The following is a 139201-nucleotide window of genomic DNA, read 5'->3' on the forward strand; positions in this document are numbered from 1 at the left end:
TGTTTTGACTGTTTGTGTCTCTTAGGAGTTATGTGTGTCTCTTTGGGCTATGTGTGTCTCTTTGGGGTGTTTGATTCTTTTTGCTCTGTATGTGTCTCTTTGGGCTTTGTGTGTCTCTTCGGGCTGTGTGTTTCTCTTTAGCCCGTGTGTGTCTCTTTGGGCTTTGTGTGTTTCTTTGGGCTGTGTGTGTCTCTTTGGGATGTTTGAGTCAATTTGGTCTTTGTGTGTTTCTTTGGGCTGTTTGTGTCTCTTAGGAGCCATGTGTGTCTCTTTGAGCTTTTTTGGGGTGTCTGAGTCTTTTTTGTCTGTATGTGTCTCTTTGGGCTGTTTGAGTCTTTTAGGTCTGTGTTTGTCTCTTTGGGTTGTATTTCTTTTTGGGCTGTCTGTGTCTCTCTGAGCTGTTTGTATCTCTTGAGGCTGTGTGTGTCTCTTTGGGCTGTGTGTCTCTTTGGGCTGTTTGAGTCTTTTTGATATGTTTGTGTGTCTCTTTGGGCTGTTTGAGTCTTTTTGGTCTGTGTTTGTCTCTTTGGGATGTTTGTGTCTCTTTGGGCTGTGGGTGTGTTTCTTTGGGCTATGTGTGTCTCTTTGGGCTGTGTGTCAATACGTTTAAGCAATAAATATCTTTAAGCTTAACCCGTCTTTATTCTTTAGAATAGTTCTATTGTAAGCAAGTAACAAACTCTTTCTTGAAGTCACCTCTTGGATACACAATGCAGAAACTTCATTTAAGAAACTATGAAAAAATTGTAAGTAAGTAAGTAACAAATTCTTTCTTGAAGTCACCTCTTGGATACACAATACAGAAATTTCATTAAAGAAATTATTAAAAAATTGTAATTAAGTATAGTCTTTTTGTTCTGTGTTTGTCTCTTTGGGCTGTTTGTGTCTCTTTGGGCTGTGTGTGTTTCTTTTGGCTTTGTGCTTCTCTTTGGGCCGTGTGTCAATACGTTTAAGCAATACATATCTTTAAGCTTAACCCGTTTTTATTCTTTAGAATAGTTTTATTGTAAACAAGTAACAAACTCTTTCCGGAAGTAACCTTTTGGATACACAAAACAGAAATTTCATTTAAGAAACTATGAAAAATTGTAAGTAAGTAAGTAACAAATTCTTTCTTGAAGTCACCTCTTGGATACAAACTCTTAATTGTTTTCACGACTTAGATATATGATGTAGAAATTTAATTCAAGAAATTATGAAGAAATTCTCAGTAAGTAATAATTTCTTTCTTGAAGTCAACTCTTGGATACACAATACGGAAATTTCATTCAAGAAATTATGAAAATATTTGTAAGTCAGTAACAAACACTTTTTTTGATTTCACATCTTGGATATACAGTACAGATACTTCATTCAAGAAATTATTAAAAAATAACAAGCAAGCAACTTTTTTTTTCTCTTTATCACAAACAATTTTCACTTAGCTACACGATATAGAAATTTAATTCAAGAAATTATGAGAAAATTCTCAGTAAGTAACAATTTTTTTTCTTGAAGTCAACTCTTGGATACACAATATGGAAATTTCATTCAAGAATTTCATGACTTAGATACACGATGTAGAAATTTAATTCAAGAAATTATGAAACAATTCTCAGTAAGTAACAATTTCTTTCTTGAAGTCAACTCTTGGATACACAATACGGAAATTTCATTTAAGAAATTATGAAAAAATTCTAAGCAAGTAACAAACTCTTTCCGGAAGTCATCTCTTGGATACACAATGCAGAAACTTCATTTAAGAAACTATGAAAAAATTGTAAGTAAGTAACAAATTCTTTCTTGAAGTCACCTCTTGGATACAAAAAACAGAAATTTAATTAAAGAAATTATGAAGATTTTGTAAGTAAGTAGCAAATTCAGTCTTGAATTCACCTGCTGGATAAACGAAAAGACGTTTTTTTCAATAATTTATGAAAAAATTCCAAGTAAGCAACAATCTCTTAATTGTTTTCACGACTTAGTTATACGACGTAGAAATTCAATTCAAGAAATTATTAAGAAATTCTCATTAATTAAAAATTTCTTTATTGAAGTCAACTCTTGGATAGACAATACGGAAATTTCATTCAAGAAATTATGAAAATATTTGTAAGTAATTAACAAACTCTTTTTTTTTATTTAACCTCTTGGATATACAGTACAGATACTTCATTCAAGAAATTATGAAAAAATCGCAAGTAAGTAACTTTTTTTTCTCTTTATCATTTCGTTCAAGAAATTGTGATAAAATTCTAAGTAAGTAACAAACTCTTAATTGTTTTCACGACTTAGATATACGACGTAGAAATTTAATTCAAGAAATTATGAAGAAATTCTCAGTAAGTAATAATTTCTTTCTTGAAGTCAACTCTTGGATACACAATACGGAAATTTCATTCAAGAAATTATGAAAATAATTGTAAGAAAGTAACAAACTCTTTTTTTTTATTTCACCTCTTGGATATACAGTACAGATACTTCATTCAAGAAATTATGAAAAAATTGCAAGTAAGTAACTTTTTTTCTCTTTATTACAAACAATTTTCACTTAGCTACACGATGTAGAAATTTAATTCAAGAAATTATGAAAAAATTCTCAGTAAGTAACAATTTCTTTCTTGAAGTCAACTCTTGGATACACAATACGGAAATTTCATAACTTTTTTTTTCTTTTTCTCTTTATCACAAACAATTTTCACTTAGCTACACGATGTAGAAATTTAATTCAAGAAATTATGAAAAAATTCCCAGTAAGTAACAATTTCTTTTTTGAAGTCTACTCTTGGATACAAAATACGGAAATTTCATTCAAGAAATTATGAAAATATTTGTAAGTAAGTAACAAGCTCTTTATTGATTTCACCTCTTGAATATACAGTACAGATACTTCATTCAAGAAACACGATTAAACACGTTTTGAAACTACATGCTATTTGATTGCCTTTCCTTGGCACCTTTCCAAATGAGCGGGGATTCCCCACCAGTTCCTACACATTGCAAAAAAGTGAGCAGTACGAAAACTCCACGTTTTCAACCAGACTGGTTTTTTAGCTAAATCTTTGGAAACAGCCTCTATTTCTGACCGTTTAAGTTTTGATGTTAAAAAGATTGGATGGTAACTACGCCGCCTCTCACGCCTGTTTTTTCCGAAATCGTGCAGTCAAAATTGACTTACTTAGAGTAAGTAAGTTTGTTACTCTACTTAGAATTTTGTCATAATTTCTTGAAATAAGTGATGAAGGGAAAAAAAAAGTTACGTACTTGCGATTTTTGTTTAAGTTCTTAAATTATGTATCTGTACTGTATATCAAATATGTGAAATAAAAAAAAGAGTTTATTAATTGCTTCCAGATACATTAATAGTTTCTTTAATAGTATTTCCGTAGTGTCTATCCAAGAGTTAACTTCAAGAAAGAAATTGTTACTTACTGAGAATTTCTTCATAATTTCTTGAATTAAATTTCTACATCGTATATCTAAGTCGTGAAAACAATTAAGAGCTTGTTACTTACTTAGAATTTTGTCATAATTTCTTGAACGAAATGTCTTTTTGTTTATCCAGCAGGTGAATTCAAGAAAGAATTTGCCACTTACTTAGAATTTTTTCATAATTTCTTTAATGAAATTTCTGTATTGTGTATCCCAGAGGTGACTTCAAGAAAGAATTTGTTGCTTACTTACAATTTTTTCATAGTTTCTTAAATGAAGTTTCTGAATTGTTTATCCAAGAGGTGACTTCAGGAAAGAGTTTGTTACTTGCTTACAATTTTTTCCTAATTTCTTAAATGAAATTTCCGTATTGTGTATCCAAGAGTTGACTTCAAGAAAGAAATTGTTACTTACTGAGAATTTTCTCATAATTTCTTGAATTAAATTTCTATTTTGTGTAGCTAAGTGAAAATTGTTTGTGATAAAGAGAAAAAAAAAGTTACTTACTTGCGATTTTTTCATAATTTCTTGAATGAAGTATCTGTACTGTATACCCAAGAGGTGAAATCAAAAAGGAGTTTGTTACTTACTTAAAAATATTTTCATAATTTCTTGAATGAAATTTCCGTATTGTGTATCCAAGAGTTGACTTCAAGAAAGAAATTGTTACTTACTGAGAAATTCTTCATAATTTCTTGAATTAAATTTCTACATCGTATATCTAAGTCGTGAAAACAATTAAGAGTTTGTTACTTACTTAGAATTTTATCACAATTTCTTGAACGAAATGATAAAGAGAAAAAAAAGTTACTTACTTGCGATTTTTTCATAATTTCTTGAATGAAGTATCTGTACTGTATATCCAAGAGGTGAAATAAAAAAAAAGAGTTTGTTACTTATTTACAAATATTTTCATAATTTCTCGAATGAAATTTCCGTATTGTGTATCCAAGAGTTGACTTCAAGAAAGAAATTGTTACTTACTGAGAATTTCTTCATAATTTCTTGAATTAAATTTCTACGTCGTATATCTAAGTCGTGAAAACAATTAAGAGTTTGTTACTTACTTAGAATTTTGTCAGAATTTCTTGAACGAAATGTCTTTTCGTTTATCCAGCAGGTGAATTCAATACAGAATTTGCTACTTACTTACAATTTTTTCATAATTTCTTTAATGAAATTTCTGTATTGCGTATCCAAGAGGTGACTTCAAGAAAGAATTTGTCACTTACTTACAATTTTTTCATAGTTTCTTAAATGAAGTTACTGCATTGTGTATCCAAGAGGTGACTTCAGGAAAGAGTTTGTTACTTGCTTACAATTTTTCATAATTTCTTAAATGAAATTTTCGTATTGTGTATCCAAGAGTTGACTTCAAGAAAGAAATTGTTACTTACTGAGAATTTTTTCATAATTTCTTGAATTAAATTTCTAAATCGTGTATCTAAGTAATGAAATTCTTTAATGAAATTTCCATATTGTGTATCCAAGAGTTGAGTTCAAGAAAGAAATTGTTACTTACTGAAAATTTTCTCATAATTTCTTGAATTAAATTTCTATATTGTGTAGCTAAGTGAAAATTGTTTGTGATAAAGAGAAAAAAAAGTTATTTACTTGCGATTTTTCATAATTTCTTGAATGAAGTATCTGTACTGTATATCCAAGAGGTGAAATCAAAAAAGAGTTTGTTTCTTACTTACAAATATTTTCATAATTTCTTGAATGAAATTTCCGTATTCTTTATCCAAGAGTTGACTTGAAGAAAGAAATTGTTACTTACTGAGAATTTCTTCATAATTTCTTGAATTAAATTTCTACATCGTATATCTAAGTCGTGAAAACCATTAAGAGTTTGTATCCAAGAGGTGACTTCAAGAAAGAATTTGTTACTTACTTGCTTACAATTTTTTCATAGTTTCTTAAATGAAGTTTCTGCATTGTGTATCCAAGAGTTGACTTCAGGAAAGAGTTTGTTACTTGCTTACAATAGAAATATTCTAAAAAATAAAGACGGGTTAAGCATAAAGATATTTATTGCTTAAACGTATTGACACACAGCCCAAAGAGACACACAAAGCCCAAAGAAACACACACAGCCCAAAGAGACACAAACAGCCCAAAGAGACAAACAGTCCAAAAAGACTCTACTTACATACAATTTTTTCATAATTTCTTTAATGAAATTTCTGTATTGTGTATCCAAGAGGTGACTTCAAGAAAGAATTTGTTACTTACTTACTTACAATTTTTTCATAGTTTCTTAAATGAAGTTTCTGCATTGTGTATCCAACAGGTGACTTCAGGAAAGAGTTTTTTACTTGCTTACAATAGAACTATTCTAAAGAATAAAGACAGGTTAAGCTTAAAGATATTTATTGCTTAAACGTATTGACACACAGCCCAAAGAGACACACAAAGCCCAAAGAAACACACACACAGCCCAAAGAGACACAAATAGCCCAAAGAGACAAACACAGACCAAAAAGACTCAAACAGCCCAAAGAGACACACAAACAGACAAAAAAGAAACAAACATCAAATAGATACAAACAGAAAACAGAGAAGCAAAAAGAATCAAGAGACAAAAACAGAAAATATATACAAATACATAAAAAAGACAAAAACACCCCAAAGAGACAAACACAGACCTAAAAGACTCAAACAGCCCAAAGAGACACATACAGACCAAAAAGACTCATACACCCCAAAAAATCTTAAAGAAACACACATGTCTCATTAGAGACAAAAACAGAAGAAAGAAACACGCACAGAGAATAATGACTCAAACATCACAAAGAGACAGACATAGTCCAAAGAAACACAAACTGCCCCAAAGAGAAACACACGGGCATAACAGACATAGATAGCCCGAAGAGAAATACAACTCCCCAAGAGACACAAACAGACCAAAAAGATTCAAACACCCCAAAGAGACACACATAGCCCAAAGAGACACACATGACTCATAATAGACACAAACAGTCTAAAGAAACACACAAAGACCAAAATGACTCAAAAATCACAAAGAGACACACAAAGCCAAATGAGAAACAAACAGCCCAAATAGACATACAAAGCCCCAAGAGACAAACACAGCCCAAAAAAGTATCAAACAGCCCTAAGAGACACAAACAGATCAAAAACACTCAAACAGTCCAACGAGACACACAGCCCAAAGAGACGCACAAAGCCCAAAAAAACACACACAGCCCAAAGAGAAAGAAACAGCACAAATAGACAAACACAGACCAAAAAGACTCAAACAGCTCAAAGAGACACAAACAGACCAAAAAGACTCAAACAGCCCAAAGAGACACATATCCCATACAAACAGACCAAAGATACACAGACAGAAAACAGCTACACACAACACAAAGATACAAACACATAACTAAAAGACTCAAAAAGACCAAAAGAGACACATACAGACCAAAAAGACTCAAACACCACAAAAAGACCCACAGTCCAACGAGACACACACAGCCAAAAGAGACACACAAACAACACAAAGAGACACCCACAGCCCAAAGAGACACATACAGTTCAAAGAGACGTACACGGCCCAAAGAGACGCACACATCCAACAGTGAGACACAAAGCCCAAAACGACACAAACACCCAAAAGAGGAACACACACACCATAAAGATTCAAACTGCCCAAAGAGACACACAGCCTAAAGAGACACGCACAGCCCAAAGAGACACACACAGGCTAAAGAGACATACACACAATCCGAAGAGACACACAAAGCCCAAAGATAGACACACAAACCCCCCAACGTCAAAAAAAACGTACATACAAAAGCATAAATAGTAAAAAGATTCAAATATTTAAAAGGGACAGACATTGACCAAAGAGACAAACATGACCTCTAAGAGACACAGACAGCGAAAAGAAACACACATATACCAAAATGACTCAAACATCCCAAGAGACACATGCAGCTCAAAGAGATGCACGCGGCCCAAAGAGACGCACACAACCAACAGGGGCACACAAAGCCCAACCCGACACAAACAGCCAACAGAGGCACACACATACCATATAGGATCGAAGTGCCCAAAGAGACACACAGCCTAAAGAGACACATACAGCCCAAAGAGACACACACAGGCTAAAGAGACATACACACTGTCCTAAGATACACACAAAGCCCAAAGTGACACACACACACCGCCCAAAGAGACAAAACACGCCCTTACAGACACATACATACCAAAAAGATTAAAACATTCCAAAGAGAAACACATTGCCCAAACAGACACACATGGCCTCTAAGAGACACAAAGGGCCAAAAGAAACACGCGTAGACCAAATTGACTCAAAAATCTCAAGAGACACATAAAGCTCAAAGAGATGCAAGCGGCCCAAAGAGACTCACACATCCAACATATACACGCACAGCCAAAAACGACACAAAAAGCAAAAATAGACACACAAAGACCAAAAAGATTCAAACTGCCAAAAGAGACACACAGCCTAAAGAGACACACAAGGTCCAAAGAGACACACACACACAGGCTAAAGAGACACACACAGCCCTAAGAGACACACAAAGCGAAAAGACACACACACACAGCCCAAAGAGAAAAAACACGCCCATACAGACACATACAGACCAAAAGAGTCAAACGCCCCAAAGAGATACACATAGCCCAAAGTGACACACACGACCCCTAAGAGACACAAACAGCCAAAAGAAAGACACACAGACCAAAATGACTCAAACAGCCCAAAGAAACACACATAGCCCAAAGAAACACACATAGCCCAAAGAGACACAAACAGCCCAAAAAGACAAAAACAGCCCAAAGAGACTCAAACAGCCCAAAGAGACACACAAACAGACCAAAAAGACTCAAACAGCTCAAAGAGACACACAGCCCAAAGAGACACACACAGCCTCAAGAGACACAAACAGCTCAAAGAGGCACAGACAGGCCCCTCATGCAAACAATTCTGAGTGTAGTCTACTATTCCTTAATTAGCAGCATCGTACATTTTGTTTAAATACTTATTTTTTTATTTTCCAGATTCAAGATTTTTATTTAACACAAATGAATAGACAAGCTGAATTATTTAAAACGAGCCAACATAGAGCTACGATCGCAATGAATGGTACTTGTAATACCTCCAAAATTGACTCCCCCTCCCCCTCTCCTATCCTCCCCTGCCCCTCAGAAATGGGGGAACGAAGGAACCATTACATCCTATTTTAAATTGACAATACTTTTCAAACGTTACTTGTGTATTATACAGACCACATCAGCGAGGTAAAGCTAGGTCAAGTAACAATTTACCTGAGTTAACAACCACTTCGGGGTTACCTTAACTGTTCATCAGATTAATACTTTTTTTCTCCACCGTCATACAATCCAATCACTAATTAGAATCATTTACACTCCTATTATTTAAAACATTAATTAATATCGTTCATTGTCTACGTAAATTAAGTTATAGACAATACTGGTTTAGAAAAACTGGAATAAAATAATTGATTATATTGGCAGCTAAACAAGACGCGCCGGTCATTTATACCGTGAATTAGAAATCCAGTAAATTGTGTCAGAAAAACTTGAACCAAACCAGATTATACCCAACTAACCAGATTGTACCCACCAAACGAGATTATACCTACCAGAAACCTGTTTGGTACAGGGGCGTAAGCAAAATAGTACCTTGGTTACTACTAACATGTTTAAAAAAAACTGTCTTGAGAGAAAACAATTCCCTCTGTAGTTGATTCAGGAACATTCAACTATTATTTCAATGATTCTTAGCAGTAATTAAATAAACAAAAAACATACTTTTTTTAATTGAAAGCAAGGAGCGAGTAGAGAGGGGGGTCTGACTCCAACCCCTCACCCCTGCTGCCATCTACAACTTTTTTACATGTTTTTGCAACTTTTACAACTTTTTTGCATGTTTTTATGGTTTTTATGGTCTCTATAAGAATCATAAATATCCCAGGGCATAACTTACAATGCCTGACCCCGGGTCCCTTGGGGTTTGTGTGGACACCGGAGTTTTTGTTATATGATATTTGAACTATTTTTAACAAAATAGTTATCTCAGAATTTTTATCGGAGGCATTTTGGAAAAAAGTGCGTGGGGGGGGCTAATTACCCTCCAGTATCTTTTGACGCTTAATAAGTGAAGTAAAACTTAACATTTCCAATCAAATGAGCCCTGTCTGAAGTTTATACGATCATTCCTTCCATAAGAACCATATATACCCCATATAACTGATAACCCTCGCCCTGAAGACCTTGGGGGGGGGATTGTCATGCTCAAAAATATAATTTTCTGAAATTTCAACTACGCTGAACAAAATGACTATCTTAAAATTTTGATTGAATGTGTTTGGGGAAAAGGTGGGCGTAAGAGGGGGGCTTAGTTGCCCCCCAATCCCTGTCGACTATTAAAATGGGCACTGGCCCTTTGAATTTCCAGTCGAATGGGCCCTTATTCAAGTTCCTACGACAAAGATTTCAATAAAAACCTTATATGCCCCAGGGCATAACTTATAACGAAAGGGGATGAAAGATAGACTTATAACGAAAGGGGCTGGGGACGAAAGATAATTCAATATATGAAACGGGCTGTCCCCTCCTCAACGTCTCGCTCTTTACGCTAAAGTTTGACTCTGTATCTCAACTTAGTTTTTTAAGACAATAAAAAACTTTCGCGTAAAGAGCGAGGCGTTGAGGAGGGGACAGCCCCTTTCATATATTGAATAATTTTCTGTTTGTTTTAAGTTTTTATGTCGCTCCAGTAGAAAGGGGGGTTCTACTCCGATCCTTCACCCCTGCTGCCACCTACAACTTTTTTACATAATTTATGCATGTTTTTATGGTTTTTGTCACTTGAAAAAAACAGGAATTTTCTCACTTTTATGGATGTTTTTTTGGACGGTTATGAATGTTGGTCAATTTATTTGTTGTTTTTCATGGATGTCAACATCAATTTATGTCTGTTTTGTGGTTTTTGTCAGTGAGAATGAAAAAAAACAGGATTATTCTCACATTGATGGATGTTTCTTGGGCGATTATGAGTGTTGGTCAATTTATTTGATGTTTACCATTGATGTAAACATCAATTCATGTTTGTTTTATGTATTTTGTCAGTGATAATGGAAAAAAAACCGACGTGTACGGTAATTTATGGATGTTCTATGGTTTTTGTTAATGATAATGGAAAAATATAAATTTTCTCACATTTATTGATGTTTAATGGTCGATTTAATTGTTTTTGTTTGTCCAAGTGTAATGACAATGGGGTGATTTACATAATCGAGGGGAATTATTGATTCACGAAAGGGGAATTAAGAAACAAACATGGCTTCATTGATATTCGGCTAACCTAAACTGACAAATTGATTTACATAAACGGCGGGGGAATTAGTGATTCACCAAAGGCGAATTAAGAAACGAACATGGCTTATTTGTTGTTTGGCTAACCTAACCTGAGAAATAGATTTTCATAATCAGCGGAGGACTTATCGATTCACGAAAGGGGAATTAAGAAACAAACATGGCTTCTTTGATCTTTAGACCTGAGGAATTTATTTTTTGTTGTTGTTTTGGCCAAGTGCATGCGAGGGATTAATTTCACGGTGTCCAGTAATAGGAAACCGGAAATACATGCATCCTTCTCAGCCAATCAGCGACTCGGTTACATATCCGTTCTCAGCCAATCAGAGGCTTGCTTACATATGATTTCCGCCACCTTGAATTTATCCGTCGGCAGGGACGATCAGTTTCGTTTTAGCTGTGAGAGAGTTGACATTGGAAACCAAAAATGGTCTATACATGTCCACTGTGCATATACACTCTTGGCAGTTGGACTCAATGCGAGAATTGTACAATTATTGATGACTATAGTGAAAAGTGCAAATTATGTAATCCTTGTAAATTACATAGAGGCTATGCAGTACAAATTAAAAGATGTGATTCATGTCTTGAGGAGATTTGTGACTCTCAACCTAGAGGAAACCTGTGCTCCAATTGTAACTATGATAAATTTGATCAATGGGAGAATACTTACCCCGCTATGATTGGAAAGAATCCCAAACGTGATTTTAGTTTATTGCTACGAGATTGGTATCGTCGTGGATTTAAATTATTCTGGGAGGAGGAGCCGGGTCAGCAATTCAACTGTTGGAACAGCAAAAGAATATGGTTTCTACGTCATCGTTGTGACGACACTGACTATTATGACTATAAACCAAGTGATTTTTATTTGGCAGTTACCGAATGTGATTCACCATTTGAAAACACTGTATGCAATATTGCTTCAAATAGACAGATTGAAACTCGTGAATTTCATAATATGAATACAAATAGTATCATTAACTTTACAAAGAGATATGACAAGAGTGAGGTTAAACTATAATTTAGAAAATTTGGCACCTACTGTGCGGCAAATCAATATGGATATAAAGTAAGTCCATATAATTTGCCGGCATTGGTGGTTCACGGCAGTTGCATATACACCAAAGAAAAAATTGAAAATGAATATTTAAAAATATTGTTTTATATATATGCATTTTATTAATAAACAAATTCACAAACATTCTTAAAGCACTTTACTTTTAGGGCCCTTGTCTCCCTTTGATGTATTTTCATGGTTTCGATGAAATTGATTTACAGAATCGAGGAAAATCATTAATACACAAAAGGCGAGAGAATTTTTTAGAAATTGATTTAGATAATAGCTAGGGGAATTATTGGTTTACAAAAGGGGGAATAAAGAAACAAGTATTGCTTCTTTCATCTTAGGTCTGAGGAATAAACGCTCTTTAGGTTAGAGAGAAAAATTAATATTCTATTTTTAAATAAGGCTTCGTTGATCTTTAGTGTCAGGAATTAGAAATGACATCACTTGTTATCTTAGAATTATGCGGGAGTCTAAAGAGATAGAAATTCTATTTTTAAATACGGCTTCACTGATCTTTAAGTCGGAGAGATAACTTGATATTCTAACGAAACCTTAATAGTGTAGCTGGGAGCATTTATGAGATGAAAAGATTAACGCGGGAAAAGGGTTTCTTAGTAATTTGAAATGTGACAGCGCAGGGATGCCAAAAACAAAAGGAACACGCTGAAATTACGTTTAGGGGTTATTTGATCGAAACCGTTTTAGACATTTTAGGGAATTATTTCGGCGAAACAGGTAGAGACATTTTAAAAGATGATTTAGAAGATGTTTTAGAAGAGGTTTTGAGTGTGGAAGTTATAATACACAAGTTCCATTTGAACAGTGTCATGAGGTCCCATACCCCAAGCCCAAAGGGCTTAGATCCCGCTATCCCAACCCCAAAGGGCTCCGATCCCCCTACCCCAACCCGAAGGAAGCCACCGGGCACCAAAGGTCCCCCGACCCCCCCCCCCCCGCGACCCCTTGAGTCCCCAAAGAGCCCCCAGGCCCCCCCCCCAAACTTTTCGCCCCCCCCTCATTTTTTAATACTTTTTAATTTGCGCATTTTGAGACAAAAGGATCCCCATCTCCCAAACTTTTGGCTCCCCCCTCCCACCCTTAGTGTTTTGTCGTGGTTTACCATGTCACAGTTACATTCTCTTAATTTTTCAAAGTTCATTTTGGATTTCTTTCGTTGAAATGCAAGAGTTGGAATATTTCAGTAGTGGTTTGTTGTGCTTTATACTGTCAGAGTTACATTCTCTTGATTTTTCAAAGTTCATTTTGGTTTTCTTTCGTTGAAATGCAAGAGCTGGAATATTTCAGTAGTGTTTTGTTGTGGTTTACCTTGTCACACTTACATTCTCTTATTTTTTCAAAGTTCATTTGGAATTTCTTTCGTTGAAATGTAAGAGTTGAAATATTTCAGTAGTGTTATGTCATGGTTTACCGTGTCACAGTTACGTTCTTTTCATTTTTCAAAGTTCATTTTGAATTTCTTTCGTTGAAATGCAAGAGTTGGAATATTTCAGTAGTGTTTTGTCATGCTTTACCTTGTCAGAGTTACATTTTCGTGATTTTTCAAAGTTCATTTTGAATTTCTGTCGTTGAAATGCAAGAGTTGGAATATTTCGGTAGTGTTTTGTCGTGGTTTACCTTGTCAGAGTTACGTTCTCTTGATTTTTCAAAGTTCATTTCGAATTTATTTAATTGAAATGCAAGAGTTGGAATATTTCAGTAGTGTTTTGTCGTGGTTTACCTTGTCACAGTTACATTCTCTTGATTTTTCAAAGTTTATTTTGAATTTCTTTCATTGAAATGCAAGAGTTGGATTATTTCAGTAGTGTTCTGTTGTGCTTTACCTTGTCACAGTTACATTCTCGTAATTTTTAAAAGTTCATTTTTAATTTCTTTCGTTGAAATGCAAGAGTTGGAATATTTCAGTAGTGTTTTGTTGTGGTTTACCTTGTCACAGTTACATTCTCTTAATTTTCAAAAGTTCATTTCGAATTTCTTTCATTGAAATGCAAGAGTTGGACTATTTCAGTAGTATTTTGTCGTGGTTTACCATTTCAAAGTTACATTCTCTTGATTTTTCAAAGTTCATTTTGGATTTCTTTCGTTGAAATGCAAGAGATGGAATATTTCAGTAGTGTTCTGTCATTGTTTACCATGTCACAGTTATATTCTCTTGATTTTTCAAAGTTCATTTTGAATTTCTTTCATTGAAATGCAAGAGTTGGAATATTTCAGTAGTGTTTTGTCGTGGTTTACCATGTCACAGTTAAATTCTCTTGATTTTTTCAAAGATCCTTTTTGTTTTCTTTCGTTGAAATGCAAGAGTTGGAATATTTCAGTAGTGTTTTGTTGTGGTTTACCTTGTCACAGTTACATTCTCTTTACTTTTCAAAGTTCATTTTGGTTTTCTTTCGTTGAAATGCAAGAGTTGGATTATTTCAGTAGTGTTTTGTCGTGGTTTACCATGTCAAAGTTAAATTCTCTTGATTTTTCAAATTTCATTTTGTATTTCTTTCATTGAAATGCAAGAGTTGTAATATTTCAGTAGTGTTTTGTTGTGGTTTACCTTGTCACAGTTACATTCTCTTGATTTTTTCAAAGTTCATTTTGGATTTATTTCGTTGAAATGCAAGAGTTGGAATATTTCAGTAGTGTTTTGTAATGGTTTACCTTGTCAAAGTTACATTCTCTTGATTTTTCAAAGTTCATTTTGAATTTCTTTCATTGAAATGCGAGAGTTGAAATATTTCAGTAGTGTTTTATCGTGGTTTACCTTGTCACAGTTACATTGTCTTGATTTTTCAAAGTTCATTTTGAATTTCTTTCATTGGAATGCATGAGTTGGATTATTTCAGTAGTGTTTTGTCGGGGTTTACCGTGTCACAGATACACTCTCTTGATTTTTCAAAGCTCATTTTGGATTTCTTTCATTGAAATGCAGGAGTTGGAATATTTCAGTAGTGTTTTGTTGTGGTTTACATTGTCACAGTTACATTCTCTTGATTTTTGAAAGTTCATTTTGGATTTCTTTCACTGAAATGCAAGAGTTGGATTATTTCAATAGTGTTTTGTTGTGGTTTACATAGTCACAGTTACTTTCTCATAATTTTTCAAAGTTCATTTTGAATTTCTTTCGTTGAAATGCAAGAGTTGGATTATTTCAGTAGTGTTTTGTTGTGGTTTACCTTGTCACAGTTATATTCTCTTGATTTTTCAAAGTTCATTTTGGAATTTATTTCGTTGAAATGCAAGAGTTGGAATATTTCAGTAGTGTTTTGTCATAGTGTACCTTGTCACACTTACATTCTATTGATTTTTCAAAGTTCATTTTGGATTTCCTTCATTGAAATGCAAGAGTTGGAATATCTCAGTAGTGTTTTGTCGTGGTTTACCTTATCACAGTTACATTCTCTTGATTTTTCAAAGTTCATTTTTGAATTTCTTTCATTGAAATGCAAGAGTTGGAATATTTCAGTAGTGTTTTGTCGTGGTTTACCTTGTCACAGTTAGATTCTCTTAATTTTTCAAAGTTAATTTTGAATTTTTTCATTGAAATGAAAGAGTTGGAATATTTCAGTAGTGTTTTGTCATGGTTTACGATGTCACAGTTACATTCTCTTTGATTTTTCAATTTCATTATGGATTTCTTTCGTTGAAATGTGTTTTTTTATGCTTTACCTTGACACAGTTACATTTTCATGATTTTTCAAAGTTCATTGGGATTTCTTTCGTTGAAATGCAAGAGTTGGACTATTTCAGTAGTGTTTTGTCGTGGTTTACCTTGTCACAGTTAGATTCTCTTAATTTTTCAAAGTTCATTTTGGAATTTCTTTCATTGAAATGCAAGAGTTGTATTATTTCAGTAGTGTTTTGTCATGGTTTACCATGTCACAGTTACATTCTCTTTATTTTTCAATGTTCATGATGGATTTCTTTCTTTTAAATGTGTTTTGCTATGCTTTACCTTGACACAGTTACATTTTCTTGATTTTTCAATGTTCATTGGGATTTCCTTCATTGAAATGCAAGAGTTGGATTATTTCAGTAGTGTTTTGTTGTGGTTTACCTTGTCACAGTTACATTCTCTTGATTTTTCAAAGTTCATTTTGGATTTATTTCATGGAAATGCAAGAGTTGGAATATTTCAGTAGTGTTTTGTTGTGGTTTACCTTGTCAAAGTTAGATTCTCTTAATTTTTCAAAGTTCATTTTGAATTTCTTTCATTGAAATGCAAGAGTTGGATTATTTCAGTAGTGTTTTGTCGTGGTTTACCATGTGGTTTAACTATGTTCAAGCAGAAAAAAAGTGAACGGTTATTATTACACAACTAGCAATCAAACCTGTCGGACGATAGACATAATACATAAAATCGTAGCGCAGAATTGTTCGTAATGACCGGAGAAATAATATTTTGCCTCCTTTTCCCCAATTCCAAATTTGAAGTGCCTTATATACTATACGTTTCTTTCTTTTCTATGATTATAAGGCCCATGTAAATTTCGTACTATAGGCCATGTTTGTCTTAGAAGCCGTGTTTGTCTTCTAAACAACCAATTTTCTTAGAAGCTCGCCAGTGGAAGTATATTTCTCCAAAACTAACCATTTTTCCTTCTTATAATATGCATATGTAGAAAATATTAAAAGAAAATCCATCTCGAAAAATTATGGATACCTAAGAAAAACGAGCATGTAAAATTTCCAGTCTAATATAGAAAGTTAATAGAAATACAAACAATATTAGAAATACTAAAAATCACTCACGTGTTACAATCGTTGTTAGTCCGGGAGCCACTAAAGCACATCTCGTTTATTTCTGAGTTGTGGTGGTCAAAAGGACACAGTCAGTTTGACAATAGTTTCCGACTATATCGACCACGCTGAATCCGAATATGGGTGGTGGCAAAGCTGGAGATCACGGCTTGACCTTGTAAATGCAAAAAAACACTCTTTTTAGGCCTATAAAACGTGTACAGACTGTTTTTTTTCTAAGGTTGTACCCCTCCGATTTGGTGGCACGACATCTCATTGTGGTCCTAATATAGTCTTCTCATAGAATACGTTAAATTTTTTCTGATGTCTTTTATAGCCCAGGAGCTAAAGGCTAATATTCCTTAATTTTCCCCAAAAATCTCAAAATTCAAAGGTTTATTTTCAACTAAACCACGTATCTCAGACCTTTCTATAATTCTTCTGTTTTTCATATTTTTTGAGAATTTACCTTTCGTATTTAGCTTCACATTGCTTAAAGCTCAAAGGTTAAACTTTTCGGTGAAGCCGTGTAGAAATTTTTGAAAAGTATAGGCCAAAAAATATATGCAAAAATACATTTTTCCAAAATGATGATGTGACACATCTTTTATGCTAGAATTTAACGCCAAATCCGAATATGAACTTTACTTTTCAACCAAATATCAACATTTTTTTTTTTTTTTTTTTTTTTTTTTTTTTTTTTGTCTTAATTCAAAATGTATTTAAAATGGTGGCTGATTTTCAGTTTATCTGCTGATAATAATGGGACAGTGACAGTCTCCCTAAAAAGTCTAAGCCAAGAACCTGCCCTGGTCATCTTCAAAGATTGCCCTCTATTAAGCCAACCTTTCAATTTAGTTGTGAAAGATTAAGTGATTGTGAGTGTTTGAAAACATTGTTTATGTCACGTGTGCAGTAGGCAACAGCCCGTAAGCACTATCAACAACAACAACAATTTTGTAAACGTTTTTGCTGATTAAACTTGAGGCTGGTAGTGTGATTGAGATGCTGTAATGTTAGTGGTTAAAGCTAAGAATAGGGACTGAACGAGACTTAATTCATGCCTTATGGAACTGTGCTATTTCATGGACAAGTAGGCTAAATAACTCTCAGACTGCTGGAAATGATTGACTGACTTGCACGCCAAGACTAAAGGCAATGTTAGAATTTGGAATCATTTTTATCTCAAACTGTCTGATGAACATATTGCAGCATTTCTATACAGATTTAGTGTATACTGTAAATAGGCTAAGTTATATCAGGGATTTTTTAAGGGCATGTTAGTCTTGATGTTACTGAGACCACCTTAAGCCAATCTACTACAAATCTGTTATTTTGGATGCCCTATACCAAATGCTGGGTATATCTAACATTTGGCATAGCCTACCCTAGCCTAAAGTTAGGGATATTACTTGTCTTATGTACTACCATCAACATAATGTACTACTTCACCTCTGCAGTAGTACACCCTGGGATTTGTACCTCAGAATTTTAGTACTACATCACACCATCAGTACTAAATTAAGCATGGCATAGTTCCTACTATGCTATACATGGAGTAGTACACTTGGTTAGACATAGGTCTAACCTATGTCCTTAAACGTATTAAAACTTCGATCCAATACGAAGTCAAGTTTTCTCGAGTCCATTCGCACCTCTGCAAGTTTAGAAAGTTGGCCTAGCGAAGTTCCGATTAACACAGTCACGGGAACTAGTGTGGTGGTAGATTTCATGCAATTAATCCGGTCGCAAGTGCCAGACAAAACCAAACCGTTGAGGCATTTTCGAAACGAATCCTTGCATGGCTCTTAAATCGACTCCCAAAATCTACAACCGAGCTGCATATTGTAGCTGATCGGTATGACGGAGTGTTTGGCCTTGTAAACATTTCTGGGAATCCTATTGTTCTATACGACAGTAGTGGATGTCATGAGCGGAGAGGAAATACAGTGACGAAGAGTTTTATCGTTACGAAGAGCATGGTGGTAGAAAACTGGGATATTTTGCTTATGCAGTCAGAGAGTAAGGCAAGACTTATCGAATGTATTTATGAATTGTGGAGCCATGTCTGTCTTTCTGAATTAAGATTTACCATTTACCTCTCTGGTGGATTCAGTGATAGAATGAAGGTGCTAAAGCTGGTTCCATCCAAAATGACTTTAGATCCGAACCCGGACTAAGAAGCGAACTTGTGCAGCACACATGAAGAAGCAGACACGCGTGTCGTTCTCGATGTTGCCGAATGCTACAGAAATGGATGTTCCCAAGTAATTGTTGAAGCAAATGACACAGACATTGTTGTCATTTTATTACAGAACTATCGCAAAATATTCCTCTGCAGGATTGATCCAGGCTATGAACCTGAGCTTTATGTTCAGTTCCGTGACAAAGTCTTTCCGATCCATAAAATTTTGAATAGAACATCGTGGGCTGTTGTAGAGTCAATAGGGCTGCTACATTGCATTACTGGATGTGATACGGTCAGTTTTTTCTTCTCGAAGGGAAAAAAAACGTTTATTACATCTGCTGCTAAATCACAGCTCATCCAAGAAGTTGCTGATCTTACATGGAAATTGAGGAGCGATATCAAAAACATCATTATGTACGAGCCCGAAATCTTGCGTGTCTGTACGAAATTGACTGTATCGGTATATAGCAAAAAACGGTCCGAATTTGATTCTCTCAATGACCTCCGAATTCATTTATTCCCCAGAAAAAAGAACTTGAACAGTTTACTCCCAACAGATGGCTCTTTCGTATCTCACGTCAAGAGAGCTATACTTCAGTGGAGCATTATTCTTCAGGCTGTGATTTCTAAGCCCTGTATCTTCAACCCACTTGAGTTTGGCTGGACCCACCACAACATCTTAGGAGTCAGTTCAGTGACTTCAGCACTGACCCCCTGGCCTCCATCTTTTAACAAGGCTTCAACCTTTTGTTACTGTAAAACTGTGTGTGGTAAAAAGTGCCCTTGTTTGGGGATAAAGCCATGCAACATTCTTTGCGCATGTGGTGGTCAATGTGGTGCCGACAGCGACGATTCGGACGAGGATTAGCGGGATTTTTTTTTGTATGTTTTAGGAAAACCGTTGGGATGTGCGGGAATCGTATTGTGACAGGCTTTACCTGTAGCTTTACTTATAGTGCTTAAAATAATAAATACTCTTTAATCATGTTACAGGTTTAAGCTTTCAGCTTCTGTCGATCATGGTTCTTCCGTGTCCGTTTACTACCTTGCAAATCTTCGTAGGTTCGTTATAATCTGGATTTACAACTATATTTGCAAGAAAATCAGAGTTTATAGCAAATTAAATAGCATATAGCAACTAAAGTTGAAACACGATGACCAAGTTAACACTATCGTTGGACTCGGCGTCAAAATTTGGCTTTTTATGCCAATACCATTTATAAAAAAAATTTTTAGACCTACAAATAAGTAATTAGCCTATAACAAACGAAGTTAAGATTGGGCTGTGAAGTAAAGATTATATTCGGATTTGGCGTTAAATTCTACCATAAAAGATGTGTCACATTATCATCGCGGACAAATTTACTTCAGTATATAATTTTTGAACCATAATTTTTCAAAAAGTCATACATGGCTTACCCAAACATTTTGAAATTTGCACTTACGGCAGGCTAACACTAAATACTAAAGGTAAGTTCTAGACACGACCGAACAACAACAAAATATTATATAAGCCCGAGATACGTGGTTTAGTTGAAAATGAACCTTTGAATTTCTAGAATTTGGGGGAAAATTAATAAATATTAGCCTATAGCCGTTCTGGCTAAGTGGACGCGCGCTGGGCTGAGAATCCGTGAATTCGGGTTCGATCCCTGGTGTGGTCAGTTTCTTAATTTGGGACGCGGGTCAGTGGTGTGCCCTGTAAGCTTAGCCAGAGTCAACCCAGCTCTAAATGGGTACCTGGAGAAATCTGGGGCAGGTAAAACAGGAAGGGTTTGCGAAAGCATAGGTTGGCTAGCCCCTAGCCCCCCATTGCACTTCCTGGCTGAAGGGCCACGAAACGGAGATCAGCACCGCCGGTTTGGACCTTAAGGGTCTAGTGCCGCATCCTTTACCTTTACCTTTTTTATAGCTCCTGGGCTATACAAGATATCGGAAAAAATTTAACATATTCTATGAGAAGATCATATTAGGACCAAATAGAGATGTCGCACCACTAAATTGGAGTGGTACAACCTTAGAAAAAAATAAACAGTCTGTACACGTTTTATAGGCCTACAAAGAGCGTTTTTTGGCTTTTACAAGGTCAAGCCGTGATCTCCAGCTTTGCCACCACCCATATTTGGATTCAGCGTGATCGATATAGTCGTAAACTATTGTCAAACAGACTATGTCTTTCTGACCACCTAGTTGTCACATTATAGTGGTCTGGCTCCCGGACTATGTTGCGATATTATATCGTTGGCATGCATCTGAAATACCGTCAAAATTTCCTTCTGAGACGGATCAATCTCTTTTCAGAGGATGGGGTTAAGCCGTGGAAAATTTAAAGTAGTTATAGGAGATTAATTACAATTTTTTTTCAAACAGCTGCCACAAGCAAAAATTCCGGATTCCTGTATTAAGCCAAACTCTAAATCACTAAATAATGTTTTGTAACAATTCACAAAAAAACAGACTATAGAGACAAAAGATCATTATTCAAAGCCCAAAAAAACTAATTAAAGTAAAAAACTAAACAGGGTAAAATTAGACATAATATGAACGCGATACCATGAGATTTTGAGATAGAGCTATAATGGGTAAAACGAAGTGTAACATCGAATGAAATATTTGAAATATAAAAAGGGATAAAAAGAGGCATAGAACTGTAAATCAAGCGTTAACAATAGAAACAAAAACAGTATAAAATTCTGCTTATGCCCATCCGATTTGTAATGAATTGGAATGATAATAGAGACCTTTGGCATTTAATAGGTTTTCTCAAGCTTGAAATGCTATAGACACAAGAAAAAAAAGCAATTCCGTTGAATAAAAGGATAGTAGTTGGTGACAAAGATACTAAGAAATTACTACAAACTCGTTAGGCATAGACCTAGGTAGCGCTGATCCTGGGACATTTCAATAATTCAAAAGAGAAACAATTACTCTGCCTTTTCATATCAGAGTTTTTCTTTAGAATCTTTTTGGGAAAGACTTTGGTATTTTAACCTGATAAAATTCCTTCAACATTATTATTTTGCGCTATTATCCTAGGTCGTAACTATTGCCAACGCCTGGCTAAAGTCATTCTAATCTTTGATCCAGGAATTGCCTCAATTTTCCTGGTAAAAATTAAAGATATTGCACGAAAGTAATTTATTAGGTAACCTATTAGTTTAATCGAACATAACCTCTTGGATAGTTTACCTCCCCTCAGGGTAGTGTACAATGGTTTTGAGAACTAACCACATTGTCTAATTCCAGCTTTAGAAAGTTGCGGTCTTTTAACAGAGAATTCAATCATTTCATTGATCTTCTTTCTCACGTCTTCCAGTCCACCAATATCCTCCCACTTGACAGACGGTATTTTGGCAAAACGAAGAGCTTTAAATTGTCAGGTCTTCATCTTTTCTGAAAAAGAAAAGTCCTTTCTGAAATACTGAAGTTGAAGGTAATTTTGTCATTTAATCCTAGGTTCACACATGTGTCATTTGGTACTAACCACATTGTCTAATTCCAGCTTTAGAAAGTTGCGGTCTTTTAACAGAGAATTCAATCATTTCATTGATCTTCTTTCTCACGTCTTCCAGTCCACCAATATCCTCCCACTTGACAGACGGTATTTTGGCAAAACGAAGAGCTTTAAATTGTCAGGTCTTCATCTTTTCTGAAAAAGAAAAGTCCTTTCTGAAATACTGAAGTTGAAGGTAATTTTGTCATTTAATCCTAGGTTCACACATGTGTCATTTTTCGCATCAAGCCAAGCTTATTTGGCCAGAAATACGAGAATTGCAGCTGTGTATACAATTTTCTGATAAAACGTACCCGATTTTCTTAATTATCATCAAAGTCATAATCAGAAATTCTTTAATAAATTTGACAAGTAAATTGCATCTGAATTACTGACATAGGCTAAACAAAAAGGATTTTGAAAAATTGATCTTGATAAGAAACATACAAATTGCATAAAAGGTACGTACATCTGTCTTAACTTTGGTAAATATCAACTTTACCATTAATTTTGGTTGAAGTCTACTTTTCTTAAACTGTAGGCTTTCAAAACAAAATTAAAATTATTTGGCAGGATTTTGAGCCATATTAAGATGGTGTCTGGTGTTTACCCCCCGCGGAAAATATCCCCCCTTACTGAAAACACACCCCACAGAAAATATTCTCTTGAAAAAATACCTTCCTGGAAAATATCCCCCCCTCCAGTTGCTGGTTGGTCTCCAATCAATTTCGACTTACAAAAAAAGGACTTGAAGTCTCAATTTCTGATCTAAGTAGCACCCTCCGAAGTTTCTGCGACCATGAGGTGGAGGTGTGGATGAGGAAGGTAAAGTCCCCCTCCTATACGGAATAAATTCTACTCGTTTTGGGGTTTAATGATACCCTTTACTTTCACAATAACAGCGTACACAAGAAATATTCCAAGAAATCAAAAGGGAGAATTCTGTATTTTTGATGCATTTTTTAAAGTTTCTTTTGTACTTTTCGTGGGGGAGTTTTCGGCGGGGGGGGATTTTCAGTGGAGAGTAAATTTGGGGGAATTTTCAGTGGAGAGTAAATTTTTGGGAATAATTTCCTCTCAACAAGGATGTATTTTCGGGGGGATATATTTTTCTTCGGGGGAGGGGGGGGGTATTTTCCGGGAGGTATTTTCCACGGGGATTATTTTCCATGGGGGGGGGGGGTATTTTCCACAGGGGGCATTTTTTGGGTAGAACCATTAAGATATTGTTTTCTTTTAATTCAAAACACACTTTTACAAATTCTTCAAAACCTTATATGTCCAGATTCTGTTTTTTTTTTTCAAAAATAAAGTTTTCTGTTGGAAGTAATGAGCGAAGCAGAGACTGAAAACCAACGAAAATGATGGCTTTGCAGTTTATGCAGCATAAACCAACAAAACTAGGTCAAACTCACTGACTCGAGTTATTTCCCTGTATCTGCAGAATTCTAAAAAAAATGAACGGCCAAAGTATTTCAAAAAGTGCTGATAACAGACACTCTTCCTGATATTTGCACTAAAGAAAAAGACATCCCTCTTCACTGTGTCATGCAGACTACAACATGCAGACTACTTCACTATTTCATGCAGACTTAATTTTCTTCAAATCAAATAGTTCGTGGTAAGGAGCGACTGTAAGTAAGGAGCGACCCGGCTCAATGGTAATCGAAACTCTAAAAAACGGAATTTTGATACCAATAGATACATCAAAAGAATCAGATTTTAGTTATGATTTCAAATATATAAGTTTCATCAAGTTTAATCTTACCTATCAAAAGTTACGCGCCTGAGAAAACTTGCCTGATTTTCGAAAAAAGGAGGAAAGGCCCCCTAAAAGCTATAGAAACTTAATAAAATTCGAATCATCATATTCAGCGTATCAGAGAACCCTACTGTGGATGTTTCAAGCTCCTATCTACAAAAATGTGGAATTTTTTATTTTTTGCCAGAAGAAAGATCACGGATGCGTGTTCATTTGTTTGTTTTTTTTTCTTTTCTTTTCCCCAGGGGTGATCGTATCGACCCAGTGGTCCTAGAATATCGTGGGAGGGCTCATTCGAACGGAAATTAAAAGTTCTAGTGTCCTTTTTAAGTGGCCAAAAAATTGGAGGGCAACTAGGCCCTCTCCACCGCTCATTTTTTCCCAAAGTCACCCGATCAAAATTTTAAGATAGCCATTTTGTTCAGCATGGTCGAAAATATTATAACTATGCCTTGTAGGATGACTTACTCCGTCGAAGCCCCCAGGGGGAGGGCTGAAAGTTATGAACTTTACCCAATGTTAACATATAGTATTGGTTATTGGGAAGTATACAGACGTTTTCAGGGGGAATTTTTTCTGGTAGTGGGGGGTGGGGGGTGGTCGGGGGTTATATGGGAGGATCTTTTCATGAAGGAAGTTTTCATGGGGGAAGGGACATTGCTATGAAGGGGGCGCCGGATTTTCCATCATTATTTTTTTTTTAAATTAGAAATTAAATATAAAAAAACAAGTTTTTCAACTGAAAGTAAGGAGCAACATTAAAACTTAAAACGAACAAAAAAATATTAGCTATATTATTGGGTTCACCTTCTAGTCAATGCCTCGCTCTTTAAGCCAAAGATTGTTTAGTACTTTCATAAGAGCTATTTATTCTAATTAACGGCCTTTCTGATTAAGGGGTCATTTTTAAAGAATTGGAACATAATTCGAACTTTAGCTTAAAGAGCAAAGTATTGACTAGGGGGCAAACCCCCTAATATACGTATTAAAAATATATGAATATAGAAGTTCGTTACGTAAGTTAATTCGTAAGTTACATATATTTATTACTAATAAAAACGTTCCTAAATAAAATTAAACAAGTTTCGAGAAAGCCATTTAACCAATTAAAAGTAAAATTAATATCCAATTTTCGTTTTAATTATTCATGCACGGTGAGCCAAAATCAAAACCTGCATTAATTAAAAAACGTTCACAATTTAAATAAAAAAAAAACAAGTTATTTTAAATGAAAGTAAGTAACGACTTTAAAACTTAAAACGAACAGAAATAATTCCGTATGTGAAAGAGACTGTCCCCTCCTCAATACCTCAGTCTTTACGATAAAATTTAACTTTCTAAAGACTCAATTTTTTTTAAACAATAAAATTTTGGTTTCATTGTAAATTTTTTTGATTTATTGTTACGAATATCCAACCATAAGACGCAGCTTATCGACGAACACAATTAAAGAAGCTTCAAACTCCTATCTGCAAAAATGTGGAATTTTGCATTTTTAATTAACTTTAGCGAAAATTACACCATCACATTCAGCTTATCAGAGAACTCTATATAAAGAAGTTTCACGCTCCTATCTGCAAAAAGGTTGAAATTTGCATTTTTTGCTCGAAGAAAGATCACGATGCGTGCCCTCCAAAAAATGGAGGGCAACTAGGCCCCCTCCCACGCCCATTTTTTTCTCAAAGTCAGCCAATCAAAATTTAGAGATAGACATTTTGTTCAGCATAGTCAAAAATCTAATAAATATGCCTTTTAAGATGACTTAATCCCCCACCGTTCCCAGGGGAAGGGCTGCAAGATATGAACTTTGCCCACTTCTTACATATTTCATTGGTTTTTGGGACTTATACATACATTTTCTGGATGGATTACTTTCTGGGGGGGGGGGGGATGATGGAGGGGGTTTCTCGGGAGAATCTATCCGTGGAGGATGTTTCTTTGGGATAAGGCATATTCCTATGAAGGGGCCGCCGGATTTCCAAGCATTATTTAAAAACGATCGGAAATTAAATTTTAGAAAAACAAATTTTTCTAACTGAAAGTAAGAAGCAACATTAGAACTTAAAACAAAAAGAAATTATTACGTATCTGAGGGGGTTCTTTCCCAAGTCAATACCTCCCTCTTTAGGCTACAGTTTTTTTTAGTGCTTTCAAAAGAGCTGTCTATTCTAATTAAACGGCCTTTGTGATCCAGGGGTTTGTGAATTAAAATTTTTTTCAACTTTTAACGTAAAGAGCGTGATATTGACTAAGCGGAGAACCCCTCATATACGTAATAACATATACGCAACAAAAAAAAAAAAAAAAAAAAAACAGGCGATACGGCTCAATAGTAATAGAAACTATTAAAAACGGAACGTTGATGTCAATAAATGTATCAAAAGAATGGGCTTATAAAGCTGTTCTAAATACATAAATTTTATTAAGTTTAGTATTATTCATCGAAGGCTACGAGCCTGAGAAAATTTACCTGATTTTTTAAAGAGGGAGGAAACATCCCCTACAAGTGAAAGAATTTTAATGAAAATCCCACCGTCAGATTCAGCGTATCAGAAAATCCGATTACATAGGTTTCAAGCTCATATCTGCAAAAATCTGCAACTATATCTGCAACGTATTTTTTGGAACTTAAAACAAACAGAAATTATTACGTATCTGAGGGGGTTCTCCCCCAAGTCAATACCTCCCTCTTTACGCTACAGTTTTTTTTAGTGCTTTCAAAAGAGCTGTCTATTCTAATTAAACGGCCTTTGTGATTCAGGGGTTTGTGAATTAAAAAATTTTTTTTCAACTTTTAACGTAAAGAGCGTGGTATTGACTAAGGGTAGAACCCCCTCATATACGTAATAACATATACGTAAAAAAAAAAAAAAAAAAAAAAAAAAAAAAAAAAAAACAAGCGATACGGCTCAATAGCAATCGAAACTTTTAAAAACGGAACTTTTATGTCAATAAATTTATCAAAAGAATGGGTTTATAATGCTGATTCTAAATACGCAAATTTTATTAAGTTTAGTATTACTCATCAAAGGCTACGAGCCCGAGAAAATTAGCCCAATTTTTTAAACAGGGGGGAAACATCCCCTACAAGTGAAAAAAATTTAATGAAAATCACACCGTCAGATTCAGCGTATCAGAAAACCCTATTACATAGGTTTCAAGCTCATATCTACAAAAATCTGCAACTTTGTATTTTTTGCCAGAAGAAAAATATACAAATATAGAAGTTCGTTAGGTAAGTTAATTTGTAAATTACGTCAGAACCAAATTTTGAGACAACCATTTAGCAAAAGAAGAGTAAAATTTTTATACAAATTTTGTTTACTTATTCAATGACGGTGAGCCAAAATAAAAGCTGCATTAACTAAAAAAAGATCAGAAATTAAATAAAAAAACCAAGTTTTTTAACCGAAAGTAGGAGCGACATTAAAACTTAAAACGAACAGAAATTATTCCGTATATGAAAGGGGCTGTCCCCTCCTCAACGCCTCGGTCTTTACGCTAAAGTTTGACTCTGTCTCACAACTTTATTTTTTAAAACAACAAAAAACTTTAGCGTAAAGAGCGAAGCGTTGAGGAGCGGACAGCCCCTTTCATATACGGAATAATTTCTGTTCGTTTTAAGTTTTAATGTCACTCCTTACTTTCATTTTAAAAAACTTGTTTTTTTTTATTTAATAACCATCTAAATCAAGTTAAAAACTGCCATCGTAATCCCACGGAACATCAATAGCTTATCCTTTGCCTTCGGTATAGAACAATTCAATAAATTTCAAAATGTTTAGGAATGACCTTGTGCTTGGAACATATTGAAACATTTTTCTAAAGGACACTAACACAAAGATTTTGAAATTCCTGTTTTGCCTGAATGGCTTAAGTTCATCATAAGAACAAAAAAAATGGACTTTGGCGTAATGTTTTTTAATGAATTTAGACTTGCGCCCTTTTGGCAAAATTTTTAACTCGGTCAGAGTTAAAGATAAGCCCAAATGTTGAATAGACAAATCGATAGATCTTTTTATGTTCTTTCGGACCATATGCTTAACTGATTCTCGGAAAAAAAGTGGACTTACACCCTTTTTGCAAAATACTACGGATTTTTCCTTTTAATTATTGTGTAGCGATATGGCAGGTTCAAGAATATAATCATTACCCCTCCTGTGTATTTTATAGGATTCAAAACATCATGTCCATTGATGAGTAATTGGTATACAAGGGAAAAATGGAAAGAAGCCTCTTAGAATGAAATACCAAATTACATAAAACTGCATGAAGCAACTACATGAAACAAGTTACTCAAACAGTTCGTGGTAACGAGCTGTAAGTAAGGAGCGACCCGGCTCAATAGTAACCGAAACCCTAAAAAACAGAATTTTGATAATAATAGATATGCCAAAAGAATCAAATTTTTATGCTTATTTCAACCATTTAAGTTTCATTAAGTTTCGTTTTGCCTATAAATAATTACGAGCCTGAAATTTTTTTCCTGATTTTTCTACAAAAAAGGGGTAGGCTAAATGCCCTCTAAAAGTCATGGAATCATAATGAAAATCACACCATCAGATTTAGCGTATCAGAGAACCCTACTGTAGGGGTTTCAAGCTCCTATCTGCAAACATGTGGAATTTTGTATTTTTTGCCAGAAGAAAGATCACGGATGCGTGGGCCTAGAACATTGAAAGAGCACTCATTCTATCAGAAATCAAAAGTTATAGTGCCCTTATTAAGTTACCAAAAAAATTAGAGGGCAACTAGACACCCTCCCACGCCACTTTTTTTTCGAAAAATCGTCCGATTAAAATTTTTAGACAGCTATTTTTTTCAGCATAGGTGAAAGACAAAATAACTATTTCTTTGGAGATAAAATGACCCCCCAGAGCCCCTGGAGAAAGGTCTTGCCCCTTGCTTACATATAGTATTTGTTATTGGGAAGTATCCATAGATTTTTCGGTGGGGAGGAGAGGACGAATTTTTGCTGGGGGGATTTTGCACGGCAAGAATTTTCCAAGGAGATGGAAGTTTCCAGGGGTGAATTTTTCAGGGGAAATTTTACACTAGGGGAATTCGCCTGAATTCCTATACGAAATTTCTTTACATGTCCTGTTTCTCTTTACTGATTCAATTTTACGCGTCGAGATGTTAAGGATAATTGTCAGGGGTAAATTTTCACCTGGACTAAATTGTTTAAAGGATATTTCCGTGGGGAGGGGGATTTTTAAAAAGCTGGGGCTATTTAAAAAACGATCAGAAATTAAATAAAAAAACAAGTTTTTTCAACTCAAAGTAAGGAGTAACATTAAAACTTAAAACGAACACAAATTATTATGCATATGAGGGGGGTTTCCCCCTTCTCAACACTTCGCTAAAGTTAAAAGTTTGTCCTAATTCCTTAAAAACGACTCCTGAAAGACAAGGGTCGTCTAATTAACAGCTGGGGTTATTTAAAAACGATAAGAAATTAAATAAAAAAAAAGTTTTTTCAACTCAAAGTAAGGAGCAACATTAAAACTTAAAACGAACACAAATTATTATGTATATGAGGGGGTTTCCCTTCTCAACACTTTACGTTAAAGTTTAAATTTTGTCCTATTTCCTTAAAAACGACTCCTGAAAGACAAGGATCGTTTAATTAGAATAATAAGTAACTTTTGTAAAAGTGCCAAAAATTTTTAGCGTAAAGAGCGAGGTGTTAAGGAGGGGGAAACTTCTCTCGTACACATAATAATTTCTGTTCGTTTTAAGTTTAAAGTTTAATGTTCGTTTTAAGTTTTACTTTGAGTTGAAAAAACTTTTTTTTTTTATTTAATTTGTATTTCAGAACGATCAGATCTCGTTTGACAAAAAATTGGCGCTGGATATAAAAAAAATATACTACTTGATTTTTGTTTTTGTTTTAGAACAGCATTATATATCACCAAAAGTTCTTGTAGGCAAGTGTAACGTCTTTTGAATAAATTACTAATTTTGCTGAAAGTTTGCAGAATTAAATCAAGTGAATTAAAATCAAGTAGTTGCGGGTATGTATCAGGCCATGGCTAACTATAGGCCCCGCAATAGCGCTGCCTAAGTAAAGAAAGATGTTGGCACAATGTATTTTTTTGGGTTGGTTGGTTGGTTTTAGACCAGGGCACTTCATATCGAAGGAGCTGTCGTAGAAACTTCGAAAAGGGCCAATTTGATCAGAAACCGGAAGGGTTAGTGCCCTTTTTAATAGCCAAAAGTGATTGGAAGACAACTAGCAACCCTTCCACACCCACCATTTCCCCAAACACATCCAATCAAAATTTTGAGATAGCCATTTTTTTCTGCATAGTTGAAATAGCTGGAATATATGTCTTTGAGGAGGACACTCCCCCCACAGCCATCAGGGCAAGGATTGTAAGTTATACCCTGGGGGCATAAAAGGTTTTTATGGAAAGTGTTGTGGTGGAAACTTCAAAAACGGCTCATATGATTCGAAATTCAAAGGGCTAGTGCCCTTTTTATTAATCAAAAGTGACTGGAGGGCAACTAACCCTCCTCTCACGCCCACCAGTTCCCCAAACACACCCAATCAAAATTTTGAGATAGACATTTTCTTCAAAGCAATTGAAGGTTTTGGAAATTAGGTCTTTGAGGATGACAACCCCTCCACAGTCCTCAGGTCAAGGGCTGTAAGTTATACCCTTGGGGTATATAAGGTTTTTATAAAAGTGTTGTCATAGAAACTTCAAAAACAGCTCATTTCATTGGAAATTGAAAGGGCTAGTGCCCTTTTTAATCGTCGAATGTGATTAGAGGGAAACTAACCCCCCTCGCACGCCCACCATTTCCCCAAATACACCCAATCAAATTTTTGAGATAGTCATTTTGTTCAACGTAGTTGAAAGTTCTGGAAATTATGTCTTTGAGCATAAAAAACCCCCAAACCCTTCAGGGCAAGGGTTGTAAGTGATGCCCTGGGGCATATAAGGTTTTTATAGATAGCGATGTCGTAGAAACTTCAAAATGGAGTAATTCAATTGGAAACTAAAAGGGCTAGTGCCCTTTTTAAAAATCAAAAGTGATGGGAGGGCAGCTAACCCCCCTCTCACACCCACCATTTCCCCAAACATATCCAATTAAAATTTTTTAGATATTCATTTTGTTCAATGTAGTTGAAAGTTCTGGAAATTAGGTCTTTGAGGATGACAACCCCCCTCTCCCACAGCCCTCAGGGTAACGGTTGTAAGTTATGATCTGTTGGCATATAAGGTTTTTATAGAAAGGGTTGCCGTAGAAACTTTAAAAAGGGCTCATTCGATTGCAAATTGAAAGATCTAGTGCCATTATTGGAGTAAAAAGTGATTGAAAGGCACGTAGGCCCCCCCCCTCTCACGCCCACTATTTCCCTGAACACATCCAATAAAAATTTTGAGATAGCCATTATTTTCATTGTAGTTGAAAGTTCTGGAAATTACAATTTTGATGAGGACAACCCAGCCCTCAGAGTAAGTGTTCTAAGTTATGCTCTGGGGGCATATAAGGTTCTTGTAGAAAATGTTGTCGTAGAAACTTCAAAAAGGGCTCATAAAATTGGAAATTCAAAGCGCTAGTGCTCTTTTTAATAGTCAAAAGTGATTGGAGGGCAACTAACCCCCCTCTCACGCCCACCATTTCCCGAAACATATTCAATAAAAATTTTGAAATAGCCATTTTGTTCAAGGTAGTTGAACGGTCTGGAAACTATGTCTTTAAGGATGACAAACCCCTCACAACTCTCAGGGTAAAGGTTTTAAGTTATGCGCTGGGGACATATAAGGTTTTTATAGAAAGTGTTGTCTTAGAAACTTCAAAAAGTACTTATTCTTGGGAACTGAGAGGGCTTGTGCCCTTTTTAATAATCAAAAGCGATCGAACGGCGAATGCCCCCCCCCCAGGCCCATCAGTTCCCCAAGCACTTCCGATCACATTTTGATATAGCCATTTTGTTGAATGTAGTGGAAGGGTCTGGAGATTATGTCTTTGAGTATGACAAGCCCCCCCCCAAAGCCCTCAGAGCTAAGGTTTTAAGTTATGCCCCGGGGCATAAAAGGTTTTTGCAGAAAGCATTGTCGTAAAAACTTCAAAAAGGGCTCATTCGATTGGAAATTGAGAGGACTATTGCCCCTTTTAATAGTCGAAAGTAAGGAGAATCACCCCCCCCTCCACACCAATCTATTTCCCTAAAATTTCCGATCAACATTTTGATATGACCATTTTGTTGAACATAGTTGAAAGGTCTGGAAATTATGTCTTTGAGGATGACAACCCTCCCCCCACAGCCCTCAAGACAAGGGTCATAAGTTATGCCTTTAGGGCAAAACAAACAAATCATAAATTAAAATAAATACGTTAATAAATTCATACGTTAAGAAATTAAAAGAAATGACAGAGTCAAACTCAAAAAGAGCAGAAATTAGTATGGGTAGGGTTCTAACCCCTATGATATCTAAAAGCCAGAATGTAATTTGTACTTTGCTGCAAAAATTCTTTAAAAGCTTTCATTTCTATAATTTTAAGAAATAAAAAATTAATTAAGATTTTAAGGAATAGACATCAGCATATGTAGGACCTATATTAAACTGACAATGTATATTTTTTTTCAGTAAATTCTTTGGAATTTTTTTCAGTTACGGGTTCAGTATACGGGTTTAGAACCTTACTCATACTAATTGCAGCGCTGCCTTAGGAAAGGGCAAGTCACCTCAATGCAGGTTTTTTCCAGTCTACTTCATTTATAACAGTTGTTATGAATTAATATGAGTAGGGTTTCAAACCCCATGCTTTCTAAAAGCCAGATTATAATTTGTACTTTACTGAAAAACATCTTTTAAATGTTTTCACTATTATAACTTTAAGATATCAAAAATTAATTAAGATTTTAAGGAATAAATATCAGCATATTTATATTTAACTGACAATGCACATTTTTTTCACTAAATTCATTTGAAATTATTTTTCAGTAAAGTACAAATTATATTCTGGATTTTCGAAAGCATGGAGTTTAGAACCCTGCTCATATTAATTTCTGCTCATGTTGAGTTTGACTCTTTTATTTATTTTAATTTCTGTTTGTTTCGGGTTTCATTTATTTATTGATACTGATTTGTGGTAGATGTATGCTTGGTAGATTATTTGATTCTGTTTTGTTCATTTTTGGTTTAATGGAGCTCTTTACTTTTTCTCTGAAAAACTTATTTTGTTGAAAAAGTGTTTTTAATTAATTGTAGAAAAAGCCAAGACAGATGGTTCGAGTGAGTGAGAGGCAAATCTGGGATAAGCCCTTTTTAGGATTGTATAAAAATGATGTCATTTCATTTGTTGATAAATAATAAATTAAAATCAAGTAGTTGCGGGCATGCATCAATCCAGGGCTAATTGTAGAAAAAGCCAAGGCAGATGGTCCGAGTGAGTGAGAGGCAAATCTGGGGTAAGTCGTTTTTAGGATTGTATAAAAATGATGTTATTTCATTCATAAATCTTGCTTAAAAATGTTTTACTGGAAAAATTACATAGGCTATATAAAACACAAATCGGTCAAGAGATACTAAATACTGGTAAACAAATCTACAAAATACCCTAAATCCTAAAATGCAGCATTCTTTTTCCTCCAGTGGCAAAACCAGAAAAAAAAAACAACAAAAAACAAGAAACCAAAAGAATATTGTGTTTTAGATTGTCGATTTTTTAGTCAAATGAACTTTGCTAATTTTTTGTAAATATCTGAGTGATTCCCAAAAATGTAATGGCATTTTAAAACGACAGTACCTAAACTGGCAAATAAAGCTAATTTTTCTAACAGTTCTCTGAACAATAAAAATTCTTTGTTCAGAAATAAACCATATATATTCCAAATTCAAGTAGATATCCCACAAACAGAAAAAAATTGCAAACTACCAAATAGAGAAAACATTGAATATTTGCCATGAAACAGCAGACGATTTAGTAAAAATTAAAACAGCGAATGTTACTCATCCTCGGGCAGGCATTTACACTCGAGTGGATCGAATTTAGTATCATCAGGACAATAGGGAGGGTTATCAAATGCGTAGCCGCACTCGCAAAAACAAGTATTCCAATTAAAAACCTCATAGCCTGGACATTGGCGAACCTCATTACAGACACACACACATCTACTGTAGTCAACAGTTTGGTCAGCATTACAATAGAGGCTCTGAGCATCACATTCACAGCGGCATGTTTTTTCGTTCTTAACATACGGATAGCTACAGTAGAGAGCACATATTGGTTTACATGTGCATGTTTCAGCCTCAAGAACCCCATTAGGACCACAATCTCTATTGCAAACACACCGACACGAAGAATAATCTAACACTTCTCCAGGTTTACACCTTGACTGCGTCAGTACACACTCGCATCGACATTCCTCTTCATTCTTTATGAATGGGTAATTGCAGTAAATCGTACACTGCGGCTTACAAGTGCATCTAGCTGAATCTAATATACCGGTGTTTCCACAATCTCTGGTGCAAAGACATGTACATGTAGTTGAATCAAGTGTAAGTCCTGTCGGACACCTCCTGTTACATAATTCTTGGCATGCGCACTCGTCATGGACTTCAACAGGTACAGTGAGAAATTTAATAATATTTTCCTCGCTTTTGATAACCTGTTGAATAAAAAAACGACTTAAAAATTTTCTTGACAGTAATAAGTTTCAAATGAATTATTAAGCTACACTTTTTGTTTTATACTTTTAATAAAACATGTTTACTCTTTGCTGGATTTTCAGAAATTGGCTCTTCACTTCCCATAACCTGTTGAATAAATAAAACCTTTTAAATTTCACTTGATAATATTAGGTTTCAAATGAATTGCTAATTACTGTTTCTGTTTTTATACTTCTTAACAAAACATGATTTCTTTTCACTTGAATCTTCAGAGTTAGTCAGTTTCAGAATTCTAGGAATAGTTTTAGGCATATCCCCCCACGCCCGTCCACCCAAAAAATGATTGATATGGAACTCGCTGAACCAAAATTTGTATACAACTCTTTAAAACTAGTTAAGTGCAACGAAAAAATACCTTGTATCGCAAACTATAATAAAAATCTATCAGATGGGTCACATAAGAAAAACAGTGTACTCGGTAAATTTTGATGCGCTGATTGGTCTAAAGTTTCGTAGAAACAGCCAATTAGATTTGAGGGTGGGAATTTCAATGCAGCAAAAAAATCTCTCAGTGAACCTTGAAGAGTTTTTAAGATACTCAAATTTGGTACCAAAATTGAATTATAGCAACAATGAATAAACACTTTCCCAAAGTTGTTGCTGAGGCTTTGTCATTATTTTCTTTCTAATATGCCCTCCATAATTAAGCAAAAAGTAATAAGATTGGCAGGAAAAAAACGTCAAACATTGAGGCCCAGCCTAATTAAAATAGGATTTACAAAATTGTGATTATTGGTAATTATGAGTGTTGTGATTGTCGAGGCATTAGTCTGGTCTCTGTAGGTAGCAAATTACTTAGTAATATAGCAAATTACTTAGCTAGAGAGTAGTTATAATGTGGTACTGTGGTGTGAATTGCTTGCGAAAACCCGAATGAATGATTTGAAGTAAAATTTTTAGCGAGAAATGTCTGAAAAGTGTTATGGGGGAAATGGGGTTATGACAGAGGGCTTCTTGAGAGTACTTATAGTGTGGAACTGTAGCGTGAATTGCTTGCGAAAACCCGAATGAATGAGTTGAAGTAAAACTTTTAACAAGAAATGTCTGAAAAGTGTTTTTGGGGAGCTAGGGCGATGACAGAGGTATGTCACAGGGGCAGTAATAGTCTGGAATTGTGAGGTGAAATGCTTAGAGTATCAAACATTAGTAAAGAAAGGAGGGGGGCTTCTCTGTTTTCAAAAATATAGTGTTTAATGGGATTTTTTAGCTAATTTTCGGGGCGAAATAGGTTGAAAATGTTCTAGGGGGCGAGGAATGGTACCACATGGATGATGGAGGGTGTGATGAGGGCTGGTGTCAGTGCGAAAACAGTGTGGCAGCGCCATTCCATTTGGGCCTTAAGTATACTTTTTAACCGTTTGTGTGTCTACCCTTCTCTCAAGATGATCTTCCAACCTCTCCCATTAGGTGACATTGCTTAAGATGATTACCGTCGTTATTACGCAGCATTCGTGTGTGTGCCGTGCTCGGGGGATTCCCCATGGGGTCCTTTTAGTCTAGCTTGTAAGATACAATGGCGTCATTTATATTAGACCTGGTCCCAAAAATAATGGGGGTCTTCCAGAAAAACAATGTACCAAAATGGCTAGGAATCATGCCAATATAGAAGAAATATTAGAACGTCTGGAATCCCGGGAAGCCTGTCGGGGGTAGAAATCTTGCAGGCTGGGCGCTAGAATCACGCATGCTGTGACGTTAGAGGGTTGCCATAGAAACTCAATAATAATTTCTCTATTATTACTACCTTGAAATTATCTCGAGAAAGACCAATTTTTAACCTCCTTTATCGCCTAGCCAAAGTCCAGATTCCGTCCTCGGAATGAGTAGACACTGAGCAAATTCCCCCGCAGTGTGCGGGATGGGTTGGAACAAGAATTTCCCCTACTTTGCGTGTTTTCATATTTTTGCTAAAAAATTTGCCCTGTGCTGCGTAAGGACTGAGACATAACGCTCGGTGGACTGAGCAGTCCCTCAGAGGCGACCCGCGAGTGGGCCAGTGCCTTAGCGGATGGAGGCTGGATAACAATAAATATACACTTGAAAACTACCACTTTCCGCAACGAAAAAAATATAAATAAAACAGAGGATAAAAAGGCAGCGTTCAGCTGGCAATGGAAAAAATAGGTCCCCTCCCGTCACAGACGCTTTCCCTCCCCGGAGTCCACTCCCCTCGTCTTTCCTTAAATTACACATGTTATTGTTTATATTTTATCCTTTTATAAGTCACAATAATGCCTAAAAAATTACATCAATTATCATAGCGCCCTCTGAAATTGAATGCTAGGTGGGAGTGGAATATATTGTTAGGATCTTGTGAAATATTCATAGGTTTTACTCAAAGAAATGTATATTTTCGTTAAAAGTTATTGAATAATACCTCTTAATATGGTTTAGATATACCACTAATATCAGCTCACCCGGGGGTGGTGTCTGGTGCCATATGCTGATGGATGAGGGTGATGCCATGGCGGTGTGGAGAGTTTTGTGTGGCAACCTGCAAGGCTTGGGTTGCAAAAACTTGAATCACGGGATTTAAAAGCATAGTTTTTATTAGGAAATACCTGAAAGATGTCTTGGGGGGTGTAGCGATGTCATGGGGGCTATTTAATATCATCCATAATTTACCGAGGTTGTATGCATTGTCATTTACTAGTATACTCAAGAGTTTTAAGATAAGGTGGGAGGTGTTAAATGAAGATTTCACCCCCACTAGAGGGGGGTGAAATCTAACAATACTCAATGAAACGGTGCATTTCGTTAAAAGTCCTTCAAAGAAATCTCTTAATATGGTTTAAATGCATAACTAATGTCAGGTCACCCAGGAGGGGGGGTGAGGGGGGGGGGTTGCTGGTGTTACATTGGTAAAATGCCAAGGCGGTGTAGGGTATTTTTTGGGACATCATGATCGGCTTGGGTTGCAAAATACTTGAATCACGGGATTTAACGACATAATTTTTAATAGAAAATGCCTGAGAAATGTCTTGGTGGAGATGATGTGTTGACAGGGTTGAGGGGAGGGGGAAGTCATGTAATGTCATTGTGGGATGAACTAAAGTTTAAAAGTTAGGGTGGAGACATTAAGGAATTTTTCGCATGGAAGAGGTGAAAATCTGACAGGTACTCAAAGAAATGGATATTATCCTTAGCAGCTCTTCACATGTCTTATATGCATCTAATACCAACCTTATTCCTCCAGTATTGCGTGCTAGATGTGGGGGGCATCGACGCGATAGTGTGAAATCTAAAATCCCACGTAAAGAAACGATACATTTTCGTTGTATCGTTATTAATATCTTGAAAGCAAATGTCTCCTGGAGTGTATCAAATTGGGTGAGTAACGCATCAGTCTAATGAGCGACAAAAGATGGGGAATCTTAGCTGTTGTGCCATAGGTTAATTTTAGAATTTGGCTCCTGATATATATTACTGGAAATGATTTCATGGACGAGTTTCTTGGGGAGTTGTACCATTGGAAGAGAATGACCTTTCGAGTCCTGGGGGGGTCAAGAACGGGTTAAGGACTATAGAAAAAGAAAAAAATATGAAAGGTGTTTCGAGCGAGAAAAAGAAACACCGAAAACAGAAAATGTCTTGGGGCTTTTGGGCAAAAAATGTCAAAATGGTATTATTTGGTAGTGATGGATGCGCCGTCCATGCGTAAGATGCGCTGACCTTACATAAAGTGTGTGCCACCATTAAGTTAATGAAAAAAATGCTTGGGGGTTTCGGGCGAAAACAACGTATTACGTGACAGTGATGCCAAATAATTACGTAAGGTGTGAGCTGTAAGCGGGGATTCCCCCATGGGTTCCTGTCGCAAAGTACATATCTCTCCGTTTGAAACGGTGTAAGTCGTGTAACGTCATTTGAGTCCAGAGGGGTGTGTCATAGTGTCATGCCAAGTGTGCTCCCTTTAATAGAACTGGTGACTGCGTTGTGCAGGTTCGTAGCGTTAAGAGCTCCCCTTGTTAAATGAACTTCTGTATTACCCCAACCACACTACAGGTAATTGAAACACCTGGGAATTTCACCTAAAAACAGGGCATGCGCTTGTATTCAAATGAAATCAAAGGCGAAAAAGCCCTATTGCTGCACTAATGTCATAAATCATATCTTGTCTACGTGCCAGAACTGTTACCTGTGCAAAAATTACGTGATAATTGACAGTGAAACTACAGGCAAAATAAAAAAGGGCATTTGTGAAAATTTCACTAAATATCATAAAGGTGAATTGATGGAAAATAAGGCGCTTGAGAAAATTACTGCTGCTATTGATCATACAGTCAATGAACCAAAAATTATTAAAGATGGAACGCATATTGAACCTGTAGATGACACCCCAGTGAAAATTGTGAATGACTCAAAATGGAATAATGATTATTCTACAGGTTACGAACTAAGAGAAGAGAGTAACTATAGTATTAAGAGAACATGATGATTTATTTTATGAAACAGATTCAAAATGTTCAAAGTTGTTTAATGACATTAATATTGTATAATAATGTATGTAACATATTTATATATTAATATTCTACATCTCATTATTTCAATAAAAATATTTTATGCAAAACTTTGTCATGTTTTCATTATTTTTAGGATATGCTAGCACGTAAAACGTTCATAATGTCTATTAAGAGGTCGGAGATGTAAGAAAAAGGAATTTTAAGAGACACAGATACTACTACTAGCGATTATATTTGGATTTTTTTAAATTATATACATTATTCTAGCATTTCCCTCATAGGGCTGTCAAATCAAAACTGAGAATAGATATTACTTTATTAATTTTGACTTTATGCATACTTTAGTACCAGGCAGTACTTTTCAAAATAAATAATTCTTTGACTTCCCTCATAAGGCTGGCTTATCATCACTTATACTAGGAACTACGTTAGTAATTTCAACTTCAAGCGTATCCCAATACTAAGCAATATTTTTCAAAAGACATTATTCTATCATTTCCCTAATAGGGCTATCATATCATCGCTTATATTAGATATCACTTACATATTAACCTTATACTAAGTAATATTTTTCAAAGGACAATATTCTATCATTTCACTCTTAGGGCTGTAATATCTTCACTTAGAATAGATATTACTCTATTAATTTCGAATTTATGCATACCATAATACTAAGCAATACTTTTCAAAGGACATTATTCTATCCTTTCCCTCATAGGAATGTCATATCATTACTCAGAATAGATATTACTTTATTTATTTCGACTTTATGCATACCCCAATACTAAGCAATATTTTTCAAAAGACATTATTCTATCATTTCCCTAATAGGGCTATCATATCATCGCTTATATTAGATATCACTTACATATTTTAGACTTTATGCATACCCCAATACCAAGCAATACTTTTTAAAAGACATTATTCTATCATTTCCCTCATAGGGCTGTCATAACACCACTTAGAATAGATATTACTTTACTAATTTCGACTTTATGCATACCTTAATACTAAGTAATACTTTTCAAAGGACAATATTCTATCATTTCACTTTTAGGGCTGTAATAACATCACTTAGAATAGATATTACTCTATTAATTTTGACTTTATGCATACCACAATACTAAACAATACTTTTCAAAGGACATTATTCTATCATTTCCCTCATTGGGCTGTCATATCATTACTCAAAATAGGTATTGCTTTTTTTATTTCGACTTTATGCATACCCCAATACTAAGGAATATTTTTCAAAAGACATTATTCTATCATTTCCCTAATAGGGCTATCATATCATCACATATATTAGATATGACTTTATTAATTTCGACTTTGTGCATACCCCAATACTAAGCAATACTTTTTAAAAGAAATTATTCTATCATTTCCCTCCTTAGGTTGTAATATCACCACTTAGAATAGATATTACTTTATTAATTTCGACTTTAGGCATATCCAAATACTAAGCAAAACTTTTCAAAAGACTTTATTCTATCATTTCACTCATAGAGCTGTCATATGATTACTTAGATTAGATATTACTTAATTAATTTCGACTTTATGCATAACCCAATACTAAGCAATACTTTTTAAAAGACATTATTCTATCATTTCCCTCTAAAGGTTGTTATATCATCACTTAGAATAGATATTACTTCATTAATTTCGATTTTATGCATACATCAGTACTAAGCAATACTTTTCAAAAGAAATTATTCTATCATTTCCCTCATAGGGCATTCATATCATCAATTAGAATTTATATTACTATATTAATTTCTTCTTTATGCATACCCCAATGCTAAGTAATACTTTTCAAAAGACATTATTCTAATATTTCTCTCATAGGGTTGTCATATCATCACTTATAATAGATATTACCTTATTAATTTTGATTTTATGCGTACCTCAATACTAAGCAATACTTTCATTAGATATTATTCTATCATTTCCCTCATAAGACTGTCATATCATTACTTAGAATAGATATTACTTTATTAATTTCGACTTTATGCAAACCCAAATATTATGTAATACTTTTCAAAAGACATTATTTTATCATTTCCCACATAGGACTGTCGCTTAGAATATACACTACTTTATTAATTTCGACTTTATGCATACCCCAATACTAAGCAATCCTTTTCAAAAGACACTATTCTATCATTTCTCTCATAGGGTTATTATATAACCTTTTATAACGGACCTAATTTTATCAAATAAGACCTAATGCGACTCTTAACACAAATTAATAATTTGGAAATTACGTTATTCTATCGTACCTCTCATTGAGTTATAGTAAAGCCTCTCAGATTAGACGCTGATTTAATAATTTCGATTTTATGCGTACCTCAATACTAAGCAATACTTTTCAAAAGATATTATTCTATCATTTCCCTCATAGGTCTTTCATATCATTGCTTAGAATATATATTACTTTATTAAGTTTGACTTTATGCAAACCCAAATATTATACAATACTCTTCAAAAGATATTATTCTACCATTTCCCACATTGGACTGTCATATCATCACTTAGAAAAGATATTACTTTACTAATTTTCACTTTAAGCATACCCCAATACTAAGAAATACTTTTCAAAAGACATTATTCTATGGTTTCCCTCATAGGGCTGTCATATCATCACCTAGATTAGATATTACTGTATTAATTTCAACTTTATGCAAACCCCCATACTAAGAAATACTTTTCAAACGACATTATTCTACCATCTCCATCATAGGGCTGTAATATCATCACATTTAGTAGATGTTACATGATTAATATTGATTTTACATATATCTAAATGCTTAGCGTTACTTTTCAAATGACAATTCTTTGTTTAATCCATTACATGATTTGCATAGCATCACATACATCATATATTACTTGAACCATTTCAGACTATATGCATCCGCCAATACTAATAAATACTTTTCAAAAGACATTATTCTATCATTACCCTCAGAGGGCGATCATAACATCACTTAGAATAGATATTACTTTATTAAATTTGACTTTATGCATACCTCAATACTAAGCAATACTTTTCAAAATACTTTATTCTATCATTTCCCTCATAGGGCTGTCATATCATCACTTACAATAGACATTACTTTATTAATTTCGACTCTATGCATACCTCAGTACTAAGCAATACTTTTCAAAAGACATTATTCTATCATTTTCTTCATATAACTGTAATATCATCACTTAGAATAAATATTACTTTATTAATTTTGATTTTATGTATACCCCAATACTAAAAAATACTTTTCAAAAGACAAATTCTATCATTTACCTCATAGGGTTGTCATAACATCACTTAGATTAGATATTACTTTATTAATTTTGGATTTATGTGTAACTCAATACTAAGCAATACTTTTCAAAAGATATTATTCTATTATTTCCCTCATAGAGATGTCATATCATCACTTAGATTACATATTACTTTATTAATTTCGACATTAAGCATACCCCAATACAAAGTAATACTTTTCAAAAGACAAAATTCTATCATTTCCCTCAAAGTATTAGCATATCATTGTTTAGAATGGACACTACCTTATTTATTTTGACTTAATATATACGACCAGACTAAGCAATACTTTTCAAAAGATATTGTTCTATCATGACCCTCATAGAGCTGCCATATCATTACTTAGAATAGATATTACTCTATCAATTTCATCTTTGTGCATACCGTAATACTAAGCAATACTTTTCAAAAGACATTATTCTATCATTTCCCTCATAGGGCTGTCATATCATCACTTAGAATAGATATTACTTTATTAATTTCGACGTTTTACATATCTCAATACTAAGCATTACTTTTAAAAAGAAATTATTCTATCATTTCCCTCATAGGGCTGTCATATTCTCCCTTAGAATAGATATTACTTTATTAGTTTCTACTTTATGCATACCCCAAAACTAAGTAATACATTTAAAAAGAAAAGTTTCTATCATTTTCCTCATAGGGCTGTCATATCATCACTAGGTTAAGTTACATTAAGTTAACTGAAACAAGGCCATAGTGAGAGAGACATACAAAAAATTTTGTCATTTAGATTCACTTATCGTGGCACCACGATAGGTGAACCTAAATGAACCTAAATTTTTGCATGTCTCTCTCACTATGCCCTTGTGTTTGAGCTGGTGTGCTGCCATCTATAACTAAAATTGAGGGCAGCAGATGTAGTAGTTAAAGGGTGTCATCGTTTATACTTTTTTAAATGTAAGTGAAGTTATTTGAAAAAAAAGCGATGAGTTTAGATTGGCTGCATGTACCCGGGTAGCCCATCGTAACCTAACCTACATGAATGTAACTTAAAAGTAGTTAACTTAAAGTAACCTAACCTAGTGATGATATGACAGCCCTATGAGGGAAATGGGGTATGCATAAAGTCAAAATTAAAAAAGTAATATCTATTGTAAATGATGATATGACAGTCCTGTGAGGGAAATGATAAAATAATGTCTTTTGAAAAGTGCTGCTTAATATTTAGCTGTGAATAAAACCGAAATTATTAAGTCAATATATATTCTATAGGATGCTACGCCAATCCTATGAGAGAATTGAAAGAATAATGAAGTTTTAAAAGTATTACTTATTACTGGTGTATGCATAAAGTCAAAATTAATAAATCAACATCTGATCTTAATGATTATATGAAAGTCCTATAAGAAAGACAATAGAATATTAGCTTTTGAAAAGTATCGTTTAGTATTGGGTTCTGAATATATCCGAATTTAATAAAGTAATATATATTCTAAGTGATGATATGACAGCCCTATGATACAAAAAATAGAATAATGTTTTTTCAAAAGTATTGCTCATTATCGGGGTATACATAATTTTGAAAAAGTATCGCTTAGTAATGGGTATGCATATAGTCAAAATTAATAAAGTAATGTATATTCTAATTGATGATATTACATTCCTATGAGGGAAATGATAGAATGATGTCTTTTGAAACGTATTGCTTAGTATTGGGGTATCCATAAAGTCAAAATTAATAAAGTAATATCTATTCTAATTGATGAAATGACAGCCCTATGAGGGAAATGATCGAATAATGCCTTTTGAAAAGTATTGCTTTGTATTGGGGTTTGCCTAAAGTCGAAATTAATAAAATAATATTTATTTTAAGTCATGATAAAAAAGCCCTATGAGGGAAATGATAGAATAATGTCTTTTGAAAAGTATCGCCTAGTATTGGGGTATGCATAAAGTCGAAAATTAATCAAGTAATATCTATTCTAAGCGATGATATTACAGTCCTATGAGGGAAATGATAGAATAATGTTTTTTTCAAAAGTATTGCTTTGTATTGGGGTATACATAAAGTCGAAATTACTAAAGTAATTTCTATTCTAAGAGATGATATGACAGCCCTATGAGGGAAATGATAGAGTAATGTCTTTTGAAAAGTATAGCTTAGCATTGAGGTATGCATAAAATCAAAATTGATAAGGTAATATCTATTCTAAGTTGTGATATGACAGCTCTATGAGTGAAATGATAGAATAAAGTTTTTTGAAAAGTTTTGCTTAGTATTGGGATATGTATAAAGTCGAAATTAATAAAGTAATGTCTATTCTAAGTGGTGATATGACAGTCCTAGGAGAAAAATGATAGAATAGTGTCTTTTGAAAAGGATTGCTTAGTATTGGGGTATGCATAAAGTCGAAATTAATAAAGTAATGTGTATTTTATGTTATTATACGACGCCCCTATGAGAGAAATTATAAAAAAATGTATTTTGGAAATTAGTCCTTAGTATTAGGGGATGAAATAAGTCGAAATTAATAAAGTAATATCTATTCTACGTGATGATAAAACAGCCCTATTAGGGAAATAAAAGGATAATGTCTTTTGAAAAGAATTGCTTAGTATTGAGGGATGCATAAAGTCAAAATTAATAAAGTAAAATCTAATCTAAGTGATGATATGACAGCCCCATGAGGGAAATGATAGAGTAATATCTTTTGAAAAATATTGCTTATTATTAGGGTAAGCATAAAGTCAAAATTAATAAACTAATATCTATTCTAAGTGATGATATGACAACCCTATGAGGGAAATTTTCGAATAATGTCTTTCGAAAAGTATTGTTTAGTATTTGGGTATGCATAAAGTCGAAATTAATTAAGTAATATCTATTGCAGCGCTATGAGGGAAATGATAGAATAATTTCATTTGAAAATAACTACTTAGTATTGGGTTATGCATAAAGTCGAAATTAATAAGTTAATATCAAAGTTATGATAAGACAGCCCTATGAGGGAAATGATAGAATAATTTCTTTTGAAAAAGTATTGCTTAGTAATGGGGTATGCATAAATATGAAATTAATAGAGTAATGTCTATTCTGAATGATGATATGACAGCCCTATGGGGGATATGATAGAATAATGTCTTTTGAAAACTGTTGCTTAGTATTGGGGTATGCATAAAGTGAAAATTAATAAAGTAATATCTATTCAAAGGGATGATATGACAGCCATATGAGGGAAATGATACAATAATGTCCTTTGAAAAGTATTGTTTAGTATTGGAGTATGCATAAAGTCGAAATTGAAAAAGTAATATCTGTTCTATGTAATGATATGACAGCCTTATAAGGGAAATGATAGAATAATATCTTTTAAAAAAGTATTGCTTAGTAATGGGGTATGCATAAAGTCAAAATTAATAAGATAATGTCTTTTCTAAGTGATGATATGACAGCCCTATGGCGAAAATTATAGAATAATGTTTCTTGAAAAGTATTTTTTAGTTTTGGGGTATGCACAAAGTCAAAATTAATAAAGTAATATCTATTCTAAGTGATGATATGACCGCCCTATGAAGAGAATGATAGAGTAGTGTCTTTTGAAAAGTATTGCTTAGTATTGGAGTATGCAAAAAGTCGAAATTAACAAAGTAATATCTATTCTAAGTGATGATAAAGCAGTTCTAAGAGGGAAATGATAGAATTATGTCTTTTGAAAAGTATTGCTTAGTATTGAGGTATGCATAAAGTCTTAATTAATAAAGTAATATCTATTGTAAGTGTTATTCAAAAGTAGTATTGGGGTATGCAAAAAGCCAAAACTGATCACTTAATATCTATTGTAAGTAACCTAATGCTGATTCGATAAGAGAAATGGTACAACTATGGATTTTGAAAAATGTTCTCTTTCATAGGGACACGCGTTCAACCGAAGGTAATAGGGTATCGTCTAATTTCAGTAATTATTTGACTGTCCTATGAGGTAAATTATAAAATGCTCGATTTTGAAAACCACTGCTTAGTATTGGGGTATGCATTAAAGTTGACATTATTAGAGTAATATCTATTCCAAGTGATGATATGACAACCCTAAAAGGGAAATGATAGAATAACGTCTTTTTAAAAGTATTGCTTAGTATTGGGGTATGCATAAAGTCGAAATTAATAAAGTCATATATATTCTAAGCAATGATATGATAGTCCTATGAGGGAAATTATATAATAATGTCTTTTGAAAAGTATCGCTTAGTATTGAGGTATGCATAAAGTCAAAATTAATAAGGTAATATCTATTCTAAGTGATGATAAGACAGCCCTATGTGGGAAATGATAGAATGTCTTTCGAAAGGAATTACTTAGTATTGGGGGATGCATAAAGTTTAAATTAATAAAGTAATATCTGTTCTAAGTGATGCTATTACAACCATATGAGGGAAATGATAGAATAATATCTTTTGAAAAGTATTGCGTAGTATTGGGGTATGCATGAAGTCGAAGTTAATAAGGTAATATCTAATCTATGTTATGAAATGACAGCCCTGTGAGGGAAATGATAGAATAATTTCTTTTGAAAAAGTATTACTTATTAATTGGGTATGCATAAAGTCGAAATTAATAAAGTAATGTCTATTCTAAGTGATGATATGACAGCCCTATGGGAGAAATGATAGCATAATGTCTTTTGAAAACTATTGCTTATTATTAGGGTATGCATGAAGTGAAAATTAATAAAGTTATATATTTTCAAAATGATTATATGATAGCCCTGTGAGGGAAATGATATAATAATGTCTTTTGTAAAGTATTGCTTAGTATTGGAGTATGCATAAAGTTTAAATTAATAAAGTAATATCTATTATAAGTGATGATATGACAGCCCTATGAGGGGAATGATAGAATAATGTTTTTGAAAAGTATTGCATAGTAATTGCATAGTATTGTGGTATGCATAAAGTCGAAATTAATAAAGTAAAATTTATCCTAAGTGATGATGTGACAGCCCTATGAGCGAAATGTTAGAATAATGACTTTCAAAAAGTATTGCTTAGTTTTCATTTATGCATAAAGTCGAAATTAATAAAGTAATGTCTATTCTAAGTGGTGATATGACAGCCCTATGTGGAAAATCATTGAATAATGTCTTTTGAAAAGTATTGCTTAGTATTGAGGCATGCATAAAGTTGAAATTAATAAAGTAAAATCTATTCTAAATGATGATATGACAGCCCTATGAGGGAAATGATAGAATAATGTATATAATAAAAAAAAAATCTAAATATAATCAATGATAGTAGTATCTATGTCTCTGAAAATTCCTCTTTCTTACGTCTTCGACTTTTTAACAGGCATTTTAAACGTTTGACGTGCCAGCGTACCCTAAATATAATGGAAACATAACAAAGTAATACATAAAACATTTTTATTAAAATAATGACATGTAGAATATTAATATATAAATATGTTACATATATTATAACACATTATCATAGGCAGCGCGCTAGCGCTGCCTAAGTAAAGAACGATGTGGGCACAATGTGTGTTTTTTTCTTCATACCCGGGCACATCGTATCGAAGAAGTTGTCGTAGAAACTTCAAAAAGGGCTCATTCGATTGGAAATTGGAGTGGCTAGTGCCCCTTTTAATAGTCGAAAGTGATTGGTGGGTAACTAGCACCCCCCCCCCCCACGCCCATCATTCCCCCAAACACATCCAATCAAAATTTTGAGATAGCCATTTTGTTCAGCGTAGTTGATTTCCAGATAGAAAATATGTTTTTGAGGAAGACACTTCCCCATAACCCTCAGGGCAAGGGTTTTCAAGTTATGCCCTGGGGGCATATAAGGTTTTTATAGAAGGCGTTGTGGTAGAAACTTCAAAACAGCCCCTAATCTCTGGGGTTTGTTCCAACCCCAAAAGCCTTGTTATATGATATTTAGACTATTTTGAAGAGAATAGCTATCTCAAAATTTCTATTACATGCATTTCGGAACAATACGACGTGTGTGTGTGTGTGTGTGTGTGTTTGTGAGGGGGGGGGGATAGCTGCCCTCCGATCACTTTGACTTTTAAAAAGAGAACTAGAGCGTCTGAATACCTATTCAATGAGCCCCCTCCAAAGTTTATATGACCACGCTTTCTATAAAAATCCTATACGCCCCAAGGGCATAACTTATAACCCTTGCCCTGAGGACTGGGGAGATTTTTTATCCTTAAAGACCTAATTTCCAGACTTTTTCAAATACGTTAAACAAAATGGCTATCTCAAAATTTTGATTGGAAGTATTTGGTGACATGATGGACGTAGGGGGGGATCATTAGCCCTCTGATCACTTGCAACTAATTTAAAAGGCACTAGTCCTCTCAATTTCCAATCGAATGAGCCTTTTTTGAAGCTTCTACAACAAAACTGTCTATAAAAACCTTATATACCCCAAGGGCATAGCTTACGACCCTTGTCCTGAGGGCTCTGGGGGGTGTAATTCCCAAAGACATAATTTCCAGACCTTTCAACTAAGTTAAACAACATGACCATATCAAAATGTTGATCGGAAATGTTTGCGTAAATGATGGGAGTGGGGGAGGGGGTGATTCTCCCTCCGATTACCTTCAACTATTTAAAAAGGGCAATAGCCCTCTCAATTTTCAATCGAATGAGCCCTTTTTGAAGCTTAACGATAACGCTTCCTATATAAACCTTATAGGCCCCCAGGGCATAACTTACAGCCTTAGCCCTGAGGGCTGTTGGGGGGGGGATGTCATACTCGAAGACATAATTTCCGGACCCTACAACTACGTTCAACAAAATGGCTATATTTGAATGTTGATCGAAAGTATGTGGGGAAATGATGGGCATGGGGGGGGGGCATTTGCCCTCCAATCACTTTTGACTATTATTAAGGGCACTAGCCCTCTCAATTTCCAATTGAATGAGCTCTTTTTGAAGTTTCTACGTCTACAATTTCAATAAAAACCTTGTATGCCCCCTGGGAATAACTTACAACCTTTGCCCTGGGGGCTGTGGGGGTTTGTCACCCTCAAAGACATAATTTTTGGACCTCTTAACTACATTGAACAAAATGGCTATCTCAAAATTTAGATTGAATGTGTTCGGGAAAATGGTGGGTATGAGAATGGGGTTATTTGCCCTACAATTACTTTCGACTATTGAAAAGGGTACTAGCGCTTTCGATTTCCAATCGAATGAGACCTCTTTGAAGTTTTTACGACGCCGCTTTCTATTAAAAGCTTATATACCTCCAGGGTATAACTTAAAACCCTTGCCCTGAGAGGTGTGGGGGATTTGTCATCCTCAAAGACATAATTTCCAGAACTTTCAACTACGTTGAATAAAATGGCTGTCTCCAAATTTTGATTGGATGTGTTTGGGGAAATGGTGGGCGTAAGAGGGGGATTGCCCTCCAATCACTTTCTACTATTAAAAAGGACACTAACCCTTCCAATTTCCAATCCAATGAGCGCTTTTTGAAGTTTCTACGCCGACGCTTTCTATAAAAACCTTATATGCCCCCAGGGCATAACTTACAACCCTATCACTGAGGGCTCTGGGGAGAGTGTTATCCTCAAAGACATAATTTTTGGACCTTTCCACTACGTTGAACAAAATGCCTATCTCAAAACTTTGATTGGATGTGTTTGGGGAAATGGTGAGTGAGAGAGGAGTGTTAGTTTTCTTCCAATCACTTTCAAATATTAAAAAGGGCACAAGCCCTTCCGATTTCCAGTCGAATGAGCCCTTTTTAAAGTTTCTACGATAACTCCTTCCATACCAAGTGCCCTGGTCTAAAACCAAAAAAATAATAATAATAATACATTATGCCAACAGCTCTCTTTACTTAGGCAGCGCTATTGCGCTGCCTATGAAACAATAGGCAAAGTTCATAGCTTGCAGCCCTTCCCCCGGGTGCTGTAACGGGTTAAGTCATCCTCAAAGACGTAGTTATTAGATCTTTTCACTATGCTGAACAAAATGGATATGTCAAGATTTAGATCGGACAACTTTGGGGAAAAAAGGGGCGTGGGAGGAAGGCTAGCTACCCTTCAATAGTTTTGGTTACTTAAAAAGGGCACTAGAACTTTTGGTTTTTCGATCAAATAAACCCTTTCTCGATCTTCACTGATTCGATACAATCAGCCCTGGGAAAGACAAACATAAAAACAAATAAACACGCATGCATTATCTTTCTTCTGGCAAAAAAAAGGCAAAATTCCATGTTTTTGTATATAGGAGCCTGAAACCTCTACAGTAGGGTTCTCTGATTTGTTGAATCTGATAGTGTGATTTCCATTAGGGTCACTTGAAGTTTTGGAGGTGTTTCCCCCTTTTTCAAAAACTGTGCAAATTTTCTCAGGTTCGTAACTTTTGATGGGTAACATTAAACTTGATGAAATTTACGTATTTTGAATAAGCGTCAAATTTTGATTGTTTTGATCAAGATTCTATTTCTTAGAGTTTCGGTTACTATTGAGATGCACCGCTCCTTACTTAGGTTTCCTTAACATGAACTTTTCAATTCCCATAACTTTTAATTTAACGGAAATTCATAATAGATGCTTCACCTAAGCATACTTTATAAAGTTGATTTTTGCGGTGTATAGAATTTAGAACAACCTGAGTAATCCTTGGTTTCCTAGGGAATTTTGCCCTAGCCTTTTTAGGTCTTCTAAGAGGGCATGTCTCATTTAATGCCTTTGTAAGTATTCTGATAAAAATATCATGCGCAACAGATGAGATATCTTCTTCGACTACTGAAGAAAAATCTATATTACCCATTCTTATCTCACTTTTTTTTTAGTTATCGTCTCTTAAATCACAGAACAGTTTTTTTTTATTTAATAGATCCTTTTTATTTATCATTCCACAGGAATTCTTTAGTTTACAAATAATAAAAAAGATGGTCTGATCCATCTGTAATTAAAACATTAGCATACGAACATTCAGGTTGCTTTCGATCCACAAATAAATTATCAATTACCGTCGCAGAAAACTTAATTTTCCACCATTCTAAAGAAAACATATCCATTTTGTTAAGTGATATGATATTTTAGTTTATGCGCGGCGGGAGGGTCATCAAGGCTCTTCTTTAGACGATGTACTTGAAAAAAAATACGGTCGGTTCGGATCATTGTTGTAATCAAAGTTCTTGAAAGGAAGATAAAAGCAAAAATCTGGTTTCTTACTTACGTCCCTTGGGGTGCATTTGGCAGCATCGTATCTTTCAATTATGAGAAGAGCCTTCTCGTAAATGTGTTTCCAATCTGACTGATACGGAACTGAATCCCTTCCACATTGGAATTGCTTCTCAATCACAAAATCCTGAAATAGGGCATCATCGGCCTCTTAATAAATGCATTTAATTAAACACATTTTTTTCAGTATGTATCATTTTAATGATACACTAACCATTGCGAGTTCCTTCAACCTTTGCACGACAGCAATCAGATCTATTTGAAACATGTGTGGTAAGAGCATTGAGATAAGGGGACAGAGGAGACAGATTTTCAAAAAGTTTTTTAATTCCGCACAATCATACAAATCTCCTTATGCTTTTACATTTTGGCAAGTGAACTTAAAATGAACGAACTTTGCATGTTTCGAACGTGTACTAACAGGAGGTTCTTCCTATTTATGCGTTAAAAGTTATTATTTTTTTTTTAGAATTTGTGCCTTTATTGACAGAGCTCACACTTCCCTCACTGTTCACCACGAACTGTTTGATCCAGAGCTCTATTAAATGTGATGGTGGCTGCAACCCTCTAGACACCACACACTACGGTCAAGTTAAATTCCTGTATAGGAGTCCTTCAAGAATGACAGCAATCCTTGAAAAGCTGCAAAACTTAAATACTTCCTGGGAGGGCGCAGTTTGAAATTTCAGATGGGTTTTACGGTCATAATGTTCAATTTTTGACTTGACAAAGACTCTTCGTCTTTTCTTCGGAATTATCTTGTTTTAGTGAATGTCTTACATACAACCAAACACTGTAACTGTACGTATATCAGCAAAGCCTTCCGTATTTTTGTAGATAGGGGCTTGAAACCTCTCTTCTATGATTATTATGCAAAGTGTCTTGTATTGAAAACTTTTTGTGTGAAACTTTACCCTTAAGAATTTTGCCATATTGGAAATTATAAAAAAAAATGGGATTGATCTTTTGATGTGTCTATTGTACTCAAAATTTGTTTTGAAAGTCATCGCTACCATTCGCACAGGTTACTCTTTACTTGGAATTCACACTACAAACTCTTTGAGAGTACCGTAATAAGTGGAGAGCTCCCCTCCCCTCACCACTCATGTTGCACACCTAGCCCAAACATATTCCCACAAGTGAGGGAAGTTATGGGATAACCTCCGTTATATTGATCTGAAGGACATTTCTTGGAAAGTTGACGTTTACCCCCATCACCCCTCATATAGATATACTGACATCCATCCTAACAGTTGGCAAAAAACTTAACGACCAAACGTAATACTGAATACGTAATGCTGTAATACTGAACGATCGTTAGCATTATGCACAATAATTAGAGTATTATTTATAATTAACAAACAAACACTTCAACCACCAGAAGTCAAACTTGCTAATGCTAAATACTTTTTAAAAAAAAATAACTTACACTAGCTACTAACTAAGAAGAAAGATGTAAGAAAAATATATTAATAAAAGAATTAAATTAATATAATGAAAATAATATGCATGAATATAGAGAGGCTCATCCGTTCCTCAACCTGGTGCAAAGCGTCAATTACTACATGGCACAAACGGTCTGCATTAGCCGTTCATTCAGTGTGGACTCTTTTTTGCGTTAGAGACGAATGTGTCAACCAGTGACAGAATGGCCAACGAGATCAGGCGGATGTTTACACAGTATTTTTATGATTTTATATAGTTCATATATTTCATAATCTTCTTTCGGCAGCATTTTGGCGCACTGCCAGTCAAAATCATTTTTGTTGTTTTTTTTACACAAAATGCTAAAACTCGGCGCTTTAGGGGTACAGTGTTGCTTGAATAGGGCACTAAAACTTTAAATTTCTGTCAGAATAAGCCCTCTACTACGATTCGAAGACCACTTTGCTCGATACTATAATCCCTGGTAAAAAAAAAAAGCACGAATAAGCGACTAATCCTGCTCGGGGAGGTAGAACTTATGGAGAACCGTCAGTCAACAAAATTCCCACGAAACACCAAGGAATAATGTTGAATCAAAGTAAAACAACTTATGCTACGGCGTTCCTGACAGGCGATGCGTCAAGGCTTCCGGGGACCTTGGCGAAAAGTGGGCAAGTCGGTACAACAACAACATCTTTAAAGATGATGAAGAGGGCTTGCGACCTGGAATATATGTTCGCTAAAATGTGACGTGACGCAGGCTTTTACAGCCAAAAAATTCTACCGATACAACCAAGACATCCTGTGGCTCTCTGAAACAAGATTGAATGACCAAGGTAAAACCACGATCAGTGACCCAGAAATGGCTGACGTGTGTCATTTTTAAAACTCTTGCTCTAGCGATGTATCTAGACTTCACGGTGTCGGATTCATCCTCAGTGAGAAGACCAAATCATCAGTGCTAGACTGGGATAAAGTCTCCATCCGAATAGCGAAGATCCGACTGCACGGACACCCTTTCAACGTGACTGTAATAGCAGCGTACTCACCTACACGAGACTCCCCTGACCACCTGAAAGATCACTTCTATGACGAATTACAGGCGGTCCTTAACAAGTGTCCTAGCCGAGACCAGATTGTGATTAGAGGGGGGATTTCAATACAAGGGTAGGATCCTGTTCTGACTCAGCAGAAAATGGTAGTATTGGACCACACGGACGCAGACGTTGTGTGAATGGTACAAAATTGCTTCAGTTTGTAATACATAACAAGCTATCCCTTATGAACACTTTTTTCCAACACATAAATGCTCATACGTTCATGTGGAGATCCTGAGATGGCCGCACACTTGCACAACTTGATTATCTAACGATAAGAAAAATATGGCAATCCTCTGTCCTTGACTGCATGGCATGAAGGGGCAGATGCTGGCTCGAAAAATGGGTCCAACCATTACCTTGTCGTAGCTGCACTACTCCAGAAGCTGTCAGCAAGGAGAATATCACGCCCCACGTATAAATATGATACAAAGAAGCTAGAAATCCCAGCGACTAAGGCTGAGTTTGATTTCGAGCTAAGCAACAGGTTCGAAGCTCTCACCGTCCTCTGAGATCAGAATGACGATTCGAGTGCCGACAATCTAGAACGGTCGTGGCAAAAAATTAAAACAGCAAAACAAGAAGAAGCCTTATAGATACTCCAAAAACGAGCTAAAAACCACAAGAAGTGGTGCACTGTAGAGACACTTCAGGCACTCTTGGACAAGTCGAAAGCTTCTCACGATCGGGAAGAGTTCAAGCGGCTTCGGAAGAAAGCTCACAGACTAGCAAGGAGGGACAAGAAAAGATACTGAGCGAATGTTGCAACAGGACTGGAAGGAGCGGCCAGAAGAAATGATACCCGTAAGCAATACCAGATCCTTAAGGACCTCAAGAGAACGGGAAATCTAACAGCTGAAAACGTAAAGAGGACGGACGGTACAGTAATAACCGACAGACGAGAAAGAAGGAATCGATGGGCAGAACACTTCCAAGATCTCCTAAATAGACCTAACCAGCTCTCCCAGACTCCTCTACCACCGGACAATGAACTTGAACCCTCCCAACCGCAAAATCAGTACCCCGTCGACATTTCCCCATCTAAGTTTGAAGAAGTAATAAAACAAAGCAAGCCCATCTCTACAAAGCAAGCCCATCCTTGGCCAGCACACTCACGGACCTCCTCAAGATGATCTGGAAGAGCGAGTAAGTCCCCCAAGATTGGAGGGATGCAACTATCATTCCATTGTTCAAGAAGGGTAACAGGAACGACTGCAAAAACTATCAAGGCATATCGCTCATGGACAAGGCTGGAATGATTTTCGCCATTGTCGTCGTAAACAGGTTTAGAGCCGAAAGAGAGCGAAAAACCAGGAAAAATCAAGCTGGCTTCTGCCCCGGAATGATATGCGCGGACCACATTTTCTCACTTCAGATCCTCCTACACTAGTGCTCTATCCACAAACAAGAAACCACTACTATCTTTTTAGATTTTATAGCGGCATTCAACTCGGTGCTTCGCCCGCTACTATGGGAAATCATGCTGGAAGACAGACTCCCACCGAAGCTGGTGAGCCTGATGAAAGCATACTATGAGAACACGCGTAGAAACATCCGCGTGTACGGGGAGCTCACAAAGCTCTTCGAAATCACCTACGGCGTGCGACAAGGATGCCCAGCTTCCCCGATCCTCTTCAACTACATAATTGATTGGGTCTTCAAAAATTCCATAAGTTCGAAAGACGGAATTGAGCTGACCCACGATGAGAAGTTAGGGCACATTGAATGCACAGACGGCGGCACACTCCTCGCTGAATCAAGTGCCCAAGCCATGGAAATGTTGCAGAGATTGGCAAATAGCACTAGCCTGACAGGCCTGGCCATCAGTGTCCCCAAAACCAAGCACCTTTCCATAGATAGAAATTCGTTAATCTCCATAAACAGACAACAAATTGAACAGGTAGAAGAACCCAGATACCTCGGGTAACTGATTGATATCAAGGGTGGGGCCTCATATGATATCAAGGCCAGAATAAGCAAGGCATTGAGCACCTTTGGCCAACTGCGTAAGTCATTATGGTCCAGAAGAGAGATCAGCCTGGAGACCCAACTTCGAGTCTACGTGGCGTGTATTTTCTCTATCCTGCTGTATTGATGCGAAACCTGGCCGCTAAAGGCAGAAAGAAAAAGCTCATTCAACATCTTGGACCAGAGGTGCTTAAGAACCATTTGCAACCTCAGACTTAGCCAAAGGATAAGCAACGATCAACTAATGCAAATGTGCAATCAGAATCATTCATTATCCACTATGATCAAGAGCAGAAGGCTCAAATGGTTTGGGCACGTTATGTGGGCCCAAGTTAGTACTGACCGGTCGGTCCCTTGAATTTAAGCCCCTCCCCCACCGGAAGAAATGGCAAGGTGGCCAAACTAGATCTTGGCATGCCACAATGAAGAAAGACTTCGAGCCTTCGGGAGGTTTCAGGAAGTACTGACGCAATTGGGATAAATTGTGGTTGGAAACCATCCGCCCCCAAACAGAAGACCGAAGACAGTGGCAGAATATGGTCCATCATACCCTCGGTGCCGAGTTGGGCTGAACAGCCTGTGCCTCACCACAAGTACAAGTACAAATAAGTAAGTCTTGGTACTATTTTGATTAGAATCGCTTTTTTGCAGCACAAAATACCAAAAATCGACATTTTAAAGAGGCGCAAATTTTATTGTTGCTAATAGGCACTACAACTTTAGATTTCTGTTTGAATGAGCCCTCTGCTTAGATTCGATGACCATTGGTTTGATAGTATAGTCCCTGAGGGGGGATCACAAACACGAGACCACCGTTCTACATATTTTGTGATCTATGTATGATGAGTAAATTTTATAATCAATACGTTTTAATGTTTGAATTCGGCGCGGAAAGCAAACATTTGATGCTTTTTTATTTTTCAATGATTCGGTTTGTATTGGCACGAAGTGCCTTTTGCTTACCGTTCATCATCACAAACAATTTGACCAAGAAGCTCAGCACACATGAAAGAACACAACTTTGTCAGAAATGAAACACAGTTTGTAAAAAATGTCCTATCTCCGTTTATGTAGAAGAACTTTGTCTTAAGGAATACAACAAATACTATGAGAGAGCATGGATTCAAATGGGAAAGTAAAATTCGTAGATGATTCGAGCATCCTAAACAAAAGTGTAGACATAATGAATTAATTTCTGGAAGTTTTGAGGGCCAAGGGTACATCAACAGGTTCAAAAATTAATGTTAGGAAGACTAAGTCGCTTAGACTAGAAATGAATGGAGGTGAAGAGGTGTTGTTAGATAACAATAAGATCAATCAAGCAATTGTCTGTGCGGTATCGTTAATAAAGATGGTTGATATAAAAAGTAGAAAAAGGCAAGGACAGTTGCATTTATTTTTCACAGTTGGAAAAGTTGGGAAGAATAGGAAAGTGATTCTACGAACCAAGATTAGTTTATTGGAAGCTATGGTAATGACTGTTATCAAGAATTGCTCTGAAACATGAGCACTTCGAAAGGCAGAGACGGATTTGTTAAATATTTTTAGAGGGACTGACTAAGGATAGTTCTAGGTATCCGTAAGACTGATCTTATGTCAAACAAATGCAATTCTATTCCACTTACTAGGGATTATATGAACTACAGTTCACTATGAGAGAACGTCTTAATACGTTCTACGCATGAAGAATGACAGATAGCCAAATATTGCTCTTTTTGGGTCACCTGTCTGAGGTTGAACGAGAAACAGGTCACCCTAAATGGGATGGGAAGATGTCATAAGGGAAGGAAACACTTTAAGAAAATCCAAACTTCATAGGAGGGGGTAAAGAGTGAAGCTTTGAATCTGATTGTGGTGGAGGAGTGTATGCAGCTGTGTTGACCTCAGACGGCTTGGTGCTGCCGTCAATTGCTAATACTAATAGTGAATTGTCAGGATAAGAGCCTTACCTTTCTGAAAATTTCACAGCAAAAATTTTGTCACTCGGAGATTCGAACCTCAATTCAAGATGAAATTTGGGATCAACTCAAGTTTTACCACTCATTTTAAGCAGATAATCAACCTTAGATAGGCCTTGGAGCACATATAGGACTTTTAAGGCATAGATAAAAAATCATTTAGTCGACTTTATTTTCTTGAATAGGACTATAGTTATCAGGTGACCAATTTTTTAGAAAACTCTACATTATGCATAGTTATTCTTAATCAGCATAATAATATCTTTTCTTTTATCTATTTTGTTCATATAATACTTTATTGATAAGATAATTGTAAATTAAGCTTACAACAATGAAATACAGGTTATAGACACAGTTTTTTACATTTCCAGCCCTTATAAGTTTGGCCTTAGAACTTACACATTTATTCAGGGCAACTCACCGTATCAGAAAAGTCCTGAGCATACCCATAATAAAGTGTATTCCTGCAAAATCCCTTCGCGTCTCTTGCACGAGAAGACAAAGCCTTCAATACACGTTCAACATAGCTGTATGTAGAGCGAGAAAAACTGGAACGTGAGCGATAATACGATGTTTGGCGTTTACTTAATTCCTAAAAATGAAATGTTCAAATAGAAAAAAAAGGAAACAACTAAGTTTAAACAAATGATTTTGTGACAAAATATGCGATCAAAGCTCAATAGAAAAAAAACGCTTAGCGACAATTTAATACAGTACTTTATAAAAAAAAACGCATTGACTTAAATACCTTAAATACAAATAAAATATATTTAAATATAATTGAACCATCACTTACCAATGTGCGTCCATTTTATTGGGGTCGTAAACACGATAAGATGCTAATTTCTCAAGGAACATACAGATAAAAAAGAAGCATAAGACGTTAAAATAAAAATCCTCAAAAACGTATTTTGTTTATTAGCCCTAAATCTCAAACATGTTTTCAATCCTAATTTCAAAAGCTGAAAATAGTATACAACAGGAATATTTAAACTGTAATTATTTTACTAACACTCTCTTATACAAAAAATAATAACCCACCGATGGGAAGGGATTAAGACTCATTCCAAAGCAGACAAGGCCGAAAAATCTCCCCTCCAGAAAATCCTCCTCCCTGGAAAATTCCTCACAAAATGTAACAGAAATATAGTTCGTAATATTTTTGTTCCAATATTCCACTCGAGAAATTTCGGATGGAACACACAATAGTCGCTGTAGTTGTGGGTAATTTTGACTTTGTTAAAAAGTGTGATTCTGATGTGATTCAGGGATTTGTCTGAAATATAGAAATGGTCATTTTGGAGTTCTGAGACAAATTTAAGTTTTTCAAGCATAAAAGTGTTAGCTATGTCTCAAACTTAATATCTGTAAATGTGCAGTATGCTACCTTTGTACTTATGTGCAATATAAGTACAATTTGCACGTCCTTATGCTACACTAAACGTACAGTGTACTTATGCTACCCTTCCAGTAGGGAATCCACCAAGACTAGTCTCACTCACCATCCATGGTTTCACCAACAGTCTTCTTCTTTGAGGACCGTTGATCTTCCGTGAACCCCCCCCCGCCCCGCAGAAATCCCCCAGAAAATTCCCCCACACGTGAAATTTAGCAACCAAAGACAAAGTACAAAATAGGTACCTCAAAATGTCGATCAGATGTCCTAAAGAGCAACAAAAGAAACAGATTTCAAAAATATTTTTAGGACAGGGGCTGGTTTGTCTCCAATCGCTTTCGACTAAAAAAAGGACTAGAACTTTCAATTTCCGATCAAATGAGCATACTCAGAAGTTTCTACGACCATCAGGGGAAGGTTGGGGACAATGAAGGGGAATCTCCCTCCTATATGGATTCAGGGGAGTTTGACCCCCCCCCTCCCCACCGCCCCTGTAATGTTTGTCCGACTTGCAAAAACATAATAAAATGCATGAAAACACATTTTTGATGCGTTTTTTAAAGCTTTTTTGTAAAATTTAAAACTTATTCAACAGAAGTACAGTTCATTGAAAATTTTGACTAAACATCCAAATCCTTGCCCAATATTTTACTTACAATCCAATACTTGAATTCTCTAACAGAAAACTGAAAAAGCGGGGAGCTACCAACCTATTAACAATCATTGGTAGATACGCCTTACCAGCATCAAATCTTGGATTTATTGGACTGGTAGCCAATATCATATCTTGGTGAAGCCTGGGTGTGATTTGACAAACGACCAGAAATTAAGTTAAAAAAAAACTTTTTTAAACTGGAAGTAAGGAGTAACATTAAAACTTAAAACAAACAAGAATTATTCCGCATATGAGAGGGGCTACCCCCTCCTCGAATGCTAAAGTTGAACTTTTTATCACAAATCCTAAAAACTACTACTGTAGCACAAGGGCCGTAGAACTGGAATAAGAAACGTTTTTAAAACACTATAGTCCTTGCCCCAGGGGCTGGAAGGTGGGTCGTCAAGCCCGGAGGCAATGGTGTTTAACCTTTGGACTAGTTTGAACAAAATCGGATGCGTTTGGGGAAAAAACCGTGTGGGAGAAGCTTGTTGCCCTACAATCACTTTTGATCCTTATAAACGGCACTAAAGCTCTTAATTTGTAATCGAATGAGACCCCTCTAAAGTTCATACGACCATCCCTTCCATATGAGGTGCCTCTGAGAAAAAAAAAATATTAATATTAATTCATTGAACCCTTATGGCTCTTTACTTTAGGCAACGCTATAGCCTTGTCTCTGACTTAAACAGGTGAGTATAACTTTCAATTGTCCTTCTAATGAACATCCAAAATTATCCAGGAGAATATGGGAGGGGGATTTTTGGTAGGGGTATTTCTGCAGGGAATTTTACACGAGTGGGAATTTTCCGTGAGGGAAACTCTCTGAGGGTGAAATTTTCCATAGGAGGAAGTTTTCTGGGGAGAATTTTCCGCGAGAGGGAGTTTTTAGGAGGAAAATTGACGGGGGGGGACGCCGAGACCTGTTCGGTTTATAGTATATAATATTATAAACTACATTTCTGCAACATTTTGTGAGGTCAGCGGTATATTACATACGGTATTTATTTGAGAAACGACAACATAATCAGGATTAGACAATAACTTACTTTTTATCACATAATTTGCATGGAAAATATTTTTTTTTTTTGCAATATATTGAAGTTTTTTTGCAATATACTTTTTTTGCAATTTACACTACCGCTTATGGCTAAAGATAAACCGCGACGCATGATTACTAAATCCTCTTATGAGGAAAACAAAAATACATTACATTGTTTAACCCCAATGATTAAAACAAAACCTTGTTTGTCATCTATTAGCTGTTGATATGTAGCAATATTCAGCATTTCGATTCCACCGTCCGGGATTAATCCCGGTTTTTCCGGGATTTTTTTTGCAGTCCGGGATTTTTTTTGCAGTCCGGGATTATTTTTTTTGTCCGGGATTTTCGGGAATTTTTGTTATTAAAACCGGGATTTTTAGCTAAAAAACGGGATTTTTGCTAAAAACCAGGATTCTTTCATTAAAAAGAGATTTTCAACGATATTGGCAGATAATCTACTATTTTTTTCTGTATGATATCACGAATATTCTCTGTTTTCGTTAGTTCCCTCTGGGTTTATGCTTGTTCACTGGGGCGATGATTTTTTCGTTCGGTATTTGGCTTTTGAAAATTTGACACCAATGTAACGACAAGCGGCGAATTCAAACAAAAACAGCAAGAGTTTTTTTTTTTGTCACTGTAGTTCATTTTGCCCCGTGTAATGCATCGGGAAAAGTTAATCTCAGAAAAGGTGATTAAAAAGCGTATGGCATTATACTTATTCTGTTCGCAAGGATACTTATTTAGAAAGGATGTTTTTGTAAGACAAATGATGGTTCCGCTGTCCGCTTCTTGATTGGCGACACTTTTGCTAAACAGAAAAGCAGGTATGGTAAAAGGGAAAGGGACGTGTGGAGACGTGATAAAAGGAAACTTTTACAGCTTGCCAAGCCACAATGAATATTAGCGCGTCCGGACTATCGATTTTCTAGAAAATAGGACAGAAATCTGAGAATCTAGAGAGGTGTTCCATCCCATTTTTCCGTTTTCTGGGCAGGAAGATTCAGAAGGTCAGAAAATGGAAAAATGGGACGGAAGTGGTAGTGTGGACAGTTTTTTTGGAAAAAAAAATGCCAGAAGAAGGAGACGATTAGACACGATAAGTGGTAAATCAAAATAGTATTCTAAAATGGTTTTGAATAGAAAAAAGGTAAATTGTCTAACTGAGGCTCTAAATTTGTTTTCTATAGGTTTTGACTCAGAAAAACAGATTTGATGAGGATAACGCCGATAAATTTGTACAAATATCTTCTGAAAAAAACACCAAGTTTCTGAAAAAACTGCCTAGTCTGGATGACTTTTCATTTTTCCAGATTTCCGTCCCATTTTCCAGAAATCGGATAGTCTGGGCGCGCCATATGGCTGCAAAGCGTGACATCAGTTATTTGGTGGGAAATTCAAATAACGATGAAACGAAATAACGAAATAACGATTCCGGGATTTTGTTAGAAGTTAATCGGGATTTTATTTTTGAGCTGGTGGCAATTCTGTCCACATTATTTCATACTAGAAAAAAGTGAAAGGGGTCTCGATCCTGGTACGGTTCCATGTAACACTGCTTTGTCTGGACGGTCATTATCTACCCAGTCCTCCTTGTATCTTTTTCAGTGAATCCCATTAACAACACCTTCCTTAGGAATGATTTAAAAAGGTTTGTTCAGCCCTATCCATTCCAAAGGTGGCAGTCAAAAGAGCCATTTTTAATGCATACTGTGTTCAAAAGCGACATATTTAGTCCCAATTTAGAAAAAAAAATGGATAGGAGTCAAAATTACATCTCACAAGGGTACTTTTTATCCCTCTTGACTTTGCCACGATACAAGTTCCCTATGTGGCATTACCTCATCTGACCATTCATCAATGTTTGTAATCAAACTTATATCTTTTCAGCATTTTCCCTTTAGAATACTTTCTTTCAGAGGGACTTACGAATATACAATTTGAATACTTCTTAAAAAAAATTTTTGACGCCACTACGTTTTTGCTGAATATCTCCAATGCGTTTTATCTTTGTTTTTCTTTAAATTTGTAGAAAATTCGGCATTGAAAAAATAATTACTGACTATTTAGCATTTTAACAAACGCCAATTAAAAGGCTGGGGTAGGACCAGAGCCATTTTTTTGCTTTTCTAGGGTATTTCAAATCAATGGCATTACCGTAATTACCAGAGCTATCCCCATTTGAAGGCAAACTTGAGCCTCTTATAAATTTGTCATTGCAAATACCAAAATCCAAGTTATAAAATACTAAGTGCATAAGTGGTTAAAACAGTAATTTACGAAGGTATCCTATATGGTTTTTCTTAAGTCGAGCTAATTCTAGCTTATTCACATATTTTTTGGATTTAAGCCCTGTGAAGAGAAAATGTATTCTGTCAAAGGTTAAAAGTTGATTTTCATGAAAATTATTATATACACCCTTTCGCTTCATATTTGATAATACTGCTAGCAGCACGAGACATTGTGAAGGTTTTTTTCCTTCTTAAAAAAAAAAAAAAAAAAAAAAAAAACTAATCAACGCTGTTGCACCTATCTTTAATATGAGCCATGGATTTCCTTTTTGATTCAGTGACAACACTGTAACAAATAATATTACGAAAACCTTGAAGCCTTGTATGTGTAAAGTGTCCTTCGGCATTAAAAGTATTCTCAGAATAACCTAGCTCTCAACATACCGTAGTACCAGATGCCCCAGATGTCAACATGATTGTTGATGCGTAAACTTAATATCTTCAATGTCAGATGACCTAAATGACCTATTTCGATGACCTAAAGTATATTCAAACAGGCGGAATAGAGTCATATATGTATATTTGTGTGTTTTAGCCCTTAGTAGAAAAAGTCTGTTGAGAAACAGTCCTGTTGATAAATGTGCTCGTTGTGCCGGTAATCATACTGCCACTAAGGAAACGCCTTGCCAAAATAGCCCCAAATGTGCGAACTGCAACGGTGATCATACATCCTTTAGTTTGAAATGTCCAGTGCTCAAGTCTCGCGTTTCGAGTAGTGCCCGAAAATGATGCAGTCCCTTTCAGCTGTCTCGTACAACATAAATGGTACCAGAAGAAAAGAGCATGTTATTGACGAACTTGCATGTAATTATGACATTGTCTGTTTGCAAGAACACTTATTATCGTCGGCTAATACAAACCTGCTAAAAAGAAGTGCTAATCACGTCGTTTTCGTATCGGCGGCACGAACTACTTTCGGACGGCCGTCGGGTGGGCTTGCTTGTATATTGAACCGGAATAGTGTTGCTTGCTACTCGCCTGTACTTTTTCACAGTGATCCTAACATTTTGGCCGTGCGGATTAACGATTTAGTGATCGTAAATGTTTACTTGCCTTGTGACAGAAAATCGGTTCAGTCTCTTAACAGATTCGCTAAGACTTGCAGTGTATTACAGAAACTTTTGGAATCCGTCTCAAATCAAGGTTATCGTTTTTTGATCGCTGGAGACTTTAACGCTGACCTGCTGTCATCGAATATTCGCTCGGATTTGATATTTGATTCGCTGCCGCAGTTTAAGCTGGTTGAAAAAACTTGTATATATTCTTATCTTCATCATTCCGGTAGTCAAAGTAATATTGATCATGTTGTTTGTTCTCCGGGCCTACCCGTTTCTACTGTAACTGTTCATGAAGATCATTGCGATTTAGATCACCTACCGATTTCGTTTGTTTTTCAAATACCGATTTGTACTAATCGTAATGCTTTACAAGCAGGACGAAGATGGGTTTTCCGTCGAAATTGGAATAAGATAAATTTATCGCTGTATATTTCTACGCTAGCTATGCTACTTGCTACAATTCAAGTTCCTTTCCACCTTCTACAGCTTAGTTGTAAGTCTTCAAATGATAAAAATACTCTAAATGATTATTATCTAAAATTAGTATCTTGCCTTAAAACAGCTGAATTGACCGCTGTACCACAGGAGCGAGTCAGGCGAAACACGCGTAAACCGGAGTGGTCGTGGGATCCTGAATTGAAATCGATTAAAAATAAAGCAAAGTTTTGGTTGCGGATTTGGGTTTCTTGTGGTCGTCCGTCTGAAGGGGTTATTCATCAAATAAAGCAAAAGACAAAATTAGAATATAAAAAATACCTGCGCTCGACTAAATCAAAAATATTGAATTTCCCGTTAAGTAAATCTGATTGGCAAAAGGTAATTAATTCTGAAAAACTTGATGATTCTTTTGCTACAAGCCCGATTAGTGCCGGTGGATGGCATAGTTATTACAGTAAAGTTTTTAGTTCAGTGAATTATCATGTCCATTCGGTTTTTTCGAAACTTCTCATTGCCGCACTTCCCGTATCGCTGAGCCAAACTCAGATTTTGTCTGTTGAGCTCTCTGTGGTTCAGCAGGCAGTAAAAAGGTTGAAATCAAATTCCTCGATTGTGATGGCATTTCTGCCAACCATTTAAATGTTGATTGCCCACTTCTTTTTCAACACCTGCAGTTGCTTTTTCAAATGTGCTTGTGTGCGTCTGCGGTACCGGATAGCTTCCTATGTGGGTCTGTAACATCAATTCTTAAAAGAGGGAAACCTCCTAGCGATTGCTCGTCGTATCGGCCAATAACTGTGTCATGCAATCTCAGTAAAGTTTTTGAATATGTTCTTCTTCCGTCCATATCGAGTGCACATTTTGGCGAAAATCAGCTTGGATTTTCGTCTGGGGTAGGGTGCCAGCAAGCCCATCGAGTTCTAATTAATCTTCTTATCGATGCGACTAAAAAGGGATATGAACTCCATCTTTGCGCCTTGGACCTTTCCAAGGCTTTTGACAGCGTCGTCCACTCACAAGCTCTGTTTTCCCTTTTTAGTCATGGCATTAATCTTTCTCTGGTTTCTCTCCTTCGTTAGTGGTATGCAAATTCTTTTCTACGAATAAAAGCTGAAGGGGTTATTTCCGATTCTAAAATTCCGGTTCGGCGTGGTGTCAGACAAGGTGCTGTCCTTTCCCCTTCTATCTTTAAACTTTGCATTTCTTCTGTTTTATCTTCTATCCCAACCACTTGTATTTTTCAGGCGATTAATCTTTCTTACATAGCGTATGCTGATGATATACTTCTAATTAGTAGGACTAGAAAAGGTCTTTCTGTTTCTGTATCTACAGTTGCAACAAACCTTAGTAAGATTGGTCTATCACTGAATTTCTCTAAATGTGAATATCTTTCGTTTAATAGTAATTGTAACTCGCCTTTAGATTGCGCTTCTTTTTCTGTCCCATGTGTTTCTTCTTTTCGGTGGTTGGGTATAAACATTGCTAAAAATCTTAAATCTCTCCGAGAACAAGCCGTGGCGAATTGTAAGAAAAAGATCCAAGTATCTTATTCCAAAATTGTTGCCAATCGGGGGAAATACAGTAGGAAGACCCTTGCTAAATTGTATTCTGTTTTTACTGATCATTCAATTTTGTTCCTTTCTGGTGTTTATCCCATTCTTGGGCGAAAAAATACCCGGTCATTACGTTCTTATTATTTTCGGTTCTCGCGTTTTCTACTGTATTTGCCTCCGTGGTACCGGAACCGTAACCTTGTCTCAGTTTTTGGGCTTCCAGATTTAACTGAAAAGCTAGTTGAGCTTGCTGACAAACTCCCCCAGACAGTGAAGGCTCTCCCAGCTCATCATGGGTTTGTACGCCTCCTTCATTGATTTAGTGAAGTGTATTTAGTGTGTTTTGTGATTTTGTGATTGTGTATTTTGTGATGTATTTAGTGATTTAGTGTATTTAGTCGATTTGTATGTATTTTTTCTTTTCTTTTACTTATACTCCGCTTTTGTTACCTTAGCGGGTTAAAAATAAATTATTATTATTATTATTATTCTGCCGTTCCTGAGAAATTTGCTGATTGACAACCCAATGGCACATAGCGTGTTTTGATTTAATTAAACATCCCTGTAAACATTTCCAGAAGGTTTCATTTTAATAGCCTTAACGTTAGCAGTAGTAGTAGCCGTAGCTGTAGTCATAGCATTGGTAGCAGTAGTTGTAGCAGTGTCCACCTTTTGGTTTTTTCAACATCCCCCTCAATATACACTGGAAGTTTGAAGTCAATACACAAAGTAGTCCCTTGGACATTACTGATGCGTGATTCTTATAACCCGCATGTACAATGTGTTTTTGATTTAGTTCAACATCCCCTCAATGTTCCGTAAATACTACCCCCCCCCCCAAAAAAAAAAAATTTCATGTAAGTATCAACTTAATATTCTAAGTTGTTCCGGAGATATCTCTCATAAATCCTTTAGACAACCTCCGTGCACATAGTGTGATTCGACTTAGTTCAACGTCCCCCTCACAATTCCCTGAAATTTTCACCTTTATATAATTAGCCTTAGTAGTTGCAGTAGTCGTAGTAACAGCAGTAATAATAATAGTAGTAGTAGTAATAGGCACATATTGCCTTTTGGTCAGTGAAACATCCCCCCCCCATCATGCCATGAAAGTTTCAACTTGATACCATAGGCTGTTCCTAAGATATTGCTGATACGCACTTTTGACAACCTGTATGCACATAGTGTGTTCTGATTTAGTCCAACGAGCCCTGAAATTTTCGCCTCAATACCATTAGTTTTAGCAGTAGAATTAGTAGTTATAATAGTGGTAACGGTAAGAGTAGTATTAATAGCAGTAGTAGTAGTAGGAGTAGTAGTAACAGCATGCACATATTGCCTTTTGGTCAATTGATCATCCATTCATCATTCCCTGAAACTTCCAACTTAGTACCCTAACCCACTACCGAGCGGCGTCTTTCTGACAACCTGAATGGACATAGTGTCTTTTGATTAATTCAGCACTTCACTCAGCATTCCTTGAAAGCTTTTCTCAAATACAGGCTTATACTTTTTGGCACCAAGGGTCAACATACTACCTTTTCCCAATAACAATTTCTTTATATTTTTTTCTTTATTTCAAATCGCACAACTTAATACCCTTGCCCAAAGTACTTTGCAGGGGGGAGGAGTAAGGTTGTCATCCCCAGAGGCATAGCTATTGGACCTTTCAACTATGCTGAACAAAATGACAATCTTAAAATATTTATTATAAGTCTTTGAGAGAACAAAGAGTGTGGTGGGTTGCCTGCCCTCCAATAACTTTCGACTTTTAAAAATGTACTAGAACCATTAAGTCTCAATCAAATCAGTTGTCTAAGAAATTCCATACGAAGGGTCTTGTGATCTTGGTGAAAAAAATAATGTATAGAGCCCACTTCGCTCTTAATTAGGCAGTGTTATTGCACTTCCTATGATTCTTCTTAGATAAAATAGCTAGGCAGGGGATTTTAGATTAATTAGGGGAATAAAACCCTTTTAAGTATATTGTGGTCATATATCTTTTTTCCAATTTCTTTTTTAACAGTTTTTTTTTGTAAAAGAATGAATAGCAGCATATAAATATTCACGAGAGTTCAACACTTTAGACCATATTTATACCCGTTAGAATCTAATAACATTTATTTCCTTGGTTAAATACGTATTGTAAAATGTGTTTAGGGATTTGTGCGGCTCAATTGATTATTTGTTTGTTTTTTGTTTTTTTGATTTTTTAACATTCTAACATCCATTGACCCAAAGAAGAGAACCCTGCAAAAACTATCCTATGTTCTAGTTTCTGTTTTAGTCACATAGACACTTTTATTATATTTTCATAGCTATTGAAACCTAGTAATAGGCTACCTATTTTCCGGGTTAAATCCGCATTGTAATCAACATCTATGGTTATTTCACGACCTGGTTGTGTCCCAAAGAATTGAAGTTCACAATACCAATACTATACTCTAGTCTAGTCCCTTAATACAGTTTCCTAGGGACTTTATTTAGCTAAAAATCTATACAAAGTTGGTACTCCTGCACTTCATCAAGATGCCCGATTTCATCATGCAAGCAGGAGAGGAAAGTGAAATGCTATATTGAGACACATTGTTTCAATATCCTGTAGAACTGTAAAACAAAAATCTTATTTATTTGGAAAATCAATTGATCTTCGAAATCAGTACAAAAATAAATGCCTAACCAAAGCAAAAGTCATTGATCATCCGGGTTGCTGCGGTAGCTAGAAACCTAGTAAGAGACGATCACGTCCAATGTTGAGAAATATAATAACTAGCAGGATCGACAGAACAAGCACAGAGAAACAGAGGGATTACTTTTAATAGATACGGTGACACAAAACTTTTTGCCCATTTTACCAGCTTTCGCACAAAAGAACAAAACACATTTTAAAACGCCACGGTTATTTATCTTTCCAGAATCCAAAGTCCCCACTAAGCATTATTTACCCTTGTTTTAAAACGACAGAGCTGGTTTTTCTCCAGAAATAAGGGATAATGATGGTTACAAAAATAAATCAAAGATCAAACCTAAAGATTAAAGCACATTTTATTAACCAAAAATAAAACACAGTAATCTCTCTTCTTCTCTTTAGAGCGAGCTTTAGGAAATCTTCATGAGTGCCAGAATTTAAAGGAATTTCTTTTCAACATAGCTATTAATAACATCGATACCTTATTACCAAAGGGCCGCGTGACTGAGAGCGGCCTTTTAAATTTAGTAGAGTTGTTTCTAACAGTTATCCTTGTTAGGTTAAAGTTCATATTCAGGTTGATGTTTTTCGGGTGGAACTTTTAAGCTAGCTGAACTGCCACTAGATCACTCTTGTGGATGGTCAACTGAATCAGACTTAAAACAAATGCAGGGAAAAAAATCAGCCTTTGGTAATACGCATTTAATCAGGCGAGAAGCAGATCTACAGCTAAGTCTTGGAAGGGCTTAATGTGCCAAGGTTGCCAATAAGAACAATCTTGGGGGAACAGGGCTAATAGGACAAGGGTCAAAACAATAGACCACAATTAACAAATCTATTAAAAAAAAGAGTGATAAACAGAACAGAAAGATCCAAGAGGGCTCCCTGGCACCCTGGATCCGCCAGTGAGTTAGGCACTTATATTCTAACGTTCTTCCGTAAAATTGTCGTTAGCTAGACAGCTGACTAACCAGTGCAAGCAAATCGTATTAAAATTAAGAATTGCATTATGTTGTTTTGGCATTTGTTTTATATTGTATAAGGTCATTTGCTGATTTTGTCTTACCTTTATAGTCACCGATTTAATGGGTATTTAAGTGTTTAAATTTTCATACAGACTCATATTTCCACTTACTGTGGGTTGGGATGTGTACATAAGGTAGAATGGCCCAAACTTAGCACTAGAATGTTGTAGAATTATGAGTAAGGATAGGTAAAAATATGGTATATTTTGAGAAAATGGGTGCACAGCTAACCAAGCTCTTTCAACAAGGTAGTGAAAAATTGGATTCATTTTTTTTCTTTTTTCCTACCAGCATTTTTTTTTTGAAAAATGAGGTTTTATTCAGTGTTGATACACTTAGACAATAACAATAAAATAATACTTCAGTTTGCCTTCCTTCTGCAGATTTGTATGTTTCTTTTTGATGGAATAAATAGCCATTTTGATAATCAGGCATCGATGCTTTAAAATTTTGCAAAAGCAGCACATGGGCATTGCATATTATTTTTAAAAAACTTACAGAGCTCCATTTGCCAAATTTCCATTCCGGGCATGCTTTTGTGGAGCAATGCCGCGTTATATCCAAAGAGGTCTCATTACAGTAGAAATCCTTAATTTTTTTGCCTCTTTCATCATGACATGAAAATGACCTTGTTTGAGTACCTCCACCACAGGATTTTGTACACTAGAAAAGTAGTTAATTTGTTAATTGAGCCGTTTAGATGCCAAATTGATTAATCTACTTTTAGCAACTTTGTATTGTAATTTTTATATTTTTCAAATACAAAGTATTTGATTGACTTTTATTTTAAAAATTAAAGTTAAGTATATATATATATATATATATATATATATATATATATATATATATATATATATATATATATATATATATATATATATATATATATATATATATATATATATATATATATATATATATAATATATATATATATATATATATATATATATATATATATATATATATATATATATATATATATATATATATATATATATATATATATATATATATATATATATATATATATACTTAACTGCTTAAAGATAAATAAAAACAGTAAAGAATGCAGTATTTGACTTTACAGAGACAAGTGTCTGCTTATGGTCATGATTTTAATATGAATAAAGACCATTTTTATATATTAATTAAAAAAACTTTTCCCAAAAAATAAGTTTTTCAAAGAAAAGTAAAGAAATCCATTAAACAAAAATGAGCAAAAATAAAATCAAATAATCTATCAAGCGTGAAACTACCACAAATCAACATCGAGAAATAAATGAAACCCAAAACGAAGAGAAATTACAATAAATAACGGAGTCAAACTCAAAACGAGCAGAAATTAACATAAGTTGGCCCAAAAGCCCTATGCCTTCTCAAGGTCCGAACATAATTTGCACTTTACTGAAAAAATACAAATGTATGTGCATTGTCAGTTTAATATACATATACTGATATTTAGTAATCAAAATGTTAATAGTATTTGATTTATTAAAGTTATAAAAGTAAAAACATTCATATTTATATTTTAAAGGCACAAAAGATAGTTTAATTAAATCAATATTAAAAAAACTAAAAAAACATCATGAATCATGAGTAGATTATTTTGTACCTTTTTTTAACTCACGATAGCACACTTTTTGAAAAATAAAATAATAAATAGCCTTGTAAAAGAGACTAATTAAAGCCGTAGCCTAGTTCTTCAAAAGACCTAATTTTTTTTTCTTTCCCTCAAAATAGCTTGAACCCGAACAAATATCAAGGTAATGACCAGAAAATGATAAAGAAACGGTCAATATAACTGAATTTGAAACTGAATAACACTGCGTTTAAAATGTGATTATTTAATCTTCATTTTTTATCTTACAACTTCCTCATTTAATTGTTGAACTCCTTGCCCGTTAACCCGTCACCCTTATGAGGTCTGTACATATATTTTTTTTTTCTGAATGTCAGGACATAAAACTGGAGTCTTAATATCCAAATTTTATGCATTTATGGTTGTAAACCCCGGCAATTTAGATAGTAGATGCAAAATCTACTGCACTTTGAATCAATAAACAGCAATGAACAGGGCTATTTTTCAATGCTTTCGATTGGGGAGTGGCACAGTGTGACATAAGAGCGGTTTTACATTAGATTATTTTCAAACGACATAGAAAGTTTTATGTTCTTGCGTTAATTATCTCATGTTACAGAAAAGCATTGATAACACCTTAAGTTTTTCGTCGTATTTATCAGTAGTATCGTAGTAATATATATCAAACATACATAGAATTACACAAGAATATACAGTGCAGTTTGACGTGCACGTTGCAAAAAGTGATCAATCCTTTTATATTATATATCTATAAAGTGAACACACACGTTTTGAGAGTATAATTGAGATTATATGACGCAACCAGACTGGTTTTTTAGGCAGCACCTATTTTTTAGGGCCAATCAGAGAGAGCGGCCGTTGCACCATATATGATAACTTGATTAGTAATTGGATTCGAATAAAAGGAGTGATTTTCATTGCAATTCATATTAGTAAGAGAATTGAATTCAGAGAGAATAGTTTATTTGAGACGATATTAGTAGAGAAAATGAGTGGAGCATTTACACTATTGGAGGTTGATGGTGGAGCCGGTAGCAAAGATATACGAGTACCAAACATGGCTGTGGAAATAACAGGAGGCTGTAGACTATGCCTTGAATGGGATGATATGTATGCTAGATATATGATATCATTAAGCAAATTTAAAATAGAAGAGCAATTATGCTTTGCTACGAAACTGAACATTGTGCATTTAAATAGACTTCGGGTGGCAATATATGCACTAGTGAAATATATTGATGAAAAGAAGTTGAATAGGTTATTCTCGTTATTATAATTATGTTCAATAGAACTGTTTCTAAATCAAAGATATTTTTCTTTCTATAGTAGACTAGCGTATAATTTTAGAGTAGAAAACAAAAATTCTGATTAGTTTGAAGTTGATTGTGAGGGTGTTAGGACTCTAACAAATGGATAGATTTGAGAAAAAGTGAATCATGGGGAATCTAGTGTTTATGGAAAAACGTTTGATTCTAGATGATAATTTTCTAGAGCTGTCTATTCAAAGGAAGATATTTTCTCATGGAATGCTTGTCGATATAATGAAAACTGATTCTCCATCATTAGACTATTGCATGAAGCTTTTACGTTGTGGTCAAAATGCATTTACACAATTTATTGATATATTGATCACGACACGGCAGAATGATATTGTGAATATGCTTTTAAACATTAGTTTAGAAATTTAGGACTTTTTTTCTCATGAAAAAGATGGTGTTCAAGGATGATTTACTCACTTCTATCTATCGCACTCAAGTTGTTGTTCTTGGTAGCTCAGTTTCGTTATAATAGTGAGAGTGTCAACACATAAAAACATGTTCTATACATACCCGCTCTTCATCTACAAACTGAGCAACTGGCCATCATGTGAGAATTGCACAATGATTGATGAGTATGATGAAAATTTCACATTATGCAACCCGTGCAAATTGCATAAAGGATATGCTGTAAAAATTAAATGTTGTAATTCCTGTCTTGAAGAGGTGTGTGACTCTCATCCTAGAGGGCACCTATGCTCGAATTGCCACTATGATAAATGTAAACAGTGGGAGAATAAATATCCTGGTATGATTGGAAAGAATCCTAAGCGTGATTTAAGTTTATTGCTACGAGATTGGTATCGTCGTGGTTTTAGATTGTTCTGGGAGGAGGAGCCGGGTCATCTATACAACTGTTGGAACAACAAAAGAATTTGGTTTCTACGTCATCGTTGTGAAGACAATGGGTATTATGATGATAAGCCTACTGATTTTTATTTGGCTGTGACAGAATGTGATTCGCCACTTGAGGACACTGTTTGTGATATTGCTTCAAATAAGCAAATTGAAACATGTAAATTCTACAGAATGAATGAGAATATTATCGTTGACTATACAAAGAGATATGACAAGAGTGAAGTTACACTCTATTATAGAAAATGCGACCCTGACATTGCAGCACATAAGGATCAGTATACTGTAAATTCAGATAATCTACCTGCATTAGTTGTTCTCGACAAATACCTATACCTAGTAGAAGATGAAATCTAAAGAGTAGAGAAGTCGTTTTTATCATGTACATACATTTTTCATTTATTAATAAACAATTTCACATACATTTTTAGAACATTTTATTCGTAGGGCACTAATATCAATATTAAGCCCGCTTCTAAGTATTTTTTCCACTAGGAAGTCGTTCAATCGAAGAAAGTCAACATAAATGTCGAGAAACTGCTTGTAGGTGTAGCCACGACATCTGAACATGAAAAAGAGTAGTGCATGAAAGCCACATGTCTTAGTCGTTAAATCCTGTACTTTTCGTTGATTTTGAATAATGGTTTCCCCACTGCTTTCAATAAAGTTGCTGATGTATGGAGTGTAGAATTTATACGACAGGCCAAGGGAATTAAAAAATTCAATATTCTTCGCTGTTTGAAAGATGCATAGCCAATGGCCTGTCTTCAAAGTCGATGGACTGCTATTAACAATGATTAGGGTATTGTTAACACTCGGAATTTTTTCAATGAAGTCCGATGGTATGCAATAGGACTTGCACTGAGACATGTATGGATCCATATTGAATACATTGATTATTTGGTTTGTGTTCATGGTGCTAGGTCTAGTAGAACACTGCCGTCGGGTGTGATTTCCCAATAGATTTCAAATTGACTCAATGATATTAGCGTGATACTCTCAGTCAAAGCATCGGCAAATATACACTCCAAACGTACATTCTCTGTTCGTACTATGCTCACATCCTGGGTCCCCGACAGGTCCAAAACAATTACACCATGATTTTTTAAAAACATTGAATCGGTTATTCCATTTTAAAATAGTTGGGAGTCATGATCTAGGGATTGCATGGTTAACTCATACAGAGTTCTATAGGATTTTTTGTCAAATGATTGAGTGTAAAGAGGAATATCACTTAAGTTACACACAAGACTAGATAGACCGAAAAAAATTAAAATAATGGGGCAGTTCAGTCCAGGATCCAATGGCACTGCCACTCTTCACAAAGGCCAAAGCCAGTTTTGACGGGATATCCCCATTAATAAATGATGAATTGGTATAACTACGAGAGCCAGTGGCAATGTGACTTTGATTGATGATCATATGGGAGACATGAAGTGTAATATTGTTACCATTGGCTCTTAGGTTTTCCACTGCCTATGAAACAGAACTCATAAATTGTTGTTTTCGAACGTGGAGAATTACCAATGTGATAATGACGTTGGTATCGGGTGCTACAGCAAGTGTTTTTCTCAAAATGAAATTCGATGGGGCCTGTTGCAACTTTATGTCAATCTTGACATTCGGGGGTAGCCATTGGGTTATGTTTAATATCTCATGATTTAATTTTCCAACTAAATGATACTCCTGGGTCACTGCAGTAGTCAAATCACCGTCAGTATCAACACCTGATTGATATTCATAGCCCAACGACTGTCCTCTCAACTCCTTATATGCCTTTGGTGTCATCATCATAAATTGTATGGAGCTTGCATAGTTGGATAAATTATTGCTAGTACTCACCAATATTCCATTAATAATTACATTAAGTTGTTTGAACAGGTTGTGTAGAATACAGTTTTCGTAGGAGAGACCATCAGCAACAGTTGGAGTTGTATCTGACTTTTTCTTCACCGCAACATTTAAATCAATAAATGTTGATGACAAATCAATGAAATAGTCTTCATTGGAAAATATTTGAACGTGTATATTTTCCGAGAGGGGTTGTTGGGAGTGAAATTGTTCATAGTAGCCATACTTGACACTGACATCAACATTTTCAGCATTGAACAGATTCAATGAGGAACCGATTGATGGCTGTGATTCCTTATGGGTGAGATAAGTCATCTTAAGAGAAGAAATCCTTCTTTGATCATCAACCTTTTTTATTTCTTCTTCTTCTTATTGGTCTTCGTTGTTTTTTTTCTCAAAGTCCTTGTTGTTCTTCTTTGCTTCCCGCCTGGGTAGAGACTGATGAGTAAATGACGCTTCATTGAGTGAATGACACTTTTCAATCCCTTCCCATTTTGCTGAGATTTTAATTCCTCACCAACGGCTCTTGCTGAAGATCTAATATTTTCATTAACACTCTCCTTGAAATTCTTACCTGTCCCCCAGTCCTGTAGTGTTGAGGCAGCAAAATTTGATGCAGCAGGTACAAGATATTTTATGGCAAGGGGTAGTGCAAAACGAAATAGCCTAGCAAACCAGCTACCAAGACCTCAGCCAGACATTGTAGTACGCCCCTTGTAGTAGTCGAATCCATTGCCTATTTGACGTGGACTCAGAGCACTAACATAGCAATCGATATCGGGACAGACAAATGTAATTCTTTTATTGTTCATTTTCGGTGGTGCTGGTGTCGCCGACAATAGGTCGAAAATGACATGTAATCACTGCTTAACCTTTTGTTATTGCTAGAGGATCACCCAATTCACTTCTTAGTGTTAACTGACAGAGTTCCAAATACGAAGTGTTAACAGGAACATACTGAATATGCTTTATATTATAGTGATGAACAAGTTCGTGAGTTGTTTTTCGTTCAAGAACACGTAGGAGGGGGAAATTTGAATAACCAACCCTTGATGTTTCCAAAAAAGATGCATAGAGAAATATGCAAGAGTCCGAGGCGAAACCAGGTGGATAATCAGCAAAAATAACTTGATCCATCCCGTAAACGGTGCCAGCGTTTTTCCCATTGATCATATTCTGTTTAAAGCCAAGAACGTCTCAGATTATCATTGAGAATAATTATTTCAGTTTCAACAGGTGAGGTATTGTCAATCTTATCGTGTTCCATTGAATAATTAAGATGGAATATACCATTCCTACGATATGATATTTTTCTTTTGATTGTACGAAACAAATCTCTCATATCATCATATTCAATATATTTCAATTTGACATGTGAATATTCGCTTGATTTAAGTGCTTCAACCCATTCATACTCGACAAAGAGCGACCACTCGAATGGTATAACGTTTATATCATACAAACGATACTTTCTCAGGATGTCATAGGTATTTTTGAGAATACAATTGACAAAAGCCACTTCATGCTTTCCGTTATCGAATTTGATGGCGGGGGAGAGTTTCGTCCAAAAATCACTATTCTTATTCAAAGCATTGCAAGGATGATCGACAACGTTCGACATAAATGCTTTATTGAAATCGTAGGGCACATTCAGTGTCTTGATAACCGATCCAAGTACCAAGATCAGAGGTAAATCTGAGCTATAATAAAATTAAGTTTCTTTTACCCTTGTAAGCACGTGTCTAATATGTTGTCAACTTGTTAGATTTCATCATTATTTTTTATCTGGTGTAGGTCATATTCATAAAAGATAAGAATAATTTTTTTATATTTTGTATCGCACAAACAATAAGCTATGGGTATGAAGTTTAGGATTTTCGCTACTTTAAAAAGTTCAGTGGACCACAAGTAATTCCTCTTTTCAAACACATCAGTTTTTCTATTAATTCGAACAGTATCACCAACACTAAATTTTTTTTATTGACAATCGTTTCATTGGAATATTTCTTAAGAAAGGTGTCAATTGTATCATGATCAGAATGATAAACTTCCTTTGGGGTTGAGTTGGACAATGATCGATGAGGTCGTTGATTATAAATCAACATGATTTATCTAAATCATGAATAAAAGCAGATGTATTTTTCAATGTACAATATCTTGAAATTAAAAGTCAAATAGTTCTTATCAATCGTTCGGCCAATGCAACCTTTATAGGACTATGACTATGATAGAGCAGTGTATTATATTTCACTAGTAATTTTGGAACATGGGGATTAACAAATTCACTACCGCGATCTGTTTGAATTTTTTTATATGAATCCTGTTCGAGATTACTTTCTATAGCCTGAGCAACTTCATTGCCTCTCTTTGACCGCAATGGAATTGCATATGCATAACGACTACAAACACGAAGTGCAAGTAGATTTTACTTGTACGGTGTATTGTGACGTCTTTGAATCTCATCTAGAGTTAGGAGATCTGCTTGCATTATGTGCAATGGGAAAAAGGCTTTAGTTTTTCGATAATGATTAGCACGAAGTCTATGATTTCTATACAGTGTAACTTGATTTATTTTGTAGATAGTCTTGTACACTTTTAGTGTGAACACCAGTGTATTTGGAAAGAGTGTTGGGGGAACTTAAACTCCCCACTTCACCAATATTTTCATAAACACCTTTCAGAACTTCAACCATTTTGAACGTAAACACGTAGTGTAACGCCCACTACCCTTTTGTATTCTAGTTGTTGGCAATAGGAGTGATGGTGACATTAACTTGATACGTTTTCGCTTTTGTCTAGCTATCAATGGTGTGCTGCTCCTGCTACTCACCACCATTGTCAATTTTCCACTAGGTGTGCTAGTATTTTCGAAGATTGATTTAAAGTCTTCTTCTTCTTCTTCATGTTCATATTTTAATGGTGTTGTTGGTGCATGTTCATTTAATTTTTTTAGAATTTGTCTATTGCTAATAAGGCTTTTGGGGAAGTTTGATGTATTTAGAAAGTTGTATAGATGAGCGTCAAACTATAATAGTCCTTTACAATTATTAACCCTATAAGAGATTAAATCATCTAGATTTTAGCTCTTGCCATGACTTAGAATTCCTTTCCCATTACTATAAGTTTGAATATGATCTTGACCACTTTCCTTGAGATATGTTAGAAGTCGTGTTATTTTTTAACGATATTAGTGGGGCCTAAGATTTCCAATTTTCAACACAATTGAATCCAATTCCTCCTTCTTTAATTGAGTTCCAGCAGCAGCAGCAGCAGCAGCATAATCCTGAGGAGATGATTCTTTTTTGTGATCAATACCACTGGTCTTCACACGATAGGGCTTATGTTTGTCCACTCGGCGAAGTGGATCTTGAAGTAAAAGCAGTTTTTTACCATCCTCAATATTCTCGTTGTTAATGAATTTACTCAGATTGTCCTCAAAGTGTTCCACGGGTGAGAGAGTGAGTCAAATTACAGGGTTTTGCCATTCTCTCTCTAGATAAAACTGTTTACAAGTCCTGCAATTATTGGCAGTAAAAGTGTGAAAAAGCTACCACCCCCCTGAAGAAGACCTTTCCTTTTAAAATTCTTTCCTTTCTTTTTAGATGCCAAGGTACGTACAAAGGAACGATGTTGCTTTGCCTGTTGCTTAACTACGTCTGGCAGTTGAACATTGTCCTAAGTTAAATTTAAACAAAGTTCAGATATGAGATTAATGAAATCATTGTCAATACCATGTTTGAGTATGGCTTTCCTAAGTGGGTGTTTTGAAGTGCTTACAATTGAAGCTAAAGGTATATTTTCATGTAGTTTCCTCAGTCTCATGATGGCAACTAATAGCCTTTTTTACTGCTTATGGGAAGATATACTGTAATTTCATTATGGAAAATATATGTGACTACCAGTAAATCCTTAGGTGTATTTTGATTAAGATCCAATAGGATATAGACGTAGAGTTTATTAGTTGCCTGATTGTACGCTGAGAGCAGAAATTTAGGGGCGCCGGGGTATATTTGTTTATTGAGAGTTTTTTGCGAGCTAGAATCACGAACAACTCTGTAGATGATATAGTAGGTGCAGTTCAATGCAAGTGTTCGCATACATTTGCTCTGATGAAAGAGATTGTGTAGAACCAGAGTAACGGAAATCTGTTCATGATGAGAGCGAACAGTGAACAATTGCAGCATTTCTTGGGACCATTGTTCAATAGATTCAGCCAGATCGTCAATAATCAGCCGAGAGTTTGGTTCGATAATGCTGAAAACATCAAGTCCCAGTATGAATTGTATCTGCACCCAACCCAATATGCCAATTGCTTTTATTTTATCGCATGACTCCTGCCAAATACTGTAACAATAGTAGATTTTTTTCGGCTTTTCCACAAATATTTTATCGCAATTTTTAATTATTTTAGTTAAGAGTGTTGTTTTGTCTGACATTGATGGCCCACACAGAAACGATCTGAATAATGTTTTAAATTGATACATGTTCCCTTCAACAGTTCACCTACAACTAACTGTAGATTATAGTTGTCTAATGACTAAATAATTTCCCTACTAGTTCGTTCAATAATAATGAGAAGAAGAAGAATAAAGAATAATATTTTCTATTATTATATGCATAAAAGTAAAAGCACTTTATAAATACTACATTGAACATGAAAAAAATTAAACGTGAAAAAATACACTTTTTTTTAATTTATTTATAATAAAAAATACAACATTTACATAAGCACTAGAAAAAAAAACACTTTAATAAATACACTTTTTTTATTTATAAGAAAATACAACATTTATTAGAATATATACACTTAAAATAATAATATCACGCTTTTATTTACAACATTTTAAATTTGAAATGGGGTCCCCCCCGGGGGGGGGTGGCCGCTGCGGTGTCCGAAGGCTTAGGGTGGCCGCTGCGGCGAACGAGAAGCGCCGCAGGCCGGGTAGCACCGCGGGGCTAGCTGGGGCGGGCCGGGGCGAGGGCATTAAATAGTGGAATTTGTGAGGAAATTGCTCTGCCTTGCACACACACACACACACACACACACACACACACACACACACACACACACAAACACACACACACACACACATTGAAAATTGTTTGTGCTATAAAAAAGAGAAAAAAGAATTTAAAAACACCCATCACCCAAAAAACCCTCCAACGCAATTTGTACCTTTTTAAAGAATTTAAGTTAATTTTTGTAGACCGAGTTGCTTTCTGTACTATAAACAATCAAAACGATCTAAGATTAAATAGTTATCGTGTGGCAGTACCTCCACACCATCCTCGAATGCATTGGCTTTGTTTAATATGGCTGATATGGCGTTTTTCTAAACTATAAATGTTTAGTTTTTGAATTGTATAGAACGAATCGCCATGACTTTCACTCTTGGGACTAAACTACGTTCCGCACGGTTTCTATACACACTCATGTCGAAATTATTTTTTACAAAGTGTGTAGGTACCCCCTTGCAAACTTGTTTGATATCCTTGTTGTCCGTTTCCATACAGTATACCTTCGGCCCAGGAAACACACCACTGGATGTCAGATTATTTCCTGTTTCATATTTTAGCGTTAACAATTGACTTTGGGCTTGGCTTTTCACTAGCTCTAGATAGAGGGCTTCATTCTAGTTAGTGTACTCAATTCGTGAGCTAAGGTACTCGCCATTTTCAAAATCATTCAACAAATTTTAAGTTTTCACTTTTAACAGGAATGAATCAGTGTCCCCATGATACACTTGAACTTGTCCCTCAATCGGCCACTGTACCTTGCATACATTATAATAAAATGACAACATGAGTTTTTTAGATGTTTCAGCTATTGCACTTCCGCCTGCAATGTTTTTATTTAAAATAATGTTTCTTTTTTTTGCAATGTAGGAGCACCATATTAGATTCTATGACTGTGAACGATGTGAAGTTTGGATCTGCAATGATTCGAACACAATCTTTGGGATTGGTTACAATTTCACAGCGACTTCTGTTTCGTACGCTTTCGCACATTTCCACCGGAAGCTGAGTTCAAAATGAGTTTATAGACTTCTTTTTCAACTTTTGTTTTCGCTTGTGAACGCTTACTGACAAAGGTGTCAACAAAGTTTTCATGTAAGGCTTTTGATCAAATTGGAGGGCTCTAGGAATCTTTGTGACTTTGAAACCATTGGACGACATCCATTACAATAGAACGTGATGAACAACGATATTCTGTTTCGGGTTGAGATCGGCAATTAGTTTTGTTTTGAAGGTACCCAGTGCATACTCCCATCCTCTACTAAAGATAAATTGTAGGGGCTCAGAGAGTCCCTACCCACAGATCTATTTATGCACGGAAAATTCCAAGTCTTTTACTGAGTCATGGATTTCTATGGGTATTTCACCGTCAATTTAAAAAAAAACCATCCCTGTGCCCCATTTTCCTCAACGCCAACAATGTCGGGGAAATTCGAAGCACAATGATTGTTAAGCCAGTTATAATTGCCACACGGCAAAGAGTAGTGAGACATTGCCGATGGGTAAAGAGAATTCATATCCAAAAAAACTGCGTCCGAATTTTCATCGGTGTGCTTTCCGGTCGGATCAGTTTTCATGTTACGTTCCCCGTGAAAAACATACCCAACCCTCATTGATCTCTCTACAAACAGATGCTGATCCATATCGGTGATCAGACCTATTTCTTCTTTGCTGATTTTAAGTATCAAGTCCATCACCTGATGAGGAGTGAAAAAATAATAACCTAAATCCAACCCAAATTCCCCATAGATTTTATCCGTATTCTTGCACACAATGTCCAGAAGAGTGAGTACGTCACTGGCCAAGTATAGTTTACAATAATCCCACCCATTTTTACATCCACCCTTTGCCCAAGCCCTCTTAGCAAATTCGTAGTCGCTAGTGGCCCACTTACTCTCAGTAGGAGAATTGTAAAAAGCTTCAATGGGCAGTAATGACACCTCATCTAGCCTCGAGGCAGAGTTGTAATAATGATACGCATATATGACCTTACACGTTAATAAATCATACATTTCATCATCGGGGAAGTGCTGTTTAAGGAGGGGGAAGCTATCAAAATTGTCACTTTTCTGTACCTGAATCAATTGACGCAAGGATTTGGGGAAGAAGCTGAAAGAGTCTAAAAAACGGATTTTATTCTGGCATGTGTTACCCTTGTCAACTATTTTTCACATGAATTCTAGCAGCAGTAATTTGGGTATGATAGCAGCAGATGATTTGGGTATGATACTATATGAAAAAGAACCATCTATCCATGCGTTATCTACAATTCCAGCCTTGGCAATGCGGGCCAACGCCGGTAAAACAAACCTTAAGTCATAATTGGAATTGTGTATAAAAACAGGCATAACATATTACTAACTTACGTTTAAATTGCACGACTAACGTGCAACTTCTCTCAAGTCACTCCCCCCCCTGATGTAATTTCCTACCACAAATGATCGTGGTCGATCACCTTCCTCCTCCCCCCATTCCCAACACCATCATCAAATTCCCCCTTGCAAACCCAACATATTTTACGATTTTTAATGGCCAATCTGTCATCTGGTGATAGGAGCATAGGATAGTTTGTGTAACGAAGGCGCGAAATTGCACCGTTCGCAATTTTGATTAGACTGACCAATGCCGAGCGCATGCAGTCTTCGCCGCCCAACATCTCAACTACAATCAGCACTTGCAAGGTATTATTGGAATCTCGTTGCGCATGAGCGTAAGAGACACCTATGGCTTCATATATTTTAACACGATTTGGCTTTGACGAATTGTACACGTCTGTGAGTCGGGCATCACAGTCAAAAAGCGATCTTACTGCTCATTAGGAACGTGTTTTGGAAATTCTTAAAACGTAAAATCGCTCTATCTCCGCTTTCCGTTTCCACAGCCTGGTATCCATGACGTTTACAGTGTTTCATGTGATTCTTCAACTTTAAATCACAGCGAAATCTTGAGAGGCATGTCGGACAGTAATAACATACACCTTTCCCCTTTTTACCCTCACTTAGAACCCTACTAATATAGGTAATTGGATTAAAATGTCCAATTGAATCAGGCTCTGTGGGTGGCGTGTATAGAAGCCACACCCAGTATTCCACTGATTTAATTGAAGGAGCCCTCACTGGAAAAAATACGCCCTTCTTATCGGAATGGTGACCCTCCTCAAATTCTGTTTCATACTGCAACATCGTGACACCAATCTTTAAATGTGCATTAGCCCGCTCGAAAATATCTATTCCTTTTAATGTCACGGGAAATTGACCATTTAAACAATTAAAATCTAGTATGGGGAACTTTGAACCCTCCCTACCATTAACTGCCATTTCATCCAACTTTTTCTTAGATGCATTATCGCGCAGAGGTCTGTATGCGGCAATTAAAAATGCATACTTGAAACACTGTAGCCTCGTATCGAAACAGATTCTTTGTATCCCCCTACATCCCTCTAAATCTGAATAATATTTTAATTCAATTGCCCTCTCCCCATGCCCACCTCTTAAAATAAATCTTTTTTTAATCTACAAATATTAACGTTTATAACTTCAATAAATAAAACCACCGATCCACTACCCCCCTCGTTGTAATTATCCCATGTATTTTTGATGCTATTTAACCAATCTAAAAAAAACTCCTCATAATTTGATAAATGCGGGCGAATTGCCAACATCTCTGTGTGCAAGTATTTCAAATACAGCTCGCTCACATTTTCATAAAAAAAATATTTTTAGTGCTATTGATGCTTTTAAACTCTCCCTTCCACCCCGCATCCCCATCTGTTTTTCAAGAAGGGCTCGAATCTTATTAACATATAAATGGGTAATGTCCAAGGGATCTGTTATTATATCCCCTGACATCAAAGAGTTAAACGGTTCACCGAATTTGGCGCTGTAGACCTTTGTATGGTGCAAGGCAGAGTTGGAAAGAAAAAATCTGGAAGTGGGGATACTTGTGATGTTGTTATATCGTTATTACTACTAGCGGTATCACTAACCAGAATGGTGGGGAGTGACACAGAATTGTCAATGGCATCACCCCCACTCTGTTCAATTGCATTGGATGGACGTGGCATGAAATCCTCTAGGCTAGTTAGTAAGTCTTCCAGGGTGTTTGGGGATAGCTGATCAAGCCAGCCTGTATTGTCCTGTGACGGAATTTCTTTATGAGGACCCGGTTTAGATGCACTAGTACTACAAACATCGCCTAAATGCTCTCTCATAAATCTACCTGTCCATTCCGGATCCTCCACCATGTCAATGTCACAGGTTAGATAATCTAGGCTGGCCATGTCCCCAAAACAATCATTTAGAAAACCCCTATGCCACTCCATATTATCAAGAACTAGTGTAGGCTCATCCATAAACTCCATTGGTGGTGCGAGGATTGGTTCAGGTCCACTAAAAATGGATGCTTCATGACCTGATGGTGATGGTGCTGCTAATTCATTAATCTATAATAAAAAGGGTTTATTTTCTATGTGAAATAACAATTATTTTATAAAGTTAAAAAATTATGTTCATTTTTCACCCCACCCTCAAAACTCAATTTTCCCCTCCTAGCATTATTTTAACTAAATACTTGCCTCCACCCCCAGAAAGTTCAGAAAGAAGCAATAGTCTATTTCTCCTGAAGCATTTCAAGTCAGATGTTTACCGGGATATTAAATAAGTAGCATTTTTTACACCTCCCTCAAAACTTAATTTCCCTCTCCTAATATTATTTTAACTAAATACTTGCCCCCACCCCCTCACTTCATATAAAGTAGCCAAAATAGAACTTAGTTAAATTTTTTTTAATTACACTGAAAAAAAAAATTGAACACCTAAAAAGCCCCGGATAAATATTTGCTAGTTTGGTGTGGCATAGACATTGCAATTTTTTGACTAATAGCAAAAGAGTGGTTTCTTACACCTAAATAGCCCCAAGATAAATATTCGCTAGTTTGATGTGGCGTAGACAATGCAATGTTTTGACTAATAGCAAAAGAGCGGTTTCTTTGACAAGCAAAAAAAAATTACATTATATTTACGTATCTCTGAGGGGAGGGAGCAGAGAAATTTAAAACAATGGTTGGGGTGAGGGATTAATAATAGAGCGAAAATAACATTTTAATATCTTTGACACACGCTTTTACAGTGTTGAAAAATGGTGAAATTAAAAGGCTAAAAAAAAGCTGAAAGAAATAGGTAGATATTTCTATAACCAGGTAGAAAGTAGAGGTAAAAATGCTTACATTTCTAAATTCTGACTGAACTTGTTTGCCTGAAGGCCCTGGCAAAACATGAAGGGGGGAATCTCACGATCTTGAGAAGACGGGGCCGAGGCATTATGAGAAGCCGCCCACTCTCTTTTCAATTTTCTGCCAGGTTGCATAGAGGTTTGCGCAGGTAACGCAGAGCTGGCACTGGCGAGAGTGGCTCCGGGCATTAAAAGTTGAGTGGTCAATGGCTGGCCCAGAGCCTGTGTAAAGGAACCGGCATATTTTATGATGGAAGGCCTTGCAGCTTGCATCGGTGTGGCATCGTTCCCTCTTGCTCTCTTTTCAGGGGGAGAGCATTTGCCGGAATCCTCTTTAAAAAAGTAGAAAAATTTAGTATATGTTAATAATACTAGAGAAGAAAGATTTTTATAAAAGCCTCTTATTCATAAATAAAATCCATGAATTCGAAAATAAGAGAATTTAAAATGCACCATCCCTTCCTTTCCATGAAGATAAAACTTTGAAGATTTAACTGAAACATTTTTTGCTTTCATCAAAGACATTTGAAAATGGAACACTCCTCGCAGAAGGTGTAATTTTTCCATAGTTTTCTTAAAAAAACATCTAGAGTTTACAGTCAAAAACCCTTATTAGATCAGATTTTTCGTAAATAGTTTATTTCTTGATCCAAAGCTGGACTTTTTTCTAACCAAAGTTTCACATTTGAACCAAAGAAATGTATTTTCTATAATTTTGTTACAAAAAACTCGAGTTTACGGACCAAAACCTTTATTATTTCAGATTTTACGGAAATAGTTTATTTTTCGATCCAAAACTGAACTTTTTTCTAACCAAGGTTTCACATTTGAGCCAGAGAAATGTAATTTCCATAAATTTCTTACAAAAAATTAGAGTTTACAGTCAAAAACCTTATTAGTTTAGATTTTACGGAAATAGTTTATTTTTCGATCCAAAAAATAATTCACCCCTTTTTCAAACCGTCTAGAATTACGCAAAGCATGTATCTATAATCATGTCCGTTCCTATCTCGCATCCGTTGTTTTCTTAATTTAGATAACGCGCGTACGAAGGTTGTGAAAAAAAGAAAATACAATTTTAACTATTATTTTATTAAGAATATTAATAGGGGGTGCCCCCTTCAAACAACTCCTCCTCTTTTTCTCTACAATAATTACCCCCTTTAGTAAATACATACTTGTACATACAATGCTCTTATAATTAAGTTTGTTCAATGTGTACTGAAATGTATTCTCATAAGAAAAAAGCTTTCCATTTAAAACAGCTGTTATGAACATATGAATCTTATTATAGCTCGCATATTTACAGAAAGTTCACCTTTCTGTGTGAAACTCAAAATGATAGATAATTCTGTATGGAACTCATAATGCTAGGAAATAAAAAAGGTTATATTAGTAGACGAATAAAGTATATTTGTTCACCAATATAATTCTTTTATTGTCCATTTAGTATGAGCGAATTGATTCTGATATGCTTATTACAACTTCTATTAATCAACTGACCCAGAAATGATCGATTTGCTTGATATATATAGCAAAAAAAAAATAGATTATAACCAACTGTAAGCCGGTATTTATAGAATGAGACCATTCTTTGATTACCCAATTTGACAGTTTCTAGTTTTCGGTAAAAAAAATGTTATGATGAAAGTGCGTCAAAAACCAGTCTGCTTGCGTTATATAATCTCAGCCATAGTTACAAAACGTGTTTGTTCACTTTACAGGTATATAATATAAAAGGTTTGATCGCTTTTTGCAATGTGCGCGTCAAACTGCACTGTATATTCTTGTGTAATTCCATGTATATTTGATATCTATTACTACGATACTACTTTTATCTCGGTGAATCTGGGCCTATGCCTACTCGTATAAGCTGTGTTTTGCAACTGTATACATACTATTCTATGATACAATGGATACATATTGGCATTTTTGTTACATTTATTTTTAAAAAATCTCCACAAAATAGTTTTTCAAAGAAAATTAAAGAGCTACATTAAACCAAAGACAAGCAGAAATAAATTTAGATAATTTTTCAAGCGTAAAACTACCACAACTCACTATAAAAAAGTAAATCAAACCAAAAAGAAACAGAAATTACAGTAAATATTCAACTCAAACTTATAACAAGCAGAAACTACCACAAAGAGGGTTAGGGCTAACGCCACCTGTGACTTATAAAGACCAAAACGTAATTTGCACTTAGCTATTATTACTACTACTGCTTCTATTATTACTACTACTACTGTTACTACTATTAATACAAATGTTGATGCGATTAATACTGCTACTACTGCTCCTACTGCTATCACTACTACTACAACTACTACTACTATTACAACTGCTTCTTGTACTACTGCTGCTACAACTACTACTCCACATTTTACTAAAACTACTAGTACTACAACTACTACTACTGCTGCTGCTGCTACTAGTAATACAACTACGACTAAAGCTCCTACTACTACTATTATTACTGCTACTACTGCTGCAACTACTACTGCTATCACTAAAACGACTACTACGAATCGTACACACTATTTTTTGGAGTTGCAATTAGTCACAGTTGCAAATATTCGCAGTCGTAGGTAGTCACAAACACAAGTGTTCATAGCCATAAATAGTTGAAATAGGGGCAGTAGTATTAGAAGCATAGGTAGTACTTGTAGTAGCAATGGTTGTTTCATTAGAAGTAGCAGTAGCAATTGTAGTAGCCATGAAAGGTTCAACTGAATGCCCTCAGCTGTTCCTCAGATATTGCTAATACGTCCTTTTGACAGCCTGAATGTATTTAGTACGCTTTGATTTTGTTCAATGTAAACCTCGATATCCCCTGAAATTTTCATATTAATGTTCTTAGCCATTCAAGATACATTGTAAATACTCCCTTTCAACATCAATATTTAGTTAAAAATGCCCCTCAACATGCCCTGAAAGTTCCAACTTTATAGCTTTACCCGTTCCTAATATATCACAAACATGCCATTATGACAAACTTTGATGACTTCTTCAACATCTTCAATACAACGTGTTTTAGATACAAATACACATAGTACTTTACGATTTAGTTTTGCACCTTCCTTAAAAATTCCAAAACAGTAAAACCCATTACCCTATGTTATTCCTACCACAGTTTATTCCTAACATCTTTACCATTTCGACAACCTGGATGCACCTAAGATAGTAGTGGCACTGGAAGTTTCAACTTAATACCCTCAACTGTTCTTTAGATATTGCTCATCCGTCCTTTGACAATAAGCATGCACATAGTGTTTTTTAGTCTAGTTTTCTAGCAACATAAATTTTTCGTGGAGGTTTCTACTTTATACCACATGCCAGTCCTAGGATATCTGGCCTAGGCTATTTAAACAACCTGGATGCACTTAAATTATATAATGTTAGCAGCTCTAGGAATAAAAGTATTCGCAAAAGTGGTAATAAAATTAGTAACCCTGAACGTTATACTAGTAATATTAGTTATGTATAAGTAATATTAGTAATACCCTACGGCGCAAAGGGGATATTGTTAATACACTACTCATATAACCCACATATACATAGTGTGTTCTGATTTAGTTTAGAATCCCCCTTAAAGTTCCCTGATAGCTTCAATTTAATAGTTTAACCCAATCCTGAAAAATTGCTGATACAACCTTATGACGACCTGCATGCACTTAATGTGTTCTGACTTGGTTCAACACCACCCTTACCCTTCACTGTAACCTTTACCTTAATATCCTTAGCAAAAGCAATAGTAGCAGTCATAGTAGCTGTAGTAGTAGGAGCAGCAGTGGGAGTAGTAGCAGTGACAGCAAGAGGCTAGCAGTATTAGTAGCAGTAGCAGTGGTGGTACTCACAGTAGGAGGGGCTCAGAAGGTACAGACGGAAGTCAATATATGGGCATAGAATGCAAACTGGAGTTTACATCATTGCCAGATAAGAGCGAGTCGAACTGGACAGGATCGAGTGTCTTTTTCTATGTCAATCAGAGAATTTTCTATGCCTATTGAATACAGAAGGGAGTTTACATCATTGCCAGATAAGAGCGAGTCTAACGGGACAAGATCATTGACACCTATTTCTAGGTCAATGGATTTACGTAAGGTTTCTCTTACATCGCAATTCAGCCTTGAGATTTTGTTTATAATGATAACGCTTTGTGGTTAAAGTAACAGATCGTTTCTAGACAAAATGGAGCAAACAACGAATACTGTGGATTTAGAATTTTTAGCTACACAAATTTATAATGTGAGTTCTGTTTAGTAAATTTTCTTTGGTTTTTCCAAATAAAGTAATTTTTTGTAGTCCCCCACCCCCTCCAATATATTCAAATTCAGGGTATACCCCCCCCCCCCTCCCAAAAAAAACAAAACAAAACAAATCTTTATACTTTGTTTCAAATATACGTTTTCTGTAAGAAAATCATGGAAAATACAATTCTCTGGTTCAAATGTGAAACTTAAGTATATTTTTGGATCGAAAAATAAACTATATCTGTAAAATCTGAGCTAATAAGGGTTTTTGACCGTAAACTCTAGTTTTTTTTAAAGAAAATTATGGAAAACACAATTCTCTGGTTCAAATGTGAAACTCCAACGAAAATACAATTCGTTGGCTCATAGGTGAAACTTAAGTCCAGTTATGGATCGAAAAATAAGCTATTTCTATAAAATCCGAGCTAATAAGGGTTTTGACCGTAAAACTCTAGTTTTTTGTAAGAAAACTATGGAAAATACAATTCTCTGGTTCAAATGCGAAACTTAAGTCCAGTTATGGATCGAAAAATAAACTATTTCTGTAAAATCTGAGCTAATAAGGGTTTTTGACCGTAAACTCTAGTTTTTTGTAAGAAAATTATGGAAAATACAATTCTCTGGTTCAAATGTGAAACTTAAGTCTATTTTTGGATCGAAAAATAAACTATTTATGTAAAATCTGAGCTAATCAGGGTTTTTGACCGTAAACTCTAGTTTTTTGTAAGAAAATTATGGAAAATACAATTATCTGGTTCAAATTTGAAACTTAATTCTATTTTTGGATCGAAAAATAAAACTATTTCCGTAAAATATGAGCTAATAAAAGTTTTTGACCGTAAACTCTAGTTTTTTGTAAGAAAATTATGGAAAATACAATTCTCTTGTTCAAATGTGAAACTTAGGTCCATTTTTGATCAAAAATAAAACTATTTCCGTGAAATCTAAGCTAATAAGGGTTTTTGACTGTAAACTCTAGTTTTTTGTAAGAAAATTATGGAAAATACAATTCGTTGGCTCATAGGTGAAACTTAAGTCCAGTTATGGATCGAAAAATAAACTATTTCAATAAAATCTGAGCTAATAAGGGTTTTTTACCGTAAACTCTAGTTTTTTGTAAGAAAATTATGAAAAATACAATTCTCTGGTTCAAATGTGAAACTTAAGTCCAGTTATGGATCGAAAAATAAACTATTTCTGTAAAATCTGAGCCAATAGGGGGTTTTGACCGTAAACTCTAGCTTTTTGTAAGACAATTATTGGAGATAAAATTATCAGGTTCAAATTTGAAACTTAAGTCTATTTTTTGATCGAAAAATAAAACTATTTCAATAAAATCTGAGCTAATAAGGTTTTTTGACCGTAAACTCTAGTTTTTTGTAAGAAAATTATGGAAAATACAATTCTCAGGTTAAAATGTGAAACTTAGGTCCATTTTGGATCGAAAAAAAAAGTATTCCCGTAAAATCTAAGCTAATAAGGGTTTTTGACCGTAAACTCTAGTTTTTTTTAAGAAAATTATGGAAAATACAATTCGTTGGCTCATAGGTGAAACTTAAGTCCAGTTATGGATCGAAAAATCAAATATTTCTATAAAATCTGACCTAATAAGGGTTCTTGACCGTAAAATCTAGTTTTTTGTAAAAAAATAATGGAAAATACAATTCTCTGGTTCAAATGTGAAACTAAAGTCCATTTTTGGATCGAAAAATAAACTATTTCTGTAAGATCTGAGCTAATAAGGGTTTTTGACCGTAAACTCTAGTTTTTTTAAGAAAATTATGGAAAATACAATTTTCTGGTTCAAATGTGAAACTTAAGTCTATTTTTGGATTGAAAAATAAAACAATTTCCGTAAAATCTGAGCTATTAAGGGTTTTTGACAATAAACCTTAGTTTTTTGTATGAAAATTATGGAGAATACAATTATTTAGTTCAAATATGAAAATTGAGTCCATTTTTGGATATGCATAGCGAGGAGGACTGATGGTTCTAATTAAATATTTTTTTCATAAAAACAAAATATTTTTTTTTAAGTTTGAAATTATTCAACTTTATTTATTTTTCTATTTATTTTTTTTGTACGTATCTTAAAATGACAAAATATGCTTACATTTCTAACAATTGTACTCTATGATTGCTCAGAGACACGATATGGCTTTCCCACTGGTATTCTATGTCCGGTTATCGACACTACCTAGTCTATTGCATGTATTAAATCAGTATTTTTACGCAGTGGAACGATAAACACATAAGTCATATCTTTAAAAAAATAAGTGAAGATGGAGCATTTTAATAAAGTGTGTTCACATAACAAGGTTATTGTAGCATTGAATGCTGACAAGGAGAAGTATTTAGACTATGAAACAAGTACACGTGGTAGCACTATTGGAAATGTATGCATGCATTCTCATGACAGTAAGGAATTAAATTTCTTTGGAATACCGAAAAAATTCAACTCTTATGTTGGTGGTTATGCGAGATTGAGATCTCCAGAGACGATTGCACTCAAAGAGAATGCCAACATAAAAATAATCGTTGCTGATACAGGACAACTCCTTGCTATTGTTGCAGGTAACACATTACCTACTGATACATCATATAGTCAGCCTTAGGTTATTAGAATTCAACTGAAGGTCAAAATAAGAAAGGCCTACTCTTTTACTAATATCGTAAACCGTATCTTGTCTTCGTGCTAGAACTCTTACCTATGTAAACATAATGTGATAATATACAGTGAAATTGCCACAAAACTAAAAAGAGCATTGGCAGAAAATATCACTATGGAATATAAAGATGAATCGATAAAAAACAAATCACCAGCAAACGTTACTGCCATTGATCAAACAGTAAATGAACCAAATAATACCATAGACGAAAAGCATATTGAGCCTGTCGATGAGACACCAGTAAAAATTGTGTATGACTCAAAATGGAATAATGATTATTCTACTGATTACTAACTAAGAGAGGACAATAGCTACAATATCAAGAGACAACATGATGAACTATTTTATGGAACAGATTCCAAATGTCCAAAGTTAATCATTGATATTAATAATGTATCATAATATATTTTTGTTTTAATATTCTACATAGTATTATTTCATTAAAGATATTACATTGTTATTTGTTCATTATTTTTAGAATAAGCTAGCATATCAAACGTTTAGAATGTCTATTAAAACATCGGAGATGTAAGAAAAGGAATTTGCATACATCTATTGTCAGACACAAGGGATAACATTGACAAAATCTAGGTATCAAAATGAATAAATTCTTTATCAACATCCCTTGTTGGATATGTCATTATGTCATTATGAAAAAATTGTAAGTAAGTAAGTAAGTAAGTAAGTAACAAACTCTTTCTTGAATTCACCTCTTGGTGAATACAATACAGAAATTTATAATACATTTATAACACAATACATGAAAAAAAATTCAACAAATTTTTTTGTGGTAAAGCTTTCTAATTTAGTTAATTACCAATTGAGTAAAAATATATTAAGACGCAAAAACAAAGTTTCAAAATACCACTTTTTAAGATAAAGATACAAATCGTGGAATGTTTAAGCTTGGAGGAAATTTGCTCAATAACCGATATCCTGGTTAGATGTGTCAATGACTTGAAAGGACGTGGTTAGTTTTTCATATATATACCCAGATTTTTGAGACTGAAGACAGAATTTTTTACTTGTAGGGCGAACCTCTGCCCGTTTATTTTCTCGTTAGAAATACCTTGGGATCGTGTCGGATCATTGTAAGTGTCTGTATCTTATTATATATTATTGTAGTTTCTGAGACTTGTGGTCTACTTGGGACAGCTAGTCTCAGTAGAACATCTATATCTGTAATTATTATATGTAAATTAAATAAAAGTATTGTATTTTAGACAACCTCTCTACGATCTACCTTTAGCCCCTCGAACATACCCAGTCGGTACGCCTCATTAGTTTGGTCATACCCTAAAGCACGCTACCAAAGTTTAATTACCTTAGGGCCAGAGTTCATCTCCCCTATAAAGAGAAAATAAAGGCATCTACGACTAAAACACCCAAATACCATAAAATACACATCATAACAACTGGTGGTCGCCGGAAAAACTGGGTCGAGAAGGCTAGATAGAAATTGTAGATTGAAATAAAATGGTTTTACCAGAGGAAAAAATGACTCCCTGTGAACAGTACTTGAAATTGCAAAATTATACCAGAATACGCGTGAAATTAAGACTTAGATGAGTTTATCGAAAAATTAAAAATTTTCGACGAACTAACTGAAGTGTTTGAGGAGAAGGTCAAAGAGCAATGCGTTTCAGCCAAATTAAGTGGAAGCGCCCTTAAGCATTCTTAGGCAATTAAGGAAAAAGAGCCCAAGGACATCAGTACTCTAATTGAATCTTTTACAACATGATTTATAGAGACAAGCATCTCCGAGAGGTTAAGAACAGAGGTAGTGACATTCAATGCCTCAACTAGTATCAGGGAATATGCAGACAAAATTTGTGGAACCGTATGCTTACAATTAGAGAAAGGCGGAAATGACGAGACAGTACAGAAAGTACAACTATATACTTTTACCCAAGGGCTACCAAAAAAGTTATTAAGACTAGTATTATCGCGGAAACCTGAAAATTTAGAGCAGGCTATAATACTAGTTGAAACAGAGGTAAAAATTGACGAAGCTATGAAAAAGTTTGGTCAGATGTCAATAAATAACACAGGAGCACAAGAAAGTAAAAAATATGAAAGGGGACAGAAACGGGTGAACTTTGAGGAGCCAAATCATGAACCAAAAAGGCGCGACGGAGGCCGAGGGTCGCCCTCTAAGAAAATAGCTGACAGATTCCATGACCTGCGACAAAACCGCGCTTGGATTTAGAGCCTTGTAAACCACACTATAGAGACCACGGATAGACTTGCAAATATTATAAAGAAGAAAAGCAAAAATTTGGGGTCCAAAACTCGGACCAAGAAACGGAGAAAGGCAGAACAAGCGTAGCCCCCAGCAGATTAATATTTGAATAAAACAATTATAACGGGAAAAAAATAATAAATAAAATAAAACGAGTAAAAAGCCTCTAAAGAAATATCTATATTTTCTTTTTTTAATCGGTATGTAAATAACATCAAGTTTTCCTTCAAATATATATCGCCAGTAAAAATTATTACCGTCACAGAGAAAAGAAATTAGCTCCGATCTGAAGTGACATCATAGCTTTCTGCAAAAATTTTGTTTCCGATACGAGATAAAACTTCGCGAACGGTGTAATGACAAGACTTGTCAAAACGAATTAGGCCTCATTTCATAAAAGAAATTAATAAAGCCACGTAACTTTTTAATAGGTGTTGTGAAACTAATTAAATTATACATACTTAGAATCAGCATTAAAAGACGATTCTTTTGATATGTATATTGAAAAAATATATTTTGGGGGGATAATTTAAAAAAAAAATGTTTTTGAAGAAATTTAAAAATAATTATAATGGGAAAGGCAGCAAGAGTTTATATTATGTGGCCAATACATGTAAAAGCTGGCTGTAATCTTGTTATAAATAGTAGAAGATATAATAAATTAAACACTTACCAATAAATACGATATATATAAACAAGAAGCCGTAAATAAAATGGGTCACAATTTAAAAAGTATAGCACAGTGTGAAACAAAGTTTTTCTCAGGTATAAATAATTTCACATATTAAATAAATTCACGTTTTACCATTAACAGGAATAACCAGGGCGAGGATATTGCAGGTGAAAGACACCAATGACAGGACAATTGGCATTTAAAAACGAAACTGCTAAACGTCTTGTCATTGGGGGGGATCCACCAAGCTAACCAAATTGATATTAGAAATATCGGTCAAACTGGAGAAGGTTTGAGCTGAATGTTCGGGTAGAATTCCACATGCTAGGAAAAAAATAATTAGCATGTTGGGAATTTTACCCGGGCACTAAACCCATAAGCCTTTAGAACAGGGTAATAGTCAAAATATCACAAAAGAGACAAATTGTACTCAATGACTGTATAAAACTAAGGCGCAAATTAAACTGAAGAAATTACCAGACGCGAATAATATAAAAATTTATAGGGAATCCACATAACCCCTATCTCTAAACAACTTTTGGCACGAAATAGGCCCTAAATTTTGGTGAAATACCACAGATAAGGAATGTGTGTCTGCGAGGAAAACCACACAATTTTGTGAAAATCAGGATATCATTTAGAAAACAAAAAAAAATCTTTTTGAATAAATAAAAATTTATTTATACGTGAATACATAAAATTCTAGTGCATGAGGTACGAATTCTCAACACCAATAAGCGACAAAGAGAGTTTAAACAAATTCATTAAAGCCAGTAAGCGCCACCCCGTAGTGACAGAAGACTTTTCAAAAGAATGTATGTTAACTGTTTTAATACGAATCCTCTCAGAGGTAGGAAAATATTCTGATGTCAAGTTTTTGCAAAAGTTAAAAAGGGTGGTAAAAACCAACACAAAAATAACGAAAGAAAACAAAGATTTGTTACAAGTTTTAAAAGAACAATCAGCTTCAAAGAAACGGATAGAGAGAATTCAAAAAAGTGATATAAAGTGATACGCAGGCTTTTAAATGACTCCTCTGAAGTGAGACATAGTCTGGACCCGTTTAGAAATACAATTTAAAAAGATAACGGGTAAATAGTAGCCAATGTACTGTCAAGGCAACGAACTTATTTTCCAAATTTTTGTTTAGAACCCCTAATATGCTGGAGAGCCCTATAAAGCGTAAGAAAGCATATTGCGGGGAGGAAAAAAACCCTTTATAAGAATGCGGAGGGACATAGGGTAATATCAATTTCTTCTTGTAGACAATGTGGAAGTTTTACTGGTGGGCTGTTTTATCGATATTATTCTTGGGAGAAAGTGCTAAGATGACAAAAACAAAATTAGAGGGCGAGAAAGTACAAGTAGTTGACGGTGGAATTATAATGCAAATACGCCAGGTGAGAATTGTAGAGAATTACTGGCAACTCCTATTTGAAATAGATTTAGAACATTTACAAAGAATGCTAGATACCATAAGATTAAAAAAGGACTCTTATCAAAAGATAATCGAAGCCTCTCTCTTAAAAACCAGTAACCGAGAAAAAAAAATGATTTCGCAAAAGCCTAATATGAAAAATTGCAAATATCTTCGAGACATTGGGGATTCCAAAACTGTTCGCACTATACAGACAAGCTGAAACGATAATCCATGCGACAAGACACCGTACTAATGTTAATGGTTAAGCACTAATAGAAGAACAAAATAAAACGAATATAGCTTTCGAAGATATACAGAAATATTATTTGGAAATGATACATACAAATATCCCGGAGGAAGAAAAGACAAAAATATCAAGCAAAACATATTTTCATATCGAAAAAGAAAAAAAAATCGTTATGGCTAGCACAGAATGAAAAAATCTCCAATTTAAAAGGGACTCTAGGGAAAATTTAAAATATATTCAGTAGAATAGAGAATTTATTGATTAATGAAAGTAAAGAAGATAAGCCGTTATATGGAGAATATTTAGCCGTAAGCATGTTAGAGCTAATGACACATCTACAAATTTTAAGTGATTATACAATAGAAGTACAGAGAGCATTAGGGCTATTAGAGTTAGGACAGATCCCGAAACTTCTGTTGCCTCCAAAGGAGTTAAAAGAGATCTTGCAAAACATACAGTATTTCGTATTAAAGAAAGGGTACTATGACTTACCTTCGGGGTTAGACCCGATAAACGCCTTAAGCTGGTATGCTAAGCTATTAAAAGCATCTTTATATATATTAGAGGGAAACCTCCGAATAAATGTGAAAATACCCCTGGTTCAGAAAAATAGTGTATTTACAATGTATCAAACTTTGCCCATGGCAACAGGGGGCCTACAGAGACTGGTAATCACGATGACATCTACTTCAGAGTATGTACTAGTAGAAAACAACCGAGAAAGAATAATTTCTCTAGAAAAAATTTGGGTTATGGCCGTTTTAGAAAATGGTATTTTTAAACTAGAACTGACCAAAAAAGAACTAAAAAGGACACAAAACGAGAATAGTTTAAATTGCTGGGAAAACATAATTCTAGAAAATCGACAATGCATTACAAAAAACATGCCATTGGGAAGTCTCCAAACCTTCAGAAACAACTGAAGGAATTATAAAAGCAAGCGTATCAGAAGTATTTGTTTCAAATAATGTTACGCTAGATGGAACTTGTGTTCAAGACAAAGAAATACCAAAATTTACAATAGTTATATCGACAACGTCAGAATTTAATCTATTGTACAATGATACAAAGTTTATTCTTAAAAGAAAAAATAGACAAAAATCAGAAGAAAACTCTAATAAGTTAAGTCCATTAAAAATTAAAACAATGTTACCAGAAAAATTGGAAATTATTTTCAAAAAAGGTAGCGAACATCTAGTAGATAATTGGAACAAGAATTTCAAAGAACCTATTAGTTGGGCCCAAACGCGGAAAGATATAAAACAAGAACAAGAAATAGCCCTTAGTCAAGCAGAAGTTACACTGAGAGTAATAAGGGAAGAAAGCATGCCATTCGACGAATTATTTTTAATATGGTGTATAATGGGCACAGTATGTGTAAGTCTATTTACACTTATAACAGTTTAGACTATTTATCAAAAGAGTAAAATACAAGGTGTCAGCCAGGAAGTAACCGAATTACAAGAATTAACGATAACGCCAAGGCAATTGCAAATGATCCAAGAATACGCAGAATACGCAGGAATTACGCGTTAATTTTCAACAAGTTCAAATTTTTTTGTTTTTAGTGTTTATATATGATTGATATATGGAATATTTATTACAGATGAGAATTTGGACAATCATTTGCGTTTTTGAGCTTCTCCAGCTTATTGTGGCTGAATTTAGGGTTAAAAAAGGAGTATCATTTCGGAGAATGAATAATATCAAACCCAGGGAAGGTTACTGGCACATAATAATTAGGTTTGATGCTCCACACTTATCAATCCGCAAAAGTCAAGTAAAAGTACTTGCAAATAATCTGTAAAGGACAAGAAGAGAATTAGAAAAAACTCGTAACCCGCCTCCTTTCACACCTCCTCAGGTAATAGAAAAAGAAATAAAAGTATCATTATTTCAAACTCAGGCAACTTTGTTGTTCAAAGTACTGAACAACCAAATCAATGGGATTTTAAAAGATATAAAAAGAATGATAATTACGCTCCAAAAACAAAAACAAAACAAAAACGAACCAAACAATACATTGGCCAGAAAGAAAAGAAGCTTAATCGGTATTGTAGGGGAAATCTCAGAATATATATTTGGTACGGTATCTGAGACAACGTGGAAGGAAGCAAAAAAACGAATAGGGAAAGTCGAAGTAACAAATCAAAATATTCTACACTTCGTAGACAAATAACTAACAATCTTAAATCATCACGAAACAAGGATATCCAAAATCGAAGAAAAAGTTAATCAAACAATTAATCAAACAATTCACTTTCCATTTTTAAAAGGGAGATAAACAATGCAGTATTAATAACTCTAAAACGAATAATAGGAAATCAAAGTGAAATCATAGAAGATATAAATCTTCAGATGGCTCTACAGTTATTATCTAGTGCTATCATGGAGATATCCCATGAATTTAATCAATTGGAGTTAGAGTTTCTAACCCTTTTGACATAAAATTCACCAGCACGACTTCTAAACCCAGGTAAATTAATAAAAGTACTCAAAGCCATAGAAAGCCATTTACCTTATCAATTGAGATTAGGACTAGAACCAAATTTCGAGAATATTCTATACTTTTATAGCATGGCGGAAAACTATTTGCAAATTAGGCAAGGGGAGTTATGGATATATTTAAAGGTACCCCTAGCTAAAAATGAAGAATACGCACTGTTCCAAATAGATACTTTCCCTAAAAGGTTGAAGAACACCACAAGCTGGATTAAGATAAATAATTTGCCCCCATATATAGCCATTTCCAACTTAAAATATAGGATACAAGAGCAACAGGAAATAATCAAATGTCAAAACGATAAACTACCCTTTTGCAACTTAGGAACTATATCGCATCTACGCGCAAGAAAAATCTGTGCTATTAAACTTTGGGAGGAGATGGATCACTCAAATCCCCTACCAAAAGACTGTGATGTTGATATAGTAAGCGAAATTAATCTTGAACTATGGAAAAGCATAAGTGAAAATGATTTCATATTCAGCGTTCCACAACCCTATATGGCACAATTGAGATGCAAAAATTCTTCAGGGTTGCAGAATACAAGAGATATACGAATAGAAGGGATGGGCCTGGTTAATATTCCCCCCTCCTGTCGTTTAACGACAAGAGAGACAATTATATCATCTCCAATGGTGGAAATTGCGGAGATAAATATGGACAAATGGGGTATAAAACCGATACCCAACATAAATCTTTTTAAAGCAACAAATGTAGAAAAATATAATAAAAAAATTAAGAAAGTACAAAAGATGTTAAAGAAATTAAATGATATCTCCATACCGGAAAGGAGAAACACCCAGATTTCTGACAACCCTGGAAAATTTAAATAAAAATCTGGACATAAATTAGCCCATTTTCCAGACAGAAATAGAAAGAACCACTTACTATAAAGGCTTATTAGCCTATACTTGGGGATATTTCATAACTACTATCGTGGTTCTGGGATTGATTATATGTGGTCTTAAACCCTGTCTGCACAAAACCATAATATATCGCAAAAAAAAATGGTTATCTACAACCGCAGACAATTCGGTTGGCACTATGATTTCATAAATATGAAAGTAAAAGAGAAATCTATGATTGATAATGAAGCGATTTTATTACTGTGTCAGCAATAATACTTGTTACTATAAATTCATTAGTAATTCGAGTATTTACTGATGAAAAAAAAAGAGTTACAACACTTTATTGTTGCTTTGCGAAAAATCGATTTAAAAAAAAAATGCTTGATGCTTTAAATTAACTTCTAAAACTTTAACCAAATATATTTTTAGGTAAAAGTTTTTTTTGTTACTTAACATACTTGTGTAAGTTATTACACAATGCTTATATATATATATATACTATGTTTTAATTTACTTTAAATTTTAACTAGTGATTTAATGTATATGTCCGTTAAGTATTAAGTTTGAAAAGAATAATCCAGCAAGAAACATAACGTTTTGATCTAAGTGAGATATTATTTTTGGAGTAATTAAAAGAGAGAAAAGTAATGAAAAGAATTAAACTTTACAAAATTGAGTGTTTCTTTCTACTATATATGTAAAATTTTATGCTTTATATGTATACTAGTGTGAATATTTATTTTAGATACTGCCTTGGCTATTTTTTTGGAAATCAAGTTTTTTATAGTCTCTTTATGGATCCATTGTTCTTTCAACAGCATTATGGAAAATTTTTGGAGGGTAGCAAATTTTGCAGAAAATACAAATGTATTCCGATGTTCTAATTTTATACCATCAGAAGACAAACGTTACCTAGTCAACTGATATTTGGAACCTATAGCAGTAATACAGACTTTACTACAAGTTCATCAAAAGTGAGATAAAATCAGAACTCAATTCAGGCCTAGATAATGTGCTACCTAGCCCAAATGGCTGGAAATATGTGAAAATGCTTTGTGCTGGAAAAATATGTGAAAATTTAAAAATCAATAATGTTATATGTAATTTATCCAAGGTATTTCTAAAAAAAAAAAAACGGTATATCAACCACATCACACAGATAAAATAAATTATTAATGGGAATTAAATTTAAACTGAAAAAAAAATCATAAAACTTTTCTAATATAAATCTAATTTAAGCAAAACCACTAATATAATGTTTAAGCCGCTTGGGGTCAAGTTAAAAAAGAAGATACATATGAAGAAGGGTAAAGAGTATTTTTCAGTCCTAGAGACAGAGAAAAGGAGAAACAAGGATGAATTTCAAATTGAAATCCTTCGACAAAAAAGAACATGGCCTATATTTGGACCAGAAACATGACCCTAAGGAAACCCATTGAGGGTTTATGCACATAATGACCCAAAGATGGCAGCATAATAGCTGTAAACAAAATTAAGTTGTTTTAAAAGTAAAATATTGAGAATTGGGACAATTCTTCGTTAAATGGGGAGTATTGTGGTAAAGCTTTCTAATTTAGTTATTTATTAATTGAGTAAAAATATATTCAGATACAAAAACAAAGTTACCAAAGACCAATTTTTATTAAGATAAGGACATAAATCTTAGAATGTGTAAGCTTGTAGGGAATTTCCTCAATAGCCAGTTTAAAGGCTCAATGGGTCAATGAACGAAAAGGACAGTGTTAGTTTTTCCAATATATATCCCGATTTTTTAGACTGAACTGAGACTTTTTTACTTGCAGGGCGAACCTCTGCTCGTTTGTTTCCTCGCTAAAAATACCTTGGGATCTTGTCGAATCATTGTAAGTGTCTGTATTTTGTTATATATTATTGTAGTTGGTGGGACTTGTGGTCTACTTGGGACAGTCAGTCCCATTAGAAGATCTATATCCGTAATTATTATATGTAAATTGAATAAAAGTATTGTATTTTAGACATCCTCTCTACGATCTACTCTTGGCCCCTCGAACATACCCAGTCGGTACGCCTGATTAGTTTGTTCATGGCCAAAGGCACGCTGCCAAATTTTAATTACCTTAGGGCTAGAGTTTATCTCCCCCACAAAGGGAGAAAAAAGTCATCTAAGACTAAAACACCCAAATACAATAAAATACACTTTACAACACTTTATTAACATTCATTATCGATTAAAGTCGCTTCCTAGACAGACAATGCATCAATTTCACAAAATCTAAGCATAAGAGTGATTAAATTCTATATCAACATCCATTTCTCGGATACATGGGAAAAAGTCGACAAAATCTAAGTGTTAGAGTGAATAAATTCTATTTATCAACATCTTTTGTCAGATAAATCGAATAGAATTGACAGAATCTAAGTGTCAGAGCGAATAATTTTTTTTTATCAACATCCTTTGTCATATACATCAAATAAAATTGACAAAATCTTAATTTCAGAATGAATAAATGCTTTAACAACATCCTTTATCGGATATGTCGGATAAAATTGACAAAATCCAAGTATCAGAGTGACTAAATTCTAAATCAGTATCCTTTTCTCGGATACATAGGATAAAATATCGGATAAAATTGACAAAATCTAAGTATTAGATTGATTTTTATCAACATCTTTTATCATTTACAACAATTATAATTAACAAAATCTAAATTTCAGAGTGAATAAATGCTTTTTCAGCATCCTTTGTCGGATATGTTGAATAAAATATGCAAAGTCGAAATAGCCCTATTTTATTTTTTAAGGTTAATTTAGACGAAGTTGCGTGCGTGCACGTAACCTCGTAACCTCATAACAACTTTATATATATATATATATATATATATATATATATATATATATATATATATATATATATATATATATATATATATATATATATATATATATATATATATATATATATATATATATATGTGTATAGAGACATAATATATATATGTGTATATAGAAAAAAAGAGAAACGAATATATAGAAGAAGAAAACACACAATGTTTTCCTGCTTTAGGTAAAAAAAGAAAGAAGAAAAAACACCTATATATATAATATATATATATATATATATATATATATATATATATATATATATATATATATATATATATATATATATATATATATATATATATATATATATATATATATATATATATATATATATATATATATATATATATATATATATATGTATATATACTTAACTTCTTAAAGATAAATAAAAACAGTAAAGAATGCGGTATTTGACTTTACAGTTCCTTACGTATAGCTAATATAATATTGATAAGTAATTACTATTAGAATTTTAGCATCGGAATATTATCTAATAAAAGAGATTAACAGAGAAATTGAAAACAAATTAGCCATTAAATGGCAATCAAGTATTACACAGTTTTACTTGAAGTCAATCTATTAGAATTTACGACGTAAAGTATTTCAACACATTCTCAAACCAAGGGCAACAACAAAAACATGCTGAGCCTATTTTACCAAGGATTTGCATATTCAAATTAAAATAAGCTATTATTTTTTTCTGCGCTCTTTGTTTTATACATACTAATAAGCAAATTTTAAATATACTGAACCAAATTATTCGCATATTAGAATAAAAATCAGCAATTTGATCTTCTTTTTAAAATTTCTTAATTGTTTGTTTTATTGACTAATACAGTTTCAGTTATGAAGAGTATCACTGATGGACAAAAAATAGCGATATAAACGTTTGCATGAGATATAGTTTGTCTAAAAAAGTGACTAAGACTAAGAAATTGACTTAGTTAATTTTTAGAGAATAGTAAAATGACTAAAAGAATAAATTTAGTTCTTCTGACTCATAATATTAATAAAAATGTAATTATTTTAAGACTTTTAACTAAAATTTGACTAGAGCAGCTAGTTACAGCGCAGCAATACGAAAGAAAGTCAACAAAATTCAGCGAAAGTTAATTTTAATCTGTGACAGAATTTAAAAGGGAGCAAAAATACTGACTAGGCCTTGAGTAGGATATAATTAAATTTAGTATCGTACAAATAAATAAAACAAATTAGTAGTGCTGGTTGGAATTTAGATGATGCATGACTGAATCATGAACCTTATACGAGAGGGGGATGGTTACAAAGAAAAAGAAGATAAAGAGGCTTACCTCTCATGGAGATAGACTATTTTTAAAACCAATTTATACGTCGGAGAAATGTTGTTTAGTTTTGTACGAGAAACATGTTTTTTACTTGTTTTTTTTTAAGACTAATTTAAGAGTTGAGTAACCCCAATCCACCCTTGTTGCAATATATTAATTTTCCAAGTTTTTGGTTCTTTTTAAACGAATCTGTCAATCATCTCCCCATGACCAGCGTGTTAGTAGAGAGCTATCTATAACTCCGAACGGGGCATAATTTATGCATGTTTTTATGATTTTTGTCACCGAGAATGAAAAAACAGAATTTTTCTCACTTTGATGTATTTTCATGGTTTATTGATTCTAATGGAGTCAATGACACCTCTTTTCAGGTCGATTTATTTGTTGTTTCCAGTTGTAATGACACTGGGGGTGATTTACATAATTTGTGGGGGAATGTATTGATCTAGGACAAGAGGGGGAAAATGGATTTCCGAGAAATTGATTGCGTAATCGACTAGGACAAGTGAATTTCTGAGAAATTGATTGCGTAATTGAAGGGGAGAGAATTTCCGAGAAATTGATTGCGTAATCGAATAGGACAAGTAAATTCCTGAGAAATTGATTGCGTAATCGAAGGGGAGAGAATTTCCGAGAAAATGATTGCGTAATCGAAGGGGTCCGGGACGAACATAATTTATTCATGTTTTTATGGTTTTTGTCACTGAGAATGAAAAAAAACAGGATTTTTCTCACTTTGATGTATTTTCATGGTTTATTGATTCTATTGGGTCAATAACACCTCTTTCAAGGTCGATTTATTTGTTGTTTCCAAGTGTATTGTCTCCGGAGTGAAGTTTGCATATGCGCATTGACGGGGAAGAGATGTATTGATCTAGGACTCGACTAGGACAAGTGAATTTCCGAGAAATTGATTTACATAAATGAAGGGGAGAGGATTTCCAAGAAATTGATTGCGTAACCGACTAAGACAAGTGGATTTCTGAGAAATTGATTACATAATCGCTAGGGAGAATGTATTGATCCAGGACTCGACTAGGACAAGTGGATTTCCGAGAAATTGATTTACATAATCGGTGGGGAGAATCTATTGATCTGATAACGGGAAATAGGATCACGTGTCTCCTTCTAAGCCTATCAGGGAGTCAGTTACATCTGATTCTAAGCCAATCAGAGAGACGGTTACATATGGTTTCCCAGTACAACACAATTCGCCCTTGAGATTTCGTATATTGCATTGTGATTAAATTATCATATAGTCTCAAGCCACCATGGATAGAATATCTGAAATTATTGACAAGGAAACTTCATCTACAATGATTAACAATGTGAGTTCTGTTTAGTAAATTTTCATACTTTATTTTCAAATAAAATTATTTTACATAGTCACCCTACTGTAAATTCAGGGTATACCCCCCCCCCACAATACAAACTCCCCTATATGGTGTTTATACTCGCTAGAAAGTGTAAAATACGTTCTTTTTTAGCATGTAAACCTACCCTTCCCCCTCCCCACCCCCCTGTTTACGACTTTAATTCTTCCATTAGAAATAATTATGTTTTTGATAAGTTTATTCTTTCTGGAAGCCTATCTAAAATTAACAGTCAACTTCTGTCAACCCTTAGCTATTAATATACTGTTGCCATTTAAGCCGTCGCTAACTTGACTTCAACATATCCGCAATGATTTAACCTAACCTAACCTCATAATAATATTTTAGCTAATTTCTAGTTTTCTGTTAGAGAGTCTTTTTATCTCAAAATGCTATTTTTCGCTAGAATATTATAGTTTTAAGGGGCCTTCCAATAATCGATTCATTTCATCACAGTAAAAGCGTGTCAGAGATATTCAAAGAAATTGTTCCCCCTTTTAAATCAGGTCAATTATCGTATACATTCAGTCTGCTGAATTCTCATAGTGAAGCCAAAAAAGGCACTATATCCCGATCATATTTCCTCATAGCAAATTCTTTACGTTATAAACTGCTTTTATTTAAAAACAATTCTCTATCGTAAGGAGTTGTGCTATCAAGTAAAGACCGCGGTTTTTTTCAAAGCAGATAAAGAGTATTAATATGAATTATTTTTTGAGGAGTTGTTTGAACAAAATCTAAACCTTCTATGTAATCTTTTTGATTGTATTAAGTTGGAACTTTCAGAATATATATAGAGTAGAGAATACATAACTTTATTATGCGTAAATTGAATAGCATTTGATTTCTGAGTTTAGTATATTTCTCGCAAATTTTGACTTTTTGCTTTACTGAAAATGGGAGGAGGGGACTTCTTTGTGATAAATGCTTTCTAGACAAAATTATGGTTATGGGGATGGGGGGTACTAATTTTTCTTCTGTAAAAAAGGAAATCATTATTCCTTGCTAAATCTTTTCTTCTTTTAAGGACAATTATCAGCATTGCTCCCCTCATGAACAGAGGGCTAGGGGCACCGACCCAACCCCCGTGCAGTGTTTGGAGATAGCTGACATATCCAGGAGCGTTCTATACCAGTCCCCTGTCCAATTAGTACTGCTGCTATTGTGACTTTTTAACTGTGACTGCTTTGAACTGTTTGAATTTGTGACTACTTGCAACTGAAAATACTTGTGAATGTGACTGATTGCAACTGCGACCCCAACTAATTGTAACTACAATTGCCAGTGCATATGACTAACTACATCAATTACTTTGCTATAGCAAACAACAAGACAATTCGTAAGAACTGGAGTAATAGCACAGAGACAGAGATAGACTGGCTGGTAGGTTTTCGAGCTAAAATCCACAACTGTCATTACGCAAGCCTGAACCCACAAGGTTGGGTCATGCAACGAGCTTTAATAGTGTCAACGTTGAACAGTTCTTCTCAAGCCTGAATTCAGTTCTAGAAAAGCTTCCTTTTACTCCAAGTGACATACACAACTGTGACAAAAATTCTTATCACAGTTCACCACAGTGACCATAGTTCACGCTCCTCCTAAAGTGTTTAAGGAGATGGGTCAGATGATATTGTGCAATTCAACATCCCCAGACAGAGGTGTCTTTGTGACCATAGTCTGGACTGTTTCTGCAAGCAGTCGGTATTTTCACCTTAATTTATATTTCCAAGGAAAAATTTTAAGCCTCACATGCTAACTGGTGCTCCAGCAAACTCAGCAGGTGCAGTCCTACCATCGGGTTGGATAAGTCAAGATCTATTTTTGAAATATATTCATCACCTCAAGGATAAATTCAACCATTGACCACTTTAAAAATTGCAAGAAAGCAGTATAATTCAATATAATTCAATGTTTGCACTCATGTATTTTTTATAGTTTTATTTTTGAAGTTTTTAAGTAAAAGTGATAAAAGTGTATCTGCGTGTCCTTTTTCCGGTTTTGTAAATATTTTCCTGGAATTCCACTATGGTTAAAAAATAGGTATATTATACGCAAATTTGGAATATTTGATATTACTGTTAAAATAGATCAACAATACGACCGATTTCTTAGACGATCTAGAGAAAATAGAATAAATGTTCCTCTTTATTGTCTCGTTTAATGGAAAAATAGTTTCGTCGCCACTGCTTTAATAAAACAGCTATTTATGCGTTATGTATTATGAGCGTTTAGGTGTTATGTTTTTTGAGTGTTTTTAGTGTTATGAACAAATAAGCTACCGTAAGCTATTTATTACATATTCATGAGTTATTATGAGTATTATGAGCTACTTATTATCGTCCTTTTCGTCAGAAGTGTAATTTTGTATTTTTCAGTTTTCTTTTCATTTATTTCCTATACTCCTCTGTGTACATCCATGTATTTATAGAGGGCACACCTTACCTTAGACCTTAGATCCGCCTGTGCCTCCAGAGGCACCCAGGGCATCAAGAAGGAGCCACCAATCTGCCCACCGGTTTGCTGCTGCAAGTATGTCCTCCCACTGAGGTTGGATTGATGTGTGCAGGTTACGGAGATCTGTCTGGTACGTGCGACGCAGGGTGTTTCTGGGTCTGCCCCTGCGGCGTGGACCCGATGGCTGCCAATGGAGTGCTGCATTTGATAGTCGGAGATTGTCCATAGTTTAGTATATTTCTCGCAAATTTTTACTTTTTGCTTTACTGAAAATGGGAGGAGGGGACTTCTTTGTGATAAATGCTTTCTAGAAAAAATTATGGTTATGGGGATGGGGGGTACTAATTTTTCTTCTGTAAAAAAGGAAATCATTATTCCTTGCTAAATTTTTTCTTCTTTTAAGGACAATTATGAGCATTGCTCCCCTCATGAACAGAGGGCTAGGGGCACCGACCCAACCCCCGTGCAGTGTTTGGAGATAGCTGACATATCCAGGAGCGTTCTATACCAGTCCCCTGTCCCTTTTCAAATCACCGCGCCCTCTATGAAATCTCTCACTTGGACATTCAAGGTTGCAGTAGAAGTGCGAAGGGGACATCGACTAGCCCTAGAATGGGATAAATATGCTGGTGATCTATTAAATGACATTGAGAATAAGAAGGAGATCCCTATTATCACCAAGGAAATTAAAGACATTGTGTTATATATTTCAGAAACAAAGCTTCATATATTTATTATTATTATTTACCTTAGGCATAAGGGTCGAGGTTTGAGAATTTTAAGAGACTATTTTCCCTATTTTAATATATTTATTTAGATGACTACTGACTCAATACGGAATACAACCTGATAACCAAATTCAATATTTGTTATCTACCAGAAAGAATAAAATAAAAACAATAACACGCGTAATTTAAGGGGAAATGAGAGAAGAGGACTCCAGGGGAGGAGGGAGTGTCTTTGAGGGACGGAGAGCAGTTTTTGGTCAACAGCTCAACATTAACTTTTTTCCGCTGTTATATTTATAATTTATTTTTCGTTGTGCAAAGCAGTAGTTTTTAAGTGTAGATTTAATGTAACTCAACCTCCTTAAGTGAAAATGATTTATTCTAAGAAAGTGAGCTGTATTTGTTAGAGTTTCAGAAACATTACATATTTATTTAATTTAAGCCCTATTTTTCAGATATAATAATGTTTAGTGTGATTGACACAGAATATATTGGTTTGAAATATTCCACAACTGGCATTATTTTCGAAGCAGCTTTCTTACTCCTAGACGATCAGCGACGTGAAATTTATAGCTATATATGAAACGTCAGATACAATATGTATAAGTACGAGAAAAAAAGTTGGAGTCCAACATTAAATTTTATAAATCAAAACAGCTTTTACGTTAAAACCGTAACACCACGTAATGAAAATGGCTATGAAATAAAATATTTACAAGAGGAAATTCAGAAAATGTGCAGTTTGTTCGGTGTGCAAGCTGATTATGTTAAGGAAAACGTGCCAACTGATAAACTCTTACTAGAAAAATGTGATAAAAACATAGCATTATTCAATTTAGAAGACTTCAAATGTGAGAAATACCTGTATTCAGTACATGACCCAGAAGATGGAGTTAGATATTTCACTCAATGGATACCGGAAAAGATATCTAAACATGGAATAATGCATCAGATATCCAAAGACCTAAACTCTTGCTCTTCCTCATATCAAATGGATTAAGCTTTTTTTTTAAATATGTCATTATGTATTTTTTTCAAATGTTTTTAAATATGTTTAAGCAATAAATATCATAAGCCCCAGCCATTTTTTATTCTTTAGAATAGTTCATCGCCATGAAAATTACACTTTCAGATTCAACATGCCAGGGAACACACTTTCAGGTTCACCAAGTTGGAGAACCCTAAATAGTCACCCCTAAAAAGGTAAGTTAACCCTAAAAGGTTAAAGATTTTTTCTGAAATCACACTTTCAGATTCGGCATGTCAGGGAATACACTTTCAGGTGCAGCATGTAGGAGAACCCTAAATGCTTATCCCTAAAAAGGCAAGTTAACCCTAAAAGATTAAAGAATTTCTCTGAAATTACATTTTAAGATCCAGCATACCAGAGAAGTCATACGTTACTTTTCAACTTCTTTTATATCCCAACACCAAATTGTCGCAATGAAAAAGAAATATGTTACAGATCAATTCTAATTTTTTTCCTGAAACATATTAGATATGCATAGAGTAAGGATATCACCAGAGACTTCTGCATATGAATAGTTCAGTTTAATTAGATCACCCAATAGGGTACTATCAGTCCACAGCCAAGTTTTCTATCAAAGATAACAAAAAATAATAATTCATTCTTCTAATCTTTACTCATTACTGAAATCAATATTTATAATGGTTTTTATGTATAAAATTTCGGGTTCTATACTAAATACATCATCATCTTCATCAAATATCACTATATCGCTTAGAAAGGGTGGGATACATTCAATTTCATCATCATTTATTGATATATCAATCAAAGGGGTGGGCATGTCCTAAAATAAATCGCCGCGTACTCTTATTGTAGGTAAACTAGGTGCCGACCGCTCGTCATCCTCTATGCAAAGACGGCCTGAAGGTCCCCGCCTCACTAAATCATTCGAAGTATACGACAGACCATCTTCCGTATAATGTACTTCTAGCACATCATCAGTAGCATCACTGGTTGTAGTAGTACAAAGAAGGACCTCCTCATCAGCTGAAAGGTCCCGACCAAGCCATACATCCTACAAAGATTGAGAACACTATGATTAAAAATTTCTCTTAGAAATAATATTTTTCATCAGTGATAACACTTTTTCTGTTCAAACTAGCAAGTTTAGCTAGGTTAAAAATACAAAATTTTCCACTTCAGTTCAGATTTTCCTCAAAGAGATGGAACAATTTTAAATAGTGTTTAAAAAATTTTCATAGAAGATAGAAAAGTTCATTTTCTAAATTTCTCTTCTAAATTTAAACCAAATTGGAAATCATGAAGAAATTTTTTAGATTTTAAGAAAATAAGGAGACGAGAAAGCATAGCCTTTTTCAAATATTTTACTAAATACTAATAAAATTGAAAGTGATCGATAATTGGCTGGATCATTTCCTTTGCTTTAGAAATATTTTAAAAGCTTCTAAAGTAGAATTTTGTAAAATTTTGAGTTTGGGGGGAAGAGAGATTTCAAGAACATCTTCCAGTGATATAACGTGTCCTCTAAAGTTTATTCTGATGTTTTTAGCACTATCTATTAACGCTTTAGAAATATTTAAAAAAGCTTCTAAAGTAGAATTTTGTAAAATTTGAGTTTGGGGGGGAGAGAGATTTCAAGAACATCTTCCCGTGATATAACGTGTCCTCTGAAGTCGATTCTGGTGTTTATAGCACTCTATCTATTAACGCTTTAGAAATATTTAAAAAGCTTCTAAAGTAGAATTTTGTAAAATTTTGAGTTTGGGGGGATGAGAGATTTCAAGAGCATCTTCCCGTGATATAACGTGTCCTCTGAAGTCGATTCTAGTGTTTATAGCACTCTATCAATTAACGCTTTAGGAATATTTAAAAAGCTTCTAAAGTAGAATTTTAGAAAATTTTGAGTTCAAACATCTAATAATAAACAGTAATAACTGTATATTTCCTTTCGTTAATCAAACTAATAAATACTGACCTATAGGAACATGGAAAACAAGTTCATTTTATGTCTTGTTTACATTTGCATAAGACCTCCAATGCCATAAGTCATTTTATGACTTGTTTTACAGAAACAAAGTTCTATATCCCCCATAGGCATGGAAGAGGACAGGAGTCTTCTTGGGAATGAGTTGCTCAGAATCTCGAAAGCGTCATTTTTTTCATTTTTCATTGAAAATAACAAAAAGGGGGGTCCCGCCAGCGGCTGGCTTTCGGCCCCGGAGGGTGGGGTTGGGTCCCACCCGCGGCCGGCTTTCGGCCCCACAGCCCCGGGGGGTGGGGGGTCCCGCCCGCGGTTATAGCACTCTATCAATTAACGCTTTAGAAATATTTAAAAAAGCTTCTAAAGTAGAACTTTAGAAAATTTTGAGTTTGGGAGGAAGAGGGATTTCAAAAACATCTTCCCATGACATAAAATGTCCTCTAAAGTTGATTCTGATATTTGTAGCACTCTATCTATTAGCGCCTTAGAAATATTTAAAAAAGCTTCTAAAGTAGAATTTTGGGATTTTTTTTTGTAAATTTTCCAGAAATATAAACCCACTGAAATTTTCCCTGAAAATTTCCCCTGAAATTCTCAAAAATTATATCATGTCTTAAAAAGCTATTTAAACTTACATCAGTCCTTGAAGAATCGACGACTTCATTTGAGGTATTCATCACTTTTTGTTCTATCTTTATTTCAATCTGCACTGGAGTTAAAACCTTCAAACACCTAGTAATAAACAGTAATAACCGTATATTTCCTTTCGTTAATCAAATTAATAAATGCTGACCTATAGGAACATGGAAAACAAGTTCATTTTATGTCTTCTTTACATTTGCATAAGACCTCCAATGACCAAAGCCATCCTATGACTTGTTTTTCAGAAATAAAGTTCTATATCCCCCATAGGCATGAAAGAGGACAGGCGTCCTCTTGGGAATGAGTTGCTCAGAATCTAGAAAGCGTCATTTTTTTCATTTTTCATTGAAAATAACAAAAATTGTTATTTTTTCAAAAACAAATCCCAAAAGAATTATTACGAAATAATTAAAAAATAATCGAATCTTAAAATACATTTTTGATCTTTTAGTACATCCTACTATGAAAAAATCCTCTGAAAGTCACTACCCCAAGGGGGCCTAGTCACACTCAACGAATCAGTTATATCAAATCTGATAATGCATTAAAAAGTCAATAAAAAAAAGAAGCAATCTAATATCACATTGGAAATTAATAACATTACGCCATTGCATGACTTGTTCTTTCAGAAATAACGTTGCATCTATTTTTCACGACGGATAATTAACCTATTAAATGATATTGAGAAAAAATATAATTTATGCTTGAGAGGACCCCCATTCCTCCCACGTCACCTTTTTCCAAAATCGTCTAATCAATTTAGAGATGGATTTTATTCTTCAGCATAGTTGAAAGGCACAATAACTATGTCTTTAGCGATAAAATGGCCCCCTTCAGCCCCTGGGGAAAGGTTTTTAAGTTATGAAATTTATACATAAAGCCGGTAAAAGTTAGGTTAGGTTAGGTCAGGTTACCTAACATTTCTAGGTTAACTTGCTTCCCGGCCCGCGGTGCTTCCCGGCCGGCCACTGTGGCGGGCCCCGTGGCACTTCCCAGCCCGCGGCACTTCCCGGCCAACCACTGCGGCGGCCGGGGCGGACCCCCCACCCCCTGAGGCCGCGAGCTATGAATTTCACGCCGTTGATTGTCTAGGAGTAAGAAACCTGCTTCGAAAATAATGCCAGTTGAGGAATATTTTAAACCAATATATTCTGTGTCAATCACACCAAACATTATTATATCTGAAAAAAAGTGCTTAAATTAAATAAATATGTAATGTTTCTGAAACTCTAACAAATACAGCTCACTTTCTTAGAATAAATCATTTTCACTTAAGGAGGTTGGGTAACATTAAATCTACACTTAAAAACTACTGCTTTGCACAACGAAAAATAAATTATAAATATAACAGCGGAAAAAAAGTTAATGTTGAGTTGTTGACCAAAAACTGCCCTCCGTCCCTTAAAGACACTCCCTCCTTCCCTGGAGTCCTTTTCTCTCATTTTCCCTTAAATTACGCGTGTTATTGTTTTTTATTTTATTCTTTCTGGTAGATAACAAATATTGAATTTGGTTATCAGGTTGTATTCCGTATTGAGTCAGTAGTCATCTGACTAAATATATTAAAATAGGGAAAAGAGTCTCTTAAAATTCTCAAACCTCGACCCTTATGCCTAAGGTAAATAATAATAATAAATATATGAAGCTTTATTTCTGAAATCTATAACACAATGTCTTTAATTTCCTTGGTGATAATAGGGGTCTCCTTCTTATTCTCAATGTCATTTAATTGATCACGAGCATATTCATCCTATTCTAGGGCTAGTCGATGTCCCCTTGGCACTTCTACTGCAACCTTGAATGTTCAAGGTAGAGATATCATAGAGGGCGCGGTGATTTGAAAAGGGACAGTGGACTTGTATAGAACGCTCCTAGATGTGTCAGCTATCTCCAAACACTGCACGGGAGTTGGGTCGGTGCCCCTAGTCCTCTTTTCATGAGGGGAGCAATGCTCATAATTGTTCTTAAAAGAAGAAAAAATTTAGTAAGGAATAATGATTCCCTTTTTTACAGAAGAAAAATTAGTACCCCCCATCCCCATAACCATAATTTTGTCTAGAAAGCATTTATCACAAAGAAGTACCCTCCCCCCTTTTTCAGTAAAGCAAAAAGTAAAAATTTGCGAGAAATATACAAAACTCAGAAATTAAATGCTATTCAATTTACGCATAATAAAGTTATGTATTCTCTACTCTATATATATTCTGAAAGTTCCAACTTAATACAATCTAAAAGATGACATAGAAGGTTTAGATTTTGTTCAAACAACTCCTCGAAAAATAATTCATATTAATACTCTTTATCTGCTTTGAAAAAAACCGTGGTCTTTACTTGATAACCCAACTCCTTCCTATGGAGAATTGTGTTTAAATAAAAGCAGTTTATAACGCAAAGAATTTGCTATGAGCAAATATGATCGGGATGTAGTGCATTTTTCGGCTTCATTATGAGAATTCAGCAGACTGAATTTACACAATAATTGACCTGATTTAAAGAGGGGAAAATTTCTTTGTACATCTCTGACACGCTTTTCATGTGTTGAAATGAATCGATTATTGGAAGGCCCCTTAAAGTTATAATATTCTAGCAAAAAATAGCATTTTGAGATAAAAAGACTCTCTAACAGTAAACTAGAAATTAACTAAAAATATTATTATGAGATTAGTTTAGGTTAAATCATTGCGGAAATGTTTAAGTCAAGTTAGCGGCGGCTTAAATGGAAACGGTATATTAATAGCTAAGGGTTGACAGAAGTTGACTGTTACTTTTAGATAGGCTTACAGAAAGAATAAACTTATCAAAAACAGAATTATTTCCAATGGAAGAACTAAAGTCGTAAATCGGGGGGGGTGGAGGGGGAAGGGGAGGTTTACATGGTAAAAAAGAACGTATTTTACACTTTCTAGCGAGTATAAACACCATATAGTGGAGTTTGTATTGTGGGGGGCGTATACCCTGAATTTACAGTAGGGTGACTATGTAAAATAATTTTATTTGAAAATAAAGTATGAAAATTTACTAAACAGAACTCACATTGTTAATCATTGTAGATGAAGTTTCCTTGTCAATAATTTCAGATGCTCTATCCATGGTGGCTTGAGACTATAAGACAATTTAATCACAATGCAATATACGAAATCTCAAGGGCAAATTGTGTTGTAAAGGGAAACCATATGTAAACGACTTTCTGATTGGCTTAGACGGAGATTTAACCGACTCCCTGATTGGCTTAAAAGGAGACACGTGATCCTGTTTCCCGTTATCGGATCAATACATTCCCCCACCGATTATGTAAATCAATTTCTCAGAAATCCACTTGTCCTAGTCGAGTCCTAGATCAATACATTCTCCCCAGCGATTATGTAATCAATTTCTCAGAAATCCACTTGTCTTAGTCGGTTACGCAATCAATTTCTTGGAAATCCTCTCCCCTTCATTTATGTAAATGAATTTCTCGGAAATTCACTTGTCCTAGTCGAGTCCTAGATCAATACATCTCTTCCCCGTCAATGCGCATATGCAAACTTCACTCCGGAGACAATACACTTGGAAACAACAAATAAATCGACCTTGAAAGAGGTGTTATTGACCCCATTAGAATCACTAAACCATGAAAATACATCAAAGTGAGAAAAATCCTGTTTTTTCATTCTCAGTGACAAAAATCATAAAAACATGCATAAATTATGTACGTCCCGGACCCCTTCGATTACGCAATCATTTTCTCGGAAATTCTCTCCCCTTCGATTACGCAATCAATTTCTCAGAAATTCACTTGTCCTAGTCGATTACGCAATCAATTTCTTGGAAATTCTCTCCCCTTCGATTACGCAATTAATTTCTCAGAAATTCACTTGTCCTAGTCGATTACGCAATCAATTTCTTGGAAATTCATTTCCCCCCTCTTGTCCTAGATCAATACATTCCCCACCGATTATGTAAATCACCCCCAGTGTCATTACACCTAGAAAAAACAAATAAATCGACCTTGATTGAGCTGTCATTGACCCCATTAGAATCATTAAACCATGAAAATACATCAAAGTGAGAAAAATCCTGTTTTTTCATTCTCAGTGACAAAAACCATAAAAACATGCATAAATTATGCCCCGTCCGGAGTTATAGATAGCTCTCTACTCGTGTTGTTTCATTTTATATCAGGTTTGACTTGGATTTATCGGAGCTTAAAAAAGTGAGTCATCAAAAAGTTGCATCTAAGGGGGGGACCAAACCAGGTAGCACCCCCCCCCCCCACTCTCAATACAACCAAGGGGCGATGCTCTTTTTTTAGCACAATATATTCGGATAAATCCAAGACAAAAGTGGCATAAAAGTGGCAAAAGTGAGACTATTGCCAGATTCGTTTAAAAGCAAGAAAAAACTCTGAAAACTAAAATATTGTTGCTATAATATCGTCGCTATAAATAAGGCTGTGGTTGATTGTAAGGGCACTTATTTGCCCTTGAAAAGACCTTAGTATTTTTTCTGTCAAATAATGGGGAAACGCAACCCTTTCGGGCCCATATATATTGAAATCGTTCGTAATTTTTTAAATAGCACACTTCTTTAAAAATTCATCTTTGACGCTCCTAAATAAGATCAACACGATAAATATTGCTAAATATTGAAATATTTATAGAAACTATGAAACTATATTTATTGAATATTGAAACTATGTTGAGATCCATCTATTTATCTTGGCAAAATTCAGGTAATTTTTTTACTAACGAAATATAGGTATTTGTTTTTAATTAAATATTCGTTCCTAGTTTGAGTATTGCTAAGAGCAAAAGGCTTTCATCATTAACAATTATATGGTAAAAATATATGTGTGATAGTCAAATACAATTTATTATAAATATAAAAAAAACATGATTAATTATTAGCTAAACATAAGCAAATAAACAAATTTAAATTACTGAATATAAATGAATGTTAGCTATTAACTAAAATGCTGCCGTAGCTATTTGTTGTAGTAAAATCCAGTTAATTTAATTACCATTAGAATATAAATAGTTGTTTTCAATTAAAATCCATGCTCCGAATCAGAATTTTGCAAATAGTTAACAATTATCATCACAAAAAACTGCAGGATAGAAAATGTAGCGGATTGACATTATAGAAAAATTTTTGTCTTACCGGCAACCATTTGCCATATCTCCAGTAAGCTTTAAGACATGGTCCCACACAATTTTCTTGTTTATTTGGAATGGTCAAATGATTACAAAACGTCGCATTCATAATCGTTTTTGATCGTTCGGAGGATGTTTTTACACACTGATAGTGAACTGTTGCTACTCCAGGACCGCAGCTTTCTGAACATTCGGACACATTTTGCTTTTCCCAACTAGAAGATAAGACAGTACTGAACAAAACCTCTGAACTAGGGGGCTGACATGGAATCACTTCAAGTTGCAATGATATATCAAATCCCTAAGGGCATTAAAATCAAAATATTTTCCCTCTTGGACTAATCTTAGGCCTATTGAGCCTGAAAACTGTGACTTCATGAGATGTTTTATTGGTCGTTTTGAAATTATAGAATTTTTAAGGGAAGAACAACATTTTTGTCAATATTGTCATTTTGAAAAGGGAAAAGAAATAACCACAAATAACTAGTTAAATCTGACAACACTGTTAACCCATAGAAATTAAGTATATGTGTGGTTTTATAAGTTCTCACTTAACCAATTCAAACAGTTAGATTTCTTTTTCACTGCCATTTGTTCTTCAAGCTTTGGAGAAGGGATTTAGTTCATTTTAACAAATTAATAGACAACTTAGTGCATGGGTCGGCAACCCACGGCCCGCGGACCGCAGGCAACCCATGAGGCTTATTGGTGTGACCCTCAAGACCTTCCCGCAACGCACCTGACGGACCATATTACGCACAATACCCATAAACAACGAAGTGAAATGGGATACAATCTAGCATTCTCAAAAAAATCCGTAAGCTTGATCCAGTATAGTTAGTTTGATGCTCAACCATCCAGTCCAGATCAATTATTTTGGTATGCTAGCTTACAATTTTTGTTTTTGACCAAACCTATCTCAACGTTTGGAAAATACACCCCAAAAAAATATTTCGTCTTTAGATTTTCTTTGTTTATTCTTTTTTAGTATAGTAAAATTAAATTTAGTGCTTGGGGTACCAATTGAAAGCCAAATTATCTGGTCATCTTGTGGCGAAACATTTCAAAGAAAAAAAAAGTCACGCTTTGATTTTGCAAGGATATTTTTTTTTTTTTCAATAAGGTTTAAGTACATCCAGGTTGTCAAAGGAGCAGAGATACAACATCTCAGGAACAGCATAGGTATTAAGTTTCAACTTTCAGGGAAACTGGATGGGGAGTAACGCTAAATCAAAAGGTACAATACATATCCAGATTGTCAAAAAGGTGTATCTGCAATATCCCAGGAAAAAGGTGGTTACGTTAGAAATTTCAGAGCATTTTATTGGGGATATAGAACTAAATCAAAAGACTCTGTGTCCGTCCGGTTTATCATAATGGCATATTACGGCATCTTAGAAGCGCATAAAGGTATTAAGCTTGAAACTTAGGGACCTGTTGAGAGGGATTTATAACTAAATATGGATGTTGAAATGGTCTATCAGCAATATGGCTAAGGACATTAAGGTAAACTATCAAGGTATATTGCAGTGTATATTGAACAAAATAAATATGTACTCTATGCATACAGGTTCTCAAAAGGGCATATGAACGATATCTGAAAAACAGCTGAAAACAATAAATTGAACCTTTAAGAGCTGCTACAACTACTACTAATGCAAGTAGTATTACTGCTAATGTGACTTTTTCAAACTGTGACTGCTTTGAACTGTTTGATTTTGTGACTACTTGCAACTGCAAATACTTGTGAATGTGACTGATTGCGACTGTGACCCCAACTAATTGTAACTACAATTGCCAGTGCATATGACTAACTGCATCAATTACTTTGCTATAGCAAACAACAAGACAATTCGTAAGAACTGGAGTAATAGCACAGAGACAGAGATAGACTGGCTGGTAGGTTTTCGAGCTAAAATCCACAACTGTTATTATGCAAGCCTGAACCCACAAGGTTGGGTCATGCAACGAGCTTTAATAGTGTCAACGTTGAACAGTTCTTCTCAAGCCTGAATTCAGTTCTAGAAAAGCTTCCTTTTACTCCAAGTGACATACACAACTGTGACGAAAGTTCTTATCACAGTTCACCACAGTGACCATAGTTCACGCTCCTCCTAAAGTGTTTAAGGAGATGGGTCAGATGATATTGTGCAATTCAACATCCCCAGACAGAGGTGTCTTTGTGACCATAGTCTGGACTGTTTCTGCAAGCAGTCGGTATTTTCACCTTAATTTATATTTCCAAGGAAAAATTTTAAGCCTCACATGCTAACTGGTGCTCCAGCAAACTCAGCAGGTGCAGTCCTACCATCGGGTTGGATAAGTCAAGATCTATTTTTGAAATATATTCATCACCTCAAGGATAAATTCAACCATTGACCACTTTAAAAATTGCAAGAAAGCAGTATAATTCAATATAATTCAATGTTTGCACTCATGTATTTTTTATAGTTTTATTTTTGAAGTTTTTAAGTAAAAGTGATAAAAGTGTATCTGCGTGTACTTTTTCCGGTTTTGTAAATATTTTCCTGGAATTCCACTATGGTTAAAAAATAGGTATATTATACGCAAATTTGGAATATTTGATATTACTGTTAAAATAGATCAACAATACGACCGATTTCTTAGACGATCTAGAGAAAATAGAATAAATGTTCCCCTTTATTGTCTCGTTTAATGGAAAAATAGTTTCGTCGCCACTGCTTTAATAAAACAGCTATTTATGCGTTATGTATTATGAGCGTTTAGGTGTTATGTTTTTTGAGTGTTTTTAGTGTTATGAACAAATAAGCTACCGTAAGCTATTTATTACATATTCATGAGTTATTATGAGTATTATGAGCTACTTATTATCGTCCTTTTCGTCAGAAGTGTAATTTTGTATTTTTCAGTTTTCTTTTCATTTATTTCCTATACTCCTCTGTGTACATCCATGTATTTATAGAGGGCACACCTTACCTTAGACCTTAGATCCGCCTGTGCCTCCAGAGGCACCCAGGGCATCAAGAAGGAGCCGCCAATCTGCCCGCCGGTTTGCTGCTGCAAGTATGTCCTCCCACTGAGGTTGGATTGATGTGTGCAGGTTACGGAGATCTGTCTGGTACGTGCGACGCAGGGTGTTTCTGGGTCTGCCCCTGCGGCGTGGACCCGATGGCTGCCAATGGAGTGCTGCATTTGATAGTCGGAGATTGTCCATAGTTTAGTATATTTCTCGCAAATTTTTACTTTTTGCTTTACTGAAAATGGGAGGAGGGGACTTCTTTGTGATAAATGCTTTCTAGAAAAAATTATGGTTATGGGGATGGGGGGTACTAATTTTTCTTCTGTAAAAAAGGAAATCATTATTCCTTGCTAAATTTTTTCTTCTTTTAAGGACAATTATGAGCATTGCTCCCCTCATGAACAGAGGGCTAGGGGCACCGACCCAACCCCCGTGCAGTGTTTGCACGTTCATCGCCATGAAAATTACACTTTCAGATTCAGCATGCCAGGGAACACACTTTCAAGTTCACCATGTTGGAGAACCCTAAATAGTCACCCTAAAAAGGTAAGTTAACCCTAAAATGTTAAAGAATTTTTCCAAAATCACACTTTCAGATTCGGCATGTCAGGGAACACACTTTCAGGTTCAGCATGTAGGAGAACCCTAAATGCTCATCCCTAAAAAGGCAAGTTAACCCTAAAAGGTTAAAGAATTTCTCTGAAATTACATTTTAAGATCCAGCATACCAGAGAAGTCATACGTTACTTTTCAACTTCTTTTATATCCCAACACCAAATTTTCGCAATGAAAAAGAAATATGTTACAGATCAATTCTAATTTTTTTCCTGAAACATATTAGATATGCATAGAGTAAGGATACCACCAGAGACTTCTGCATATGAATAGTTCAGTTTAATTAGATCACCCAATAGGGTACTATCAGTCCACAGCCAAGTTTTCTATCAAAGATAACAAAAAATAATAATTCATTCTTCTAATCTTTACTCATTACTGAAATCAATATTTATAATGGTTTTTATGTATAAAATTTCAGGTTCTATACTAAATACATCATCATCTTCATCAAATATCACTATATCGCTTAGAAAGGGTGGGATACATTCAATTTCATCATCATTTATTGATATATCAATCAAAGGGGTGGGCATGTCCTAAAATAAATCGCCGCGTACTCTTATTGTAGGTAAACTAGGTGCCGACCGCTCGTCATCCTCTATGCAAAGACGGCCTGAAGGTCCCCGCCTCACTAAATCATTCGAAGTATACGACAGACCATCTTCCGTATAATGTACTTCTAGCACATCATCAGTAGCATCACTGGTTGTAGTAGTACAAAGAAGGACCTCCTCATCAGCTGAGAGGTCCCAACCAAGCCATACATCCTAAAAAGATTGATAACACTATGATCAAAAGTTTCCCTTAGAAATAATATTTTTCATCAGTGATAACACTTTTTCTGCTCGAACGAGCAAGTTTGGTTAGGTTAAAAATACCAAATTTTCCACTTCAGTTAAAATTTTTCTCAAAGAGATGGAAAAATTTTAAATAATGTTTAAAAAATTTTCATAGAAGATAGAAAAGTTCATTTTCTAAATTTCTCTTCTAAATTTAAACCAAATTGGAAATCATGAAGAAATTTTTTCGATTTTAAGAAAATAAGGAGACGAGAAAGCATAGCCTTTTTCAAATATTTTACTAAATACTAATAAAATTGAAAGTGATCGATAATTGGCTGGATCATTTCCTTTGCTTTAGAAATATTTTAAAAGCTTCTAAAGTAGAATTTTGTAAAATTTTGAGTTTGGGGGGAAGAGAGATTTCAAGAACATCTTCCAGTGATATAACTTGTCCTCTAAAGTTTATTCTGATGTTTTTAGCACTATCTATTAACGCTTTAGAAATATTTAAAACAGCTTCTAAAGTAGAATTTTGTAAAATTTGAGTTTGGGGGGGAGAGAGATTTCAAGAACATCTTCCCGTGATATAACGTGTCCTCTGAAGTCGATTCTGGTGTTTATAGCACCCTATCTATTAACGCTTTAGAAATATTTAAAAAGCTTCTAAAGTAGAATTTTGTAAAATTTTGAGTTTGGGGGGATGAGAGATTTCAAGAGCATCTTCCCGTGATATAACGTGTCCTCTGAAGTCGATTCTAGTGTTTATAGCACTCTATCAATTAACGCTTTAGGAATATTTAAAAAGCTTCTAAAGTAGAATTTTAGAAAATTTTGAGTTCAAACATCTAATAATAAACAGTAATAACTGTATATTTCCTTTCGTTAATCAAACTAATAAATACTGACCTATAGGAACATGGAAAACAAGTTCATTTTATGTCTTGTTTACATTTGCATAAGACCTCCAATGCCATAAGTCATTTTATCACTTGTTTTACAGAAACAAAGTTCTATATCCCCCATAGGCATGGAAGAGGACAGGAGTCTTCTTGGGAATGAGTTGCTCAGAATCTCGAAAGCGTCATTTTTTTCATTTTTCATTGAAAATAACAAAATGGGGGGTCCCGCCTGCGGCTGGCTGTCAGCCCCGCGGCCCCGGAGGGTGGGGTTGGGTCCCACCCGCGGCCGGCTTTCAGCCCCACAGCCCCGGGGGGTGGGGGGTCCCGCCCGCGGTTATAGCACTCTATCAATTAACGCTTTAGAAATATTTAAAAAAGCTTCTAAAGTAGAATTTTAGAAAATTTTGAGTTTGGGAGGAAGAGGGATTTCAAAAACATCTTCCCATGACATAAAATGTCCTCTAAAGTTGATTCTGATATTTGTAGCACTCTATCTATTAGCGCCTTAGAAATATTTAAAAAAGCTTCTAAAGTAGGCTACAATTTTGGGATTTTTTTTTGTAAATTTTCCGGAAATCTAAACCCACTGAAATTTTCCCTGAAGATTTCCCCTGAAATTCTCAAAAATTCTATCATGTCTTAAAAAGCTATTTAAACTTACATCAGCCATTGAAGAATCGACGACTTCATTTGAGGTATTCATCACTTTTTGTTCTATCTTTATTTCAATCTGCACTGGAGTTAAAACCTTCAAACACCTAGTAATAAACAGTAATAACCGTATATTTCCTTTCGTTAATCAAATTAATAAATGCTGACCTATAGGAACATGGAAAACAAGTTCATTTTATGTCTTCTTTACATTTGCATAAGACCTCCAATGACCAAAGCCATCCTATGACTTGTTTTTCAGAAATAAAGTTCTATATCCCCCATAGGCATGAAAGAGGACAGGCGTCCTCTTGGGAATGAGTTGCTCAGAATCTAGAAAGCGTCATTTTTTTCATTTTTCATTGAAAATAACAAAAATTGTTATTTTTTCAAAACCAAATCCCAAAAGAATTATTACGAAATAATTAAAAAATAATCGAATCTTAAAATACATTTTTGATCTTTTAGTACATCCTACTATGAAAAAATCCTCTGAAAGTCACTACCCCAAGGGGGCCTAGTCACACTCAACGAATCAGTTATATCAAATCTGATAATGCATTAAAAAGTCAATAAAAAAAGAAGCAATCTAATATCACATTGGAAATTAATAACATTACGCCATTGCATGACTTGTTCTTTCAGAAATAACGTTGCATCTATTTTTCACGACGGATAATTAACCTATTAAATGATATTGAGAAAAAATATAATTTATGCTTGAGAGGACCCCCATTCCTCCCACGTCACCTTTTTCCAAAATCGTCTAATCAATTTAGAGATGGATTTTATTCTTCAGCATAGTTGAAAGGCACAATAACTATGTCTTTAGCGATAAAATGGCCCCCTTCAGCCCCTGGGGAAAGGTTTTTAAGTTATGAAATTTATACATAAAGCCGGTAAAAGTTAGGTTAGGTTAGATCAGGTTACCTAACATTTCTAGGTTAACTTGCTTCCCGGCCCGCGGCGCTTCCCGGCCGGCCACTGTGGCGGGCCCCGTGGCACTTCCCGGCCCGCGGCACTTCCCGGCCAACCACTGCGGCGGCCGGGGCGGACCCCCCACCCCCTGGGGCCGCGAGCTATGAATTTCACGTCGTTGATTGTCTAGGAGTAAGAAAGATGCTTCGAAAATAATGCCAGTTGAGGAATATTTCAGACCAATATATTCTGTGTCAATCACACCAAACATTATTATATCTGAAAAAAATTGCTTAAATTAAATAAATATGTAATGTTTCTAAAACTCTAACAAATACATCTCACTTTCTTAGAATAAATCATTTTCACTTAAGTAGGTTGGGTAACATTAAATCTACACTTAAAAACTACTGCTTTGCACAACGAAAAATAAATTATAAATATAACAGCGGAAAAAAAGTTAATGTTGAGCTGTTGACCAAAAACTGCCCTCCGTCCCTTAAAGACACTCCCTCCTTCCCTGGAGTCCTCTTCTCTCATTTTCCCTTAAATTACGCGTGTTATTGTTTTTTATTTTATTCTTTCTGGTAGATAACAAATATTGAATTTGGTTATCAGGTTGTATTCCGTATTGAGTCAGTAGTCATCTGACTAAATATATTAAAATAGGGAAAAGAGTCTCTTAAAATTCTCAAACCTTTAAAAAGGGTTTAAAGGTAAACCTTTAAAACCTTCAAACCTTTAAAACCTTTTTAAAAAGGGAAATCATTATTCCTTGCTAAATTTTTTCTTCTTTTAAGGACAATTATGAGCATTGCTCCCCTCATGAACAGAGGGCTAGGGGCACCGACCCAACCCCCGTGCAGTGTTTGGAGATAGCTGACATATCCAGGAGCGTTCTATACCAGTCCCCTGTCCCTTTTCAAATCACCGCGCCCTCTATGAAATCTCTCACTTGGACATTCAAGGTTGCAGTAGAAGTGCGAAGGGGACATCGACTAGCCCTAGAATGGGATAAATATGCTGGTGATCTATTAAATGACATTGAGAATAAGAAGGAGATCCCTATTATCACCAAGGAAATTAAAGACATTGTGTTATATATTTCAGAAACAAAGCTTCATATATTTATTATTATTATTTACCTTAGGCATAAGGGTCGAGGTTTGAGAATTTTAAGAGACTATTTTCCCTATTTTAATATATTTATTTAGATGACTACTGACTCAATACGGAATACAACCTGATAACCAAATTCAATATTTGTTATCTACCAGAAAGAATAAAATAAAAACAATAACACGCGTAATTTAAGGGAAAGTGAGAAAAGAGGACTCCAGGGGAGGAGGGAGTTTCTTTAAAGGACGGAGGGCAGTTTTTGGTCAACAGCTCAACATTAACTTTTTTCCGCTGTTATATTTATAATTTATTTTTCGTTGTGCAAAGCAGTAGTTTTAAAGTTTGGATTTAATGTTACCCAACCTCCTTAAGTGAAAATGATTTATTCTAAGAAAGTGAGATGAATTTGTTAGAGTTTCACAAACATTACATATTTATTTAATTTAAGCCCTTTTTTTCAGATATAATAATGTTTGGTGTGATTGACACAAACTAAATTGGTTTGAAATAGTCCTCAACTGGAATTATTTTCGAAGCAGCTTTCTTACTCCTAGACGATCAGCGACGTGAAATTTATAACTATAAATGGAACGTCAGATACAATATGTATAAGTACGAGAAAAATAGATGGAGTCCAACACTAAATTTCACAAATCGAAACGGCTTTTACGTTAAAGCCATAAGACCTCGTAATGAAAATGGCTATGAAATAAAACATGTACAAGAGGAAATTCAGGAAATATGCAGTTTTTTCGGTGTGCAAGCTGTTTATGTTAAGGGAAACGTGCCAACTGATAAACTCTTACTAGAAAAATGTGATAAAAACATAGCATTATTCAATTTAGAAGACTTCAAATGTGAGAAATACCTGTATTCAGTACATGACCCAGAAGATGGAGTTAGATATTTCACTCAATGGATACCGGAAAAGATATCTAAACATGGAAAAATGTATCAGATATCCAAAGACCTAAACTCTTGCTCTTCCTCATATCAAATGGATTAAGCTTTTTTTTTAAATATGTCATTATGTATTTTTTTCAAATGTTTTTAAATATGTTTAAGCAATAAATATCATAAGCCCCAGCCATTTTTTATTCTTTAGAATAGTTCATCGCCATGAAAATATCACTTTCAGATTCAACATGTCAGGGAACACACTTTCAGGTTCAACAAGATGGAGCACCCTAAATAGTCACCCCTAAAAAGGTAAGTTAACCCTAAAAGGTTAAAGAATTTTTCTGAAATCACACTTTCATATTCGGCATGTCAGGGAACACACTTTCAGGTTCAGCATGTAGGAGAACCCTAAATGCTCATCCATAAAAAGGTAAGTTAACCCTAAATGGTTAAAGAATTTCTCTAAAATTACATTTTCAGATCCAGCATGCCAGAGAAGTTATACATTACTTTTCAACTTCTTTTATATCCCAACACCAAATTTTCGCAATGAAAAAGAAATATGTTACAGATCAATTCTAATTTTTTTCCTGAAACATATTAGATATGCATAGAGTAAGGATACCAACAGAGATGTCTGCATATGAATAGTTCAGTTAAATTAGATCACCCAATAGGGTACTATCAGTCCACAGCCAAGTTTTCTATCAAAGATAACAAAAAATAATAATTCATTCTTCTAATCTTTACTCATTACTAAAATCAATATTTATAATGGGTTTTATGTATAAAATTTCGGGTTCTATACTAAATACATCATCATCTTCATCAAATATCACTATATTGCTTAGAAAGGCTGGGATACATTCAATTTCATCATCATTTATTGATATATCAATCAAAGGGGTGGGCATGTCCTAAAATAAATCGCCGCGTACTCTTATTGTAGGTAAACTAGGTGCCAACCGCTCGTCATCCTCTATGCAAAGACGGCCTGAAGGTCCCCGCCTCACTACATCATTCGAAGTATACGACAGACCATCTTCCGTATAATGTGCTTCTAGCACATCATCAGTAGCATCACTGGTTGTAGTAGTACAAAGAAGGACCTCCTCATCAGCTGAAAGGTCCCGACCAAGCCATACATCCTAAAAAGACTGAGAACACTATGATCAAAAGTTTCTCTTAGAAATAATATTTTTCATCAGTGATAACACTTTTTCTGTTCGAACGAGCAAGTTTAGTTAGGTTAAAAATACCAAATTTTCCACTTCAGTTCAGATTTTTCTCAAAGAGATGAAAAAATTTTAAATAGTGTTTAAAAAATTTTCATAGAAGATAGAAAAGTTCATTTTCTAAATTTCTCTTCTAAATTTAAACCAAATTGGAAATCATGAAGAAATTTTTTAGATTTTAAGAAAATAAGGAGACGAGAAAGCATAGCCTTTTTCAAATATTTTACTAAATACTAATAAAATTGAAAGTGATAGATAATTGGCTGGATCATTTCCTTTGCTTTAGAAATGTTTTAAAAGCTTCTAAAGTAGAATTTTGTAAAATTTTGAGTTTGGGGGGAAGAGAGATTTCAAGAACATCTTCCCGTGATATAACGTGTCCTCTGAAGTCCATTCTGGTGTTTATAGCACCCTATCTATTAACGCTTTAGAAATATTTAAAAAGCTTCTAAAGTAGAATTTTGTAAAATTTTGAGTTTGGGGGGAAGAGAGATTTCAAGAGCATCTTCCCGTGATATAACGTGTCCTCTGAAGTGGATTCTAGTGTTTATAGCACTCTATCAATTAACGCTTTCGAAATATTTAAAAAGCTTCTAAAGTAGAATTTTAGAAAATTTTGAGTTCAAACATCTAATAATAAACAGTAATAATTGTATATTTCCTTTCGTTAATCAAACTAATAAATGCTGACCTATAGGAACATGGAAAACAAGTTCATTTTATGTCTTCTTTACATTTGCATAAGACCTCCAATGCCGTAAGTCATTTTATGACTTGTTTTACAGAAACAAAGTTCTATATCCCCCATAGGCATGGAAGAGGACAGGAGTCTTCTTGGGAATGAGTTGCTCAGAATCTAGAAAGCGTAATTTTTTTCATTTTTCATTGAAAATAACAAAAAGGAGGGGGGGGTCCCGCCTGCGGCTGGCTTTCGGCCCCGTGGCCCCGGAGGGTGGGGTTGGGTCCCACCCGCGGCCGGCTTTCGGCCCCACAGCCCCGGGGGGTGGGGGGTCCCGCCCGCGGTTATAGCACTCTATCAATTAACGCTTTAGAAATATTTAAAAAAGCTTCTAAAGTAGAACTTTAGAAAATTTTGAGTTTGGGAGGAAGAGGGATTTCAAAAACATCTTCCCATGACATAAAATGTCCTCTAAAGTTGATTCTGATATTTGTAGCACTCTATCTATTAGCGCCTTAGAAATATTTAAAAAAGCTTCTAAAGTACAATTTTGGGATTTTTTTTTGTAAATTTTCCGGAAATCTAAACCCACTGAAATTTTCCCTGAAGATTTCCCCTGAAATTCTCAAAAATTCTATCATGTCTTAAAAAGCTATTTAAACTTACATCAGCCATTGAAGAATCGACGACATCATTTGAGGTATTCATCACTTTTTTTTCTATCTTTATTTCAATCTGCACTGGAGTTAAAACCTTAAAACATCTAGTAATAAACAGTAATAACTGTATATTTCCTTTCGTTAATCAAATTAATAAATGCTGACCTATAGGAACATGGAAAACTAGTTCATTTTATGTCTTCTTTACATTTGCATAAGACCTCCAATGACCTAAGCCATCCTATGACTTGTTTTTCAGAAATAAAGTTCTATATCCCCCATAGGCATGAAAGAGGACAAGATAAATGTCTTTAGAGATAAAATGGCCCCCTTTAGCCCCTGGGGGAAGGTTTTTAAGTTATGAAATTTATACATAAAGCCGGTAAAAGTTAGGTTAGGTTAGGTCAGGTTACCTAACATTTCTAGGTTAACTTGCTTCCCGGCCCGCGGCGCTTCCCGGCCGGCCACTGTGGCGGGCCCCGTGGCACTTCCCGGCCCGCGGGACTTCCCAGCCAACCACTGCGGCGGCCGGGGCGAACCCCCACCCCCCGGGGCCGCGGGCTATGAATTTCACGCCGTTGATTGTCTAGGAGTAAGAAAGCTGCTTCGAAAATAATGCCAGTTGAGGAATATTTTAAACCAATATATTCTGTGTCAATCACACCAAACATTATTATATCTGAAAAAAAAGTGCTTAAATTAAATAAATATGTAATGTTTCTGAAACTCTAACAAATACAGCTCACTTTCTTAGAATAAATCATTTTCACTTAAGGAGGTTGGGTAACATTAAATCTACACTTAAAAACTACTGCTTTGCACAACGAAAAATAAATTATAAATATAACAGCGGAAAAAAGTTAATGTTGAGTTGTTGACCAAAAACTGCCCTCCGTCCCTTAAAGACACTCCCTCCTCCCCTGGAGTCCTTTTCTCTCACTTTCCCTTAAATTACGCGTGTTATTGTTTTTTATTTTATTCTTTCTGGTAGATAACAAATATTGAATTTGGTTATCAGGTTGTATTCCGTATTGAGTCAGTAGTCATCTGAATAAATATATTAAAATAGGGAATAGAGTCTCTTAAAATTCTCAAACCTCGACCCTTATGCCTAAGGTAAATAATAATAATAAATATATGAAGCTTTATTTCTGAAATCTATAACACAATGTCTTTAATTTCCTTGGTGATAATAGGGGTCTCCTTCTTATTCTCAATGTCATTTAATTGATCACGAGCATATTCATCCTATTCTAGGGCTAGTCGATGTCCCCTTGGCACTTCTACTGCAACCTTGAATGTTCAAGGGAGAGATATCATAGAGGGCGCGGTGATTTGAAAAGGGACAGTGGACTGGTATAGAACGCTCCTGGATGTGTCAGCTATCTCCAAACACTGCACGGGAGTTGGGTCGGTGCCCCTAGCCCTCTTTTCATGAGGGGAGCAATGCTCATAATTGTCCTTAAAAGAAGAAAAAATTTAGCAAGGAATAATGATTCCCATTTTTACAGAAGAAAAATTAGTACCCCCCATCCCCCTAACCATAATTTTGTCTAGAAAGCATTTATCACAAAGAAGTCCCCTCCCCCCTTTTCAGTAAAGCAAAAAGTAAAAATTTGCGAGAAATATACAAAACTAAGAAATTAAATGCTATTCAATTTACGCATAATAAAGTTATGTATTCTCTACTCTGTATATGTTCTGAAAGTTCCAACTTAATACAATCTAAAAAATAACATAGAAGGTTTAGATTTTGTTCAAACAACTCCTCAAAAAATAATTCATATTAATACTCTTTATCTGCTTTGAAAAAAACCGTGGTCTTTACTTGATAGCAAAACTCTTTCCGATAGAGAATCGTGTTTAAATAAAAGCAGTTTATAACGTAAAGAATTTGATATGAGCAAATATGATCGGTATGTAGTGCCTTTTTTCGCTTCACTATGAGAATTCAACAGACTGAATGGATACAATAATTAACCTGATTTAAAAGGGGGAACAATTCCCTTTTGTATTTCTGACACACTTTTAATGTGATGAAATGAATCGAATCATGGAAGGCCCCGTAAAACTACAAGATTCTAGAAAAAAATTGCATTTTAAGATAAAAAAAACTCTCTAACACTAAACTAGAAATTAGCTAAAAATATTATTATGAGATTAGTTTAGGTTAAATCATTGCAGGAATGTTTTTAAGTCAAGTTAGCGGCGGCTTAAATGGAAACGGTATATTAATAGCTAAGGATTGACAGAAGTTGGCTGTTACTTCTAGATAGGCTTACAGAAAGAATAAACTTATCAAAAACGGAATTATTTCCAATGGAAGAACTAAAGTCGTAAATAGGGGGGTGTGGAGGGGGAAGGGTAGGTTTACATGGTAAAAAAGAACGTATTTTACACTTTCTAGCGAGTATAAACACCATATAGTGGAGTTTGTATTGTGGGGGGGGGGGTATACCCTGAATTTACAGTAGGGTGACTGTAAAATAATTTTATTTGAAAATAAAGTATGAAAATTTACTAAACAGAACTCACATTGTTAATCATTTTGTAGATGAAGTTTCCTTGTCAATAATTTCAGATGCTCTATCCATGGTGGCTTGAGACTATAAGACAATTTAATCACAATGCAATATACGAAATCTCAAGGGCAAATTGTGTTGTAAAGGGAAACCATATGTAAACGACTTTCTGATTGGCTTAGAATGAGTTGTAACCGACTCCCTGATTGGCTTAAAAGGTGACACGTGATCCTGTTTCCCGTTATCAGATCAATACATTCTCCCCACCGATTATGTAAATCAATTTCTCGGAAATCCACTTGTCCTAGTCGAGACCTAGATCAACACATTCCCCCCACCGATTATGTAATCAATTTCTCAGAAATCCACTTGTCCTAGTCGGTTACGCAATCAATTTCTTGGAAATCCTCTCCCCTTCATTTATGTAAATCAATTTCTCGGAAATTCACTTGTCCTAGTCGAGTCCTAGATCAATACATCTCTTCCCCGTCAATGCGCATATGCAAACTTCACTCCGGAGACAATACACTTGGAAACAACAAATAAATCGACCTTGAAAGAGGTGTTATTGACCCAATAGAATCAATAAACCATGAAAATACATCAAAGTGAGAAAAATACTGTTTTTTCATTCTCAGTGACAAAAACCATAAAAACATGCATAAATTATGTACGTCCCGGATCCCTTCGATTACGCAATCATTTTCTCGGAAATTCTCTCCCCTTCGATTACGCAATCAATTTCTCAGAAATTCACTTGTCCTAGTCGATTACGCAATCAATTTCTCGGAAATTCTCTCCCCTTCGATTACGCAATTAATTTCTCAGAAATTCACTTGTCCTAGTCGATTACGCAATCAATTTCTTGGAAATTCATTTCCCCCCTCTTGTCCTAGATCAATACATTTCCCCACCGATTACGTAAATCACCCCTAGTGTCGTTACACCTGGAAAAAACAAATAAATCGACCTTGAAAGAGGTGTCATTGACCCCATTAGAATCATTAAACCATGAAAATACATCAAAGTGAGAAAAATCCTGTTTTTTCATTCTCAGTGACAAAAACCATAAAAACATGCATAAATTATGCCCCGTCCGGAGTTATAGATAGCTCTCTACTCGTGTTGTTTCATTTTATATCAGGTTTGACTTGGATTTATCGGAGCTTAAAAAAGTGAGTCATCAAAAAGTTGCATCTAAGGGGGGGACCAAACCAGGTAGCACCCCCCCTCTCAATACAACCAAGGGGTGATGCTCTTTTTTTAGCACAATATTTTCGGATAAATCAAAGACAAAAGTGGCATAAAAGTGGCAAAAGTGAGACTATTACCAGATTCGTTTAAAAGCAAGAAAAAACTCTGAAAACTAAAATATCGTTGCTATAATATCGTCGCTATAAATAAGGCTGTGGTTGATTGTAAGGGCACTTATTTGCCCTTGAACAGACCTTAGTATTTTTTCTGTTAAATAATGGGGAAACGCAACCCTTTCGGGCCCATATATATTGAAATCGTTCGTAATTTTTTAAATAGCACACTTCTTTAAAAATTCATCTTTGACGCTCCTAAATAAGATCAACACGATAAATATTGCTAAATATTGAAATATTTATAGAAACTATGAAACTATATTTATTGAATATTGAAACTATGTTGAGATCCATCTATTTATCTTGGCAAAATTCAGGTAATTTTTTTACTAACGAAATATAGGTATTTGTTTTTAATTAAATATTCGTTCCTAGTTTGAGTATTGCTAAGAGCAAAAGGCTTTCATCATTAACAATTATATGGTAAAAATATATGTGTGATAGCTAAATACAATTTATTATAAATATCAACAAAACATGATTAATTATTAGCTAAACATAAGCAAATAAACAAATTTAAATTACTGAATATAAATGAATGTTAGCTATTAACTAAAATGCTGCCGTAGCTATTTGTTGTAGTAAAATCCAGTTAATTTAATTACCATTAGAATATAAATAGTTGTTTTCAATTAAAATCCATGCTCCGAATCAGAATTTTGCAAATAGTTAACAATTATCATCACAAAAAACTGCAGGATAGAAAATGTAGCGGATTGACATTATAGAAAAATTTTTGTCTTACCGGCAACCATTTGCCATATCTCCAGTAAGCTTTAAGACATGGTCCCACACAATTTTCTTGTTTATTTGGAATGGTCAAATGATTACAAAACGTCGCATTCATAATCGTTTTTGATCGTTCGGAGGATGTTTTTACACACTGATAGTGAACTATTGCTACTCCAGGACCGCAGCTTTCTGAACATTCGGACACATTTTGCTTTTCCCAACTAGAAGATAAGACAGTACCGAACAAAACCTCTGAACTAGGGGGCTGACATGGAATCACTTCAAGTTGCAATGATACATCAAATCCCTAAGGGCATTAAAATCAAAATATTTTCCCTCTTGGACTAATCTTAGGCCTATTGAGCCTGAAAACTGTGACTTCATGAGATGTTTTATTGGTCGTTTTGAAATTATAGAATTTTTAAGGGAAGAACAACATTTTTGTCAATATTGTCATTTTGAAAAGGGAAAAGAAATAACCATAAATAACTAGTTAAATCTAACAACACTGTTAACCCATAGAAATTAAGTATATGTGTGGTTTTATAAGTTCTCACTTAACCAATTCAAACAGTTAGATTTCAGTTTCACTGCCATTTGTTCTTGAAGCTTTGGAGAAGGGATTTAGTTCATTTTAACAAATTAATAGACAACTTAGTGCATGGGTCGGCAACCCACGGCCCGCGGGCCGCAGGCAACCCGTGAGGCGTATTGGTGTCACCCTCAAGACCTTCCCGCAACCCACCTGACGGACCATATTACGCACAATACCCATAAACAACGAAGTGAAATGGGATACAATCTAGCATTCTCAAAAAAATCCGTAAGCTTGATCCAGTATAGTTAGTTTGATGCTCAACCATCCAGTCCAGATCAATTATTTTGGTATGCTAGCTTACAATTTTTGTTTTTGACCAAACCTATCTCAACGTTTGGAAAATACACCCCACAAAAATATTTCGTCTTTAGATTTTCTTTGTTTATTCTTTTTTAGTATAGTAAAATTAAATTTAGTGCTTGGGGTACCAATTGAAAGCCAAATTATCTGGTCATCTTGTGGCGAAACATTTCAAAGAAAAAAAAAGTCACGCTTTGATTTTGCAAGGATATTTTTTTTTTTTTCAATAAGGTTTAAGTACATCCAGGTTGTCAAAGGAGCAGAGATACAACATCTCAGGAACAGCATAGGTATTAAGTTTCAACTTTCAGGGAAACTGGATTGGGAGTAACGCTAAATCAAAAGGTACAATACATATCCAGATTGTCAAAAAGGTGTATCTGCAATATCCCAGGAAAAAAGGTGGTTACGTTAGAAATTTCAGAGCATTTTATTGGGGATATAGAACTAAATCAAAAGACTCTGTGTCCGTCCGGTTTATCATAATGGCATATTACGGCATCTTAGAAGCGCATAAAGGTATTAAGCTTGAAACTTAGGGACCTGTTGAGAGGGATTTATAACTAAATATGGATGTTGAAATGGTCTATCAGCAATATGGCTAAGGACATTAAGGTAAACTATCAAGATATATTGCAGTGTATATTGAACAAAATAAATATGTACTCCATGCATGCAGGTTGTCAAAAGGGCATATGAACAATATCTGAAAAACAAGTGAAAGCAATAAATTGAACCTTTGAGGGCTGCTACAACTACTACTTATGCAATTAGTACTGCTGCTATTGTGACTTTTTAACTGTGACTGCTTTGAACTGTTTGAATTTGTGACTACTTGCAACTGCAAATACTTGTGAATGTGACTGATTGCAACTGCGACCCCAACTAATTGTAACTACAATTGCCAGTGCATATGACTAACTGCATCAATTACTTTGCTATAGCAAACAACAAGACAATTCGTAAGAACTGGAGTAATAGCACAGAGACAGAGATAGACTGGCTGGTAGGTTTTCGAGCTAAAATCCACAACTGTTATTACGCAAGCCTGAACCCACAAGGTTGGGTCATGCAACGAGCTTTAATAGTGTCAACGTTGAACAGTTCTTCTCAAGCCTGAATTCAGTTCTAGAAAAGCTTCCTTTTACTCCAAGTGACATACAAAACTGTGATGAAAATTCTGATCACAGTTCACCACAGTGACCATAGTTCACGCTCCTCCTAAAGTGTTTAAGGAGATGGGTCAGATGATATTGTGCAATTCAACATCCCCAGACAGAGGTGTCTTTGTGACCATAGTCTGGACTGTTTCTGCAAGCAGTCGGTATTTTCACCTTAATTTATATTTCCAAGGAAAAATTTTAAGCCTCACATGCTAACTGGTGCTCCAGCAAACTCAGCAGGTGCAGTCCTACCATCGGGTTGGATAAGTCAAGATCTATTTTTGAAATATATTCATCACCTCAAGGATAAATTCAACCATTGACCACTTTAAAAATTGCAAGAAAGCAGTATAATTCAATATAATTCAATGTTTGCACCTCATGTATTTTTTATAGTTTTATTTTTGAAGTTTTTAAGTAAAAGTGATGAAAAGCGTATCCGCGTTTACTTTTTCCGGTTTTTTAAATATTTTCTTGGAATTCCACTATGTATAAAAAATAGGTATATTATACGCAAATTCGTAATATTTGATATTACTATTAAAATGGATCAACAAAACGACTAATTTCTTAGACGATCTAGAGAAAATAGAATAAATGTTCCTCTTTATTGTCTCGTTTAATGGAAAAATAGTTTCGTCGCCACTGCTTTAATAAAACAGCTATTTATGCGTTATGTATTATGAGCGTTTAGGTGTTATGTTTTTTGAGTGTTTTTAGTGTTATGCACAAATAAGCTACCGTAAGCTATTTATTACACATTCATGAGTTATTATGAGTATTATGAGCTACTTATTATCGTCCTTTTCGTCAGAAGTGTAATTTTGTATTTTTCAGTTTTCTTTTCATTTATTTCCTATACTCCTCTGTGTACATCCATGTATTTATAGAGGGCACACCTTACCTTAGACCTTAGATCCGCCTGTGCCTCCAGAGGCACCCAGGGCATCAAGAAGGAGCCGCCAATCTGCCCGCCGGTTTGCTGCTGCAAGTATGTCCTCCCACTGAGGTTGGATTGATGTGTGCAGGTTACGGAGATCTGTCTGGTACGTGCGACGCAGGGTGTTTCTGGGTCTGCCCCTGCGGCCTGGACCCGATGGCTGCCAATGGAGTGCTCCATTTGACATTCGGAGATTGTCCATACGTAGTACGTGGCCAAGGTATCTCCATCGGCGGACTCTTATGATATATGTCACAAGAGGCTGGCCAGTCTTGTCACGGATGGATTGGTTTGTTATTCTCTGCTGCCAACGGATGTTGAGAATTCTCCTGAGACATTTGTTTTCGAAAGCAAGTATTCTTCTCTCTTGTTCCTGGTTCAAGTGCCAGGTTTCGGCTGCGTAAAGCAGCACTGGCATAACATTGCTATTGAAGATTCGTAACTTTAACCGTATAGAGAAGCTTTGGGACCGCCATACTTTCCGTAATCTATTGAAGGCCCCATTGGCTTGGCTGATTCTTGTGAGCACTTCTTTTGTGGTCGATCCGGTACTTTCTATTATGCTTCCCAAGTAAGAGGGCATAAATAAATTATTATTATTGTTATTATAATGTGGCAAAAATATTTAATGAACACAATTAACATGCAAAATTTCGCAATTATTGAAATCAATGTGTCGTAAATGTTTTACCTTAGTCTGCAATCTCGGTTACATTGCCCACTCTGCGGCTTTGGCTTAGAAAATTCAATACTAATACAATGATGTTCATCTACCGATACTCGAGCAGAAGGACCTCCAACTTGAGTACACGATATTACTTGGTTTTGGACCCCTGAAAAATTATCAATAAAATGGTAAAATTGCGTTGCAAGGCACAAGTCAAATAGAGAATGGACATAGCCTACCAGTCAGCTGTCTATTCAATCCTCTTTGCAAATACAATAGTCACTGACCGTGCAATTGTGTCCCACCATCCCCACCTGCCTAATGGGCCTGGAAATACAGCTACTACTACTACTACTGTTACAACAACTACTATTACTAGTAACACACTACACTACCAGGTCGCCTAAGGTCTGCACAGCTGAGTAAACTCCTCCCCCACCACAATATATTCAAAACTTTCCTCTTTATCCACTCCCATGAAGTTTCAACTTCATTTGGATACTTTCTTATGACCTCTTTCACCCCATTTGGGATGGGATCAGTAGAGAGGCCTCAATTGACACGGAACGAACCACGTGGTTTATGGTTTTCTCACTGAGAATGAAAAAACAGTATTTTTCTCACTTGAAAAACAGGAATTTTGTCACATTTATGTCTGTTTTCATGGATGGTTATGTGTGTTGGTCGATTTATTTGATGTTTTTCATGGATGGTTATGGATGATTTATGGTTTTTGTCAGTGAGAATTTGAATAACAGGAACTTTCTCACATTTATGTCTGTTTTTATGGTTTTTGTCAGTGAGAATGGAAAAACAGGAACTTTCTCACTTTTATGGATGTTTTTATGGTTTTTGTCAGTGAGAATGAAAAAACAGGAATTTTCTCACATTGATGTCTGTTTTCTTGGATGGTTATGTGTGTTGGTCGATTTATTTGATGTTTTTCATGGATGTCAATAGCAATTTATGGTTTT

The 139201-nt window shown here is 35.0% G+C and overlaps 1 protein-coding gene across 1 annotated transcript; it reads right to left on the reverse strand.

Moving 5' to 3' along the window:
- Positions 1-33895: 33895 nt before the first annotated feature.
- Positions 33896-121662, reverse strand: LOC148946933 (uncharacterized). The gene is made up of 6 exons (XM_089096462.1): positions 121433-121662; positions 118482-118689; positions 70782-70946; positions 58555-58725; positions 51681-51812; positions 33896-34670 (listed from the first exon to the last, which is right to left on the reverse strand). The coding sequence occupies exons 2-6, from the start codon at positions 118581-118583 to the stop codon at positions 34008-34010; spliced, it is 1233 nt and encodes a 410-aa protein (XP_088952588.1). The 5' UTR covers positions 118584-118689; positions 121433-121662; the 3' UTR covers positions 33896-34007.
- Positions 121663-139201: the final 17539 nt, after the last annotated feature.

This window comes from Artemia sp. Qi Xiang Cuo, chromosome 11, assembly GCF_049724085.1.
Source record: "Artemia sp. Qi Xiang Cuo chromosome 11, ASM4972408v1, whole genome shotgun sequence".
NCBI lineage: Eukaryota > Metazoa > Arthropoda > Branchiopoda > Anostraca > Artemiidae > Artemia > Artemia sp. Qi Xiang Cuo.

Bases quoted from the DNA above. Each gene is read 5' to 3' on its own strand.
- LOC148946933 (XM_089096462.1), bottom strand. From the start codon at position 118,583: ATGAATGCGACGTTTTGTAATCATTTGACCATTCCAAATAAACAAGAA. The intron at 70,947-118,481 runs GTAAGACAAAAA...CTACTTTTCTAG, and splicing joins GATATGGCAAATGGTTGCCG to TGTACAAAATCCTGTGGTGG. The intron at 51,813-58,554 runs GTGAGTTGCCCT...GCCCTATTTCAG, and splicing joins CTCAGGACTTTTCTGATACG to GATTTTGTGATTGAGAAGCA.